Source organism: Nyctereutes procyonoides, unplaced genomic scaffold, assembly GCF_905146905.1.
Source record: "Nyctereutes procyonoides isolate TBG_1078 unplaced genomic scaffold, NYPRO_anot_genome, whole genome shotgun sequence".
NCBI classification, from domain to species: domain Eukaryota; kingdom Metazoa; phylum Chordata; class Mammalia; order Carnivora; family Canidae; genus Nyctereutes; species Nyctereutes procyonoides.
In genome coordinates, this window is record NW_026575021.1 from 9,899,010 (window position 1) to 10,043,188 (window position 144,179).

At 44.5% G+C, this 144,179-nt stretch overlaps 1 protein-coding gene and 1 pseudogene across 9 annotated transcripts; both read right to left on the reverse strand.

Moving 5' to 3' along the window:
• Positions 1 to 20,163: 20,163 nt before the first annotated feature.
• On the reverse strand, positions 20,164 to 21,666 carry LOC129520571 (adenosylhomocysteinase-like; annotated as a pseudogene).
• A 14,308-nt stretch (positions 21,667 to 35,974) lies between these two features.
• Positions 35,975 to 106,208, reverse strand: DCUN1D4 (defective in cullin neddylation 1 domain containing 4). Of its 9 annotated transcripts, none has more exons than XM_055339093.1 (12): positions 106,091 to 106,208; positions 90,937 to 91,050; positions 85,526 to 85,596; positions 85,307 to 85,346; positions 75,997 to 76,111; positions 73,091 to 73,182; positions 63,332 to 63,402; positions 58,808 to 58,899; positions 52,499 to 52,607; positions 40,731 to 40,835; positions 38,544 to 38,646; positions 35,975 to 38,406 (listed from the first exon to the last, which is right to left on the reverse strand). In XM_055339093.1, exons 5-12 carry the CDS (start codon positions 76,065 to 76,067, stop codon positions 38,351 to 38,353), a joined length of 699 nt encoding a protein of 232 aa, XP_055195068.1. In that variant the 5' UTR covers positions 76,068 to 76,111; positions 85,307 to 85,346; positions 85,526 to 85,596; positions 90,937 to 91,050; positions 106,091 to 106,208; the 3' UTR covers positions 35,975 to 38,350. The 9 variants fall into 9 exon arrangements, with proteins under 9 accessions (XP_055195068.1, XP_055195073.1, XP_055195049.1 ...); XM_055339098.1 differs by lacking the exon at positions 106,091 to 106,208 and adding an exon at positions 103,991 to 104,038; XM_055339074.1 differs by lacking the exon at positions 90,937 to 91,050.
• Positions 106,209 to 144,179: the final 37,971 nt, after the last annotated feature.

The window sequence follows — 144,179 nt, forward strand, 5'->3', positions numbered from 1 at the left end:
AACCCTTAAACCCTTGGTTAGTATTGAAGTGGGCCCCGTGCAACATTCGGGACCTCGTGATACTAAGCTACTACTGTTTGCCTGAAATTCCGAGTCCACGGGGTGAGCCGCAGGTCGCCTGGCCACCCTAGTTTAACAGTCAAAGAAGATGAACTGGAAAGGTCCCCACGCAGGGTAGGGTCTACGGTTCCAGCAGGGGTGGGGGACAGCACATGCTGCTCAGGGGCATTTGCCACAGCAGCCAGGTGTGGTATGTTCCACAGGAGGCATTAAGCACGTGCCACCCAGGCCTCGGAAAGCGTCCCCTTCAAAGCCTGGGCCTATGCTTTAAAAGCAGTAAAAATGAAAAAAATAAAATAAAAGCAGTAAAAATGGAAATTCAACTCACACCCAAATCCAGGGGCGGGGTGGGTGGTGGTGGTAGAGAAAACCAGGAACATGAAATCCTGCCTGCAGTTGCCTAGTGGAAAAAAAAATAATAATAACCAAAACCCACAAAATAAAAGGGTGACAAAACCAAATAATTGCACAAGTGTTTCTTTGCACAGAAGCGAAGTTCCTTGCAACAGGGAGAGCGGATGATGGAAAAGCTGGCCATTTTGAAAAGGAGAGTTCTCCTGGGATCCCGGCTCCCGTGGGCCCCCCGCGACCTGTCACACCTACTCCCGACGTCGTGGCTGCAACACGCATCACTTGGACTGCGGCTGACTCCGCGGCCTGCGATGCGTGGTCCTCAGCTAAGTGCACACTCACTGCACACGCACATGCACGGGGCGGTCTTGTTTTGACCCATCAGTTCAACCCAATGCCCCCGATGTGCAAAATGGTGTGAGGATGGGACGGGACCCACACGTCCTGCCCTCAGAGAGCTGAGAATCCGGAGCAGGAGACTCACAGAGACCTGCCTCCTCCGCAGAAGCACGAACACGAGCTGATGCGGAGAAAGCAATTCCGTGTTTGGGGAGGGCGGGCTGGGGTAGGAACGGGGGCCAGGCGGGTTGGCAACAGGCACACTGATGACCCAGGCAGGCAGGACTCGCCCTGTGTTGTTCAAAACACAGATCCAGGTAAAGAATGCGAAATCGAACTCAAAACTGCTAAAATGAAATGGGCTACAGCCTTACCTGGGGAAAAAAAAATCAATTTTCAAATTCGGGAACAAGATTCCATTTCCATTCAGTTACGAAGGCCCAGCCATTTTGGAAGGTCGAAACCTAGAGCTGGAAGCATGGGGGCACCTTGCCCTTGGGTGTGTCCTGTTCCAAACGGCACCGCGCGAGCCAACCTCACACGCTGCGGGCCACCGGGCGTATGTTGCTTTGCCTTTAGTGAAGAAGATCGCCACTAAACAAAACACAAAATGTTTCTTTTTTAAAAAATGTGAATCCTGGGGCGCCTGGGTGGCTCAGCGGTTGAGCACCTGCCTTCTGCTCAGGTCATGATCCCAGGGTCCTGGGATCGAGTCCCGCATCGGGCCTGCATCTCTGCCTTTCTCTCTCTGTCTCTCATCAGTAAATAATTAAAATCTTTTTTTAAAAAAATGTGAATCGTGACCCAGAAGCAAAGGTACGAATGGCCCTTTTGTTATTTTCCTTGAAAACATCGCCGGGACAGGCCCAGTTTCCATCCAGTGGCCTGGTCCTGCCCCTGCCCCTGCCCCTCACCGCGCTTGCTCCAAGTGACAAAGACCCCAGGTGGCATCGCCCCCCGCAGCTGGCCTGCCCGCCTCGGCCTGTCGACGGTGCGTACCCCGCACAAAGCATTCTTGAGCGCATTGACGGTGTCATCTTCCTACCTCCTAGAATCATCTATGAGATTGTCATCTCACCGTCCGTCTACCCAATAAGGGCAAACAGCTTTTTTTCTTTTTTTAAAAAGATTTTATTTACTCATGAGTCTGTTTCTTGATCTGCCTCTCTCTCTCTCTTTCTCTCTCTGTCTTCCTTTGCTCATTTGTTCTGTTTTTAATTTATTATTATTATTATTATTTTAATTTAAATTTGAGTAGTTGACACACACAGTTCAATATGGGTTTCAGGAGTTCAGTGGTTCATCGCTTCCGTACACCCCTCCGTGCTCATCATCACAAACGGCCTCCTTGACCCCTGCCACCCACCCATCTCATCCGCACCCACCTCCCTCCAACACCCTTCAGTGTGTTCTTATAGCTAAGAGTCTCATGATTTCTTTCCATCCCTCTCTTTTATCTGTTTTGTGTCTTAAATTCCACATCTCCGTGAAATCATGTGGCATTTGTCTTTCTCTGCCTGACTTATTTCGCTGAGCATGACACCCTCTAGTTCCATCCACGTCATTGCAAATGGCAAGATGTCATTCTTTTTGATGGCTGAGTAACACTCCACCGTGTGCATGCGCCACATCTTCCCTGGCCACTCATTAGTCAGGGGGCATTTGGGCTCTTTCCGTAGTTGGGCTATTGTCGATACTGCTGCTCTAAAGCTCGGGGTGCACGTACCCCTTCAAATGGGTATTTCTATTTCCTTTGGGTATTTAATAGTGCAATTGCTGGGTCATAGGGTAGCTCTATTTTTAGCTTTTTGAGGAACGTCCATACTGTTCTCCAGAGCGGCTGCACCACCACCAACAGTGCAAGAGGCTTCCCCTTTCTCTGCATCCTCACCAACACCTGTTGCCTCTGGTGTTGTGAATTTTAGCATTCTGACCGGTGTCAGGTGGTACTTGGCACAGAGTAGGTGCTCAATTAGCATTTGTTGATTAAACAAACACATTTCAACTCCAGATAAACCAGAAATAATGCTTTTCAACATACATCACAAAAGACACACATATTAATGATGGGAACCAGGACCCCAGACTATGTATTTTCAGAAACAACCGAAGAAAAATGCATCAAAATTAGAAGAAGAGCACCTGGGTGGCTCAGTGAGTTAAATGTCTGCTTCTTGATCTCAACTCAGGTCTTGATCTTGGGGTTGTGATTTCAAGCCCCATATTGGTCTCCTTAAAAAAATAAAAATAAAAAACAATAAAATAAGATGAGAAGAATGTTTACGATTGCCGACTTCCATGCTCTTTCTTAAAAGATTTTCAAAAAATTTCAATAGATAGGGCTATCACGCATCACCTCTTTGACAATTTTCACCATTAAAAAATGGTTACTTTTACCCAACTTTTATTTTATTTATTTATTTATTTATTTATTTATTTATTTATTTATTATTTATTTTTGAGAGAGAGAGAGAGCATGCATGCATGAGGTGGGTGGGGAGGGCCAGAGGGCCAGAGTAAGAGGGAGAGAGACAATCTTAAGGCAATTCCACACCCAGCCCAGAGTCAGAGGGGGCTTGGCCTCATGACCCTAAGATCATGACCTGAGCTGAAATCAAGAGTCCGATGCCTGACCGACTGAGCCCCCCAGGCGCCCCTACCCAACTTTTATATGCTTTGGAGAAAGGAAACCCACCTCTAAGTGTATCTTAAGAGGGGCTGGGTAAGGATTCCCAGAGTTTCGAGGTCCCTGGTGGTATCTACACTTGCCTTTCATCTCTTCAATTTGACATATGTTCCTCGGCCTCTCTCAGTGCTTTAGCCAAAGTCCTGTACTGGGCCTGGCCCTTCACCCATGCTGGGAGGCCACCCCAACTTCCATATAGCCCACATGCCTAAGTGACAATCACCAAGGGAAGCCTTTGGCCATAGTCCTCGGTGTTCTTACCAGACAACGTATCTTGAGTTGGCCCTCTTCAAGGACAAGGAGCCGGTTTATAGAATTCTCTTAGTACAACACCTCAATCCACAGGACAGGGAGAGTGAGTACAGGCAACCGAGGCTCTCCCTGCAGCCAACTTTGTGATTTTTAAATCTCTCTTGTCATCTTAAATAATCTTTTATAGGCCGTGCACGCAAACCCGGCACAAATGAATAATCTTGAGAACTTCAAAAGTAAGGACAGCAAATAGTTTTGAGTTCCTCCCACTACTCTGCTGGACCTCACATCAAATCACAAAATAGATTATCTGGAACAAGAAAGCCAGTAAATAGCTGGTTGTTTCTGGAAACAGCTAGCCACCTGGCTTTGTATGTGTTTAGGCTCCAGAGCAGCCACAGATGGAAGCCACCTACAATAAGAAAAGAGGAAAGTGCTATAAATACCCCCCCCAAATTCTTCACCGGGCCTTCGTTGGTGCTCCCCAGAAAGGCTGGGGACAGGGTGCGAGGATGGCAGTGTCCTGGCCAGGGAACGCCGAGGCTAGGGAGGCCCCTCTCCTAGAGCAGGCTTGCTCTTTAGGGACAGATGTCACCTCGGCCCTCAGGCTGCTCCCTGCAAATGCAACCCAGAGAAGGGGACACAGAGATGGGTGGGAGCCTTGCGTGTGCCCTTGGCACACCCGCAAGGGACGCGGTGGGTCGCTCTGCCGAGCAGGTGAGCGCCAGGCTCTGAGGTCGCGGCCCAGGGAGGCCCTGCCCCTACAGAGCAGATCCTTCTCTGGACCTCGTGGCCTGGCCCCAGGCCTGTGGTGGGGTCAGGAGGACCCGAAGCAGCGAAAGTGGAGAGCTGGACGGTGGCCTCGCTGCTCCAGGGGCTGGGGAACCCCAGGGGGGAGGAAGGGGTGCCGGGCATGAGCCTCCCACGGCGGCTCTGGCAACCCGCGGGGGGCTCAGGCCCACAGGGGCTGCACCCGCGACTGACCCTGTGCCCCCCGCCCTGCTCCCGTGGTGGGCAGCTTGGGCCAGGAGCCTGCGACCACGTGCTCGGGTCTCTAACCGTGTGGACTGGGGCCTGGGGAGCTGCGCAGCCTCCAGCAGCAGGTGCAGCCCCGTGTTGTGGGGTGTGGGAGGGTCCCCCCGAGGTCTGAACTCACAGAGACAGGGCTGGGGGGAGCCCGGAGGTAGCTGCTTCCCCACCTCCTGGCGCCCTTGTGCCCCCCATGATGCCGAGACACCCTGCCAGCGACACCCTGACTTTTAAGCGTTATTGCAGATTGTTCTTCTGGGGACCCCGGCCGGGGGGTCACCAGGAGGGGAGCAAAGGGTCTCCCTGGGGCCTTGCACAGAGGTGGAGCAGGGGGCACCCCATGCACCCTGCTTGGGAGCTGGGGCACCGTGAGAGCCCGGGGCGGGCCCCGCCGGGGAGGGACTGACCTTGACCAAGACAAAACGAGGGACAGCCAGAGGTGACAACGAGATGAGCAGCCCCCGGCGGTCCGGGACCCCCTCCTGCGAAGCCTACTTTGGGAACCCCTTCTCCCCGGGGCCTCAGACCGCGCTGGCCCTAAGCTCCGGACGCCGACTGCAAGAAGCGACTGGGGCCAAGACAAAGGTCAGAGGCGGCCACCCCGATGAGACTGCTTCGGCCTGGCCCGACAGAGCTCAATTAGTTTTCAACAGATTAATATTTTAAACAGGGGGTGTCTGGGGGGCTCAGCAGTTGAGCACCTGCCTTGGGCCCAGTGACCCCGGGGTCCCGGGGTCGAGTCCCCGCAGGGAGCCTGCTTCTCCCTCTGCCTGTGTCTCTGCCTCTGTGTGTGTCTCTCACGGATAAATACATAAAATATTTTAAAAAAATTTTTCAAACGAAGAGAAGACAACTAAGATGGGAAGAGCTACAGATCCTTCCCGTGGGTGAGGCTCTGTTGGTCCCGCTGTGCCGGAAAGTATCCATCGGAGACCCAAGAAGGAAACTCCGTTTGCTGTGCGGGGCCGGGCCCAGGAGGTGCTTCTGCGGCCCTGCCGGGGTTCACTAGGTCACGGCCTTGCTGCCCAGGATCACAGGTACCGGAGTCCTGGAACTCACCCCGGTGACCTCGTGAAGCGGGGTAGTTCTTTATCTAGAAATGTGGCTGTTGGCGCACAGCAGCCAGGCAGCTTGCCGTACACGGTGGACTCCCTGGAAACTCTATCGGACAGGAGGATGTCTGTCCTGTGTACGTCCGGCTCCTGTCCGGCTCCTGTCGGCCCCTGCGGAAGGGGGCACAGGGACCCCCCGAGTGTAGCTCACATTCTCCAGGCAGACAGATAACCTCATTTTAAGCTCACAATAACCCCATGAGGAGGTCCTCTTATTATCCCTATTTTTCAGATGAGAAAAATAACTCCTTACTGAGTTGCTTTGAGTCCTGAAGGCCCAGAGAGGTCAAGTAAGTCCAAGGTCCAACAAGTCGGAAGGTGCAGAGCTGGGATCCAGGCCCAGGCCGTCTGGCTCCAGAGCGTGCCTACTAAAATGGCACAATTCCACTGATTCTTCATTAGTCAGAAATGGAGACACCCCCCCCACACTCAAAAAAAAATTAGTCTCCTCATTTAAATACTCAGAGTATTAAGAAAAAAATACTCCATAAACCAAAGAAAACTAAAGTGTGGGCCAAGATGAGGCCTTCGAGCCTCCAGTTTGTGCCTGGTGTTCCAAGAGGGTAAGTTATGAGGTATCCTTGGAAAGCCATGTTTTTGTTTTCATTTTTGCCTCCCCTCCCCGCCCCCAAATATCCACAGCGGAGTTTAAACTTGGTTTTCCTTCAGTGTAGTCAAGTTGTGCACCTGCCCGCTCCTACCGGTCCTGCTTCCATTACACCAAATACGGCTGAATCCCTCTCCTGGAGTTGCCTTCAGAAGGGTTTACCAGTCAGCTATATTATTTTGTAGCCATGTCTTCTTCTTCTTCTTTTTTTTTTTTTTATGAAACTAGCATTTCCCTGCATGATTCCAATCATGTTCACCAGATGTGGCTTTGAATCACTTTCAGTTATTTCCAGAAATCACATCCACTCTGAATGCATGGCGACTGACTGCCCGGGGAATCGTTGGCAAGAATGTGCTCTAACAATCATTAAAACATGTTTACAGCCTTCAAGACCGTGACATCCAAAAGGACACACCAATCCGTCTCCTCACAGTCTTATCGGTTAGAAAGCCAGTCACTACTGCACACCTTCGTCCCATTTGGATGACCTGGGTTAGATATTCGGAGTGATGCTGAGATATTAGCTCCTGTAAATTCTGCTACATGAGATCAATTGTTCCCTCTACACACCCCTGCCCCCCGCTGCCAAGGATTATGAACAAGGTACAGAAACTTGAATGGTCTACAGTAAAACAATTAAAAATAAGACTCTCCTTCCTCCAGCTCTTCTACTTCTGGGCATATGCCCCAAAGAATGGAAAGCAAGGTCTTGAAGAGCTATTGGTACATTCTAGTTCAAGCAACATGATTGACAGTAGCTAAAACGCAGAAGGAACCCAAATGTCCATTGACAGATAAGTGGCACCTCAAGTCGTCCAACTCACAGACACAGAGAGTGGTTCCGGGAGGCTGGGGGAAGGGGATATTTGGCGAGTGGTGCTTTAATGGGGAGAGAGTTCCAGTCTTGCACGATGACTCCATTCTGGAGATGGGTGGCAAAGCGACGCGAATATACGTAACACTAGTGAGCTCTACATTGCAGATGGTTAAGATGGAAAACTCTGTTGTGTGTATTTCACTACAATAAAAAACAAAGAAGAACAAAATCAAGGAAAGGAAGCCACGATTCTCTTTAAAGCAGAACCAGACCCGATCCCACGTGAGCGGATCTCTTGCATGAATCACATCTCAGTAGGTTGATGGGGACTTCATGCCCTCGGCGATGGGCTAGTTGGGAACCCTTGGGCCTGGACTCTCATGCTTCCAGGAGAGGGGAGGGGGCCCAGGCTCTGGGCTAGAAACAGAAAAGGAGAAGTGGAGCGTCCCTGGCCTCAGCCCACAAGGAAGCCCGGCTGTGGGCCCCCGGCCAGTGGAGGCGCCAGGGTCTGTCCACGCTCAACATCAGAGGAGGTAATATCAAACTATGTGGGGTAATATCAAACTACGTTAAAGACAAGAAGGAAGCAGTCAGGTGGATGCTTGCCGAGGGCAAGGGCGGGGATCTGGAGCTCTCCTGGCTGCCTCACTAGTTGCTCTGCCTTCGGTCAGGGGCTTTCAGGGCATCGGGGAACCTGCTGAATACCAGCTGGTACACACGGGTCTCGATCTCTCCCCCACCCCCAGCTTTATCGAGGCATAACTGACAAATAAAAAATGTATTCACAGAGTACAATGGGATGGTTCGTATATGTGCACAAGGCAAAACGGACCATAATCGACTCAGTTAACATATCATCACTTCACATAGTTCACATTTGTGTAGGTGTGTGTGTGTGTGTGCGTGTGTGTGGAGAGAACATTCAAGACTTCTTCTCTTAGCAAATTTCAAGTATACAATGCAGCCTTATTACCTACAGTCACCACGCTGTGCATTAGATCTCCAGAGTCTCTTCATCCTGCTTAACGGCGACCGTGCACCCTTTGAGCATTTGACATCACCCCCTTCCCCCCACGCCTCACCCCTGGCAACCACTAGTCTACTCTTTGCTTTGGGTTGACTTGCTCAGTTTCCACCTATAAGTGAGATCATGAGGTTCTTTGGGTTTTCTTCCTTATTTCACTCAACATAATGCCCTTCAGGTTTATCCATGTCGTCCCAAGTGACAGGATCTCCTTATTTTTCAAGGCTGAATAATATTCCTGTGTGTGTGTGTGTGTGTGTGTGTGTTGTACCACACTTCCTTGATTCATCTGTTGACAGATAAGTTGATTCCGAATCTTAGCTACTGAGAATAACACCACAATCAACACGGGAGGGCAATAGCTCTTCGGGATCCTGATTTCCTTTCCTTGGGGTATGTACCCAGAAGGAAGATGGCTAAATCATAATACGTACTTCTATTTTTAATTTTTGAGGGAACTCCATACTGTTTTCCATAACGGTGGTACCAATTTATGTTCCCACTCACTGTGCGCCAGGACCCCCCTTAGTCCACGTTTCAGCACTCATCTGTTGTCTTTTCGATACTAGCCATTCTAGTAGGTGTGAGGTGTTATCTCTTGGTTTTCTTTGTTTGTTTGTTTTTGGTGTTTTTTGTTTTTTGTTTTTTTGGTTTTCTTTTTTATTCCCCTGATGGTTAGTGATGTTGAATGTTTATTTATTTATTTGGGAGAAAGAAAGCATGAGCAGGAGAGGGGGAGATGGAGAAGCAGACTCTCCACAGAGCAGGGAGCCTGATGTGGGGCTCAATGCCAGGACCCTGAGGTCATGACCTGAGCTGAAGGCAGATGCTCAACCAACTGAGCCACCCTAGTGCCCCAATGTTGAACATTTTAAAATTTCTCTTCCAAAGATGACAGAAGGCTGTTTCTTTTAAGAAATGTCTATTTAGGCACTTTCCCTACTTTCTAATAGAGTTTCCTGTTTTCTTGTTGTAGTTGTTTGAGTGGCTTATTTTTAAAAAAGATTTTATTTATTTATTCATGAGAGACACAGAGAGAGAGGCAGAGACACAGGCAGAGGGAGAAGCAGGCTTTCCATAGGGAGCCCGATGCAGGACTAGATCCCAGGACTCTGGGATCATCCCTTGAGCTGAAGGCAGATGCTCAATCGCTGAACCACCCAGGCGTCCTGGTTTGAGTGACTTATATATCCTGAATATTAACTCCTTATTGGATGTATAGTTTGCAAATATTTTCTGCTGTCCTTTACACATTTGCTTTACTCTGTTAACGGTTTCCTTTGCCACGTAGAAGTTTTTTGGTTTGACACAGTCTCGTTTGTCTATTTCTGGTTTGTTGCCTGTGCTTTCGGGGTCATATTAAAAAAATCATTGCCCCAACCAATGTCAAGAAACTTTTCTTGTTTTCTTCTAGTAGTTTTACAGTTTCAGGCCTTATGTTAAATCTTTAATACATTTTGAATTGGTTTTTGTAAATGGTGTGAGATAAGGGTCTAACATCAGTCTCATGTATACAAATATCCCGTTTTCCCAACACCATTTATTGGAGACACTCCTTTCCCCATTGTGTGTTCTTGGCACCTCTGTCAATGATCAACTGACTGTAAATGCATGGATTTATTTCGAGACTGCTCCATATGCCTTTTTTTATACTAGCACTGTACTGTTTTGATTACTGTGGCTTTGTAGTATATTTTAAAACCAGGAAACATGATGCCTTCAGCTTTGTTCTTCTTGTGCAAGATTGATTTGGCTACTTGGAGTCTTTGAAAGTTTATTGAATTGTAGAATTGTTTCTATTTCTGTGAAAAATGCCATTGGAATTTTGGAAGAGGTTGCATTGAATCTGTAGATGACTTTGGGTAGGATAGATATTTTTAATAATATTAATTCTTCCAATCCATGAACATAGGATATCTTCCATTGTTTCATGTCTTCTATCATTTCATTCATATTTTATAGTTTTAAATGTACAGATAAAAAAAATAAATGTACAGATATTTAATCTTCTTGATGAAATTGATTCCTAAGTCTTTTATTGTTTTTTTTTCTTTTATTGTTTTTGATGCTATTTTAAGTGGAATTTGTTTTCCTTATTTATTTTTAGATAATTTGCTATTACTGCATAGAAATGCTGATTTTTATGTTGATTTATATCCTGCAACTGCACTGAATTTTATTACTGCTATCAGATTGGGTTTTTTTTTTTTGGAGTATTTAGGGTTTTCTCTATATAAGATGATGTACAGAATATTTCAAAATCTTTATAATGAATAGAAGCATATTAGTGAATACCAGCTCAATACTCGTTTGCCCTTTAGGTTCTTAATGAAGGTCTTCCTAAACTCTCCAAATTCTGCTGCACTGAACTGAGGAGGGAGGAGATTTGTCTGGATCTGGAGCAAGTTAGCTAGGAAAAACCAAGTGATCTAGATCAGGTTTATAGGCTTAGGGAGGAGTCAGGAGAAGGGTGCCAGCAGCTGGCCAGCTGGAAAATCAGGGAAGAGCCTGGTAAGCTGTGGTAAGGATGTGGGCAAAAAGAAGCTGGAAAGAGTGAGTGGAAAAACACCTCTCCCTTCCCTCTTTTCAAGGGTGTGTGGAGCCCTGGCATCTGTAATTAACCTTGTAAACCTTAAAAGTAAAGACCGTTCATAGCTTCAACTTTCTCCCACCACCCTGCTGGTGCTCAGACCAAATAACAAAGCAGATTTTCTGAAGCCACCAAACCAAATAAATAGCTGCTTAGTTCAGGAAAAAGTTAGTTTTTGTACACATTCAGGTTCAGGGGCTTTTTGGCATCTTGTGGGCACAGTCTCAAGTGTAACCTCCCTTCCCTTCTTCCACCAGGAGGTGATGGTTTTGACAGACCAGAAAGCTGGAAGCCAAACAGGAAATAGAATAGACAGCAGTGAGCCTGGAGAACATCCCAGAACTAAATGGAAGGCAGCACCTTCCATTGGAGAAGATTTGACCATCATCAGGTTTAAACTCGAGAAGCCTCCCCACACTGGGTGGTGTGTGTGATGTGCACGTGCATGTACACCTGTGTTCATGCACACAGGTGCAGCTGCCCATGTTTTGTGGATGCATAAACAGAGGGATGTGGGAATGTCAGTTCCAGGACAGCAAATAATTAGTGGAAGTGCTTCACCACTTAGTCCCTGAAGTGGGGAAGCAGGTTTGTTGTTGTTTGTTTGTTTTTTACAGCTACATTTACTCTGTATTTCCCTTCCTCTCACTTGCATCTTCTGTCACCCTCCCCCTCATTCACAGAGCCCTTTATTCAGAATACATCTGCAGTATGGTTGGGTTTGGGATAAATTATTACAGGCAGTAGGAAAGTATAAGAAACTTGAAGCAGAGACAATGGAGCATGGCAGTGCTGAATATGTTTGTTGAGTGAACAAGTGATGGGCCAGAGTGGAAATAGCTAGGAGGTACTAGACTAACTAGGAGGTAGATAATAACGGCAACCACACCAAGCACTCTCTGCCAGATGCATCCTGGATATTATTTTTTTTAAAGATTTTATTTATTTATTCATGAGAGATACAGAGAGAGAGAGAGAGAGAGGCAGAGACACAGGCAGAGGGAGAAGCAGGCTCCACGCAGGGAGCCTGACGTGGGACTCAATCCCGGGACTCCAGGATCACGCCCTGGGCTGAAGGCAGGTGCTAATCTGCTGAGCCACCCGGGCTGCCCCATACCTCATTTGATTGTGCTTTGTCTTTTCTTCTTTGCAGATATTGCTTTTTTTTTTTTTTTTTTTTTTTTAACAAATTGAAGGCTTGTGGCAACCCTGCATCTCAGACTCTCATAGCTGGAGAGGAGAAGTCAAGGCCTGGCTTCAAAGTTTCAAAGGACACGCTGACTCTGGTTAGGGGCTAATGCAGCTGGTGAGGTTAGGTCGAAGCCAGTGCTCATTCGCCATCTTAAAAATCCTAGGGCCCTTAAGAATTATGCTGAATCCACTCTGCTTGTGCTCTATGAATGGAACTACAAAGCCTGGATGACAGCACATCTGTTAGCAACAGGGTTTACTGAATATCTTAAACCCACTGTGGAGATCTGCTGCTCAGAAAATATTTCCTTTGAAAATATTACTGCTCACCGACAATGCACCTGGTCACCCAAGGGCTCTGACCGAGATGTAGGGTGAGGCTAATGTTTTCTCAAGCCTGCTGACACAACATCCATTCTTCAGCTTGTGACCAAGAAGTCATTCTGACTTTCAAATATTACAGGTTAGGAAATGTTCAAGAAATTTTATAAGTCTATAGCTGCCATAAACAATGATTCCTCTGATGGATCTGGGTAAAGTAAAACTGAAAGTCTTCTGGAAAGGATTCATCATTCGAGATGCCATTAAGAACATTCATGACTCATGAGCAAAGGTCCAAATAGCAACAACATTAACAGGAGTATGGATGAAGCTGATTCCAAAACTCACGGAGCACTTTGAGAGCTTCAAGGCTTCAGTGGAGGAAGGAACTGCAGCTGTGGTGGGAATAACAAGAGAACTAGAAAGAGAAGTGGGGCCTGAAGATGGGACCGAATTGCTGCAATCTCATATGAAACATGAACGGATGGGGGGCTGCTTCTCATGGATGAACAAAAAAAAAAAAATGGTTTCTTGAGATGGCACCTACTCTTAGTGAAGATGCTGTGAAGACTGTCGAAATGACAACAGACTTAGAATATGACCTAAACTTAGTAGATAAAGCAGCAGCAGGGCTGGAGAGGGCTGACTCCAATTTGGAAAGACCTCCTAGTGTGGCTAAGACACTATCAAAGAGCATCACGTGCTGTAGACAAACTGTTTGTGAAAGGAAGACAACTGATGCGGCAAGCTTCACTGTTGTCCTATGTTAAGAAACTGCCACAGCCACCCTGACCTCCAGCCACCACCACCCTGATCTGTCAGCAGCCTTCAACACCTAGACAAGACACTGCACCAGCAAAAAGATTACGATTTGCTGAAGGCTAACATGAGGTTTAGCAATTTTTAGCAAGATTTTTAAATTAAAGGATTTACATTGTTTTCAGACAAAGTGCTACTGAATACTTGATGGACCACAGTGTCGTGTGAACATAACTTCTATATACCCTGGGAAACCAGAAAGTTCAGTTGACTTGCTATAGCGTGATGTTCGCGCTTTTGCGGCAATCTGGAGTCAAGCCTGCAACATCTCCAAGGTGTACGTGTACATGATCTCCTTTAGCTCTCACAACAGCCCTAGGGGGTAAATCCTTTGGTCTCCTCACTACTGGATGAAAGAATTAAGGTTGGGAGGCACAGATGTGCTGGTAAATGTTTAACAATCAGCTTGGGGAGGGAGGAGGATGCTAGCTTGTAGCCTTTGTCAGTGTCCATGGTGTGAAACTTCGCCATGGCCAATTTCGAGCAGCCAACAGGAAGTCAACTGAGCACAGAGTTGGGCAAGAGCCCGCGCTAGCACAGGTGTGCTTAGGGGAGTTAAGCCCCGTCCCCAGAAGCGCGTGCCTGCACATTAGTGCCAGAGCCAGGGCTCAAACCCAGCCTCACTCCAGGCCACCCTTGTCGCTGATGCACTATAGCACCCCCTTTTTAAATCACCAAGATGTTAAAAGGGTCCACACTGGGGCGAGGACCGTGGCAAAGGGGAGGAAAGAATGGATGAGAGGGTTTGCAGAATGCACTCGAAGAGCCCAGCAGTCGAAGGAAAGCAGATTTCAAAGACTGAGGACTAACTAACCTCCAGCTGCCCACAGACAACTGCGCTTTGACCTTGGCAGAGAGTCACAGAGACTCTCCCCGGGCAGGAGTCTTCTTAGGGACAAAGGGGGTACACTGAGGGTGAATTGGAAGTATTCTCCTGTCTAACCCCGGGAACTCTGGCCGAGGGGTGAACGCCGAGGGGGGCTCTGTAGCATCTCTCCATGTCCCGGCCTGAAGGAATCAGGGTTCGGTGGGCATTCCAAAGCCAAAGACGAGGGATGGCGGAGGCACTGGGGGTGATTTCCACTTTCTGCCACAAAGCTTCGGGGCCGCTCGGGGGTCCCAAGCCTGATGGTTGGAGTAAAGGTTCTGCCTTAATCAGGGCCATCGGCACATGGTGCTGACTGCGATACGTGCCGCACACTGTTGCCTGTTGGAAAGAGCTGCTCTGGATTCTAGTCCCAGCCCTGCAGTCATGGGCTGGCCCGTCCTGGGTGTGCTCCTGAGTCTGCATTTGCACAGACTGCTTGTAACACAAAAGGTTTGGACCAGACTGATTTTTTAAAAAATCCACTTTAGTTCTAAAAAGCTACAATTCTAGGGCAGCCCGGGGGGCTCAGCGGTTTAGCTGCCCTGCCTTCGGCCCAGGGCGTGATCCTGGGGTCCTGGGATTGAGTCCCGTGTCGGGCTCCCTGCGTGGAGCCTGCTTCTCCCTCTGCCTGTGTCTCTGCCTCTCTCTCTCTCTCTCTGTGTGTGTGTCTCTATGAATAAATAAATAAAATCTTTAAAAAAAAGCTGCAATTCTATGACATGCACATATGGTCATTTGCTAAGTCCAGTGCTCCACAAAGACCCTCTGATGAAGCAAATCTAACATGAAAACAGAGCGACAACTATGAACTTTTTTATATGGTGCTTATTAGCACCAGACACTTTTTAAAGTGCTTTATACACGTTACACGATTTAATCCTTGGAGCAATCATTTGAAATACGTGGCATTTGATATGAGCTGATAGGTGCTGACTGAGGTTCCCGATGCTTCTTGTGCAGCAGCTGCACGTCAAGTCATTGCGCTGTTGCACCTGAAACCTGGGCGGCTGTGGGTCGGTTCTAACTCTATAAAAACTGGGGAGTGGGGGAAGAAATGGGTTATATTATCTTCATTTTGCAGGCAAGGAAACTGAGGCACAAGGTGGTTATATAAGCCAATGGCAGGGGCTCTTCTTATCCCTCTTACGTGGATGAAGAAAGTAGGGCCACAGGCGGTGACATGCTGCGAGCTTGTGGTGGGGGCCCCGTGACCCACCAGGGAGCCCGGGAGCCCGGGGCCAGGGGCAGGCACCTGCCGTGGGTGCAGCCCCCCCGTGGGCCCTAGCCCCCCGCGGGGTGCCAGAGCCTCCCTGGGAGGCTCACGTCCAGCGCCCCCTCCTCTCCCCTGGGGTCCCTCAGCCCCTGGAGCAGCGGGGCCACCGTCCAGCTTCTGCTGCTTTGGGTCCTCCCAACCCCCCAGCAGGCCTGGGGCCAGGGCACGGGGGCCAGAGAAGGATCTGCTCTGTAGGGGCAGGGCCTCCCTGGGCCACAACCTCGGAGCCCGGTGCTCACCTGCTCAGCAGAGCAGCCCACCGCATCCCTAGTGGGTGTGCCAAGGGCACATGCAAGGCTCCCACCCATTTCTCTGGCCCCTTCTCTGGGTTGCGTTTGCGGGGGGCAGCCTGAGGGCCGAGGTGACATCTGTCCCCAAAGAGCAGGCCGGCTCTAGGAGAGGGGCCTCCCTAGCCTCACCGTTCCCTGGCCAGGACACCGCCATCCTCGCACCCTGTCCCCAGCCTTTCTGGGGAGCACCAACGAAGGCCCGGTGAAGAATGTGCGAATGGGCCTAAATATTGTACCTCCAAGGGGCTCTGTAGTCTTACGTTGGCCACACTCAGCCATTAGCAATTCATTAAAAATCTTAGTTGAATTCCTGTTACCAGCTTGCACGCCTCCGCCGGCACCTGCGCTGGCCCAGCAAGTGCTCCTGGGCCATTCTTCCCTGGAGATGCCTGTCCTCACGTAGATTTCGAGCTTGTGGGTTGACCTGCAACCTCAGCTCTCTGATAGGTTCAAGAAAAGTTTTGAGTTTTCAGATTTTTTGGCCAGATCATCACTTGCTTGATTAAGGCCTAACACATTGGCGAGAAAGGCCAGGATAAGCTAACTGAACGAAATGACTCATCGCCGAACAGGTAAATTAGAGAACAAGCCATCGAGCAGTAAATCTCTTGGATATTAAAAACATAATGGGAAAGCGGAGCCGAACACGGGTGGTGCAGATGACTTGGTTTCCGTTAGAACGCTTTCTGAATTACACGATCCACAACCACGTTCATATATTACGTTGACAAAGAGGTTTGAAAGTTGTGGAAGGACACACAATCTTATCAATCACAAAGTCAGAAAAATAAGCAAAGCAGCCTAGTTGTGTGCTGTTGGTTTCCGCCGCAGCGTGGGAATAAAACAGCTGAACCACAGACCCAGATCTGTTCCCACTGAGGGAATCTGAATCAGCTCTTCTCCAAGAGACAGAAACCAGAGGCCCAGGAAGTGCTGGATCATTATAAACTTGGCCATCCTATGCCTCTCATTTTACCTATTCGATGACTTAAAAAAAAAAATTGAGTTGTAGTGGCACCAAGTCAAGATCTAAGAGGGTCCTTAAAACGTGTGTGCATATGATTACGTCGCATGGGACGAGCCATGGGCAGCAGGCCTCCCCCGCAGAGGTCACAGCCCAGACCAGCAGAAACACTGTGGGGGTGACAACTCCCGTCGCTGCAGTCAAGCCTCGTTCCAGCAAAGAAAGGCTTTGCCACCCATCTGCCGACACCCAACAGTTACCTGGGTTGGAATCCGAGTTCCCAGCCTGGCACCCCTAAACAACCAGAGCCGTGTTGGGGGTTCTCCTTGTCTTAGATCACTTTCTTCAGCCGAGCCTTTCCAGAAACACATTTCCAGAAAGAAATGAGTCGTGCTAATGTGATATGCAATATTTTAGCTGTGTGAGAATTCCCTGGACTCTTTCCATTTAGTTGCTTAGAACTCAGGCTGAGGGAGGAACCAGCTTCCACTTACCATAAGATGAAGTCAGATCAAGCAGAGATTTGAAACTTTGGAAATGTGGGATGATCCGAACGGCGTTCAGGAAGGGGGGGAAGCTGCCGAGATTAGGATCGCCGGCCCCACTGCTCATTAGAAACACACAAAAAAACCTAATTCATAGGATTTCATGTCTCTTCACGGAAACAGATCAATAAAAACCCAGAAGCCCGAACAGAAAAGATCCCACTGAAATCTCAGTAAGGTCCCACTGAGAAAGGCTGGATGTGACGGAATGATACGCCGTCTATCATCTCCCTGCCTCCCAAGGGCCTGCGGACTGAAGCTGGGTGTTGAGCAGCACCGAGCTTTGCAAGGAGAGAGGATTCCTCTTGCTTCCAGAACTGGGCAGAGCTACTCCTTGTCACAGCCAACAGCAGAAGCTTCTAGGCAGTAAGCAGCCTCCCCTAATTCCAAGCCTCCTGCTTCACCTCCTGCAGGAGGGAGAGTTTTCCCTTGCGGGGCTGCTGAAGGAAGGGCTTTCTGCACAGAGGAGTTTCTAACCGCAGCTAGCAGGGGGAAACATTTTTTTTTTTTTAATTTTAGTGGGAAAAACATTCTTCTAGTGCATAAAAAGCTGTTTTCCTTCCATATCGTTCTGGAGCATATATGCAAGAGCAGTTTATAAAGGTGCTAATTAGGCTGCAGGAGATGTGTGGAGAGAAGTCTAGAAGAGTCCGGGGCTCTGGCCCAGTTCGTATCTCGTCTCTTCCCCTTGTTGTGACCTTGGAGAAACCGCCACGCCAGTGCAGGCCTCTGGAATGTTCAGCTGTGTAGTGAGAACAGTATGATTGTCGTGAGCACGAGGTCCCGAGGCCCGGAGCGGAGAAGCTCTCAGCAGATGGCACCCACAATCATTTCCATGGTTAACTTTCCGCGGTGCAGTTGCTGGCGAGCCCCGAAGCATCCGCGACCAGCCAGCAGAGGAGGAGTGCAGGGGCTCGCGCAGGGTATCTGTCAGCTGAGCCTTCTTCCACACCCCCGCCCCATGAAGGATTTTCCTAAATCATCTTCTGGTCCTCGAGGTCCCTGGCAGCTTTGGGGGTCCATTATGCCAGCCGGGGAATTTACCTGGTTGCTTTGTCGGTCACGTCTGCAGCTCAGCACTGGGCCCGCTGGCCTGATGCCTGGGCTACGTCAGGGCCTATACGCTCATAGGGCACATTACTGCTCTCTTCCAGAACAAGAACCAGGACACTGGTTTCGAAGGTTTTAGAACTTTAGGAAAATGGACGATTTCCTATACTGTCATGTTAACGTCAGTTCTTTTATCGACCTAGAATACGGGTTCCGAGAAAGGGCGCACGTAGTAAGGGTGCCGCGTTATGAGTTATCCCAAAGTGAAGAAACCTGTATAACCATCATCCTAAGACTAAGCCACGACCAGAACCTTGGAACCTCACCCCCCACCCCTTCTCTCTCCAAATGACCAGTCCTCCCCTTTGGCTCAGAGGCAACCCCAGTACTGACTGCTAACACCATACATTAGCCTTCCTGGGTCTGACGCTTAGATACATGGAATAACAGAGCACGAATGTGCAACTTTGGCTCTTTCATAGTAGAATGATAATAATCAGGTGTGCTGTCGCACGTAGCTTGCTCTAAACATTGATTTCAATGTCATTTGGTGCACTTACATGAGCATTTTTCTTTTTTTTTTTTCAGATTTTATTTATTTGAGGGAGAGAAAGTGAGCACGAGCTGGGGGAGGGGCAGAGGGAGAAGCAGGCGCCCCGCTGAGCAGGGAGCCAGACAGGCTGGATCCTAGGACCCTGAGATCAGGACCTGAGCTGCAGGCAGATCCTCAACTGGGAGCCCCGGGGCCCCCACGGAGGCATCTCTGATGAGTATATACCTAGTGGGGGAAATGATGCATCACCAGCTATGTGCGTGCTCAACCTTAACAGATAACGGCAAACAATTTTCCACAGTATTTGTAGCAAAGCGCACTCAGGCTCGACACACGTGAGTTTCAGTTGCTCCATATCTTTACCAAAACTGAATATTGTCAGTCGTTTTATTTTTAATGTTAGCCATTTTAGGGTGAGAATAGAACGGTCTCACTGGGATTCTAATTTGCATTTCTCAGATGATTAACTGTGTGAATCATCAGATGCTTACTTAATGAACCTCAGATGCTTATTTGCATGCAACCCTTTAAGATTATTGTACGTATTATATGATTTGTTCTTATTTTATAAATACAGCAGATCACACTGATTTTCAAAAGTGAAACTGACTTCTCAATTTGGTGACCTTTATATTTTTGCTCAACTTGGTAATTTAGGATTTTTTTTTTTAGGCACCAAAATTTTTATTTACCCACCTTCGCACTCTCTTTGAACATTAGAAACATTAACTAAACATTATAAATCCAACTAATCTTTTTGATCCAAGGTTGTGATAAGAACCATCATGTTACAAAGAGGTGCCCAGATCTATGTCTGCTTTTATGATTCTCTGGCCCTTCTCAACCTCTGGCTGTCACTTCTCGTCCTTTTTTGGCTGTCCCTTAGCCGTCTTTTCTAAACTTTGTAAAATAGAAACTGCAAGTACTAACCTCATTGTTCTGTGAAACCTCTTCAAGAGAATGCCCAGCACTAAGCCAGGCTCTCTGGGGCATTCAAATTCTCAAAAGCTTCTCCCTTCCCAGGCTGCCCGTCCTCCCTTCCTTTTGATATAATCCATTCTCATCTCTCATGGGCCGAGGGACCAGTGAACCAGTAAACTAAGAACATGGGTACAAAGTTCATAGGCCAAGTGAGGGCCTAGAAGGTGACGTGTATGGGCTTTGGACTGTGACTACTGCTGACTTCCAACCTAAGTAAGGACTGACTGGGCGAGCAGTTCCCAAACCCCTGAGCTCAGGGTTCCTTGCGGGCTCCTCCTGGGTACTCCTATTATGACCAAGGCTTGAGAAGGGGCTTCTCAATTCCCTCTGCCACACCGAGAACAGTACGAGGGATGCAGCAGAGGCCAAAGACTGAGTGACCAGCCCTGGGGAGTCAGTGGGGAACATTAACAAACCTATCTCAAAGTTGGCGCCATTTGCTCTTGGGGAAGAGAGGTGGGACCCCAGCAAGGCCAGCAGTTATAAGGCAAACGATAGGCCTGGTTCTCAGTAGTGGTAACGATTGGGCTTGAAGGGGCCATCACGGGACAAGCCCAGGTACTGGGCCTGCTTCTCAGTCAGCCTGGTCAGCTTCACATTCAGCTTACCCAGGTGAGCTTCAGCCACTGCTTCATCCAGCTTCTTGGGCAAGAAGTGAACCCCAACAGAGAACTTGTCTGGGTGGTCCACAATTCTATCCGGCCAGCACTTGATTGGTGAATGAGTTGCTCATCGCAAAGCTGGGATGGCTCATGGTGCAGCCCAGGTTGACCAGCTGGCCCTGAGCCAGAAGGAGGATATGGCACCCATTTTTCAGCCAGTAGCAGTCCACCTGGGGCTTGATGTTCACCTTCTCTACAGCATTTTTGTGCAGCCATTTGATGCTAATCTCCATGTCAAAGTGTCCAATGTTACACACAATGGCATCATCTTTCATTTGTTCAAAGTGCCAGCCAAGGATGATGTCAACACAACCTGTGGGGGATCCCTGGGTGGCGCAGTGGTTTGGCGCCTGCCTTTGGCCCAGGGCGCGATCCTGGAGACCCGGGATCGAGTCCCACATTGGGCTCCCAGTGCATGGAGCCTGCTTCTCCCTCTGCCTGTGTCTCTGCCTCTCTCTCTCTCTCTGTGACTATCATAAATAAATAAAAAAATCTTAAAAAAAAAAAAAAAACACAACCTGTGGTGGTGACAAATGTATTGCTGTCCTGACAGGCCTCATCCATAGTGGTCACCTCATAGCCCTCCATAGCAGCCTGCAGTGCATTGATGGGGTCGATCTCTGTGATGATGACGTGGGCCTCAAAACCCCGCAGGGCCTGGGCACAACCTTTGCCCACATCACCCTAGTCTGCTACCACTGTCACCTTGCCTGCAATCATCACATCCGTAGCCTGCTTGATGCATCTATAAAAGACTCCTGGCAGCCATACAGGTTGTCAAACTTGCTTTTGGTGACAGTCATTCACATTGATGGCAGGCACCTTCAGCTTCCCGTCGGCCATCCCCTTGTATAGGTCATGAACCCCTGTTGTGGTCTCTTCAGAAATGCCTGATAGGAGCTGTGGGTACTTGGTGCGGATGAGATTGGTAAGGTCACCTCCGTCATCCAGAATCACGTTGAGGGGCCCGTCCTTGAAGTACAGTGCCTGCTCAAGGCACCACAGGTGCTCCTCGCCCGATTCCCCCTTCCAGGTGTACACTGGAATGCCAGCCTTGGCAATGGCAGCAGCTGCATGGTCCTGGGTGGAGATGTTGCAGCTGGACCACTGCACCTCAGCACCCAGGGCCAGATGCGGGCACCCTTCAGTGGCTTGGAGGCCGAGTACATCTCCCTCATGCGCATCAGGCCCGGCATCTCATTCTCCACAATGTCCAGGGCCTTGTGTCCCCAGGAGGCCAGCCTGATGTCATGACTTTGTAGGGCAGTTTGTCCGACATACTGGCAGCGCTTCCACACAGCGTGATGGACACCAGCAAAGGGAGCTGGCCTTAGGGGTAGGACCTGACACGGGAAGGGTGGTGCTGGACAGATAGTGATAATTTAGGATTTTTAAAGATTATTTATTTATTCCTGAGAGATACAGAGAGAGAGGCAGAGACACAGGCAGAGGGAGAAGCATGCTCCCTGCGGGGAACCTGATGCAGGACTGGTCCTGGGGTCACGACCCGAGCCAAAGGCAGATGCTCAACCCTCTGAGCCACGTAGGCATCTCAATAATTTAGGTTTTTGTCAATTTCTATGTCATTAAAGAAATTGACCTCCAGTACTTTTTCTTGGAAAGCTCCTAGGGCACGATGATATTATAAAACAAGATCCAAAGACTTAGTGCATCTCTTCCTTAAATGTTTGGAAGAACTCATTGGTAGGGACATCTAGGCTTGAAGTTTTGCTTTATTTTGCTTTGTAGGAAGTTTTTGCTACTTAACTTCTTAAGCAGAACATCAGGAAAGTGCACATCAGTAGACTGCAGTACATTTTCACAAGCTGAGTACATAGCCATGTGGCCAGCACCCAGATTGAGAAACATAATCAGCACATAATCAGCACATAATCAGCCTTCCAGATGCCTGTTTCTGGCCTTCTTCCAGCCATTATCCCCCTTCCCGAGGGTGATTGCTATCCTGAATTCCGAGACCATTATTTAGGTTTGCTGTTTGGGTACTTGATTGGAAATCTGTCGAGACTTACTTTTGATCCAGTATATGGTTAGTTTGAGTATTGTTTTGTGTTCACTTAAAAAAAAAAAAAACCTGCCTATTTTGAAGTTGTTGAAAAGAGCGCGCTATAGAAGTCAATTTAGTCAACTTTGAGAATTGTGTCGTTCAAATGTTGGATATTCTATTTGTCGGCCCGTTCTATCCGTCAGTGAGAGAGATGGGATAAAACCTCTAACTATATCAGGTTTGTCAGTTTCTTCTTTCGGTTCTGTTACTTTTGGCTTCTTATGTTTTGAAGTCATGTTATTAGGTTCATAAGATTGAGAATTGCTGTACTTTCTTGATGGATTGAACATTTACAGTTATATGATATCCCTCCTGTTAATTGCCTTGAAACCCACTAGGCCTGGTGTTAGAATCGCTTTAGCAGCCATGTCTTTGTTAATGTTTGTAATGACCCATCTTTATCTACCCTATTATTTAAATATTTTGGTATTTAAGATTTGCCTCTGGTAGGCAGCATATAGTTAGGGTGGTGGTGGCGTTGTTCTGAAGACCTTTGTCTTTTACTTAGTGTAATTCATCCATTTGCAATGAATCTAATTACTGATTATTTGGGTTTACTTGTATCATCTTACTCTTTGTATTATATTATGTATCCTACGTTTATGTCTTTTTTTTTTTTTTTTTTGGTTATCTCCTTCATTTTAATTAATTAGATTACTCCACTGCTTCTCTTTTATTAATTTGTCCTACATTCTTTACCATTTATATCTGATAGGATTTCAGTTCAGTCTGAACAGTTTCCTTTAATATTTCTCATACTACAAAACTGGGTAGTTGGGAACGTATTTTCTTGATTTTCAGTTATCTGAAATTATCTTCGCCTTTATTCTTGACGGATTTTTCACTGAGTGTACACTGGAGGTATTGGTCCAAGGTCTTTTCAACTTCATTGTGTTTGATGAAGAGTGATGGCTACTGAAATGGTTGTTCTCCCCTATACAGTGTTTTGTTTTTTCACTCTGCTACTTCTGTGACTTTCTCTTTTCTTTGGTTTTCAGCAGTTTGACTACAATGGGCGTAGGTATGGTCTTCTTCATATTTATCTTGTTTCAGGTTTCCTGAACTTCTTAAATCTGTAAATGTATGTGTTACACTAAATTTGGGGAAATTCCAGCCTTTGTTTCTTTGTGATTTTTTTTTCTTTTTGTCTCATTTTCCCTCTTTTTTCCATCTGAAATTACAATCATTTGTATGTTAGGTCTTTGCTGTTGTCCCATAGGTGCATGATCTTCTATTCATTTAAAATGTTTTTCGGGATCCCTGGGTGGCACAGTGGATTAGTGCCTGCCTTTGGCCCAGGGCGCGATCCTGGAGACCCGGGATCGAATCCCACATCAGGCTCCCGGTGCATGGAGCCTGCTTCTCCCTCTGCCTCTCTCTCTCTCTCTCTCTCTCTCTCTCTCTGTGTGTGTGTGTGACTATCATAAATTAAAAAATAAAATAAAATAAAATAAAATAAAATAAAATAAAATAAAATGTTTTTCCTGGTTCTCCATGTTGGATTAATATCCATTACCTATCTTCATTTGCATTGAATCTTTCTCTTGTGAATTTTTAAAAATATTTATTTATTCATGAGAGACACAGAGACAGAGGCAGAGACAGAGACATAGGCAGAGGGAGAAGCAGGCTCCCTGTGGGATCCTTGGGATCAGTACCTTGGCCAAAGGCAGAGGCTCAATCACTGAGCCACCCAGGTGCCCCTCTCTTATGAATTTTTAATTTCAGTAAAAGATACTCCTAGAATTCCCATTTGGTTGTATTTTATAGTTCCTTTTTTCTGTTGAGATCTTCCACCTTTTCCCTTATAATGACCATGTTTTCCTTTATGTTTTTGACCCAGTTATAATATCCACTTTAAAATTCTTATCTACTAATTCTAACATCTGGATCACCTCAGGCCTCATCTCCACTGATAGTCTTCTCTTTTGAGGTTTGGTTAGATGTTGCTGATTCTTCATAAGTTAAGTTAGTTGGGATTGTATCCTGGATATTGTGATTCTTTTGTTGTGGGAACTCTGGGTTCTGTTAAATTCCTCCAAAGAGTGTTGGTTAATTTGCTTAGATTCAAATAGCCAATTCTGTCTATTGTGTAGCACCTCAAAATGCATTTCAGTAGTTTTATCTTTAGCTGGGCTACTTGCAGACCACCCTGCAGACACATGGTTCAGGGATTAGTTTCAAGTCTAGGCAGAGTTTATACTTAGAATTTGGGATTTCTCCCTTCTGGCTCTATTTCTGGGATCCCTGCTCACTTTCTAGAGGCTGTGGTTGCCCTAAAATCTGTCTTCTGGTTGAAAGGCTGTAGGTTTTCTATGAAAGTTTTACTCACCCCATGTGATGCAGACTGTGGCATAACTAAAAGCTAAAAAGCTAAACTAAAAGCTAAAAACAAAACAAAACAACAACAACAAAAAAACCCACCTTTTTCTGTCTCATTCTCTTAATTCAGGTGTCAACTAATCTTCAGACTCTGCCTGTTTTTGCTTACTCTCCAGTGCTTTCAGGTCATTATCTGCTTTTAATTAATCTACAGTATTTTATAATTTCTATCTATACATGTGGCTGCATTTTAAGATTTTCTGTCTTTGTTTTTTTTTTTTCAGAGGTTTTACTTGTATGTTGGTTTGCCTTTGTCATGCTTGAGTGTTTGCAGCACTCTTGAACTGGGGACTTCTTATCTTTCACTAGTGTAGGAAAATTCTTAAACATTGTCTTTAAAATATTGCCTTTGCCACGTTCTCTGTCCTCTTTTTCCAGGACTAAAATTATTTGTATCTTAGACCTTTTCACTCTGCTGTAAATCTCTTGACTTATCTCTGTATTTTCTTTTTTTTTTGTATTTTCCACTTTTAAAAAATGTTATTTTTAGTTTCTCTGTGCTTCAGTCTAGATTCTTTCTGACATATTTTTTATTCGTTAACTCTGTCTTTATTGGGCTTAATTTTCTGCTAAATCCTATCCACTGAGTTACTAATTTCATCTATTAAATTTTTCAGTTCTAGAATTTCCATTGGATTCCTTTTTTTATAGTCTCCACTTCTCTGCTGAAATTCTCTCACATAAATATAATTTATTTAAAGTCCACATCAGATAACTCTAATATCTAAATTTCCTATCAGTCTTTTTTTCTATTGGTTTTCTTCTTTCTTAAAAAAAGTCTTGTCCTGGGACACCTGGGTGGCTCAGCGGTTGAGAGTCCCAGAGTCCTGGGACTGAGTCCCACATCAGGCTCTAAACAGGGAGCCTACTTCTCCCTTGCCTGTGTCTCTGCCTCTCTCTCTGTGTCTCTCATAAATAAATAAATGAAAAAATAAATAAATAAATAAAATCTTTAAAAAAAAAGGTCTTGTCATTTTTGTAGACTTGGTTATTTTTGAATGATTAACATTAAATAACATTGTGTACAAGAAATTACAGACATAGTAAAAAGTTCTGTATGATATTTCTTTAATAAAAGAAAGATTATTTCAAGGTTTCAATAGTCTTACAGACATTTAAAAATAGACATTAAAAAGTAGAGCAAAGCCAGCTGGGAAAATGGGTTCTGGTCTTGGAACTTTGAGGACTAAAAGCTGCTCCATCTGTCTTTCAGGGAACTGCACATCTCATAGCTGCTGCTTACTGCTGCTCTGTGCCAATCAGCTTTTTATTTCTGACTTATTGAAATATAATATGGCAATCTACCCCAAATCTTCATGACATTATAGATCTCATACCCATCTATCTCCTCCTGACTGATTTAGTATATTGTAGTTCAAATTCCTGAAGAAAAGAACACAGGGGCTCAGTGAAGTCTATGGATTGGTACCCATTGGGACAGGTGTGCACGTCCCTGGTCTAGTTGACCATAGCCATGGGTGTGAACTCACGTATTCACAAAGGGCAGCAAGAGCAGGAAGTAAGTCTCAGCAGGGGTGCCTGGGTGGGTCAGCTGGTTGGGCATCTGACTCTTGATTTTGGCTCATGTCTTGATCTCAGGTTCATGAGATGAAGCCCTCCATTGGGCTCCGTGCTGAGCATGGAGTCTTCTTAAGATTCTCTCCCTCTCCTACTGCGCCTCCCCCGCTAAAAAAGATATCTGCAGCAGAAACCAAAGATGATCTTGTCTAATATAGTCTGAAGGCATTCATGTCAATATCATTTAATTTTGTGTTATTTTCTTCATTTATTAGCTTTACTGAAGATACATTACCTCTCACTGTTTTATTTGAATTCTTTTCCCATGAGTGAATAGTGTTTTATTTCATATATGTGTAACCCATGGATGGTCTGTTTTTTTTTTCCAGATTAGAATTTACTTCTGGTTCTGTCAGGCAGTTAGACTCAGGACATTCACTGCAATCACATCAGGGATTGGACTGATTTGAAATTGAGCTTTAGTCCTTGTGCTGGTCTATTTCTAGCTCATCCTTATTTGTAAACCCTTTTAGCTTCTCAGAGTCCTAACAGTAAGTCTGGGCATTTACCAGCACCCTTCCTCCTTGGCAGACTAAACTCACCCCAGTGAGACCTTCAAAAGATCTTCTGAGCTCCTCAGCCTCTGCTTTCACTCTTGAATGCACTACATCCTAAAGGAAAAAAGTAGCCTTGAATACTAGCTCATCAATCTTGGCTTCTTTCTTCTTCTAGATCTTTGCCCAACAAACGTTCACTTTCTTAGTAGCTTTTCAATTCCTTCAAACAGATTCTAAAACCATTTTGCCTAACTTTTTAAGCTATCCTATTGAGGAGGTTATCCAAGACAGCCACCGTAGGAAGCAAACTTCAGATGCTATTCACATACTTCCCAAGAATGTCACCAACCTAGAATAACTGGTCTTACTTCTCAAGACCTTTGATCCCTCCATAGTATGGAAGACTTTATAGCTAACCTTTACATTAATTGTTGCATCTGATGATTTTTCTCAAGAGTTTTCTGAAAACATAGGCCATTATGGCACATCCTCTGCTCTTGCACCATTGCCTCAGAGAGACCCAAGTTCAGCCTAAGGAACTCATGAAGGTGGAAAAGAGCTACATAGTGTGATATATACATGTCCTCATCTACTCCAGCCATCACTTTTGTTTTTGATGAGGGTTGTGATTTCTTCCACTTTGCCTGGCATATGGGTAATGACAGATATTAAGCTAATGGGATAGTTGGGACAGAGTGAGATATTGAGTGGACCCTATCCACCACCACGACATGGGTCTTTTTATAATAAAAAAAAACTATCAACTCTCCTCTTGTTTCCTAATATGTCCACAGAGCATGATGGCTGGTCTCCTACAATTACCACCACCAATGGCCAGCTTTTCAAGGACTCTCGGCTCTAACGTGAGGTGTCCTTTAACCCCCCCAACAAATAGGAGACATATTTGGAAAGTGACAGGGGTTACCCAGTTATCATTTGATTTCTCATACTGAGGGAACCTTCAGAATGTTTTCCAACCCCTTCACTTCACTATCACATTGAGGTACAGCCTCCCATCTTCTGATGGATTTGGATATTAGGACTACACAGGTCCATGGAATTATTCCACCTCATCTCCAAAGCTTGGGTTTGGGGAGTACTCGGTTGGAAAATGATGTGGAAAGTCAACCTCTGCTTATCTATATCTTAAATGTGTTGCCATGCCAATGATGTCATAGTCTTGGGGTAAGGCCCACCCAAATCCATTCTTCAGCTTCCTCCCACTCACCATCAGTTCCATTTCTAGATTGTTCCCTATAGGAGTGATTGTCTCCTGCCTAGTTGACTCTTGGTCTCCTACTTCTATACCCTAGAACATCCTTCAACATCTCCTGTATGTCAGAGGGGGAATCTAACCCCGGAGACAGTCCATAGGAAGAAACTAGAGCACCACTGGATGAGTCCTCTTTACTTAAGAGGTCATAAACTGTCCTTCAACCTTAGTGGCTTACTCTCTGTAGGGCTTACTGTATTACCTGAAAAAAACTGACCTCCTCTGATGTTTGTTCCAAATTAGTAAGGAGCAGTCTGATATTCCTCATATTGCAACTCTGAGGCACAATGTGCCCCCTTGTCCCATTTTTGCTTTTAATCCACCAGATGACCCACTCCAGCATCCCAGAATAATCACATATATGTCATCATCCAGTGTTCCTGCAGCTCAAAAGTCACAGAAAGCCCCCTGGCTGGATGGCACCACTCTAGTAACTAGGCAGTTTCTCATGCTTGTCTTAGTCTTTCTCTGGTCTCTTCTTACACATGAGGTCATTCTGCCCGAGTCTGTTGGCCATTTACAGGGACAGGGCTGACCACATGGCTGGTCTGGATTTGAAGACTAGTAGGAATGGCACGGCAACTCAACTATGGAAACTTCCACTTTGTTTCATTATCTCTTCACCCAGAAAACAATGCAAAGTATATGCAAGCATTCAAGGACCCATGGTAGTTTCAAGCCAGTGGACATAGTGTCACTGGGTTTCCCTTATTTTTCAAAAGGTATCTCTGCAGGCTGGAAAGAGAGGAGTTTCCTAGGTTCGAGGAGCCCAAAGCCCAAATCCTGCTGTCTTCTATACCAATTTTGGCTAGGGGCCGGAGCCCGTCAGCCGTGTCACCTATACCTCATGTCAAGGTCCTGGATTCACAACTTCTTGCTGTGCCACAGTTACATAACCTAGACTTATTCTTATTTTTCTTGGGACAATGAGACTCACTCGTTAATCTTTTCTCATTCTCCTCTTGGACTCTTCCACACTTCCATGTCTTTGAACCCACTACCTCTCCCTTCTCTTGGTAGAAATCTTTGAATTAGTTCCTGAGAAAACCAAGGCCATAAGGTTAGACCTCTTAACCATCTCCTACTCATTTACAGACGACTCCCCTCTTGTCTCAGGGGAAAACTGGTCCCTTGCCCTAAACCTCCACTTGGCTGTAGGGTCCCTTTTCCTGCTTCCTCCAGTTCTTCATTCCACCACCATCTCGGTTCTCCTGCCTTTATCTTGAGGATGAAAAGTTCCTAGCTCCCTCTTCAAGAAAGGAGGGAAAAGCAACAGGATCATTGGCCATAGTAACATGTCAGTCACTACTAGAACTGGTTTTAAACTTGGCTCTGTTGATCAATGACAGCTTTGTATCATCAGTACCCACAGGTGATATTGTGATTGATGATAAGAAATATATATTTGGTCTTGGTCCCAGATCCTGGTAGAGTTCCTAAACCCCTCAGAAATTTCCTAAGTGATAAAAGAATTAAGATGCCTTTTGTGATGTTAATGAGGTGACTTAGAAAGTCCATAGGTAACCTGAGAATGGGGTTGGCTTCCTGGGGAACCCATCCTGTGATTAGAGGGTTGGAAACTTCAGTCCCATCTCCATGCCCCACCTCCAAAGAGGGGCTGGAGATCGAGTTCAATCACCAATGGCCAATGACTTAATCGATTGTGTCTATGTAATGAGCCCTCCATAAAAACCTTAACAGATGGGGTTCAGAGAGCCTCCTGGTTGGTGAACACATGGAGTTTTGGGGGAAAAGGGTATATTTGGAGAGCTTGGAAGCTCCATGCCTTTCCTACACACCTTGCCCTATGCATCTCTTCCATCTGGCTGTTCCTGAGTTCTATCCTTTTATAATAAACTGGTAAATATAAGTAAATGTTTCTCTGAGTCCTATGAGCCACTCTAGTGAGTTCATGGAACCCAAGGAAGGGCTGTAGGAACCTCCAATTTATAGCCAGTTGGTGAGGATCTCAGTTGACAACCTGCTCTTGTGATTGGTGTCTGGAGTGGCTGTGGGGGGGTGAGGCACGGTCTTGTGGACTCAGCCCTCAACCTGTGGGATCTCACCAGACAGGTAATTGCTTGGTGGTGTTTGAAAACTACACATCAGACCATGCCTTTGAAGTGAGCCCCACCCTTCTGAGTTGGCCAATCAGCAATATTCTTACTCCAGTGACCTCAATTCCACGGCTGAAGTGCACCCTAGCCATACATCCCCACTTCTGAAAAAAATCAGCCAATCCCTGAACTCTGTTGTTTCCCCAGAACTCGATAAAATTAGCAGGAGAGGGGCACTGGCAAATCTATCAGAGACCCAAGCAGCCTGCGTGGGACTTACAGGCCTCAATTCTCCTCGTGGCAACTTTCCTCTGCACCACGTGGCTCGATACCAAACTGCCAGAGGCGGAGACATCCACCTGGGTTTAATCCTCACTCTTGCACCTTCCGGCCATGGGAATCAGCACACGTTACATACACGTTCTGAACCTCAGTTTCTTCTAGTTCCCATGATTGTTGAAAGGTGTCTCGGGAGACCAGTGTAGAACACACTGCCTCACTGGCCTTCTTCTCTTCTGAAAGGAGCTAAGTAGTGTCAGTAAGTCACCAACTGGCCTTCCCGTCCACATCCCTTGAATCCGTGACAGCTTGCTGGCAGTCAGCTCTCAAAATCCATGAATACACACATGATATCAGTGTATAAAGTACCAAAGATGATGGCATTGAACCAGAAAGTCTGATTTTTTTTTTCTTGCTCACTACCATGAGTCTGTCACCTGCAATGTCATCTCATTGTGGTCAGAACTCAAAAAGTACTTGGCCTAAAAGACCATCAACGTCTGCTCCTTTATATCCCGAAATTTCCACGCCAGAGCACAAGGGAGATGGTTGCAGGTGCCTTCTAGCAAGTTACTCTTTCCGCAGGGAGGGTGGCGGTGGGATAGGGGGACACCTAGGTCACGCAACTGCTGCGCTGCAAAGATTTTGACAGTCAGACTGCACAGAAAAAACATGCTGTTTGGAGGCTGGATGGATTTGGAGCCAGCGGGGAGGGGGCAGGGTCTCTGCTAGCCCGCATGTCCTCCCTGCAACTGAGAGTTGTCAGCAGGTGAACTCCCTGCTTTCTGAGCCCTGTCCACACCTCGGCCCCACCTGCTCCCCACGGAGGTTCCCCTCCCCTAAATCTCTCCCCCACACTGCCTGACCCTTCTCACTTCCCAGGACCTCAGCTCCCCATTCCCCTTGCAGAACCTTGGGAGGGGTCTTCCTCCCATGGGTCTCCTCCCTCCTACAAAAATGCCCAGAGGCTGGGCGTGGAAAGGACACTCCTGAACAACTGACCTTCCTGTGTCCCTCCTGTGAGGAGAAGGCTGGGGTGCTCTGCACCCCTTACTATCATCAGGTGAGTGGGCAGGCTTAGGGCCAGAGGACATCAGAGGGGTACGCCCTCTGGGAGAGGGCCAAGAGGCATCTCCCACTTGCTAGAAGCCTCACGCTGTGTGGGGGTTTCAGCCACAGTCGGACAGCCCAAGTGGACTTTGGGGATCTGGAACCGTCTCCTGCTTGAGGTAGCTGCCTCAGTACATCCCGTATCTTTTTTCCGGAGACATTTCTCCTGCGGGCCTCGTCAGTTTTACTGCTCTCTCTCGATGGCAACCACAAACTCCTCTGTCCTGAAAAGCCCAACTTCTGCGCTGCCACCACAAGCTTTGTGTACACTGTTAGGCGCCCCTGAGAGTCATCCATGCTCAGTTCCCATCTACCCCAGTAATGCCCTACTCTCCAGAGGAACTCTTGGCACCCAGTGTCCTTCTGGTCTACCACTTACTAAGTGGCTGATGCCACTTACACCCAATGGGCACGAGACCCCACACCCAGGGGTCCTTCCAAATTTTTCAATCTGTTGATTTTCTCTTTATCCCAGTCCCCACTCTGCACACTTACAAAGTTTAATGCCCGTGTTCCCAATTTCACATAATGGTTCTGCTTAACAGACAATGAAGTTTGCTGATAAATGACTACACTGAGAATTTGAAAATCCACCTCGATTAGTTACATAAAGGAGGAACAAAAATTTGGAGCGCTTATGAGACATGCCGAATAGGGTGCTAAAAGGCACGTGTTATTCAATTGGGATCATCTGTGGTGGGGTCATGAGCTTGTCCAAGTCCCACTCTCAAGGTGCTGCAGGTAGGAGCCCCACAGGTAATGGAGCCAAAATCAGTAATAAGCAAGTAGATATGAAATGCGGTGGCTTTTTTTTTTTTTTTGAGAAGAGGGGGAGAGAGGAAGGGGGAGACAGAAGTGGGGAGAGGTAGAGGGAGAGAGAGAATCTTAAGCAGACTCCACGCCCAGCGTGGATGGAGCCCACCATGGGGCTCACTCTCAGGACCCCGAGATCATGACCTGAGTCAAAACAAAATCAAGAGTCGGACGTTTAATGGAGCCACTTCAAAAGCAGTGACTTTCAAGGCACTCCCGGAAGTTGGCCAAAATTTTTAGGTTAGTCCACTGGTTGGGAGTACAGCTGCAGCTCTCCTGATCATCACATTCATCCCAAGATTTCTAGAGAACACTAGTTTGAATTTCAGATATTCAAATTTAGGCAATTCTGAGAAATCTCTGCTAGAAAGTGCTGGAGGAAAAACAAAACAAAAGAAACCCTCCTCAGCTTACTTTCTTACTGCCCCGGTTCTTCACAACCCTCAGGCTTCAGAGAGTGATTGCAAAGGAATTTTTTCCAAAGGACTGAACACATTTCTTCAGGAGAGGAGATTACATTTGAAATGATGCTTTAAAAAAAATTTCCATTTAATGACTATAGACAATTTGCGTTTTTCAGTTTCCAATTATTATTCTTAGCATAGCTACTCACTCACTTGCTCTAGTTTCTAAGCAAGTACTTGTACACACGGGTTTTTTGGTTTTTGTTTTTTTTTTGATAATGGCAATTGAAGATAAATGTCAGGAGTGAGTTCGGGGGGCGGGGAGGGGGGACCAAACTATCTTCTGCAGAATGTGCCCACCGTGGTGAACGTGCTCTATATTTCAGGTTACCTTGCGCCCTACAAGCTTAGGGGAGTAGACAGGGCCAGAAAGCTCATGTATTCTTTCCTCCCGTGTTAGGCTTTTTCCCCTTTCTAGCTGTAACTAAGTTCCATGGGCAACTCTTTTCTAGAAGGATCATAGAAGCTTTTCTCTCATCTTGTGGCTGGAAGTTACTCTTCACACGGAGATATGGGTAACGTTCAAGCGAGTCACACAGGCCGTGAGGCCCACGGCACCGTGGAGAACAGGTCCTGCCTCCCTGGGGGGCTCACACAGGCCAAGAGAGGTGTTGTCCAGAAGCAGCTAACTCTCGTCTTCACTGCTGTGGCCCTGGGGTGGACTCAGGAACCTTCCATCTTTTCCTGTCGGTGATGTTGTTCATTTTTCAGTTCACTTTCCTCTCTGTCCCATTATTTAAAAAGCTGTCTTATTAGAAATGTCCTTCCTTTGGGGCAACCTTCCTGGAACCTTCTCCCTTCACCGGTCTGCCTGCCGTGCACCTCGAGCTGGCTTTTTTTTTTTTTTTTGTCTGAGACAGGCACCAGTGATTTATTCTGTCCCCAGTCTACCCTGCTCGTTACACTGCTGGAGAACTCGATCTCAATTCACATTCTTATTTTGTAGCATCGGACAAAGTGCCTCATGCCTCCCCGATGGCTGTAGCCCAGGCTGGGTGCCCTGTCCCGACACTGGCCATCCCCCATTGCCTGCCATCCACGTGCAATTAAGCTTTTCCTTCACCTCCGCCTACTATCTTTGGAGGAGTCTGCAAGAGTATTTTCTTGAGTCCATCCTCAGCTTTGGGTCCAAATTAGAGTTGGAAGACCACCTACATCACCAATTTAAATGGAGTGTTTGGATTCTGTGTTGTAGGAATCTTGTCTTCCCCCTCCTGTCGAGCTTCTGGGAGTCTTAAAGTCTAGATCTTCAATCTTCAGGTCTAGGTGGGTCCTTGTGGGTTCTCCTTGTGGGTTTACGTGGTTTCTCAGGTCCTGATAATCCATCGTCAAGCACGAGCTCCGTGACTTGCTTCCTCCCACATACATTTCCTGGGCACCCACTCGTGCCAGACATCCTGCCATCGGGGGGGCTGAGGTTCTAGTGTAAGACAATTTCAGAGAGGGGGTGACCGGGGCTGATACACACTAGAGGTAACCGGATGGCAGCGCTGGACGTAGTAAAAATGGGCATCTCTGCCCGACGCTGGCACATGGTAACCACTCAGTTATTAGCTCAGTCTTTTGGAAACACAAAATGTGGTTATCTTTTTAACTCACTGTTCGGCTGAAGCGTGTACTCCATCTGGAACTGTTCCAGATTAAAAGAGACTGAGGAGACAGGACATCTCAGTGCAATGCTTTCCCCCAGATTACGAATAAAATCGCCGTCAAGGCCAATACTGGTACAAACAGAGAGGTTTTAATCTAGACTGTGTATCAGGTAATACAACTGTTATCAATGTTAAATTTCTGGAGTGTGATCATTGTACTGTTGTTACAAGGATGTCCTTGTTTCCACACACTAGGTAAGAGGCATCATAATGTGATTTACTCTCAGTTCGGGAAAAAAAAAATGTATCTATCTGCAGGGAGAAGTGTACCTGCGCGCGCGTGCACACACACACGCACGCTCAGAGTGGCACGGAGAAGGTGGCAAAATGGTAACAGGCAGAAAGTCTAGGTGAGAGGTACACGGATGGGTGCTCGATATACTACTCTTGCATTTTTTTTCTGTAGCTTTGAAATTCTTCAATATAAAGAGTGGGGTGTGGGGGGTGGGGAGGGAGCCAAGAAATAAAAGATAAAATACTTTAAAACTATCTTAACTGGTTTTTTGAAGCACAATCCTGAGAAGAAAGAAGTCACCAATCAGTTCTGAAACCAAACACAAATACTTTTTATTTATGGGATATCATTTTACATCGATTCCATTAAAACCTAAAACCAGTTTGCTGTACTCAAGTTAGGTGGCATAACAGTGTTTTAGTTAAGCTGGAGTCACAGGTTTATGGACGTAATGCAGATACCGACGACACGAAGCGTTCACAGTTACAGGTTGGCTGCTGTCCGTTTAACAGTAACCCCCAAGGGAAAGGTTTTTTTTTTTTATGATAAAAAGCAACCCACGTTTTGGTCTCATTTACAGACACCCAACATTTAGTTGGTCAATGGATTCTATACATTTATTATACAACATATGAAAGAATAAAAGATAAGGCTTACAGAGGTATTTTAGCAGTTTTAAGAATAAAAACCAAGGGCACAAACTAACTTGGAAAGCTTTCTGGATAAACTTCAAAAGCACTGTTAAAATGGAGCCGGAGAGGCAGCAGACGTGTGTCGTGAAATGAGAAGCTACAGGTTTGTCAAGTCAGATCTGTACGAACTTAATTCAGAGTTCATGCTTCGGGAAAGCTGCGCGCTACGTTACCGTGGGTGTTTACGGCAAATCAAATCACGGACTTTCTGACCTACCAGTAAACACCGAAAGGCTGTATTCCATGACGACAGAGTATTGCAATGGGTAGTTCAAGACACAGTGGCAGGAGAGAAGGGGTGTAGACAGGTAAGAAACAAAAACCAGAAGAAGGCACCCTAATTTCTTTAACATTAGCCAGTAAGTAAGTGTCTGATGACTGACTGCTCAATTTTATGTAACTTAGGGACATTTTTAAGAGAAAAGTATCTTATTACTATGCGTTTGGCCCCTTTTCCTCTCCCTAAAAATAGCTGCATAAAATCAAGAACCAAGGGCAAGCTCTCCACAGTCACAGAGGTTTATTTTTCAAGGCAGCTTAAAAATTATTTGGAGTCTTCTAAATATGCAAGATTATCGACACCTTGGAATACTTACTTTTATATTCTAATTCACGCATAGTTTTCCCCCTATTATCAAAATGTTCGCTGTGGATGAAATGTAACAGCTCCCCGTAACAATCCTTTTATGTCAGGATTAACTGTGCTTAGTGTTTTAAAAACATTCTCCAGTTCCTAACCCTAACTTTTAAAATAATTTCATCTATGATTTCTTTAAGCAAAAACTATAGTTGACCGAATCTAAGAACTGTTGCCTTTAAAGTGTGATTTTTTTCTTCTTTTTTAACTTTACCGGATACTTCTGAAAATGAATCACGTCTTTCACAAATTCAAACCTGCCTCTGGCCCCATCGCCACTGGAATACCAGGCACCTGTGGGAATGGAACCCCTTGCAACACATCGGTCCCAAGAGCTGTGCTTTGCCATCAACATCTTCTATTCTCTTCAGATATTAATTTGTGCAAACTGGTATGAAGTTGTAAGGTAGAGGCGAGTCTACAGTTCCTAAGCAAGGAATGATTAAGTCTGCTTAATCACTACAGAGTTTTCCACACTTCTGGTTTATTTCACAGCAAACCACACCTTTCTATTTGGTAGAAAAAGGAAGGGATTTCCTTCTACCATTATCATGATCTTGTATATGCACACACACTGTATATACATACAAAATTTTCTGTCTTTGGTGGTTCAGTTAGGGGAAAAAAATAATATGAAAATCTGAACACTGTTTGCAAAGAAACTGTGAAATAGTGGTCAGGAGTAGCATTGTCTGTGTGCTTTACTCATTTAATGCCATTTAAAGGTTCACATTTAATCCGAAAGATTTTTTTGGCCAGATTTTGCAGTAAGCCGAACCTCTTCCAATCATTATTCCATCATGGGTCTTGCTCACACCTACAGTATTCACTTGTTCAAATGCACCATTAGCTTTTTACTTGGTTTAAATCATTAGACTTTTATGTTTTCACAAAACTTTAGGGACTAAATTAGTCATTCAATAGCACCAGATAGTTGAGGGGAAAACATGTTATCTAGACATTTCCTCAAGAAGGGTAAGGCAAGGAAAAAAAAAAAAAAAGACACAAAATACAAACCTAAAAATACCGTCCTGTTTACTCTTGTTTCCTCATCCACATAAATAATGGCTATCACCTTTCTGTACAAATTACTTGGGTAATGAATGACGAGTGGCCCCTCCAGGAAAGGTCCTACTGTGTAATAAAGTTAGCTCAATGCTGGTGGTTTCGTGTCCACTGCCTGCAATGGACATCCTGCCAGGAAAAGCCTAGCATGAAAGAAAGAAAACAAAAGAAAACACCTCTCACTTACAGTATAGTTCTTTTTTCCAAAAAACTAGAAAATTAGACACCATGAAAGCTTAACTAAAAATCCAAACCACAACTGAAAGTGCTCTGCGGTCACAAACTGCCAGCAAACCATTAGGTTTCCGCGGAGGAGGCAAAATCAATGTTACTTGAATGGCACGGGAAGCATCGGCAGACCCAACACTGACTAGGAGAATGCAAAAGGAAAAAGAAGACCGTAAAGGAAGTTTACGAGAGTTTCAAACTCATTTAAAAAAAAGGTGCAATTTTAATTTGTTCATTTGTACCTATATTCAAACTACTACGGCTTTAACATCAGAGAATAGAAACCTACACCTTGCGTGGTGAAAATCATTTGTGGCATGTGGGACACGTCTATATGCTCAAATAATTGTAACTTTCATCATTTAAAAAAACGCTCATATTTAAGGAAACCAAATTATATTTGGCATATGCCTCTGGAAAAGTTCTGATTCCCACCTCCTTCCAAAAGTTGGCCTGTTTAACAATGAGGTTAATTCTGGCAACATTTGCTTATGGTAACAGCTGTTCTCTCGTGTGTTCTGAAATGCTACATTTGAGACCAAATAAAGTATAATCGGTTCATTTGAAAAAAGGGACTAGAAATATGCCACAAAAATTATTTTTACAATACAGTTTTGCAGAAATAATCTCTAGGTGAAGCTTTTTCTTTTTATACACATATACAAAATTTAAACAGCAATATACACATCATCACAGTGAGGACGTTGGCAAATTCACCAATCTGTAGTGTAAATACAAACTGCAAAGCAGCCTTCCAAGAGAACAATGCTACACAGCAAGCAGAGCTGGCCCATTCAATAGCAAACACCAAAACGTCCCTGCAAAAGGGAGACAGTGCAAGAAAAGCAGCATGCGCTTTGATACAAACAGCAATTTATGGCTAATGGTTGACATATCTGTGGTAACAGTGACTCTCTCGCTGCTATGCATAAAGTCCTAGGACATCTGTTTGTCTTTATACCACTCCACAAACTCGTCCAACAAAACTGGCCCTAAAGAGAGAGAGAGAGAAAAAAAACAACACGGCTATAAGGCTCTTCCCAGTGAGGAGGGTGTGCGAATGTACAGCGATGGGGGGTGGGGTGGGGGTGGGGGTGCGTGTGCGAGGGCGCCCAGCGCCGGTACTTACACGCTCCATCTTCGTCGTAGTTGCTGAGGTCAAGGTTAATTGTCCTGCTAAACTCTAGCACATTGCACCACTGGTCTTTGTTAATAACTTTATATTTTGATTGCTGATGGGAGGGAAAAGTAATATGAATTACTGACACTTACAATTAACAAATGGCACGGTTTCAACTGCTGTATGAATCAACTTAATAAAGTTCATGAAGGTTAACTCTTTCCATTTGAGGTATGCTAAGCACCAATCTGGGAGAAGGATGAGAGAGAGCAAGAGTAGAACTTAAGATGACAATTTCCATTAGAAAAATACCATGAGGGCTCAACACAAAATGACAAGCACATCAAAGAAACATGATTTTTATCCCTAGAAGTGAAATTTCTAGACTGCCAAAGCCCTTTTATTAAAAGGAGACACAGAGAGAGAGGTAATTAGCCTACTTCATAGAGATCTTGCAAGAATTAAAAGAGGTAATTTATGTAAAGTACTTCATTCAGTGTTTGGCAGAAAGCAGGTGCTAAATAAAGAGTAGCTCCCACTAATAACCCCTGCCCTGATCAGCACGCTCCCTGTCAAGCTGTCAGCGTCAAGCACACCCAGCAGCGAGTCACCCTTCGGGAACTCACCAAGGGCTCTCGGCGGTCTCAGCACTAGGTGCTCTGGCCGTTGGAAGAAAGTTACTGTTCTAATCACTCAGAACCTGAATCTCATCTTCAAAGTAATAAATTAGAAGACCCATGAAGTATTTTCCTATTCCTCTTAGACAAGAAATATGCCAGAGGCATTATTTTTTTTAAAGCACACGATTCCTGTATAAAGACTGAAAAATAAAACCCAGATTCAACAGTTTTTATATCCTACCCATGAAAACTCAGCAACATCGGGGAATAGCACGAGTAGGTAAAAAAGCTAAGAGAGCTGAGCCCCTGGTTTGGGGACGCAGACGCAAGAGTAACTCAAACCAAAGGACTGCGGTGTCCTTTGAAAAGAAAAAAAGCAAACTAACGTAAAAGAGAGAACAAAGCCCGGACTACAAGTTTGACTCTAAGCAACTCAAAGCAAACGCCAGTCAGAGACAGCCGAAGATGCTCCTGCAACTGTGCAAAGTCGGACTTGCTCGCAGCAAGGTCTTTCAGCTAAAAAAAACTCCTCTCGCTCGGACTCAGATTTCTGCTGTCCCCTGAGAACAAGGACCTATTTCTACTCGTTTTCCAAAGAAAGCTGACGTTTCATGGGATAACCAGAGAAATCAGAACGGATCATCTGTAGACATGGATTGGCGTGTAAACACCTCGTACAGTAAAACTAGTTTCCAGACTTGTCTTGAGGAGTCCTGGTTAGTGACGCTAAAAGCAGTTTTTAGTGACAGTCCTCAAAGAATCCGGTCAGCTGGAAGTTCTTCTGGACCAGCGTGTCAAGTGAATTGTAAGAAAGAGGGTGGCAGGAGGGAGGCCGGAGTCAGGGTAGGGCCCAAGCTTTTCTCAAAGACCCAGCACCTTCATCCTTCTGGGCAGAGGGTGCTTTGTAAGGGGTTTGGGTCTGGAGGGCAAGAAAGATGCCAAGATACGAGACAAGCCAAGCAGCTCAAACTCCCATCTCAGACACTTCCAGGTCCTACAGTATCACCTGGCATCAAAACCAGCGCCTGATAAACCAGCAGCTCAAAACTTTGGATCATTAATAGTTAGAGCAAGCAACAACAGTGAAGTGCTGGATTTTCTTCTATCGCAAACGTGAAGGAAAACTGAAACTGAGGGAGATATTGCCAGTTTGCCTCACACTTAGGTTGACCTAGCATAGTCAACCTAGTTGCCTAGTGGATAACAACACATGACAAGCTTCTTTTAGTAAGAAAGCAGATGGCTGTTCTTTTAACGAAAGTGGAAGTTCATCGTTGTACAGAGCAGGAAATCCTAACGGAGGGAAAGCTGTTAAAGTGGGGTGACAGAGAGGAAAGGACAGAGCTGTGGCTGTCTCGGATGCGCCTGCACTGGGAAGCCATGTGGCACATACACCCCCCGCCCCAGACACACCCAGAGAAAACCGGTGACTGCTCACGGACAGCGATTACGTCACCATCATTCCTACAGGCAGAAGGGGACAACACACAGAAAGTTACGTGAAATGGTTAAATAAAAGTATACTTGGTAGTTCTAAGCAAGCAAACATACATTCCATAAAATAACGATTTGGTACCTCTAAGAATTGGTGAAAAACTGGAAAAAGGGGCCAGATTTTTCCTAATAACAGTCCCAACATGCACTTGGCAGTGTTTATGTCTAGGCTGCGCTGGTCCTTTTCCTGTTTAACAAACAAAAACAAGGATGAGCCAGGTGCCCCCAAATAATAATTTCCAATCATCCAAATTTCTATTTCACTTCGACACAAAATTAGTAAACAGCTCATTTATCATACACCATAAAAACCCTGAACCAAGCCTGAGGTGGGGGAGGGGAGGTGGGCAAATGCAATGGAAGGGCTTAATCGGTTGGGTGCTGTATCAATTTACCATGGGAGAGATTCACGTCAACTGAGTAATCGCCCTGATGCAAAACCAATTAGTTATGTAGTAACAGTAGCTATGATTATTTCATGGGATAAAGAAAAATCTCCAACTCAATCACTTGCTGTGACGTTTATGATAATTGTCCATATCATAATTATTGACCCCAAAAGCCCACATCTTAACTAAATGGAATGCTAAAGGTTTCGATTTCCATGCCTAGAAATCAGGTTTCCTTAAGAAAAATCATGTTTTTCCAATAATTTTATTTGACTGTTTTTCTTGAACCTAAAAACGTTGGAATTAAATTCAACTCCTAGTAAATGCTGGGGCTCTGGAGACTCTGAGAGGATGAACTCTTCCACCCACCACTGGGGGGAACACGGTCTGGCCTACTGCAATCCTCCTTACCTTGGATCTACTAGTTGTGGAATCTCTTAGCGGAATACCCCTACCCAGTAGCCAAGTGAAAGACAACATCTTATAAGGAAACCAGAAAGGCAATTGTACATAAGCCTGAATATGGGCAGATTAAGTTCTATTCACTTCTACTTGCAATTCAAGATCCTACTTTCTCCTTCTCACCCTTTGTACAAGTTCCCATTCCAGAACTACAAGCAGGCCGCTTCAAGGTAAAGGGACAGCACCTGGGACCATAAGCGGTGACCTCACATATCCAACGCTAGCCTCCTGATGGTACTTTAACTACAGTGGAAGTGTGCAACAGTACTTCTCTACAAAAGAGAGAGTGCCTGGCTAGCCCACTCGGGGTGGAATCTAAATGTTCGCCAAATTGAGGCATGATGCTGTGACCACCACCGTCGGCCACGTGTGCAGTCACACATAAATGACCTTCCGATAAAATTGACTGTTACCTCAAGGACTCCGACCCTGGAGTGCTCTTTAGCACACACCGAATTTCTGGCCATGACACTGGATTTAAAAGTGAAGGACTTAAACAATACAGCAAATGCGAGGGCCTCACTTGACAACAGCAAGCAAGGTAGATGCAGATTCGGGAACCTATGCAGTAGGTCCGTCCTTCTGGTCCCAGTCGTATAAAGTGTTAACGACCGTTCACGGACAGACGAGGGCAGAGGGCTCCATGTCACCCCTTCTCTGTTACAGGCCACACAGCTGAGTCTGCTGATGGCGGGGGCCCGATTCCACGGTTCCGTGCAAACCGGTGGGACCTCCCTTCCACCGCTTTCTCTGCCTGTCTCCTGGCCACATCTACGGTCTTGCTCAGGGCTTGTAGGACTCACTCCCATGGAGAGGAGGACAGTAGAAAAGGTGCTCCCGAGATTGCCCACCTTTTGCCAACCACCTCACTGGTTTGTTACATTGCAGGGGCTCATCCTCCTGTGATGCACCCTGCAAGCAGAGGGGAACCTCCTCTTACCCGGTAACATAGGTGTGGCACACAGCAACAGCACACCACACTATAAAGCAATCCACAAGAAAATTTAAAAAATAATAATAAAATAACAAGTATTGAAAACACACGCGGCACCACAGGACCGGGCCCAAAATTCATTTGTTGCACAATAGCTCCAGTAGCACAGGGCCGACGCCACCAGCACTCGGCCAAAGCTGCCCCTCTGAGGGGTTTGTAGTCGTTCACTACACTTGAAATCGCTAGTCTTGCCTTGATAACGTTTGTGCCTTCTTCCAACATCAATGCCTCTGTCCCCATCACAATGGACATACACTAAGGTGACAAAAAAAGAAAAAAAAAGAAAAGAAAAGATACAAAGGACCTGGACAGACTCTTTGCAACAATATAATCATCTGACAAACTGATGATCATGAAGGATTTCAATGCATGTGTTTGGCAGTGACGCCAAAACATGGAGGAAAGGCATCAGACTCACAGGACCGGAAGCTGAACAGCACTCACTTACTCCTGCTTTGCAAGGGTGCCAGCCGGCGGCTCGCAATCACTAACACCATCTTCTGCCTAGCAAATAAGAGAAAGATATTATGGATGCACTCATGGTCTGAATGGTGGCATCTCGCTGATAACCAACATTGCCGGTGGGTGGACACGACTAAGTGCAAATGACCATGACTGGAGACACTCAAAATTCCTGCGAACAGCACAGTTGAGCGATCCCACGGCAAACATCTCCTAAACAGTAAAACTGGAGACACGCCCAAGGAGTTCTCAGACAATGCTCCTAATGGAAGTCTCTGCAAAAAGGATCCCAATCAAAAAGGAAATGAATCTTCTAGGATGCTAGGAGGTAGCCGTCAACATCACGGGCAGTGAAGAAGAAAAAAAAAAAAACACCTTAATGAATTCAAGGAGTATGGTGAAGACATAGAGAAGCTCCTTGAAAGAAATTAAACAGTACACTGTCAACACCGACCCTATGATCCTCCGCTCCTGGAGCACCAAGGAGCAAGGGACAGACTTCTGCATCTCAAGGTCAGAATCTACACAGGAAGGACCTTGAGACAGACGGTCAAGAGTCGATCGGCGTCCCCCGAATGCCCATCAAGGTTAAAGAAGAAGAAATGAGACTTCCCTTCCGGACTACTCCTGACCCAAGATGTGGGGGGTATGTATTTCATGAACTTTCATTTTCTAGGATAACAACTTAAAAAACAATTTTATTTTTCAAATAATAGGAACTGACACCCCCACAATACACAACTAGACTGCCTTGCTGTCTTCCTTAAACAGAGATTTTAAAAGAGCAGCTACAGATGAATCAGGCCTCTCAGTGATGGTACAGCCGTAAAACCAGAGGAATGTACTCTGAAGATCTGAGGACGTTACCTGTTGTACCTGGAATAAACGGATTCCTCAATCTAAAGTCTAACAACAGCTAATGCAAAAAGTGATGACATTTTATTAAGGTCTGATTTAAAGCTTCTAATATATACATATATAGATATACGTGTATTCACTATATCTCATATATGTATGTATAGGTATGTAAAGCGCCTTTGTTCATGTAAGACTGTTCCAGTATAAGCCTTCTTATAAAATGTCAAAATGAAGCATTTTTTTCTTAAATCGCTCAAATGACTTAAGTAACAAGAACAGAAACAAAGCAACTTAAATACATAAATATGGTATTAGGAAATTAATCTTCCAACATCTAGGTATCCAGATAATGCTGTATCAGAGGTGCCCAACTGGCTCCAGATGATTTCTAGTTTTCATAAAGTGTTAATAGCTTAAGACTTTGTATGTGAAAAGGGGAACCTTGAATTATTAAGATTATAAAGAAAATAAAATTCCAAAAAAAAATCCCAAACATTTTCAAAAGAGACTAGATCAACTCAAGAAACAATATATGTGACCACAATTCACAAACATAAACGGCAAAAACCAGTCCGAAGTTGGTACATGAAATCAAAAGGCCTAAACTGAAGACCTATGATACACGTTCTGCAATTCTCACCTGACACCACAGGGATTACAAAAGATAAAGAGAAAACGCGGTTCTCCTTAACACAGCTCCCTACGGAAACAAATGTAAGGTAAAAATAGTGCTAAAGAACTTATGAATCCTAATCAGGTTCAGTTTCTAAAACTGAAAATACAGTAAAATCAGTTTTTGGAGTGGGAGTCCTTTTTTCTTTAAAGAAAAAAAAAACAACCTCATTAAAATCAAGTAAAAAGTAAAAAACCCAAGACTGCCCTCTCATTGGGAAAAATAGAACTAAATAATTCTGCTCTTAGAACTTACCCAGCATTCAGTTACAGGTAACAATGTTTGCAAGGCAATTACTTAAATTAAGTGAGACTATTGACACTTCTTTTAAAACAAAAGAAAAAAAATCTGCCCACAGGCAGTCTTTCCTTGTCATCTTATTTGGCAAAGATTCTATTACTGTAAGCACGACTCTTGGAAAACAAGTCATTATTTGAAACCTGAGGTTTGCAGACAACCTACATAATGTCAGCACAGAATAATTCAACCACTATTCCTAAATCTATGGGCAACTTTTCTGGAGAGCTCGATCTGCACCAAAATCTCTTAAAGGTGCCTTATACTTAGACTCATTTCATACAATAACCCTGTCAGGTCAGGCACTACGATAACCCCACTTTATAAATAAGGAAACTGAGGCCCAGGGAGCTGACTTGAGCCGGCAAGTACCATGGCGCTCTCCCGAGAGGGGGTGGGGGCGGAGGCTGCCGGCCAATCCCTTCCACGAAGAGCTGCGTGACCCCATACCCTACGAGTCACCCCGAAGACAACACTGACAAGATGTTCGGGGTCATGACCCTGGGGTTGGAGGACACCACATTCTTCCTACTTTTGTCCTCACCCAGGACCACCTTCTGTTTTCTTCCTAATCCACCATGAAAACAGGAGAAAAAAGGGGAGAAAAAAGGGAGGGTTGGTGCGTGTTGGGAAGGGAGGCTGTGGGGGGAAACTAGACAGCCGTGTGCTTGAGAAGGGAGACTGGGCCGCGGGAGAAGAGGAAGTGGCCCCGACGACGGGCACACTCTGCCAGCATGGTTGCTGAGGAAGGCCTGGAAAATTTTCCTGAGCAAATCCTATGGGTAACCCTCATCGTCGTTTCTGGTCGTGTGGGATGACTAGGCGGCCCTTCCACTCAGAGGAAGGTGACACAGAGGCTTCCTCAGGCTCTTGGGCCTCCACGGAACCTTCCGGCACATCCTCCTAAAGCTGGACTTGAGGGCCCCCGCCCACTCTAGGAGGACCCCCCACACCTGGCTCCGCACCCAGTCCGCGCCCTGTCTCTCCTCGGCACCCAGGCCCAACGGCCTGCACTTCCCTGGGCTGAGACGCCGCTGCTCTCGGCACCCCCCCACAGCCCGACACCTGTCACCTGTCCCCCGCCCAACGCCCAGTGTCTGCTCCCTCCGTGACCTCAGCTCGCTACCTGCCTCGGCACTGAGCACGGAGAAAAACCAGTCTAACAGATTTAACTATTCCCAGATCAACAGCAATCACTAATCTTTTACCTCATTCCATTTCTCCACTTTGATGCTCCCTAGGTCCTTAAAAAAAAAAAAAAGGATCAAGAAAAAAAATGACCATTTTATTTTAAATGAGTTCATAAATGATACTTGTTTATCTAATAATATTTACGTTGTGGGGGGAACCTCTCTGCATAAATCCCACTTGTATGAAAGAACTGGCCATTTCCGCCCTTGAATGTGTACCCCACTCTCTTCCTCCCCTAAGACATCATGGGACGGGGGCAGCTTCAAGTCAGTGAAGGCAGTGTGGCTCTGTGAGGGCCCCGTGCTGTCCTGCCGCTGTCCCCTCCTCTCTGGCTCTCCCGTCTCATTGTCTGCAAAATGGCAACATTGGACCAAGGGCCTCTATGGTTTCTTTCAGCTCTCAAGTTTCACAATTCTATGGCATCCGTAAGACTATAAATAAGTTCTAGTCAAAATAAAATTAGAAGAAAAATAATATAACTTTACAGCCTACCAGTATTTTAAATTGGCTACAAATCTGAAAGTGAAAGATAAAAAAAAAAAAAACACACACCCACTGGACTATAATCTGGGTGGAGAGATGTCAAAGATGTCAAAATCTTACCGTTTTCCGGTACTGTATCATAGTTTTTTTTTTTCCCTCCTATATTAAAGCATAATTGAAAATATTTAACTTATGCTATTGTTACTTACGACAGGGAATATTTAGGATATTTAAACTATTAAGAAAGCTTAATTTCCATTAAAAGTTTGGTTATAAAAGGTCTGCTGCATTAATTATATGTTATTACCTCTAGGAGTCCTTTGTTAGTAGGGAAAAAAAATAAATACTACAGGGAGAAAAGAGGAGATGGAGTTCTGCTTCCAACCAAGATGGAGTTGGAGAAATCAGATTTCCCCTTTCACTTCGAACAATCAGAAAACTGGACCAATGATCTGAAAGAATGGCCGTCACACAGCGGACAGCGGGCATCTGGAAGCCCTACAGTGATCCCAGCTCACTGTTCAGAGGTGGTTTCCAGGCCAGAGCACGGGAGGGAGAACCCAAATCGAGCCCAGCAGTCTTGCTGAGTTGGAAAGGACAGAGTCTGGAGATCAAGGAGGCAAAGGTGACTATAATTTGTGGGACAAAATATCAGCAAGGTGGGAGCTACACAGGGAGAGATCTGGAGATATAGAAAGTGTCTCCCTCGCTGTGGGCCAAGGACTTATCTGTGTTAAGTGCGAGAGGAGCCTGAGTTCAGGGAAGTAGCCACTCACTGCAAAGGAATAAGCAGAAATTCCCAGACCTCCCACAGGGCTGGGGAAGACCTTGTGTTCCACCAGCTGCAGTGGAAAGACCCAGACTGCAGGCTGCTCCAGATCAGTCCTTTCAAAGGATCAATCTGGTTCCAAGTAACTGTAACTATACACCAGGAAAATTTTTAAATTGATTCTTAATTAAAGGAACATAACAAGACCCAGGAGCCAACAACATAAAATTCACAATACTCAGCATCCAATCAAAAAACAAACAAACAAAAAAACCCAGAAACTACTAGGAATGCAAAGAATTTGTCAAATATGACCCATAATCAAGATTAGAAATTTAAAAAAGGGAGACCCCAAAGTGACAGATGTTATGGTACCAGAGGACAAAGCTGTTAAAACACCTGTTATATCCATGTTCTAGATGTTCAAGATAGAGGAAGATACTATCACATAATAAAGAGAGAAATGGGTATTAAAAAACCTCAAATAGAACATCTACAGCTGAAAAATACAGCACCTAAAATGAAAAACATACAGGCTAGGATTACCAGCAGAATTAGACACTGTAGAAGAAAAGATTAAAATTAGCAGATGTAGTAAGAAATATAACAAAGGGTAGGGGGGTGGAAACGCCAAAACCCTAAACATGGCATCACTGGCTTGTGGGACAATACCAAGCATCCGACATAGGTGTAACTGCAGTCCCAGAAAGATGGAAAGGGAGAACAAAAATAATATGGAAGAAACAACAGCTGACAAACTTCCTAACTTTGTACCAAGTATAAGTCCACAGATTCAAAAAACTGAACGAACCCTAACCAGAATACACACAAGGAAAATTATGCCAAGGCGTATCATAATCAACGTGCCAAAAAGCAGCAAAAAAGAATAGAAGCTGTTAGAAAACAAGACACCGTGTTCAAAGGAAAAATGAACAACATCAGACTTATCGTCAGAAACTACACAAGACAGAAGACAAGGGAGAGAGATTAAAGTACTGAAAGAATGTGAATAGTCAATCTATACTCTTTAACCCAGAGAAGCGCCTTCTAAATGGAAGGCAAATTAAAAGCTTAAGAGAACTCATCACCGGAAAATCTTCACTAGGAGAAATGTTAAAGGGAATTTTTTAGGCAGAAGGCAAACAACACCAGGAAGGAAGGTGGATCTATGCAAAAGAAATAAAAAGTACAAAAGTGGCATACAAAAGATATTTTTGCCTATGTAAAGCAAAAATGGGAATGGTTTATGGTATAGTCTGACGTTTGTGGCTCCCCCTAAATTCCTATGTTGAAATCCTAACCCCCACGGTGACAGCTATTAGGAGGTGCGGCCTTTGGGAAGTGGTTAGGTCCTGAGGCTGGAGAGGGGTGCCCTTATAAAAGGAGACCCCCAGGGGAGCTCCCTCCTCCCTCTGCCACCTGAAGTTACAACAAAGACAGCCATCGGAGGGCCAGGCTTTCGGGCAATCACCAGAGACCTAGCCTGCTGGTCACCTTGATGCTGGACTTCCCAGCCTCCAGAACTCTGAGAAACAAGTTTCTGTAACTTATGAGCTACTTAGTCTCTGGTACCTTGTTACAGCAGTCTGGAGGGACTGAGACAGTATACTGTGAGATTTTCCTTTTTAAGGTTTTATTTATTTATTAGAGAGATTCTGAAAGAGGGAGAAAAAGAGCAAAAGCGGGGGGAGAGGCAGAGGGAGAGGGAAAGCAGGTCCCCCACTGAGCAGGGAGCCTGACACTGGGCTCCATCCCAGGACCCTACAATCATGACCTCAGCTGAAGGCAGATGCTTCACCGGCTGAGCCACCCAGGTGCCCCACTCTGTGAGGTTTCATAGTGTGTGTTTAAGAAAAATGTACAACGGCAGCAGCAGTAAAGTATGGAGGGGCAAAATCAGAGTCTACTGCTGTAAAGGTTCTTGCATTATCCATAAAGTGGTGTCACATTATTGGTAGACTGTGAACAGTTGAAGATGTATGTGTAAAGCCTAGAGCAACCACAAGGAAAATGAAACACAGAGGCAGCTATTAGGGCAATAGTGGAATGGAATGGCTAAAATGGAATCATTTAAAAAAAAAATACCCCAATACAAGGAAGTCATGATAAAAGGGTAAAAGGAATGAAACAGATGAGACATGCAGGGGAAAAAAAATACTAAGGGGGAGGTGTAAATTTAACCATACCAGTAACTACATTAAATGTACATGGTTTAAGCATCTCAAGACAAATACTGTCGGACTGTCTATATGCTACTCATATGAAGCTATATCCTACCTATAGAAACCCACTTTAAAAATAAAGACATGGGAAAAAGAAAAAGACACGAATGCGTTGATGTTAAAGGGATGGAAAAAGACGTATCATGTAGGCTTTAATCGAAAGAAAGCAGGAATGGCTCCACTGGTATCAAGGTAAATTTCAGAGCACGGAATAATAAGGCAAAGAGACGTTTCATGATGCTAAAGAGTCAATTCTTTTAAGAGGACGTAACAATATGAAGTGTATCTAATCCTAGTGTCTGCACTTCAAACCCCATGACAGAAATGACAGGAGGGATAGATGTTGCTGGAGACCTCCACATTCCTCTCTCAGTAATGGACGGAACCTGGCAGGCAGGCCCTGGGAAGGATACAGAAGACCCGACAGCACCATCAAGCAACGTGACCTAATAGACAGCCATGGAACGCCTCGCCGAACAGCAGCAGGATACCCATTCCTTTTATGTGTTTTACGCAGAAAACATTCATCACGGCAGATCGTATTCTGGAGCACGGACCAAGTCTCCATACGTTTGAGTCAACTCTAATTACACAGGGTATGTTCTCCGACCACAGCGGAATTAAACTGGGTATCAGTAATAGGATTATTCAGAAAGTCCTAAATACTCGGGAAATAACACCACAACACACTTCTAAATAACCAGTGGGTCAAAGGAGAAAATCACAGGGGAAGATGGGAGAATATTTTGAACTGAATGCAAATGCAAATATGTACAATATCTCAAAACTTGTGAGGTCCAGCTAAACAAACCAAACCAAGGGATTCGATAACGAATCCATCTGAGAGCACAGGTCGGCCCGGCCGAGCCTATCTGGCAGTGACTGAATGTGGGTGGCAGTTATTCATCCTACATACAAGGGCTCATCAATTCACTGGTAATGCTCACTAAAAGCAAAGAACTCTGCTGGCCGTTACTGGGGCTGCAAAGAAAGAAAACACACAGTCCCTTGGGGTCTGTCAGAGAAAAAACGAGGGCCTGCACCCAAACCACAGCCCCGCCAGGGCAGGTGGCAGGGCTCCGCAGGGAAGGTGCACGACCCCCTCCGGGCTGGGAAGGCGGGGTGGCGGGGGGACCTGCGGGCAAATGGACACGGGAGGCTGGGCCCAGAAGCCCGATGCAGGAGAGAGCTGTGGAGCGCTGGCGGCTCCGGGTGGTGGTCCGGGTGGCGGTCCGGCATGACGGCAGGCAGAGAGCAGAAGGGCCGAGAAGGCGGGCAGTGAACGGCCGCCTGGACTTCACCACAACACAGGCGTCCTGCGAGAAAGGAAGCCCGGGGCCGCCCGCGGCCTAGACTTGGGGCCAGAACTTGGGTCTGGGTCCTGGATCTCCCCCTGATGGACAGCAGACCCGGGAGAACGTCACTACTTCTCTGAGGACCACTCTCCTCCACTGTGAAGTAACTAAAACCACCCCGGCCTGTCCCTCAGACAGTGGGGGGCGGGGAGCTGCACCCCACACGCAGGGAGGCACGAAGGCACCGGGGCTGAAGGCCTTGGTGAGCTGGAAGGTGGCCCAGCGACCCTGGGGCTGAAGGCAGACGAGGGACACCCTGCTGACGGGACGCTGGACGAGAAGGGACGGAATGTGGAGATCAGGTGACTGAGGCAGCGGAGGCAGGGAGAACAGGGGCCTCGGTCGGCCAGGCTGTGGTGGAAGCACCGAGAAAGAGGCAAGCCCAGGAGCCCTTCAGAGGCAGGCCCCACTGACCGACCCGGGGTCGGCGGGGAAAGGCCAGAGGAGCAAAGGGAACCTGGGGTGAAGCAGCGGGTACGTGGCCAGCTCTGGCCCCAAATAGGAAAGCTAGAAAACGGGGCTTATCTTGGTGAGGAGATGGAATGCTGCTCAACAAACCTCACCCACACAGTCAGAAACAGCTGACTTTGGAGGAAAGCGGTCCCCTGTAATAAAACATTTAAGCCTAGAAACCGCGTCTCTACTCTAAAAGCATCTGGCAAATAACTCCTAGCTACACGTCTACAAGCACCGTTTAGTAGAACATCGTATCTGAACGTCACCATAGCACCTCTGACGTCCATAAACTTTCACGTGTCGTGATTTGAAGGTTCTGAAAATGCAAAACTTCGCAAATGAGGACACCAGAGAGAATGAGTACTGTTATCACAGGTGCACCAGAATTCACTATCAAGTCAACCTTCAGTGCTGAACCAGCAGAGCCAAAGCACGTAGAAAGTGAAAAAGATCAGCGTGGTGGTAAGAAGAAAAAAAAAAAAGGTCTCTGCCACTGAACTCTCTAAAAACACGATCAATCAAGGAAGCCTACTCACCTGAATCGACCAAACAGGCTAACCTAACAGAAAACACCCCACCCTTCCTGACTAAGGTAGAACTGCGTGGGCCGTGGACCGTGTGCGAATGAATACAAGCCAACTGGTGCCTCGAACTCGCTACCAGTGGTGACCGGGCTGAGAAAACAAGGCTTCATTTCACTCCAGTGGAACCACTGTCACACACTCGGGCGGGCCTCACTAGGTGACGAACAAGATGCTCAACTTTTCAAAACGATGACTGGAAACTATGTTTGAGTAACATTCACTGAAATTAGCTTGGGTTTTGAAATTCAAACGATTTCCAAACACAACACAGCACCCAAAGTGAAACTGGATTGGATCTGAGTAGTTCATTGCAGTAACTCAATGGGTGAAGGTTTGTTGTTCCATGAGAATGAAAAGCTTTACCAAGCCTATCTAAAAGACATTTAGCCCATTTATTCACGACTTCTGAGCCAATCGCAAGAGCTATGAAGGTCGGCCACCACGGCTTTTCGCTAACATCCTACATTTTTTTGCCCAGAATCAGTTAGTTTAGAAAGCGTACATGTAGAAGGAGATTCTAACTAGCACCCTGGGAGTAACTTACTCAACTTCTTTGCTTGCAGCATGTAAAAACAAACCTCAAAAGGTAATAAAAAGGGGGGGGGGGAGGGGAGGGAGGAGAGGAAAACATCTGGATAGGCTCCAGAGAACTCACCCGTGCAAAGTCAAACGCGTATCTGTAAATAAGTTTAAAGTTTGTAGAATCATTTAATAATGATCTTAAGTAATCCAAAGTATTTCTGAGTTTTTCTGTTGTATCACATCTAGAAAAACAGAATAAAGGCAAATTACAACCTGAGGTTTTGGGTTTTTTTGTTTTTTTATTTTTCTTATTTGGGGCAGTAAGATAAAACATATTACCAAAAGACAGAATAAAAACCCTAGAGCCGGAATGCATTCGTGATGATCTATTTTTTCCTACATTTTTGATTTTGAAAAAATTTCAAATGTACAGAAAAATAGGAAAGAATAGTAAATAAGCACCTGTACTCCCATCCCCTCGGCTCAAAACAACTCCTGTCATATTTGTGCTCTCTCACATACGTGCATTTCCTGTACCATTTGAAAGTAACATGCCAGCACTATGGCACTTCACTCCCGAACATTTAAACACCATCATCCCTCGTAATGTGTTATCAATGTGAACTTTCTTAGCTAATATACAAGGTTCCCAATTGCTCCCTCAATTTTCTTTATAGATGCTTTTTCTTGATGCGGGATCCCATCAAGGCTCATGCACTGCTTTTAACTGTCTATCTCCTGAGGCCCTAGAAGGATATCCTGCCCTTTCTTCCATCTTTCTTGACCATGTCATCTTTGAAAAAAGTTGTTTTGTAGGATCCCACTTTGTCAGATAAGTTCACTGTATCCCACGAGGAGGCTCGTGATGTCGGTCTGTCCCATTACGAGTGACACTAAATTTTTCAATTAAGAGTAACATCCCCCCCCCCCCCCAATTCTCCACTCACAGGCACTTTCCTTCCTCTGAAATAGTATGTTATCTACAGGATGCTACCTAGAGACTGTGAATCCTGTTCCTCCTCAACCTTTCATCTGGTGGTTTCAGCATCCATTGGTGGTACCTGCCTGCATTGACTCTACATTTGAAGACACAAAACGGTGACTCTTCTGACTCTATCTTGCTATTACCCTACTGCCTGGAGTTCTTCTGTAAAGAAAAGTTCTACTCACCACCTTTCTTCTTTTCTGGACTTAAGGCTTTTTGCTTCTTGACATTCAGTGTTATTAATCTTTAGTTGCCTTTATTCTTTTCGATGCACAAACTGTCCTCATTTGGGCAGTCACCCCTTCAAGCTGGTGCCAGTGTCCTTCTGACGTGTCCCTGTCAGTCTCTGAGAGCATGTCCTTCCTTCTGGCACAACATATTCTAGCTCACCTTGTACTTTCTCTACCCTAGACTTGAAATCAGCCATTTCTCCAGGGAGCTTTGGTAGTGATAAAGCCCTATTTTTATAGGTAAGTGACATAACTGTTTATTTTTCCTGAGGAAGTAGACTAATTGGCTATTACTACAAACTGACTTTCTGTTCCTAATATCTAGCCCTTAAAAATGAGAACAAAGAGTCACCATTTCCAGAGATATTAAGGTTTTTCAAAGCTGGATGTGCTTCCTTGTATTCCTCTGTAGAGCATTTACCTACTGCTACTAAGCATAAATAATACATATTATAAGTATCATCAATGTAAATATTTTATATAGTTTATAAACTAAAATATGGTTCATAGGAGAGCACACTGATCTATTTTTTAGTAATAAATTTGTGAAGGCTTTTTTGTTTTTTGCAGTTAACTACAAAACAGTCCCCATAATCTACTGAGATAATAAAATATCTAAAACCCCAAAACTAGAATAAATGTTTCATTTCTATGAATCTATAATAATTTAGAAGATCCTTTATTTCTTCCTGATGTTTGTAAACTAAAAAAGATAACAATTCAACTATTTTAGAAAAGGCTTCTTTGAGGAATTGAAATGTTAGTTGACAACTAAAAGCAGAAGCTAAGTATTTTTAGCAGGGAGGTTTTCCTGATAACGGGAACAGCATGTGCAAAGGCCCAGTGGCAGAAGGAGGCATGCCAAAGACAGAAAGGAAACCACAGTGACTAGACAGGGTAGATGAAGAGGGGAAGTAGCTCTAAGATAAGGCTGAAAGGGAGGTGGGGCCAGGCCTTAAAGAGGTTTGTGGTCCATACTGTTTTGTTTTGTTTTTTTTAAGTTAAATCCTAGAAACAGTGGAAGCCACCTCCTGGAGAGACCACAACCGCTGAGCTTGCATCTCGAAAAGCTCACTCTGGATCTCTGTGGAGAAAGGCTGGGAAGAAAAAAAAAGATGCTGACAGCCTTGTTAGAGATCTAGTACCAGACTCCAAGTGAGGAGTGATGGAGGCTAAAAGGACACACAAGAAACAGGAGTGGAGGAGGCAGGAGGGGAGCAGGACTTACTCTGCACTGGACATTCTTCTGTATGATTTTTTAAATAGTATAAATAACTAATATTTTATTAATAATATGGGGGAGGGTCAAAGAAAACAGACACCAAAATATTTAAGGCCAAGGTCTCTACTCTTCACTGGAAAGGAAGGTTAAGGACCAAAACCACAGGAAATTGGCCAGGTTTTGGCAGGTGGTTTAGTGTACTCCTGGCCCAACGAGAGGAGGAACGGATGTTTGTCTCAACAGATTCAAGGGCAGGGACTCCTCACCTAGACAAGTGTTACTGCTACCCAGCTAAGAAAACGAGGTAGCTGTGACTCTTTGGGTAGAACCGCAAGGCCACATGTGAAGTTCAGTAGCAAGCCCGGGAGTCCAGCCACCACCCTGGTCACAGATGTCCTTACATTTGAAAGACACTCAGAGATCCTGTCCGGAGTGCAAAGCATAAAATGCCCAAAGTGAATTTTTCACTTCACGTATGTACTAAAGACAGTTAGCTACACAGGCTGGAGCTAATATCATCATTAAAGAGTTTCATCTGCTTTGAAAGGGGCCCGACCCCACAGAAGCCTCTGGCCTGACCCCACCAGGGAACAGGCCGCAGAGTCTCCCGGCCCGGACCACACACTGCCACCTAGTGGTCGCTCAACGAGATCAAGTGCGGACGGAGTCCCTCCTAACCCGGCCTGGGAAGAAACTGGCTTGGGAAAAGCAGCCCCGTCTTCAGCCCGTTCCCCTGCTTTTCCATGCACCACACGTAAGGAAGCCCGTGGTAGCCTTAGAGGGGCAGACCGAGCCACACCACTCAGGGACTGTCCTTTCCCAAAACAAAATGTGCACATACTGTGGGGCCATTTCTTATGTGAGTTTTGCTCCTGCAACAGATTCAGAAGCACCAGGAACCAGGACAACAAGCCTCACAGGTTATAAAATGGAAAGCAGTTCTCATGACCCACGGAGAGGCCTTCTTCACCCCTTCACTTAGCCAAAGGTCTTTTTCCAGCCCATCATCAGTTCTATGCAAAGTCAGCCTCATCTCTAACACACTTTTGTTCTGTTCTGCGTACACATCTCTATAAGCTTAATTCATCAGAAGCAACCAAGGCGATGAGTAAAACAAGTAGTCAACTGAAACGAGCTGGGCCTTCTCCGGACTGAGAATGATCTACGGAGCCTGGGGACGACTGCTCCCCACCAGCTGCTGGCAGCTGCTGTGCCTGCCGTGTGCCCCGCTCCCCGGCCGGGGTCAAAGAGGGGGAGTTCTCAGAGCCCAGGTGTGAGCCCCAGCGCATCACCGGCCCTTCCTGGTTTTGGAGCTGCGGCCAGACCCGCAGGAAGTGGTGGAGCAGATTCAAACCTCTGGTTCGAAAACCCGTGGCCCTTCTGTTTCTAGCACACACACCCACTGTACAGGAGCCATTTCTTCAAACTTCGCATTTTAATCAAATAGGTATCGTATATACAGACATTCTCATGCACACTTTAATTCCAGTTTGAGTTTAAAACACTTCACTAGACAGGTTTAATAAAACCAGAAAGAGAGCAAACAAGAACAAAAATCCCAAACAGAAGACAAAATCGGTAACCCAGAAGATGGACGACTTCCCATCTTTACAGCACGTCAGTGATCACTTCTAAGCATTCTTATTTACTGAGCATGCACACCTTACACACACACAACACTACTTAATTCAAGAAGTCAAAAGACTTTTGAGTCTTTTTTTTTTTTTTTTGACTTTTGAGTCTTTTGATTGGACTTTGCTTCCAAGTCCCTGCCCTGAATGGACTGTCTAATTTGTGGATTTTATTTCCCCAGGATGTAGAACAGTGTGCTTGGCACCTCCCGGCCTCTTAAATACTTGCTGAACAAATGATCAATCTAGGGAGGTCAGAGGGAGGGGGAGCGGACATTCTTAAAACTTGACTATTCCGAACTACACAGAACCTTAAAGGTTATTCTAATGATCTCTTCCTCACTGATGAGGAAAGCAATCTCAGAGTTTCAGACCAAGAAAACAAAGCAAGCTCTTCAATGTCCCTAGAGGGGGTCAGGCTTGTCATTACACCCTGAAGGGCGAGGACCAAGTGGCAGTCTCCTACAGGAACCCATCTGCCACCAAATGTGTCACACCAAGTGTTAAGCGGAGTTCCCAACAAAGATCCGGCAGAGTCCCTGCAATCCCCTTCTGACTGCCCCCTCCCCCAAAAAATACACAGACCTCCTCCAGGAAACTGCATACCTCCCAGGCAGCGTGACCCTCAAAACACAGGGGGAAAGGCCTGGCACTGTGTAACATTCTTTTGTAAAGACAAATGTGAAAAAGAATGTAGAAGCACATAAAAATGGGTATTATCCCCTCCCTCTTAAGACAAATGAAAATGTGCCTGAAAAATATTAATGGTGCTTCCTCTGAAGCCTTGAAATAAAATCTTGATATGGCCACACGTTCATCATCTCCAGGGACCCTTCAAAAGGAGCAGCCATCCTGTGCTGTGTTCGGAAGGCAGCGAGGAAAACAATCAAAGTTAGCATGTTCCCAACACCAAAAACCACAATTTTTAAAGAGACTTCAGAGGACTTAACTCTAAAATTCTAGAGCATGCTGTCAGGAAGGTGTATCAAGGGTGACCTGACTTTTACCTAACACTCGTTTGCCATCAGACGGTAACTGTTAGAGGAAGAACATGACTTAGGAATCAGAAGTTTGGGGTTTTCTTCCCAATCCTGCCACTTAGTTTAACGTATCCTGTATCCCTGGCTAAGCTTCAGTTTCTTCATTTGCAAAATGTGCAGGATAAAGCCTGATCTGTATTCCTTAGCAGGCAGCCGTGAGGCTCACACGGGAGAGCAGTGAAAAGTACAATAAGACTACTACAACCAAGTGCAAAGAAAGCACTCTCATCAATAATAAATGGACAATGCTAGCAAGTTGGCAAATTCCAAAATTATTTAAATAAAACCATAAATCCATTTCCACTCCAATTTCAATCCAGTAAGTATCAAAGTCTGTTATTCCAAGTTAAAGTGAAAATAAAGAGCCATCCCCAGCATTTTAGACCAAACTTCTCATGCGAAGAATCAGCACTTCGTCTTCCAGGACCACAAAAACACTGACTCACCCATCCCCACCGTATCCTTCAATGCAGAGTACAGAGTAGCAACTGTTTTCCTGAGTGAAACTCAAGTGCGTGCACACCCTCACACATACACGTGCGTGCAAAGTGGACACATAAAAAAAAACCACTAATTACTACTTTTTAATCACTCGAGTAATCAAGCTCCAATTTTGCCAAAGCTAAAATCAGAATATATAAAATAGAAGACATCAAATATCTCATTTGAAAGTCAAAGTTTCTAGTCAACTTTTTCTCCCTACATGTAAACCAGATGCTAGTAATTTGCCTTTGCTATTTTTTAAGCTCTGCAAGTGTGCTAATATGGTAGTCACTGGACACATGGGGCTACCAAGCACTTCAAATGCAGTTAATGCAAAATGAGACAGATCAGAAATATAAAATACACACCAGATTTTGAAGATTTAATATGAAGAAAGAACAGCTCATTAATTTTTAAAATACTGATTATATGTTGGAATAATAACATTTTTGGATACTAAATAAAATACGTTAAAATTAATTTTACCTTTAGTTTAACTTTTTTTTTAATGCGACTGTTAGGAAATTTAAAATTATACATGTGGCTGACATCTACGAGAAGAGGCTGGTCTATTTCTACAGGGCAAATCTGTTCTAGAAGAATACGAAAATAAACAATATACATTGTATAAAAATTTTAATTGCTAAAATTCATGCATAATGAGCTCTCTTCACCATATAAAAATAGGATTTGGTCTTTATACCTATGGCCACAGGGAAGTCGGCCAGAGCACGTGGCTTCCTCCAGTCACCTAACCCAGGCTCCCTGACATCCCGGGGAGGAAGCAGCCAGCTGGGGAGTGCATGGACGCCTCCCCCCAACCTCCAGCCCAGGGCAGCCTCCGGACTTACTGTAGAGAAGTCATTCCTTTTAACCATTCCTGTAGAGTAAAATAACCCATGTTTTGTGCATCCAGTTTCCAAGCTAGGACAAGCATAACTACCTGTATAAAAACAAACAAACAAACAAAAAAATAGACTGATCAAATCAGAATGACAGATATTAGGAAATGAGACATATCAACAACTTCCCAAATGCTTCTGTTCAGTCACTGAAATATGAACAGGGTAACTTCAAAAACCAGTTCTAGTTTGGAAAACATCTAAAAAGTTTGATAATTAGTCTGCTGACAAGACCTTAGGGAAACATGAACTCTTATGATGCATGATGGTGGAAGTGTAAAGCCATTAACCTCTCCAGAGGGCAGTTCTGCAATATTTATCAAAATTAAAAATGAGTTATTGACTCAGCAATTCCAGGACTTAAGGAAAGTTCTCTTATAGATATACCTGCACATACACACGAAGATGTATATGCAACGATGTTCTTTGTGGTATTATTTATAGCAGCAAAAGACTGAAACAACCAAACATCTATTAATAAGGGACTAATTAAACATTTCCTTGCTGAATACTCTCCACACAAAGGAATACAATGCTGCCATTAAGACAAACCAAGGAGAGCTATCAGCAGAAACAGGGAACAATCTCCAAGGTTTATTAAGTGAAAAGAACAGGAGCAGAGGGCTAAAAAATAAAAGGTGGGTGGCAGGACATATGTAATAGTGGAGTTGTATCACAAACACATTAATGCTGAACGGAACCATATACACTGGAGGAATAGGATATAAAAGTGGCTCAACATTCTCCTAAAGAGCGCTGTGCCTGGACCGAGCACAGGCTGAGGGGCACGGCCCAATCACTCCTCAGTGGGGCACCGCTCTTGCTTTGAGTGAATCTTCTGAGACCCTGCAGGTATCAGGAACCGTGATGACTCTAGTTTACGGCACTGCTTATCACTTAGCTGCTTTAGGGAAGAGATGGCCCATAGATCCTGATGGTGAGTTTAATAAACACCAAAGGTGTAAACACAAAGTTACATTTCAAAAGTACATCAGCTTCCAGCTGTCCAGGACCCTGCACAGGGACACAGCCGGGTCTACCCATCCATGATTGGGGAAGAAGTGGAAGCCTTCCCGTCTCACCTACCTCAAAGACCCAAGATTAGAGGAGGAGTAACTAAAAAAGAAAGTAGGTCAGCCCTAGACAGGTAAAGAAGAGGGACAGGGATTTCCTAGGACCTTCCGGACACTCTGCAGGACTGAGTATCCTGGACGGCTGTCCCATATCTAAGGGACACCCAAGTCCTGACCTGGGGACCACATACACACTGCAGAATGGCTACATCTCCATTTGTTGTAACAAAAACCAATGGGGGAAAAAAACCAATGGGGAAAAAAATAGATGTTTCTGCAAAAGGTGGCCAGGGACTAGCATATTCCACATTTGGCAGCTAATTTGATTTCTTTACACAGGACCTGAAGGCTCACGTCAACTACCAGAAGAACTGCCCTAAAATATTAGTCCTCCACTATGTAGCCCCACTGGGTCAGGTGGTGATGGTGGTAAGAGGATGATATAACATGAAAAAATTAAGGCAAGCAGTCAATTAGAAATCACTTTAGATGATTTAATTAGACTCTGAGAGCCAACACACACATTAAGTACTCCAGAATAGTCATTTAGGAGGTACAGAACGTCTGTCCTTTTGTTTGCCAACAAGTTAGTTTGTAGACTAAAAATGTCCAGCTTTGTCTAATTTATAACTGCAAGATTAATGAAAGGCTTTCTCTTGATGCTGACTTCATGGTTTTCCACCTTGGAAATTATTATCAATGAGAACCCACTGAATCTAAGCCCTTTCATCAAATCTCAATTAAATCAGTACATAACCAGTTTTTAAAGTCACTAGGTTTTTTAGGTTAAAAAATCCAGACTAGTAGGTAGATTACTAGTACTGATTAGCAAACCAATGCATATCATCACAAGATATCATTGCTTAATAGGTTTAAAAAGCTTTAACTTAAGAGGCCAGGATCTACTCATAACTTCCCAAAAAGAGCTTACATGTTCTTCCAATTTACACATTTCTCCTCATGCCTCAGCTTTTCTTGGAATTCTGACTCCAGAATAGCAATTTACCTACGTAAAATAACCCACATTTTTCTAATTCAAACTCAGTATGTTCTCAAACAATATCTACATTAAATCCTCTATCAGAAAGGTTTACAGTTCCACATTAACACTTGTTAAGTAAAAAAAAAAAATGGTTAGGGCACAGACACACACACACACACACACACACAAAGTATGCAAGAAATGTGCCTAAAAAGCCAAGTTGATATTTACAGTGAGTGTGTCTTTACACAAAATGGACCTTTTCTTATGGTAGCTAATCAGGATGTTAATTACTTAAATAAAGGATTTTGCTGTTGCCTTCGTAAATGACAGCAGTAAAATTTGAATCTTACAAGCCTGCTTAAATTTCATAAGCTGTAAAGGCAAGGTGAGGGCTTTTAAAAGCTTTAAATTGTTTTAAAATGTTAAGGCAACAGTGAAGACAAGCCTTCAAAAAATTATTTTATTGCTTATTTTTCAGATGTTAACATTTCTGAAATTGGGATGCATTCACAATTGATGCATATCAGAGTTTACTTGGCAACATTTTTTCTTAGTGATTATAAAAAATACAGCCTCTATCAGTGGCATCTTAGAACTGAAGCACGGTAATAAATACTTCGGAAAAATATTCTAAATTCAGTCTCCTAGTCTAGTCTTCAATGTGACTCGACATTTCAAGACTCTTTTCCTACAGAAACTGACAACGAGAGGCCTCATGACTGCTCCCCAAAAGGATAATAACAGCATCTCTCCATTATGGAGTACTGGTATTTGAAGAACTAGCATCAACACCAGCACTCCCTCCACCCCACAGGTCCTTCTAGGCCGCTGAGAGTAAATGCTCACACAATGCCTCTCACCCTGGAGGCCTGAGCCTGGCCTCTGGATCTCCTCCCCTTGGGCCCCACTGGGGTCCTCCAGCCCCCTCTGGCTAAGTGCTGATGACTATGCTCTGGGTAGAACCTTTAGGTCCTCTCTCAGGCCCAAGTCACTCTCACTTCTTACTACTCAGTCCAGAAAACAAACACTCTGCCAACCTTGGCCCAGGCCATCAGGAAACTTCCTTCATACAGCCAGTAAAATGTTCTTTCCTAGGTCTATGACTAGTCTATGACCACATCAGGCAAATACTATTGGCCCAGTTGTCCCCAAACCTTTATTGCAAGCTGAATAATTTATTAAGATACCTGAACTGGATCACATTAAAATAAAAAAAATACAAGACAAAAATCCATGTAGTGAGCTAAAGGCTCTTTAGAAAATGTAAAGTGTTGGGGGGATTTGGGAGGAGGACAGAGGCACAGAAACATTAAGAGTAGAGAAAAGTTTTAACAAAAAAGTATGGTCTTAATTCCTAGTTTTCTTTTTCTTTTTTTTTTTTTTTTTTTTTGATTTCTAGCTTTCTTTAAAAACATGATATATGCATGGGCACCAGCTAACGAGCCAAGAAGAGTCTGAATGAGGGGGATGATCTCTTAAGATCCCTCCTAGATCATAAATTCATTTAGGATCTGAGACATATTTGTTAAACTGGAGGCTAATGCAATATTAAACTGCACAGTTAATGAGCCAGACACTTGTATGAGCATCATTTTTCATTTTAGTTTGAGAGAGATGATGTAGGAACAGGGAAAAATATTCAACAATAACATGATGATAAGAAGTAGGAAAAAATCATTAAGCGTATAAACTTAACTTCTAATGTAATTTTTTTCTAATGTGATTTTTTTAAGGAAATACTTAAGACCTTTATACTAAAAAGCAATCCCAGAGTTAAATTCAATCAGAAGCAAAAGAACTATGAAAAATTCTTGATAATTACAATCTACACAAAACTCTTACAAGTTATTAATTATTCAAAGATGTGGACAGGGCAGCCTGGGTGGCTCAGCAGTTTAGCGCCGCCTTCGGCCCAGGGCGTGATCCTGGAGACCCCATGTCGGACTCCCTGCATGGAGCCTGCTTCTCCCTCTGCCTGTGTCTCTGCCTCTCTCTCTCAATCTCTCTGTTTCTCATGAATAAATAAATAAATAAATCTTAAAAAAAAAAAAAAAAGATGTGGATAAACTACATTAGCCTGCACTAATACAGGATAGACCGTGACTCAGTCTCCCGGCTGATCTCTTACTGGAGGTACACAGGTCCACATCATTTTTTAAACATCTAATTACTTTATTATCATATCTTTTAGATACAAGAAATGAAACAAGAGAAAAAAAATTACTAGTTACACCATACCAATCACAAGAAAAAATTCTGCTTAGAAATCAAATTAGAATTGGAACTTGTTTCTTAGATTGTCTCATAAAACTAACCCACTGTTATGTCTCTACTGTTGCTTCATTTGTCAAAGGACAAAAGAGTAGTTAAGGAAAATAATCAATTGATTTGCCCAACTTAATAGGTTAGACTTACATTTTCTGGTTCAACACCAATGTCTTCACAAAATTTCTCCATTCCTTCAGGACCTACAACATCATCAGTACCTGTGATGAAATGCAATCTTAGATAAATTAAATCTACCCATGTACACTATTACTACTAGAGTAATAGTAATTATAGTAATGTTAAAATATTATTAAAGTAAACTAAAATCAAATAACACTTACAAAAAAAAAAAATACCACTTACAGGCCATAAGCCTTCCCGAAAGAAGAAATCACTGAGTGATAAATTGAAAAACATTCTGGAATTTCTGTTACTTCCTTTTAAAAGATTCGGCTTTACGCAGTCATTTAAGTCAATTTATTGCCATGCCTTTCAACCTAGAGACACAGGCTACAAATAATTTATGTTTAAAGATAAGGCTACCTGAGTCCAACTCTTCTGCTCTTTAAAGTAGCTTAAAGCTCTGCCTTATTTTGGTAATAGTTTCAATACATAACAATCATCTCTGGAAACCTAGCAGGGAACCACACGATCTTCTTTACAAAATTAACTGGGAAACAACATAATTGCTTCTCTTACGTGGGAAAAAAGCAAGGAGTCTTTCTGTTCTTGATAAGGCAGTAAAGCCTCTTTCTTCCCACTCTGGCTTCCGCTCGGTTTCTTCCTGAAAGCACTGCCTACATGTTCCATCTCTACTTCATCTCCCATTCATCCTTCAACCACTGCAATTTGGTTTCTGCTCTCTCTACTGAAACTCTTCTTGTCAAGGTCACCAATAACACCTCCCCTGCCAAATCTGATAGGTAGTCGGGTTTTTTTTTTATCTGACCTTTCTGTGATATCAGAAACTTTGAAGCAGTTTTTTCTTCCCAAATCTGCCTCCTCCCACAGCGCCTAGAAGTACCCTCTTCTCATCTGGTCTTCCTCCTACTTCTCTTTTGGCTCCTTAACATGTTCCTTTGCTTCTCCCCACTTGTTAAAGCTGATGCACAGAACTCCAGCCTGAAGCCTCCCCTAGTCCATTCACTACCCTCTCCCGAGCAAGTTTCATCGATGCTCCAGCTCCCAGGCCCATGCTTTTCCCCTTAGTTTGGGGCTGTCTAGCACGCCGCTGCCTGGCTGCCCGACCTCCTGCTTAACGGCCACAGCTAAACCCATCTTCCGCCCCCAGCCACCTGCTGCATTTCACATTTTCAGCCACCACCTCACTGAGCGGATTGTCCTTTCCCTCCTATATAGTCTCACTTGGTGGCGCCACCAGAAACAGAACCCCGGGAGTCATCCTGGACTCTTCCTTCTCCTACACTTTCTACATTCGGCCAATTAGCAAGTGCACTGCCAGTTTTTCCTTCCAAATATTTCTTAACTGTCCCTCTCCTGTGCCGGCCTTTTCAGGCTTTAGACTCACATTACCACAGCAGGCTCCTCAGGACCTCCCCAGCTCCACAGCCCCGTACCCTCCGACCCATCCTGCACGCCACCACCTAAAGGAGCCATCCCAAACACAGAAGCCACGCTGGCTTAAAGGCCTTCAACGGCTCTCCACTACCTGGAGATAAAGTCCAAAGTGTGGCATATCAGGTAAGGTTCCCCATGATCTAGTGCCTCCCTTCCTTTGCATCCTTCCAATCTTTCCACCTCCACATCAAGTTTCTTGAAAATAAATCAACAAACAGTACTCAGCGAATAAAAGCCAAGGCCCAGAAACACTTACCTGTGGTTTGCTCCGCACACACGTCCTGACACACACCCAACACCAGATGTTCTTTGCGGCCTCAGCCTATCTTCCTCTCCCTTCCCCGTGTTAGCTGGCTGCCTCATTCAGTTTTTTTTTTTTAATTTTATTATTTTTTTTATTTATTTATGATAGTCACAGAGAGAGAGAGAGAGAGAGAGGCAGAGACATAGGCAGAGGGAGAAGCAGGCTCCATGCACCGGGAGCCCAACGTGGGATTCGATCCCGGGTCTCCAGGATCGCGCCCTGGGCCAAAGGCAGGCGCCAAATCGCTGCGCCACCCAGGGATCCCCTCATTCAGTTTTTAAGACCGAGAGCAGACGCGGGGTCCTCTACTCCTCCCCACCCCCACCTGTGGAGGCTGGGAGGGCCAGTCCCCTGGGCCCCCAGCAATGCCAGGAGAGGTTCTCTCACATTTGGCACATCTGTGCTAGGTCCCAGCTCAGCCATCTTTCCAAGTTCCTCAAAAGTAAGAGCTATTGTGTTTCTCGTGTAACCTCAGCAGACCACCTGGCATGGAGTAGTTGCTTTTATAAAGTTTATTAAATGAATGAATGAATGCCAGCATACAGGAGTCACTCTACAGTCTTTGCACAGGACATGCCTCTAGATCTGGCACGCTCTGCAGAATCCACCATCTTCATGTGTCTCCATGTCATCCGGGCAACATTTACTGGACACTGTGTCCCCAGGAAGGGCGACAGAGCAGAGAAGTAATTCCTTTTTTTCTTTTTTGGGGGGAAGATTTTGTTTTTTTAAGTAATCTCTACACCCAACATAGAGCTTGAACGCACAACCCCGAGATCAAAAGTCACATGCTTACTGAGCCAACCAGGCACTCCAGGAGTAATTTCAACACAAAATAATGATAAAAAGATGCTTGACTGGCACGGTCAGTAGAGCATGCAACACTTGATCTCTGAGTTATGAGGCCAAGCTCCACGTTGGATGTAGAGATTACTCAAAAAAAATAAAATCTTAAATAATAATAATAAACCACAATGAATGTATAAGGTGGTTGCCCTCAACAAAGGATGAATATTAAAATCACCTAGAGGGCTTGTCAGAAATTCTTAGCTCCCCTAAAGTCAAACTCGGCCCTTCCCTTATAGTGCGGCCATGGCAAATATTTTTTCTGCACGCTGTTATTTTCCTTTTGATCACAAATGTGCTGTTTTGTTACAAGATGTTTTGTTTCATATATCCAAATCTGTTACCCTTTTGTGGGATTTTCTTTTTTCTCCTTTTATTTTACATGTTTTTCTATGTATTCCTAATTCTTTTATCTTGATTACTAGGGGAAGGGAGCTATTCTTCAAACAAAAGTTTAAAAACTGAAATCTTTAAGTAATAAATACTTAAATATTAAGACAATAATAAAAGTTACTATCCAAATAAAAGATTACTGTATTTTTAATTCAGTTATTTTTTTGCTACATTAATACATAAACATCATACAAGTTTTCATTTAAAAGTGAAAAAAATTAGAAAGCAAGTTTCCCTTCCAACCTCTCCCTACTCCTCGGAGACAATAATTTATTAAAAATGCCTTTAAGTAACCTTCCCAAAATAAATTGTTTATAGAATTCTATGTGCATGGAATAGGTACCTATTTATTTGCTGTTTCTGTTTGTCCATGAAATTCTCTGTGGCTTTCCTGGCATAATTTGATCATTTCATCTCCAACAAGTTACCATTTTTGCCTCCTCCTTTCCATTTATCCCCCATTCTTTCTACCTCTCATCTAACAGCACTGGCTCCTCATTTCCAAAACAAAGGCAAATAAGTGGCACAAAGGTAAGCATCCTTATCTCCTTCTTCACTCAAATGAAAATACATTTACCCATCTGATCGACTGCTAGCTTTTGGCTTTGAGAGTGCATATGCCGACGTGTGTGCAGTCATGGGTATGTTATACAAATGACACATGAATACATCCACAAAGGAAAATCAAATACTCAGACAAAAGTCAGGGCAAAATACACTAAAGAGAAAAGCTGTTTTCTCCCTTTCCTTACCAATCGGGCACATCTCCTCTCAGACTTTTATGCTCATATACGTGCAAATATACAATGAAATCACTTTTAAGTTTGTTTCTCTACACACAAGGGTTCATGCTACACCTATAAATCCTTCACCGAGCTTTCGTCACTGTGTATGCCTGGTGACCCCCTGGAGAGCACCCCCGCCACCACTGCCAGCGGAGGCAGCACTCATGGGGACCCTGTGCATGGCTCACCGTTCTTTACATCGTTCTGCTACTGTAAAGAATTTCGGCCATGAGATCAAAGAATAACCTCTCATAAGGAAATAGCCACATATTCCTATTTCGCTAAGTGGCTTTGTTTCTAGGAACAGACGTCTGTTTTTTTGGTATATACTGAGAGGATTCCTCGGGAGGTAGTTGCAGATCTGAAAACATTACTTTATAATTCTGTTAAAATTCCTGCCGCTTTTGGTTTCCATTCCTCCTGATTTAAAAGCTCTTTTGCCATAACGTGTTCTTTGGCCTGGCGAGCCGCCCATCGTCCCCAAGCCTGTGCACAAGGCCTCGGCGGGTCCTGGCTTCCTCCCCACCCCGTCCGCCCTCCCACCTGGCCACTGACACTTCTCTCGCCAGCATGCATCCCAAAGGCGATGCTTCTCAGTTTGTCAGTTCGCTGCACTAGAAAATCAGCTGAGTGCACCCCAGGGCCTGGCACACAGCAAGTACCTCAAAGGAGGTTTGCCGAGGTATATGGTGCAGTGGTTAAGTTCTCCAGTGTTTTTTCCTTTCTTCCAGATTTTATGCAATGCCACTGTCATGTTACCTGCATATACTTGCATCTGGGTTTGGGGCTTTGTTTTTTTTTGTTTTTTTTGAGATTTTATTTATTTATTTGAGAGAGAGAGAGCACAAGCAGGGGTGGGGAGGGACAGAGGGAGAAGGAGACACAGAGCCCGACATAGAACTCGATCCCAGGACCCTGGGATCATGACCTGAGCCGAAAGCAGACACTTAACCTACTGAGCCACCCAGGAGCCCCGCATCTGTTGTTTTTAAACAGCAAGGTTTTAACCACATGACTTGCAATGGCAGGACTCTGCCAAAAGTAGTATCTTATCCTAAAAATAGTAAACTATAGCTTGTTAACATTATGTAAAAGATACCCAAAATCCGGCTATCTAAAACAACTGTTCTCTTTTTGTGATCATCTCTCTCGTGCACACATTTAGATTCAGTTGTAATCACACTGTTGGGATTAGGATCGTATTTACACTAAATTTATCAATCCACTTGTAGAATTCAGCCATCTTAATTCTAACATTAAGAACTGAGAATTCTTAATTCTGAATATGCAACTGGATAACACAAAGTGGGTTAGAAGTGAAGCATGAAGGAGATTATTTTAAAAAGTTGTATCTAAAATCGTTAAGTTGTGGAATGCCCTGCTAACAAGAGAGCGGAGATACATGTGGAAAGCAGATGTACAGACATTAATCTAAAAAGAGTAGTTTCTCCCACTGTCCCAACCATTTTAGGCACTGCCCCTAAAAAATATATTTGACCTTTTGAATGATGGCCCAGGGCCCTCAGAGTGAAGTTTCCATAATGCCACCATGCTGCATCCCTGAGGCAAACAAGGCCACGCTGCCCCCTATGGCTGTTTTTGCCCTCTGCTCCCTTGCTGACAGGCCACTGGGTCACTGAGCACCTGCTCCTCCTGGTCCCTGATCTTACTGCGGTAAACCAAAACATAAGCCTGTCCTAGAACTTAATCCAAAATAGAAACTAAGGGGCTTCCATTCAGGACCTGGGAGTATGTCTATGATCTGCTTGTGGGAGCTTCCCGATAACTCTGAATTCAGCGTTGGCATGTGCGTATTTGGCCGAATTCCTTTCTCTTAGATATATTTCAGAAAATGGAAATTAGGTAAATTTTTGATGCAAAACTGGTTCTTTTCAAGCTATTGGAAAGAAATGGGACTCCAGTTTCAGATGGAGGTTAAATAGCACTCGTCCACCTTCCTTTCTCAAGTCACAAAGACGGAAGGACCAAAGTCCAAAAGGGAGGAAACCTATGACCACAGCGCCCAGGAGGAAGAGCCTCCAGTGGAGTGGGTTTCATTAATTACATGTCTGAGAATCAGAAATGGAGCTGATAGGGATATTAAAAGGGGAGAGGCTGCATCCCAGAATGTGTAAAGCAGTGCTGGGGTTAACAGGCCAGTGAGGAGCTGGGCTCAGGCTGCAGGAGCCCCGGGCAGCAGAGGGCAGGGCAAGAAGTGGAACCAAGAACTCTGGGTAGATGTTGGAAGAACAAAAGGGGCACCCCTATGAAACAACTCCACCACCAAGGCCTGTATGATCCACTCCAGATTAAAGTGCAGGGAGTCCACCCAAACCGGCTAGCTCTTTCCTAAGGACACAGAACTCAGCATGGGTGTTAAAGCCTTCCTCGTGCTAGCTAGCTCATCCCATAGCACAACCTGACAGACACCCTGGTCATCTCACCATTTGTCTTTCTTGAATAATGATCTACAGCTCACATCCATGTGCTTGAGATCATTAAAAGTGAAAACTTTAATTGGGGCTCTGAATGATTCCCAATTTTAAGCCATTTTCCCTTATAAAATGAGAATGGTGGATAAAAATAGGGATAGCCATACCCACAAAACTTTTGCAAGGATGAACTGCAAGGAGCCATCTGACAGGGATCTCAAGGAACCTAAAGAATGTGGCTTAAACTTTATCCCAAATGTCACTGTCCTGAGCCAGAAGAAAGCAAACAAGAAGGAAAACTGTAGCCTGTTCTCTTCTTAAAGGAAACAGAAGTGTCGTCATACCATGGAAAAATTATGTTTGCTTGTAAAGGAAGACACACACACACACAAATCAAAAGAGCTATGCTCTGACGGTAGAAGTAAGTGTACTTTTTGTCTGTTTAAAACGTCCTTTTCCTAACTCACTTCATAAAAATCACTATGAACCAAGATAAGAAAGCAAAAAACCTTCATAATCAAAGTGATACAAATATGAGAAAACTCGTCATCCAGCACCCATCTATCAAACGCCTGGCAGAGTGCCAACCACTTTTCTTAGGAATACAAAATGTCTTCAAGAGATTCATTTCTTCATGATGTAACATGGAAACACATATGTTCAAATACTATGTAATAAGCATTTATATGAATGTCCATGCCCTGCAAACACAATCCAGCTCAAACCTGTTCAAATTACGAAGGAGAATTCATTAGAAAGATACTGAGGTGGTTAACAAAAAATCCAAAGACCTCCAGGAATCAGCACATCATGCCCTTTCAAGTCTACCACCCGAAGAGAAAGATACTCTTCTCCTAGCTTCAATCTGAAAATCTCAGGAAATGTTATCTGATTGGTCTGGCCTGAGTCATCTGCCAGCCCCATGGCACAACATCTGTGGCCAAAGGGGCCAGGCTCTTACCAGAAAATGGATAGGTACACAAAGATAAATGCAAAATGGATGAAAGATCTAAATGTGACACAGAAATCCATCAAAATCCTAAAGGAGAACATAAGCAGCAACATCTTTGAACTTGGCCACAGCAACTTCTTGCAAGACACGTCTATAAAGGCAGGGAAACAAAAGCAATAATGAACTATTGGAACTTCATCAAGATAAAAAGCTCTGCACAGCAAAGGAAACAATCACCAAACTAAAAGGCAACCTACAGAATGGCAGAAGATATTCACAAATGACATACCAGATAAAGGACTAGTATCCAAGATCTATAAAGAACTTATCAAACTCAACACCCAAAAACCAAACAATCTATTCAAGAAATGGGCAAAAGACATGAACAGACATTTCTCCAAAGACGACCTACACATGGCCAACAAGCACAGGGAAAAATGCTCCACATCACTAATCATCACAGAAATACAAATCAAAATCACAATGATACCAGTGAGAATGGCTAAAATTAACAACACAGGAAACAATGTTGGTGAGGACGTGGAGAAAGGGGAGCCCTCTTGCACTGTTGGTGGGAATGCAGGCTGGTGCAGTCACTCTGGAAAACTACATGGAGGTTCCTCAAGCAGTTAAAAATAGAGCTACCCTACGACCCAGCAATTATACCACTAGGTATTCACCCAAAGAAACAGATGCAGTAGAACGCCAGAACACCTGCACCCCAATGTTCACAGCAGCAAGATCCACAATAGCTGAACTGTGGGAGGAGCCACAACGTCCTTTGGCAGATGAATGGATAAAGAAGATGTGGTCTATACAGACAGTGGAATATTACTCAGCCATCAGAAAGGACGAGTACCCACCATTTGCTTCAATGTGGATGGAACTGGAGGGTATTACACTGAATGAAATAAGTCAATCAGAGAAAGACAATTATCATATGCTTTCATTCATATGTGGAATATAATAGTGAAAAGGACCAAAAGGGAAACTGAGTGGGGAAAAAATTAGAGGAAGACAAACTATGAGAGACTCCTAACTCTGGAAAACAAAGGGTTGCAGAAGGGGGGTGATGGGTAACTGGGTGACGGGCATTAAGAAGGATAAGTGATGTGATGAGCACTGAGTGTTATACTATATGCTGGCAAATTTAATTTTAATTAAAAAATAATCATTTAAAAAATCACCATAGCATCTCCCCCCCAAAAAAAAATCACCATAACAAATAATGAAAAAATCTGAAATATTGTGAAAATTGCTAAAACATGACATAGAGACACCAAGTAAGCAAATGCTGTCCAAAAAATGGTGTAGGAAGATTAGCTTCATGCAGGGCCACCTCAAATCATCAAGCTGTAAAAAACACAGTACCTGCAATGCTTATTAAAGTGAAGCACATCAAAACGAAAGACAAATAAAAAACAAAACCAAAAGAAACCTACACGTGCTGGGGGCGCCTGGTTGGTTCAGTTGGTGGAGTGTGTGACTCCTGATCTCAGGGTCATGAGTTCAAGCCCCAAGCTGGGTGGAGAGATTACTTAAAAATAAATCTTAAAAAAAGAAAAAGAAAGAAAGAAAACGAAAACGGTGAGGCAGGGAGGGGGGAACAGCAAGATCAGACCACAGGAGGCACCCTCGCTTTGACACCTAATGAAAGGGTAGGAGAACTAGTTATGAAAAATGTCCCGTAAAGTACAAAGAAGGCTATTAGACTAATTAAGGGGCTTCGAAGATGTACAACGAGGGCTGTCAGATGGAAAAGCAGAGAGAAAACACTCCAGGTGGAGGGATGGCAGTGAGTCAGGTCTTCCAACCTGTAGGTTGCAGGGAGTTTTCAACAAGAGACAAAGCTGGAGGGGACTGCTAGGGAATCACATGTACAATCTATTCAGTTTTCTTGTTTTTGTTTTGTTTTTTAAATAAGACAACGGGAGGCCCGTGAAACCTAGCTGGGAGCAGAGACAGATATGACAGGAAAATCGGTTTGCCAAGGGGCTGAAATCGTCAAATTTATAGGCTATGAAAAGGCCAGAAACATGGCAAAGAGGAAAGTGAGAGGAGCCTTTGGCTCAAACTTGTCTGGAAACACTCCTTTTCTTTTTGCACTGCACACAGCCACAGTGACAAACCACCCCTGGATTTCAGTATGATATTACCCAACCAGTTATTGTAAGTTGCAAAAATAGGACTGAATTTAAGACATTTTAAATGACAAAACAAACATTTTCTGCCAAATGATCTTTCAAAATAGACACTTAATATAAGAGATTCCATTGCACATAAGGGTTCAAAGCAGCAAAGCTTATTTTAACTTTGATGTACAAACCAGTCACCCACTCCCAGCATTCTAAATAGGTTTCCTAGCAATCCCGAGTATTTCTCCCAAGTGCATTCATCTTTTCAGTTCCCTTCTAGTGTTCTGAATTCTTTGGCTTAGCTGCTGGCTATAAATAGGACATTTGGTGATTTGTTTCGACGATGTTCCCTCCCTCAAACAGGAAGAGACGGCACACAAACCACATCAGAAAAGTGCACATTTTTAAATCCTTTAATCCTCCCTGAGATAGTCCTTATTTTCACGAGGCTCAGTCTGAGATCATCTAAATGAGGACCTACCTGCATATTCGTAGAACCACTCTAAGCATCTCTTACTTGAAAAGGCTTCTTCTTCCGTCTTTATTCTGGTTGAATCATATTTCCTATACATGCTAGAAATCGAGAAAGGAGTCTGAAGTTATTTTAAAAGGCTGAGTTTCTTCTAAGTAGTAGATCGTTTTCATTCTTTCACCCAAACCAGACATCTATTCAGTATTTCCAGTTTATGTTAAACATTTTACTTCCTGCATTTGGAAGTTTCAGTTTTTATAACTACAGGCAGACCCAAAACAGAACTGAACGGTAAATTCGTGATATAGGTCTTTGCTCTGATTAAGAAGTCCTCAGTTAAGAACTGATCTGATGTATTCCCCTCTGCCTCATGAGCCAGAATGACTACAGAATGATAGAGTGAGACACAGCCAGAAATGGCTACAGTGTCTTCTTCAAGGGCTGACCCTAGAACTCACTCACAGGACATGGCTCTGCATTAAATTCTCCGGACTTTCATGTCTTATGAGTCAGGGTGGGCACAGTACACAGTCTAAAGAAGAACCTGTCAGTATTAGGTCAAGGGAACATTAAGCAAATAAAAAGAAACACTAAATTATGCGCAATCCTCCGGGGGGGGGGACCTCAGGACAGAGAGGTGTAGAGGAACCCTGGCTTCCACCAGCCCCCCCCCCCCCCGTAATGCCCCACTGTGGTGGAAACACCCAGCATGAGCTGGAGGACGGAGTCAGGAAGCCCGGTGGCCTCCTCCTGCCAACAGTGTGACTTTCTGCAGGAATTCTTTATTTCACAATGACCTGGGGCTAAGAACCAAGATTTTCCCTACCTGGGGAGGGGAGAGATGGCAGGATCTTTAAAATAGTCATTTTAATAGAAAAATTATGAGTATATACTTTTTCTTTCCCTCATTTATATATAAATTGCCTCAATAGGTGTGGTGTATACATATTTATGATTATTTATGAATACGGTTTTAATTTATATATTATATGTTGCAAAGATCATACATAATTACTTTTTAGTAAGTTTTTAGTCATGACCTAGACATTCACCCGAGTGTCTATCTATACCTCTGATTAGAGATTCGGGTTTTAATAGTAACATGACTAGAGAGTATTAAGATACTGACACTGCAAACCATTCGTTTTGTATTTCTTCTACAAGAGGCAGCCTTGGTACCCAGAAAAAAACAGTGGGTACCGGCCAAGGGTTCAAACATACAAGTTCCAATCTTGGGTCTAGACATTCTCAACTCAAAGGATATAACTGGTCAACAATACAGAGACCTACATACGACACTGCAATATTTGAGTTGCCTAAAAATACTCTACATAAAAAAAGGACAACTGAATAGCATTCAGTAGATAAAAGAAAAATAGTGACACATGCTTATTACATGGATGAACCTCAAAAACATCATGCTAAGTGAAAGAAGCATGACACAAAAAGACCACTCCACGTGAAATGTCCAGAAAAGGCAAACCTGTAGATGGAAGCTGGACTGGTGGTTGTGGGGGGCTTGGGGGTGGGAACAAGGGGTGACTGTGAATGGCATCAGGGATCTCATTGGGGGAAAAGGGGGCGGAGACGTTCTAAACCTGGTTTGTAGTGATGGTCACCTAACTTTTAACTACTTAGTAAAAATCACTGAATTGTATACTTAACGTATATGGTATGTAAATAAAATTGTATGGTAAATAAATAAAATTGTTTTTTTAAAAAGCCCAAGAAAGAAACTCAGCTAAAGCTATAGACCCCTATCCCTCTGGTGGCCAATGAAATGCTATCAGTAAGGGTATTTCACACCCTTCTGCAACACAGCTACTAGTTTTTAAACTAGCTTTTTCACACTAAATTGTATCAGACTGTGGTGAGAAAGAACAAGCGCCACATATTAGAGTCACAAAATGCTGTGTGGTGATTAGAATTCAACAGTTCCATGACAATAACATCTACACTACCAAAGAAGTATTAAGTGACCTGGCTTCCCAAAGCTATTGAAAATCACTAGACATTGCTGGGGATGGTCTTCTCAGTCACTGCTATCTTCCTATATAGATCGTATTTTCTACTCATCTGGGATATGAAGAGTTGACACCACTTTCACATTGTTGGAGTCCATCTTATCCTTCCAACCTAGCTGGGGCAGATGAGGTATCACAGCAAGAAAGAAACAGAAAAATCTTATCTCATCCCTTTGATTTTTAGATGTGAATATTCAGGCCCATTAGTGAGGTAACCTACAGAGCCAGGATGGAGGAAAATGGAAAAAAGGCAAAAAAGATTGAAGTTACGATGTCTGTTTATTGTTAAAAAGAGAGAGAGAGAGAAAGAGAGAGAGAAAAGAAAAAATGACTCATGAAAATCAAGGTGATCTAATAAAGATGCCTAAAATAAATAAGTCAAATGACTTTTAGGGTCACCAAAATTAAGCAGTTCCCTTGTCTGAAAGAGAAGTGGTTTACACAGTCTCCTTTTTCACCGTTTCTAGCAAAGTCTCACTCATCTGAGCCTCAAGCTCTGCTCAAGCTCTCCAAGCAGGCTGAGAGCGTCCAGCTGCCACGGTGCTCCCCAGCCTCTCGGCCCAGGTCCCCTGAGGAAGCAAGAACTCGGCCCTGTGGTTGTGTGTGGTGAGTGAGACCCTCGTAGAGAACAGATACGTACCGACCCCGTGGTCCTCAACAGGCACAGACGACAAGCCCTTAAAAGGAAAGAAAGAAACTCTACACCAGTTTTGGTGGATCAACGGACTGAGAGAAAACTTCAATTTCTAAGAACTCGACTTACCTAATTTGGTTTTTGTTTTATAAACCCACACGTAAAAGAAACATCACAAGGTAACTACACTTTGAAAATGTTAATTCAAATTCTTTGATGCACGTCACCAAGTTTGATCTACTGTCTCTGCGACATACCCATCGTGTCTACTTTTCTTGGCGGATAAGTCATCTCCGGAGGCAGGTCTCCTCTTTTTCCTCGGCGGCATCACTTTACTAAAGCAGTCTGAAGAGCTGCAAGACCGCAGGCTTCCTGGGGACAGAGAGCCACGGGGCACAACGGCAGGGTTAGCCACAGCCCAGCATTCCCAGAGCATCCCACCCGCCAAATTAAAAAATGTTCGTGGCCTGTAGTGTAAAGGGGTTAGATGGTCTCTGTAAATGTTCTAAGGTGGAAAAAAAAAAGGGTGTTTAGTTCCTCTTTGAGAAAATGTTACAGTCAAGAAATAAACCTTGCAACAACACAACTAAGTCAATACTCCCCCCACCAAAACCACATGAGAAACGGAAGTAATCACAATTTCCATTTACTCTCCAAAAACACTAATATAAATCATCAGGGCTTCCAGTGTCTTATACGTGGCAATGTTCCTTCCAAAGGAACCGCACCGCTATCTCCTTTGTGTATGTCATCAGGCAAGGCCAGGTCAGCCAGTCACCTTGACTCTAAAATACAAACAAGCACATCAGCCCCAATACTCCTAAGTTTCGAGGGATATCTGATCTTAAAAAACAAAAAAAACAACAACCAAAAAAAACAGGATTTAGATTTTTTGCACAGCAGTCTATGATCTTGAACAAAATTTCCATAATAATTTTTCATCCATTTCTGCCACTTTCTGCCAGGATTTTCAGAAGCGTGACTTTCATCGGGTGAAAGATGTTCACGTGTAGTAACAACCGACAATCCCAGCAAGGAGCACTTACAGAGACCTCCCTGGGAGCCAGGCCCCGTTCCCAACACTTACACCATGTCGTCACTTGTTAACCTCCTACCAGGCTTACGAAAAGAGAAGCATCGGGACTGCCTATGCCGATGAGAGAATAGGGGCAGGGCAGGGAGAGGTTAGGCAAAACTTTAATTCAAACCCAGGTAGTTCCTGCTTCCGATGGTCTAAAACCCTTACAAATTACGAAACAATTATAAGGCAATTAAAATGTGCCCATCCTGGCACAGGCGCTATCACATATGCCATTTGGGTCCCACAATAACCCCGAAAGCCAGGCAGGACAGGGATAATTATCTGTACGTGACAGATGGGGAAAACCAAAGCCTGGGCATCCAAGTGATTTTCCAAAGGCCCCAAAAGTGTCTAGGGACGAATTCTGGGCCCCTGTCTCTCTCCTCCTTCCAGCAGCCCATTCCCGGAAGGCCGTGGGCTCTCAGAGAGTCAGAGGACGAGAGAGCAAAAGGGTGCTGGTGTCTGAACGATCCACATTCAATGCATCAGCTCTAGCCCTTCACCCAACTAGGGGGCTTGGTCGGTCACCGACCGGGTCTGGTTCATCATTTAAAGAGTAAGAACTGGGATACCTCCTTCTCAGGGTTTTTTTTGGTAAGATTTTATTTATTTACTCATGAGACACACACAGAGAGAGGCCGAGACCCAGGCAGAGGAGAGCAGCCTCCCCACGGGGAGCCTGAGGCGGGACTTGATCCCGGGACCCCGGGATCGCGCCCTCCACCACTTATGTGTCCCCCGCTTAGGAGTTTTACGGAGACAAACACCCGATAAGAGCTTGGGCGCCGAGCCCTGCGTGAGGACCGACTCTGGGGATGGGGGGGGGAGGCAGGGTGCGGCCAGGGCCAGGCCGGACCCCACGGTGGTGGCATCCCCACGCTGCCGGGCCGAGAGCCGGGGGAGGAGGGCCGGGGAGGGCGGCAAGCGGCAGCGGACGGTGACAGAGCAGGAGCAGAGGCCTGAGGCCCATGCCCTGACAGCCCTTCTGGAAGCCTGCTCCGAGGCCGGGGATGGCGCGGTCAGTAGCTCACGGTCAGGACCCCAGGAAGGGCCACCATCGGGTGCCGGGGGCGACCGACGAACTTCAGGAGCCAGGAACGTGCAGCCGCACCTTTCGGGCCACAGACCAGGGCCAGAGCCCGACCCGGGCAGGTGCCCCGCACCGCGTGACGGTGCCCGCACCCCCACCGTCCCGCCTCCCCCCTCAGCACAGAAGTGACCCTCGGCCGCCCCTCTCCAGGTCCCCACCAGGCCCCGTCCTGCCGAGGATGGGAGACATGGACCCACGGCACCCGCAGTCCCGTGGCGGCAGCAGTGACCGGGAGAGGAAGGGGGTAAGTGCTGCCCACACCACACGCACCCCATTTTCCCTGCAAAATGGTCCTGTTCAGGGGACCCCTGGGGGGCTCAGCGGTTTAGCACCTGCCTTCGGCCCAGGGCGTGATCCTGGGGTCCCGGGATTGAGTCCCACGTCGGGATCCCTGCGTGGAGCCTGCTTCTCCCTCTGCCTGTGTCTCTCCCTCTCTCCCTGTGTGTCTCATGGATAAATAAATAAATCTTTTAAAAAAAAGAAAAATGGGCCTGTTTATAAACAACCCTAAAGCATACAAAAAGGTCCAAAGAGTGTCAGAGTGACTCAAGCTTTTGCAAAAAAAAAAAAAAAGATTCTTGTCCCTGGATGCTGCGGGGTGGGGTGTGCATGATGCAGCAGTAGGGCCCCCAGCTGGCAGGCTCCCCCCCACACACACACCCCCATGCACAACGAGACCAGGTGCCGGCGAGGACGTGGGACCCGGGAGCCCTCGCGCACCGCGGGCGGGAGCCCAAACTGGTGCAGCCACCCTGGAAGACCGTACGGGGGTGCCTCAAAAAAAAAGGAAACTGGTGATACCCGATGATCCAGTAAACCCAAGGAGGACAAAAACACGAACTGGGAAATAACATGTGCATTCCTACGTGTGTTCGGCGTTACTTACAACCGCCGCCGACAGGGAAGCAACCTAAGCGGCCATCAACAGACAAATGGATAAAGATGCGGTGCATACACCTCGTGGAGTATTAGCCATGAAAAACAATGAGGTCTTGCCATTTGCAACAACATGGAGGGAACTGGAGAGTATTATACTAAGTGAAGTCAGAAAAAGACACCGTATGATTTTACTTATATGTGTAGAATCTAAAAAACACAAATAAAAAAAAATAAAATAGGAGAAAGGAATTAAGAGGATAAATGAGTCACAGGGATACAAAGTATAGCCCAGTCAGCAGGACTATAATAACTCCGTATGGTGTGAGAGGGTAACTACACTTACCCTGGTGAACACTGTGTAATACACAGAAATGTCAAATCAGTATGTTGTACACTTGAAACAGAACATTGATGTCGACTATAATTTGAGAGAGAGGAGGGAAGGAGGAAAGAGTGGTCTGTCTTAAACCCCAAAGCTCACTTTGCCCTCCTTGGGTTTGTATGCATGAGGAACAGTCGGGGGCTCCTGGGTGGAAGAGGCGATTAAGTATCTAACTCTTGATTTTAGCTGAGGTCATGACCTCAGGATGGTGAGATCAAGCCCCACATCAGGCTCTGGGCTGGGCAGACGCTCTCCCTCTCCCCTGCCCCTCCCTGCCCCCTTGCACACCGCTCACTCTCACTCTTAAACAACAACAACAACAACAAAAGAGGTCATTTCCTTCCAGTACTGGCCATGGCTTGGCTCTGAGCACCTCGTGTGGCAATAACCATTCCCTTACGCCAGTGTTTGCAGAACGTGGAGGAAAATGCACTATCTCCTCAGCGCATCGAACAATGCACACACTAAGATCATGTCTTCACCAATATTTGCCCATAAAGGTTAATCCGCTAGCTCCTCTCCTATCTGCTTCCTCGGAGGCAAACTGGTGTGATGCCTGGCTTCACTGAGTCCTACACACCAAGAGTATCATATTTTTGGTAAACGTACATGCATCATCAATTAACTAACTTTTTCAACTTTCTCTTATTTTCTTCCTTATTGACCCATGTTTTCTGTGAAAAGTTTCACAAATCATTTTTTGTGTTTGTGTAAAATGCACTCATACTTGAGCCCAAATTTGGCATTTTTTTTATGTTTTTAAATTTTTTATCTTCTAAGAACCATGGTTTTTGCTTAGATTTTCCTCTGCTCCAGTGATCAGCACAAGCGAGTAGCTATTAGGGGGCCATCTTTTGCAAAAAAAATGATGTCTGCTCACCTTCCTGGTGCCCACCAGAGTTCAGGCATTCACTGGCTCACTGACCCTTTCACCCTTGCCTCAGAGGAAAGATGTGTCCAACTCATCCCCCAGGGAAGATACAAAGGACTACACGGCCTAACTCCAGAGGCAGAAGCCTAGAACCCACATTGACAGTGAGGAGTTTCAGGCTACCTAAAAAGCAATTTTTTAATATCGAGGCAAATAAGTTTACTTAAAATACTTTGCCAATATGAATCAAGTCAATAAAATATACAGAGGACACAACTCAAGACTAATGTGCCCCAAACCTGGTCCCCTTCTCCCTAGCATAGCTCCAGGGATCCTTCCTGAGTGACAGCAACAGCGAGAGATTTTAAGTACACATACGCAGGTACACGTTGGTTTGCAGGGCCCCATCTGGTTCACCTGTGCATACACAGCAGCTAATACAGTACCTTAGTACAATAATAGTAAGATCCATACATTATTGAGAATCCTACAGGAGACTCTCAATAAGTACTGTGAAATAAATGTGTTCCTGAAACATGTGTAAATCAAATTCTACTTGAAAAGTCAGTACATTTCCTCAGTATCTTCTCAGACATTTAAATTACCTATGCATAGATAAAGTATCATTTCAGATTTTCTTTCCTGTCAGTAAAATAAGCACTTGATTTTAGGTCTCCTGGCAAGCAGGATTCTCTTAAACAAAAATATTTGGGAATGTTGGCTTCTTAAAATAACCTTGTGATAAGCCTTTTTATAATAAAAATTATACTCATTTAAATGAATGTTTTACAAATTTGTATTTAGTTGTATCATTAGATTTAAATTTAGGCTTTACTAGCTCAGAACTTATATCACTTCATCTACTACAACTCAACTTTATCTCTAAACTAAAAGAACAATTTATGAAAATGTTTGCCTCCTAAAAGTATCTACTTAAGTACAATCAATCTGACATTACAGATCGAGGCAAAATATTAAGGCCGACACTTTGAAGAATAACTCTGAAGCACTTCCAAAGTTATCCTCACAAATCTAAGTGGCATTATTAGGTCCCAATTCCACAGATGAGAAAATGGCCGATAAAGCTGAGCCCCCAAAAGTTCCTAGATCAATAAATACTTAACAAAGATAAACAAATTCCAATAGATGCATTTTAAGAAACTCAAATTCAGTTGAAATGATGCAAGTTTTTATTCTCTGACAATCGCCTGAGCAAAAGGCGTGATGAAAAAGATTTTAAAGATCCATCTTACATCATGAAAAATATTTGGCAGATACACATGAAAGAAGAAAAAGCCTTTTGATAATAATAATAAAGGAGGAAGAGGAGGAGAAGAATCTCAACTAGTAATCCCGATAACTCACACTCCTTAATATTATTTTGATGTTCTGGTGTTCAGATGAACAGTCTGAAATCGACCCCAATGCTGGGGTGTGTATACATGGTCCTTAAGGAGGCAATAAAAATTGCTCATATTTTTTACCCAAGGGTTATAATTTGAGTTCAGGTTCATTTCTTTTTGGTTTAGCGTTAAAAGAACTTCAGATCGGGCAGCCCGGGTGGCTCAGCAGTTTAGCGCCGCCTTCGGCCCAGGGCATGAGCCTGGGGACCCAGGGTCAAGTCCAACATCGGGCTCCCCGCATGGAGCCTGCTTCTCCCTCTGCCTGTATCTCTGCCTCTCTCTCTCTCACCTCTCTGTGTATTCTCATGAATAAATAAATAAAATAAAAAAAAAGAACTCCAGATCACTAAAAAAAAAGCAGATCTAAAATAGTTCTAAAGTGATCAAGCTGCTAAAGAGAACAAGTGAAATATTCTATTAACTGCCTATATTTTCAAATAAATCAAGTAGTCAGTGAATTCTTCCCACATTAAACAAAAATACTGCCAACGTCTTTCAGCGTATTTATTTTAATATTTGGTCTCACAAAATCTATTTCAAAGAGCAAATCGAACTCATCTCGATCAGACTAAAGGCCCTTTAGTGACTACCCAGCTTTGTTTCGACAATAATTCAATTAAACCTGTTATTTTTAATAAACAGTATCTAAGTAGGTGTTCCAATGCCATTTCTTTTTTAATATTTTTGTTTTGGGGGCTCAACAGATCTAAAATTAGAGAATTTGTCTGATTTTTCCTGTAAGTGTCAATGCACGTTCTAATACAAAAATCTCACTAACTTTTCATTTGAGTTTGTTGTATCATAACCTTGTTTCACTTAACATTTTACACGGTTCCTTCTGCTGCTTCAGTACTTATCTAGCTATTTCACCTCACTATTCACTGAACAATGTCACAAAGACATAGTGATTGCAGTTGATAAATAAATCACATTTGAAAACATCTCTCCAGTACCTAATATTTTCTTTCATTTCCTTGAACAGATCATTGAACTACTTGCCTGCTTGAGTGAAACTGTTAACGTCTAAATGTGCAATTTTTATCCTATTTAAGAAAAAACTTTATTCCATTCCTTTCTCTCTAAATACTCATTTCTGACATCTAGCATCTTTTTCCTTACTCATTTTTTTTCCCCCTCTCCATTTGGCTTTTTTTATATTCATTCCCTGTAATTTAGATTTGGGGCTACTTGTCCAAGATTAACTCTCTCTGTCTCTTTTTTTTTTTTTTTTTTTTTTTTGGTAGGAGAAAGACTGAGAGCACCAAAGAAAAGTGTTAGAAGAGACACAGCAGGAAGACAGCAGCCTCTCTCACACTTGGGTTTGGCTCTTCCACATAATTTCTTACAGATATTGCTGAGGCTACGGCTGGGCCAAAGATTCAAAACAGCATTAGGGTGATCAATGTTCTCAGATCGCTAAACATCATGGATTTTATGTTGTTCAAGTTCTTAAAGCACACTCTGTCAAGTATGGTCCTCACAGGTGATGCTATAAACAAATGGGGAAATGTTAGAGCAAGAGATATTCTAAGAAATGACTGATGCTAACTGCCACCAACCGGCATATACAAGGGACCCGGCACTGCACCAGCATGTTACACACCAAACAGCATACATAGGCACCGTCCCCAAGGGTGAAAAGAGGAGGCATGAGGCCAAATACATTTTCTACTTTCATTTTCTTAATTACAGCTTCCAGTTATTAAATCACCACATTTGGGTTAAATATTTAGATATAACATTACTATAGTAACAATATTCATTTGAATCCAAAGTTCAAAGTTAACTACACAACGTACAAGATTCAGAACTTAGAGCTTTTACTACCTCAGCTAAAGAAGAGACAAGACAACCTCAAGGCTGTACCAACACAACATTCAGTTTTAAATCAAGACTGCAAATCCTCAGAGCCCACCAACATTCTGGTTCAGAACTGGAGACGAATGTGCTTTACTTCTGAACTATTAACAGCAGCCCTGAAAATTTTATTTCAGCATTATTGGTAGCAGCCAAGTTAAACACACTTAAATGCATATCAGTAGGAGGCTGCAGATATATTATGATATACCCATGAACTTGAAAAATGCGGAGACTTTAAAATATAAAGCAGATGCTTTAAAAATGTGCTACTATAAAAAGATCAAGATACACAGAGTGACAAATACAAGAGGCACATACAAACATATACTTTTGTGGGAGGAATATCCCCATCGGCAGGGAAACAAACGTAAGAATAGAAGAGTTACCTCTACAGAATCAAATGTGGAGTACTGGTGGGGTGGGGAAGCTGGGGGTAATAAATTGGAACAGAAATTTTCATTTTTTATTTTATACCTTTCCGACATCTTTAAAACCATGTGCATACACTGTTTTCAAAATGTATTAAGTAAATTGTTTTTGATTGTCCTTGAGTTGATTCACTGACACAGAAAGATCAGGTGAAGGGAGCCTCTGTGGCCTGGCCTTCTGGAACACTCCGGGCACAGACTCTGCCCCACCCCCCCACCCCCTTTTCTCACTCCTTACCCTGGAAGGAGGAGTGTCTGATCTAATTAGTGATCCAGGGAGAAGGAGCTGAGCAGAAGGGCCCACAGCCCTTCCTGAACTCCCTTTCAGACTGGCCGGCCAGCAGCAGCTCAGACTCCTCCGCCAGAGGGGGGACAGCAGTGTGCTGGCCTGTGCATACCTCGTCGTGGCAGTAACTAGGTGTAGGGCTGTCTAATTCAGGTGAATATAGGAAAGCCTCTGCATTCTTGCTATACATCTAGGCTGTGTTTTCCAACAAAACTGTTATTCGATCTCCATCTTGCATCTAATTTTCAACTGATTCTGAACCAATCTAGAGAGAGGGTGAGACAGCTCTAAATCCCCCAAGCCCCAAGATATACCATTAAATGAAAAAAGAAAGATGCTGTGTAATATGTACAGCATGATCTCACCGATGCTGAATTTCTAAAAGTACTATAAAACGCAAAGAACGGACATGAAACAGCATACTGGGGGAAGGCTGGATGGGAGAAGAGGAGGACTGTCACTTTTTACTCCATTCACTTTTGTGCTGGTCAAAATTCACCAGCAAGCACGTATTCCTGTATCACTGCAGTAATTTTCAAAACCTTTTAAATATATTTTAATAATTTTTGCTGGAAGACGTAATAACCACAGATCAAGCACACATTTCTGAACTTCAGGATTGTCAACAGTTTAGACAAGCGGTTCTCAAAGTGTGGTCTCCTGCCCGGCTGCTGCATCGGCATCATGTGAGAGCTTGTTAGAAATGCAAACTCTGGGGCCCCAGCCCAAATCTACAGAATCAGAGACTCTGGGGGTGGAGCCCAGCAATCTGTTTTAACAAGCCCTCCCCAGCTGATTATAGGCTAGCTGAAGTTGAAGAACCACAGGACTAGAGAACGGTTTATAATAATTGTTTCAATTTTCCAATTCGTAAATCCCTAAGACCTACACAACACATACATGCAATCCCCTACCCACTTATCAAATCATGTTTCATCTCAATCCAGCAAGCATTTGTGGAATACCTTTCAAACTGCACGACTGGAGTTTTTAGTGTAAACTAAAATACTTTAGTGAAGAAACAGTACCGTGAGACTGCTAGGGAATATTCCCAGCCAATGTAAAGGGACTGAAGTACTCTGACATAAACCAGAGCCCCAAGACAGAGACACGCCACCGCGAAGGAGCTAGAACATGGCTTCCTTCCTACACCCTGTAAAACATCCTCAACCAAGTAACAACTTGTTGGTGTATTACAACACAGATCACTCTCAGCTAGTACTTCTCCTTCATAACTTTCTATTACAAAGCTTATTTAAAAGTAAGTAGTGTAAGCATTAAAGATACCTGTTGGGTGATCGTCTTGGCCAACGTCTTCTGTTAGATTCTGCAAGAAATGGGTTCGTTAATACCAAGAAATCACGTACCATATAGCAAGTTTTAAGATTCGTCAACATTTCCATAAACAGACGATATCTTAGTATCTGTGTTCTAAACTTCTACCAAATACACTTAAAACAACTACTTTAAACGGCTGGTAGTTTTGTCTTTAAAAGAATGACTTACTAGCTTATTAAGAGTGTGGTAGATCTTATGAATATTTGCCAGTGTTGAGAGATGAGAGTTCAGCTGGAAGTCTTTAAAAGAAAAAGAAGAAAATTCAGTGTCATTTATTTCCCATGCTGCCAGAAGACTGTAAAAGAAGAAAACTCAGAAGTGAAGAAAAACAAGTGTTTTGCTACCATTGAATAGTATCTCCATTAATTTGACACTTATTAAATGAAATACAACATGCAACTACTGACCTCTTAGAAATAAAATCTGGCAATAAAAGTTAAATTCCCAACCCGAATGTTTAAGTTCATGAAACTTTCATGGGAACAAGGCAAAACAAAAATCCCTCAGTAGTTGTAAAATCCTACCAGCAATGAACCTGAACATAAGAGAAAAATGTCAATAACGTTAGCAAATTAAACAAGTCACACAAATAGAAGAAAGATCTCAAAAGAAACGTGTTCACTTTCTCTTTCTCTTTCCCTTTCTCTTCCCCAGAATTACTAATACAGTATCAAATCAAGCTCCTGGCAAGAATAGAATAGAAAAGCATCTCAACCATTTGGCATTTCTTGCAATATATTTATTTTGTTGGCTCTTATACAAGAGAGCGAGCAAAAATGGAACCTAAGTCCCTCCCCTCCCATCAAGCAAACACAGACAAATCAAAGGATTACACTGCAAGCTGAGTCCACGAGCCCAGAGCCCAGTGATGGAGTCTATAGTTACTTGCATTGCAATATTAAAAAGTGCCACAAACCCAGGAACACAGAAGCAGAAAATCATGCTCATAAACCTGTCCAAATCAAAGAACGTATCCCCCATCATCCCTAATAATTTCAGGATTACATGCTAAATCATACACACATCTTAGAATCCCACACAACATAAAACTCTCAACTGCTAGGCTTTTGCATCTCTAATTTCCAACATTTCTTACGGCCCGCATGCGTGTTAGGCTACATAAATGGAAGTTAAAATTTTACAAATAATTTTATATTTGAATAAACAAGCATTTTTGTAAAATATCAAGATTTACACTAGGCTCCTTTTCTTTACTATCATAAAGGTTAGTCTCAAAGTAACCTTGAAAAGATACTGTAACTCCCTGAGTTAGGCCATTCTGATAAAAAAGAGAAAAAAAAAAGTCGCCTTTCACTGGAATGGTTTATGTGGGACATGTATTAGGTGCAAAGAATAGACCAAAGAGCAGACAATACAAGTTTTCTGCACTAGGCTGGACTCAGCTGCTGCTCCGAGTCTGGAAAGCGAGCTGACTTCCCTGCCAGTGTTTAGAAAGCTTTACTTTGCAAAATTGTGCCAGGAATCCAGTTCTGGGCTGGCCCACAGAGCAGAGGGGCTGGCAGGCAGCAGAGCCTCTGGCATTTACACGTCACTGTCAGGAGCAGCAGACAAACACACGCTTGCACACACACATGCACGGCTCTGACCCACCTGGCGGCAGATGCTCCTGTCACAGCCATTGAGAACTGCCCAACTAACCAAAATTAGAGGCTGAGAGACAACCAGAGCAGGGCCTCCGACTCTAAATGAGCTTCTAAATGGGCTTCGAATATAGACAAGTGTTGCTTGTTTAGCATCTGAATGGTTTACCCATACTTAAGGTAAATGATGGCATAATGTGGCCCAGAATCCTGATTTTTCATCTTAATTAGCGCAGTTGCACAGAAAAGGTTTAGGAAAGCATGTGGAGTAGGTGTGTGCATGTTTATTTACTTATGTTTATAATTAATAAACACTGAGTGGGGTCTCTAAAGCTAGAAGCAACAGTGCTCTCCTGATCCACGAGAGGCTTTAGGGATCCACACGCAGCCCTCCTGACCCACATTTACCACCACACCACAACCGCCCCTTTTTTGTACTCTCTCAATTTAAAAATCGGAAGACAAATTATACATTCCATCATCATCTCTAAATTAAACCCTGAAATAAAATTCTGGCCCCACCCAAAAAAAACACAAAAACTGTCTAGATTCTCTCTTCCCTGAGGCCACATGGTGTGGGACAGAAAAAGGGGTTTGCCAAAGACCATTCAACCACTGAGGTTGCCAGATGCTCCCCCCATGCTGTACTTTCTCACCACCCTGATGTTAATTCAACTGTCAAAATTCATATAAAAGAATCTAAATGAGGGCACCTAGGTGGCTCAGTTGGTTAAGCATCTGACTCTTTGATTTCAGTGCAGGTCACGGTCTGAGGGTTATGAAATTAAGCCCCGTGCAGGGCTGGGTGTGGAGCCTGCTTAAGATTCCCTCCCTCTCCCTCTAGCCCCTCCTTCAGAAAAAAATCAATCTAAATGAATTAAAATTTCTAACTCCTTCTACATACAGAGACACAGAAAGCCCCAAACAAAAATCACAGCCAAAATACACTTTGATTTACAACCTCTCTGTGGAGTATGAAAGCTGATTTGAATCTCAGGTCTACCAATTATTTAACCTAAATCTCGATGTTTCATCTATAAAATGAGATTATAATGCCAAGATGTGGCAAACATACATTATAATGTCTGGACCATATTAAGTGTTCAATAAAAGAGACCAATTATCACATTTCGCTTATATCATTCTCCATACCACACTGCTATCTAAAATGCTCACTGAAAAAAAAAACAATAAAATAAAATATGAAATGAAATGAAATGCCAACTCCCAGAGGTCCAAGTCAAGCCCCATAACAAAAACTCCAAGGTTGGGGTTCCTTCTGTGACTGAAGCAGGTGGCCTGCCTGGGACGTCTGTACAGCCTATGATGGCATTCCTGTGTTCATACACCACAAACTGATGTTCACAACGATGGTCAAAGATAATTTCAGCACAGAGGGAAAAACAGACAAGAGCATTTAAGACCAGGTTCTACATATGAACTTTCACTTCCCAGGCAATGCAGATAACAAGGCTTGTATCGCAAATCACACAATGCACTCAGCGATTCTCCATTTCCACAGCCACTGTCATCACCACCTACCTCATCATCGCTTTGCCCAAAGGAAAAAGAAAAGGGGAAAGAAAAGAAACCAGCGACATGAATAATTTCTCTTTAGCTTCACCAAGGTAAGGAACAGCTAAGGAAGGCACACAAATTCAGACCAAAAAAAGACAAAAATGGCATTAAAAGATAAATCCACAAAGGTTAACACATATTGAATTTATGGTTCATGTGTTCAGTGCTCAGGGCAAGTAATAGACCTTGAAATCTAAAATAGATTTCACATCCTTAAGGAATAGATGTTAAGGGTAAAGATCAAATACTTTACAGAGAACGTATTTAGGAAAGCACTAACTGATTCATAAAAATTTCCTTCTGCTCATATTTCAATTCCAAAGGATAAATGCTAGGTTAAGTCACCTTTATTCCATGATCAAATGACTCTCCACAGTAAAGCAGTGACTGGGTTTCACTCTCCTGTGTGACATGCAAACTCTATATCCTATATTGAAAGCAAAAACTAGCTCTGCAAAAAAGTAAGGCCTGTTTAATAAACAGCTTGCCTAAATTATACTCTGGGTATTCTTAAAACAATCGACAAACGTTGACTGGACATAAAGCTTCCTGGGTTTTTGTTTTTTGTTTTTTGTTTTGTTTTGTTTTGAAATTACCATTTGCTGTGACCTACATAGAATAAAAGAAATCCCACACACCCCCCATGACACTGAGTATGTGGGGGTGGGGGGGAGTCCATGTCCCTAAACTACCCTAGCATAGGGTTTCACAATATAGACAGACACAAATATTAGGAATGAAACAATTCTGCAAGTTCAGACAATGACCATCAACCAAAAGAATCAAATTTTAAAATTAGCAGTCCTAAATAGGAGTTTACTTCCAGAAGAAGGTCAGAAACAATTTAAATTCTTAAAAATCAAATCCTTTCCTTCATACCATAGTCACTTGTAAAATAGAGCTGGAGGATGATCTCAACTGTAACAGCAACAAAAAGCAATTAAATACACATAGGAATAAATAAATATGTAACATACACATAAAAAACAATAAAAATTTTCTGAAAGACATAAATGTAGGGATATCAGAGATATTACAGCGCTGGAGTGGAAAGACCTGGTATTGTAAAGCAATCACTTCCCCTTTGCACCAAACTACAAATTAAATGCAATCAAATTCCTATTCTTCCTGCCTCCCAGATCTCCACCCCAAAAGAGGTGGAGAAAAGGAAGGGAGGCAGGCAGATTGATTCTAAAGTTCATCTGAAAGAATAAACATGCTGGCCCTGCCAAGAAACTGTTGAAAAAGAAGAATGAGGAAGGACGTGCCCTATCAGATAGCGATCCATAGTATAAAGCAGAGATCGGTAAATTCTTTGTAGAGGACCAGGGCGTAAACATTTTTTGGCTTTGTGGGCCTTGCCATCTCTGTTGCAATTACTGGGCCATTATAGCTCAAAGCAGCCATAAACAATAGATAAACAAATGAGGATAGCTGTGTTCCAATAAAACTTTATTTATAAAATCTAAGTGGTAGGCCAAATTTGGCCCTGTGGACCATAATTTGCCAATGTTTGGTAAAAAGGCACATTAATTTCAACAAAATGGTACAAGTGCAAGAAGACAAATCAATGGAAGAGAGTTGATAAGCACGTGCATAGGTATAAACACACATGCAATTAATATATGATATGGCATTTCCAATCAACAAGGAAGAGACGACCATTCAGTAAACAGAGGGGCAACTAGCTCGCATGTGCAACAGATTAAAGTTAATTCCAACCTCAACCAAGTTACAGATGGAAGGGGAAGGCATTCAATGCAAAAGAAAATCCCTTATCTTTGGTACAGGGCCCTGGAGGCTCTGCCTTTACCCATCACTCCCATCTCACCTCCTACCCATCCTCCTTGCTTACTCTCCTCAACCACAGTGAGCCTCCCGCTGTTGTGTGAATATTCCAAGCACACTCCCACCTCAGGACCTTGACACGTGCTTTGCCTTGAGCCCTTTCTCTCTGGTGGTAACATGGCTTGCTCTCCCATTTTACCAGGTTGCCATTCAAGTATCACCTTCTTACACACCGTTGCCAGAACAACAAACAGGACCCCTTCTTTGACCTCTATCACTTTCCCATGCTTTCCTTTTTCTTTTCTTTATATCACAGATTTGTCACCTTCCTGTCCCATCGAAGTGTAAGCTTCATGGAAGCCAGGACCTGGCCTTGTCCACTACTGTATCCCTTGTACCTAGAACAATACCTGGCACATAATAGGTGCTCAATAAACGTCCAATGAATGGATGCAAACACAAAGGCACCAAATCGTAATTTCGATAAGTTCAGGGCATTTCAAGTGCATCCACATCATGTGAGCTTCAAATGTTGAGGAGCAACATGATCAAAGAGGAAACTCATAAGGAAGGCAAAGGTCAGAAAATGAAGAACCTGCAAACTCTGCTTACCAGTTTAATCTCCGAAGGCCTTGTACCTCCAACTGGGTCACCCGAGGATATGCAAATCAACCAGATAAACGTGGCACACTCAAGCAGCATCAACTCTACTCAATAGTAACTCCCCTGTAATGTGTTACATGAACACAAAAAACGTGATTATGGCACAAGACACCCCGAGCTATGCCTGCTGGGACCCCATGAGTACAATTTAATTCACTGAACCTCCGCTATGGCACAACGCTGGTGGGGAACTTTGAGAAGTACTGCTGTGAGGCTGGGTGCTGCACAAGTGTTGAAGTCGGGCATTTTTTTTAGGATTTCTCCGAGGCCAACGTATGGTGGGGAGATGGTGAGTGGCCTGGCTTGGGAAGGAATGGCCTCTTGCAAAGACTACTGGAAACGACTGAGGCCGGGAAGGGTTAGGGCCTTAATGAGTCAGTGGCAGTACAAGCAGAGAGGACCTACACTGTGAGCAGTGGGGCAGCAGAATATCCACACTGAACTCACTAAAGGTCAACTTTATTCAGTACCCCCCCCCCCAAAAAAAAGAGAAAAGGAGGGGAGAAGACAAGATATTTCAGTTGTCCCGTACCGGCCCTTCATTCTACTTCATGAGCTGGAGACAGGCACGCAAATCAATTTCCACATACCCATCATACTTTGTGCATCTCACAACACTGTATGAGTCTAGTATTTAAAAAACGTATTTTCCATAAAACACGGTCCCTAAATTTGCAAGCCAGCTGCTTCAGCTGGTGCGCCACCGAAGAGCCAGAGATCCGTTCCAGTGCTGGAGGAAAGAACCGGCTGTGCTGGATTGATCTGAGACAACCTGCAGCAGGGCACCTTCTGACAGTGATATTCCTAAGACAGGTGATTTTGACCTTACAGATGGACTTAGGAACTAACCTCTGTACAAAATACGATTGTACTCGGAGGAAAAAAACCACTATTACTGTCTGTATTTAGGAGATGAGAAAGAGGAGTTCAGTGTTTCAGGTCCATTTGTCCAATTCTTTTACTGGTTCAGGCAGGATCACACCGCTCGCTGTGGCCAGGCTGGGAATGATTCACTTCTAATTCCTAATCCAAAGCCCATTCCTCCCTTCTAGCTTATTTCTTATCGGAGCAAAAACCGATCTATCTTCATGCTCCATAAAGGGAAAAAAAGCAACACCATTTTCCACCCAAAGTTAATAATGAAGTACACAAACTTAGAGTAAAATTTTCTTAAAAGTTACTTAAACTGGCTAAATCTAAAACAACCTACCAATTAAAAAAAAAAAAGATTTATTTATTTTTGCGGGGGGGGGGGAGCAGAGGGAAATGGAGAAACTTTAAGCAGACTTCACACTGAGCTTACGTGGGGCTCAATCCCAAGACTCTGAGATCATGACCTGAGCTGAAAGCAAGAGTCAGACACTCAACCCACTGTGCCACCCAGGCTCCCCAACCACCTTTTTTTTTTTTTTAAGGGGAAAAAATGTGCAGAGGTGATACTACCAACACCACTAATGTTATTTTGATTTCAAGTACACTTTTCTTCTGAGCACTAACAATCAGTAAAAGTATTCTATTTTTTAAGATTTATTTATTTTATAGAAAAAGAAGAGCGTGCGCACATGCTTGCAGGAAAAGGAGAGGATGAGCACAGAGCCTGACACGAGGTTCCAACCCAGGACCCCAAGATCATATCCTGAGCCAATATCAAGAGTGAGATGCTTAACCGATGGAGCCACCCTGGTGCCCCTACAAGGATTTTATTATTAGCTAAGCTCTAGTTGGCCAGTCGGTGAGCAATGCTCTTAGGTGTAAAGGTTTATTGTTTTTTTTTAAGATTTTGTTTATTTATTCATGAGAGACACAGAGAAGCAGAGACATAGGCAGAGGGAGAAGCAAGCTCCATGCAGGGAGCTTGATGTGGGACTCCAGGATCATGTTCTGGGCCAAAGGCAGGCACCAAACCGCTGAGCCACCAGGCACCCCACCCCGGTGTAAAGGTTTTTAATGCAGCACTGTGCACAGATACGTACTCAGTAAACGCTTCTTGATTACAATGAAAATGATGAACTAAAGCAGTAGAGGCTCTTGGGGAGGGGAGGGACAGAATAATGACCAGGTTATTGACAAAAAAGTGAAGCCAAATCAGACAAAAATTAAAGGTTATCAAAATCAGCATCTGTCCTGAATGCTTCTGGGCCAGAACCAGAACATGATCTAGCAGAGCAGGGCTAGGGTCTCTCACACTGGGGTTCGGCATGGAATGCTCAGGGGCTAAGGTACAGGTCATAGGGCCCATTCCCCTGAAATGTCAACTTTACTCAGTGATAAGGAAAAAAGGAAAAAACTCTTGTCGTCAAAGTCAAGGGTATATGATAGCTGAAATGTATTCTTTAGGTTTGCCTTGACTCCCCCTTTCCTCAAACAGGAGCCCTCCTTCCCGTGGCTTTCAGACAGAAGGAGGCCAATGATGTCAAGAGGAAACCCCTGCCAGCTTACAAAGAACATGAAACAACGTTTAATTTCAATCAACAAGAGTTTGGATTTGTTGCTGCAGCATAAAAGAAAAAAGGAAAAAAAAAAAAAAACAAGTCCTAAACAAGTCCTTACAAGGCCGTACATGATCTGACCTAAGTCATCTCATTCCATTATCCTTGCTCACTCCATTCCAGTCCCCTCTTCCTTGAATACTCACGTGAATTCCTACCTCAGGGCCTTTGCGTCTTCTATGCCCTCTGCCTCCCTGACTCCTGACGTTCACAAAGCCTCGCCGCTGACTTCGCTAGCTATTCAAATGTCACCTCATCAGCCAGGTCTCTCCTGACTCCCTATCCAAAGCAGCACCTCCATCCCCCAGCAGCTTTAGATTTCATTGCTCTAATGTGTGTGCTAGGTTTGTGGGTCAGCTTCAGATGACATGTGCCCTTCTTTGTGAGAAGTAGGAATTTCTTTATAAAATGGGTAACAGCGCCTGCTCCACAGGGACACCCTGAGGACTGAATGAGTCCGTGATGGGACTGGCTGGGAACAGCGCCCGGCACAAGGTAAGCACAGCCTGGGTGCCGGCTGGGGTGCCGGCTGGGAGGCCAGAGTGAGCAAATGGCCTGCCAGCCGTCCAGCGTCCTCTTCCCCACTGTCCACACCAGAACCCTGCTTGCTAATTTAGCTTCTTAAAATTAATCCAGTGGCTGCACATCAGAATCACCCAGGAGACTTGAGGAAGGCGGCCAGGGCCCCAGTACAGGCCAATTAAATAAAAGTGGGAGTGGGGTCATTGATTTCTCACTCAGTGGCCCAGATGGTTCTATATGCAGCCAGAGAGGGGAGTCCCAGCCCCACCCCGGACTCGGTCCCCAATCCGCTGGGGCAGGCAACCTACTAAGGAATGGAACAAGCTTGGCACAGAACACACCAGAATCCAAGTCATTCACCCGTACCCCATCAGCACATGGGAAAATAAAAAAAGCTCAAGATCCAGGGAAAAGATCGTAAAACTGAAAAGCCAGGTGAAAACGAGAAGACCCGGAGCAGCAAGGGGAAGGCCTTCAAGTCATTCTCCGCCTCAGCAGGTGCTGGCCACTCGGGGGCACACAAGCCAGAAGGGGAGGCCCGGAGAGGGGGCGCTGATCGCGGTGGGAAGCAGGGCACCGTAGGTGACTCAGCATTTTCACGGAGCACAAGATCCAAAATCGAAGCCGTCCGAACAAACCGCCGCTGGCTTTCTCCTTCTAACTCTCCCAGGCCCCATAAAAGAGGCTGCAAGGAGATGTCACCCGCCTGCGCGGCAGAGGCGGCCTGCACCCAGCCCCCCCCACACACACACACAGCCTGCACCTGTGGGGGCCCTCTCAGGAGCCGGCCACTGCAGGGCACCCTGTGTGCTGCCCTCCAGCTGTGACAAGGTGCAAGGGGCCCTAGACCCGCCCTGTGCCCCGCCCCACGCACCCAGGAGCACAGATCACTCAACAGTTCACAGTGAAAACCGTCCTCTGGTCTCACTAATGTCACCAGAGTCCTGATGCTCTGGCATTGGAAGGGCGTGGGCTACAGTCACAGCTCTGGGACATTCCAGCTGAGCGACCCTGCCTGTTGCCCCGGCTGCCTGTGCCTCAGCGTCCTCATCCAGACGGCTGCAGCGACAGGCCCCCCTTCGCATGGACTGAACATGGACTGAAGCGCCGCCTGCCAAGCCCTGAGTACGGGGTGGGCCCACACCCAGGCGCCCCTGAGGGTTCACTGCTTCACCCCCCGGTAGTATTAGCACCTAGAAGAGGCTAAGACACACCGAACCCAGAAGATGAAAAAGTAAAGACAAGGCAGAGGGGATGACAAGGTGACGGGTCTTTAAAAGTTATGACATCAGGGCACCTGGGGGGCTCAGAGGTTGAACACCTACCTTCAGCTCAGGGCCAAAGAAATCAGTTTTTAAATGCCCGGGACTCGATCCAGGGACCCCGGGTCCCACGTCGGGCTCCCTGCAGGGAGCCTGCTTCTCCCTCTGCCTGTGTCTCTGCCTCTCCCTCTGTGTGTCTCATGAATAAATAAATAAAATCTTTAAAATAAAATAAAAAACTACGAGTATGACATCGAGAGCCAGTTGTCTGGACTTGAATGTACAACCATCCTTCTCAGCTTCCTGTTTAATTAAGAGCAAATAATTTGTGGTCTAATTGTTGGGAATGGCATTAAAGGGGCTGAGAAAGACAATCTCAACTATGAGGGCGGAAAAAAGAAGAAAATAACTTCATGGGGCAGCCCCAGTGGCCCAGCGGTTTAGCGCCGCCTTCAGCCCAGGGCGTGACCCCCGGGGACCGGGATTGAGTCGGGCTCCCCCTCCCTTTCTCCCTTTCTCTCTCTCTCTCTCTCTCTCTCTCTCTCTCTCTCTCTCTGTATGTTTCCATTAATAAGTAAATAAAATCTTTAAAAAAGAAAAGAATAGAATTTCAAAGATGTTACACAAAAACATGTCAGTAGCTCTACTATAAGGTAAAGGGTTTTTTTTGTTTTTTGGGGTAAGATTATTTTATTTGAGAGAGTCAGAGAGAAAGGGAGTGAGCACGCACACGAGTGGGGAGAGCGCCAGGGGGAGAATCTTAAGGAGATTCCTACTGAGCACAGAGCTCAACACAGGGTTCGAGCTCACAACCCAAGATCACCACCTGAGCCAAACCAAGAAGCAGGTCCCAACTGACTGCAGCCCCCAGGCACCCCAAGAGGTAACGTTTACGTTTTCTCGCTTTTCTGCAACATTGTATGTCCCGTATTTAAAAATAACGTGAAAAGCATATTTAGGAAGTAGTTAACACCTATCTATTTAGAATAAGATGTAAGAAGACTAAACTGACGGTTTCATTAGTGAGTTAAGAAAAGGTGTGCAGTACTTTTCTTTGCCATAATCAGCTCCCCCGTCAGAATCAGTTTTTAAATGCCTGCTGTCATTGAGAGGAAGGCGGCAGAAATGAGGGGACAGGAGCGCTGGGAGAGGAGGAGTCCTCCCACATCCTGATGCTGCTGGGCCCGTTCCAAGAACAAAAGAACCTACAGCAAAGTGGAGCTGATCAGATCAGAAGCAGTGCCCTCCCGGTTCACGGGCCAAGAGGAAACAGGGAATCCCGATGTACCTGCAGGGCCGCCCTAAGAACCAAGCCGAAGCGGAGCCGGAGTAGTATAAGCCTGGTGGCGGTGGCGCCCCTGGACCCTGGAGTATGGAGGCCTGCGTGCAAGTCTCAATGCACCACGCAGAGGCTGCGTGACCTGGAGAAAAGGAATTAACCTCTCCGCACCTCAACTTTCTCATCTGTAAGATGGGGGTGCTGACAGCCCAGTCATCAGCAATCCTCAGCCCCTTCCCACCCTTGCTCCTCCTCTCTCCCCGGGTCCCACCTTCTCGGACCTCCTGCTCCTGTCCTCCCCTTCCCGGCCTACTCACAAGCTCTCCCTGGTCCCCCACACCCCAGGCCTACCAAACTCCCATCCTCCATGCTCTCACCCATGCTGTCCCCTGGGTCCCCTCCACCCCCTGGGCTGGGAAAGCACCCTCCCACCGCAGGCCCCTCCAACCCAGGCACACCTAGACCTTTTTCTTCACACAGGACAACTTGAAAAGTGAACCCCACGGGGTGCACACTAATCCTTCCATGAAGTCGAATTTTAATGGCTTCCCCTTTGTTTCCAGAGCACCCAGGGCATCCAATGGACGTAGCTGCCGTGGTGCCACATGTCACCTGTCCATTACCTCTGGGCCTGCACCACTACACCTAAGGAAGAAGCCCCCACCTGGCAACGAGAACCCCTCAAATGTTTGGTGACTGGCTAAGTGGGGGAAAGCCCCACTTCGTTCTTTCTGATAACCTCTCTTCCTCTCCAGGGTCTCCTTTCAGGGGCCCCCGGGGGGCTCAGTGGTTGAGCGTCTGCCTTTGGCTCAAGTTGTACTCCCAGGGTCCTGGGATTGAGTCCCACGTCGGGCTCCCCGCAGGGACCCTGCTTCTCCCTCTGCCTGTGTCTCTCATGAACAAATAAAATCTTTAAAAAAAAAAAAAAGAGGGGTCTCCTTTCAAAGCCTAATGAGGACAACGTCGTTACACAGCAACTGTTAGCCATAAAATCAGAAGAAAGGGCCAAGCACCTCTCCAAACTATGTTTTATGTCATTTAATCTGTGGGATGGCTCCGATCTTGCCTCCTGCTTCTTTCTCCCTGCCCAGCCCCCATCTCCACCCCAAGCACACCAGCGTCTTTGCAATTCCTATTCCAGGCCTGCTCCCGCTCAGAGCTTCTGCTTTCACCTTCCGGCAACCTGGAATGCCCCTCAGTCCCAGCAGGTCTTAAAACCTGACCCCCGCTATTCAAATCCACAGCACCCTCCACTGCTCTCCCCTGGCCCACACGTCTGCGTGCCCCACCCCCTGCTGTATTCCTTACCTACGGAACTCACAACCATCTGACACACTATCCGGTCTACCTGCTTATTTGCCTCCCTGCCCTTTGCTGGAATCAGAACTGCATGGGAGACGAGGAAGGGCCTCATATGTGGTAAATGCTCAATCACCACTGAGGACCGAACAAGCCCTACTCTGCGGTCAGTATGCCTTATGCGGGAAGACCACTGAAGTGCACGCGGTAGCTGAGGAGTAACTTGCCCACTGTCACACAGCTAATACCTAACAGAGCAAGGATCTGAATCTAGGCACTCTGACCCGAAGGCCCACACTTACCTCTCATGCCTTCCTGTCTCCCAACCTGACATAGATAACAATTAAAAGACATCATCACATCCATGGAGCAAATCCTAGCACTAGGTACCTTTGGGCCATACAGAACAGCCATCCACTGGAAAACTTCAAAAGAACAAGTCATTTCAGTCTAGATAGTCCCATGTGGTAAATCATTACCAGATTTATAATTTATATAGCATCGATAGTTCTTCTTTGGATTTAATAATTCAGTTTTTAAAAAGGGGAGGGAGATTCATCACACCTTTTTATACTGTAATATCCCCCACGAACAGCAAAATGACAAATCATCAACTAACGTGGACACGGTCCAAGGTGACATGTATTAAAAGCCAAAGACTGTGGTAGGAGGTGGTGAAATACGGCCTGTGAGGGGGCACAAGGGAACTTTTGGGGGAAATGAAAATGTTCCGTGTCTTAATTTTAGTAGTGGTTACACCACTAGAGATATGTATCCAAACTGATCAAGTTATACACTTAAAAAAGGTACAATTTTATATTATGTATATGATTATAAATAACTAAAAAAGCAATAAAGACTATCAGATAGGAATTTTAACTAGTCTATCCCAAAAAAGCCACAAATAATATTTCCATAGCAAATACTCCCAAATTAGATCCAAAAAGACGCAATAGAAGTTATGCGTTAGCTCCTGAGCATCACACCTTTCTCTCTCTATCTCTTTTTAGGACAAAGAGGTGACTGGAAAGACAAGCAGTGAAGAGCTCTAACGAGGTCCAGCAGGGTGGCTGCCGTGCGGCTCAGAGCCCACCTGACCACCGGCAAGGCAGCGCCCACAAGTGACACCGACGATGTGCCCCTTCCGTCCTTTGGGTAACCTCCGGCCGGGACTCTAGAATCAGGTCAGGCCCATCACTGCCCTTCTCCACACGGGCCTCTGCACGTACTGACCAGTGCCAGGTATGGATGCTGTACTGATCAGAACTCCTAGTTTCCAGCCTCAGAAACCAACTAGCTAATGTAAAAGAACAGGGATTTCATTTTTAAAGGGCCATCGGGTAATTCACAGAAGGTCTAGGCCACCCAGAAAACCAAGCCACACAACTCGAGGGCTCGAAGCAGAGCACACTGACACAGCCTGAACCTCCTGGCCCCTGGGACCACAGCTGCCCCCACGGTCCACCCTCCCCAATGGCCTCCAGGTACCCCCAGCTTCTGTCCAACACTCACCTCCAGCTTCAGAGTCACACTCCGGTGGGTGTCTCTGAGCAGCCCTACCTGCAAAGGTGGGCATTTCCCACGCAGAGAAAGAGCCAGGGCCCTTGAAGACTGACAATGCCCATCATAAAAACAAATGGATGACACGCCATCTCCGGGAATACTAGTGATACAGGCCAGCAGGTAATAAAAGGGTTCCAAAAAAAAATATTTACCAAAAAAAAAAAAAAAAAAAAAATCCTCAAAGACAGAAAGAGAGACAAAAAGAATCCTACCCAGGGGTAACACTATTTGGGGAGGGTGGGGGTCTTTTTCATACCATTTACTGTTGTACTTAGTATATCACTTAATTCCAAAGACCTACCTTCCTAAATTGAAAATGACTCATTAAGAGTGTTTTCTAATTAAAAGAAAAATAATTCAAACCTGGAATAGCAAATACTTCTCTAGAATAAAGGACACAAATCCTTAGATCTGAAACAGTAACGCAACGATTGCTAAAAGACAGGATTCTATCTAATGCATTTCAATATCTTTTTCTACTTAAAGCATATTTTTTAAATGTATGTTTGCTTAAAAGAATAATTCTCAAGAGGTCCTTCTCCTAACCTGAATCTCAGAATAAGAAAAAAGAACAAGCTATGAAAAGCTATTAACACTAATTCAAGATGACCAACTATAAAAAGATATCCGCATTAATGTCAGATAATCAGAAAACTAAACCTCCAACTAACAACGTTTAATTTCTATATGAAGAAAGCCTTCCAGTGATCTCAACGTATAGTTAACATTATGAAACAAACCCTAAGGACCAGAATCTGGTCATAAAACAAAAAGAGGGGTAATGTCAGACCTGTCAAGTCCTGCCTTAGCCTTATCTTCACAAGACTGACACACCAGATCTGAAATGGAAGCATGCATTTTCACACGCAGACTCCTGGCCCGTTAGCAGCACATCACCAGCATTTTACTTTCTCCCAGACAATTTCTCCACACCACAGTCTTCAGAACTGACATCTGCATGTATTTAAAGAGAAATATTATTTAAATTGGTTTGCTTATGGCTGACTTTGTCCAAAAACAAGACAGAATGAGTAAGAGGGAGTTTGTACTCCCTGAAGAAAAATCCCAAGACAATGAAAGACGACTCGGAAGCACACTGAATAGCAGGAGGGAGAATTAAAATTTTCCAGATAATTCACTATTTAACAGTTGACCATTTAAGTGCAATTCAATCCCTCTTTGAGGGCCTACTTTGTGTAAGCCATCATGGATGATAAAGTGGACACTAAATAAGACAGTCCCAGGTCTCAAGGGGGTAATAATCTAATTGGGGAGAGGACAAATAAGTCAACATGCAGCTACTGTTAAATTAGGCAGAACTGAGAACCGAGGCAAACCACAGTTCGGAGAGTCAATGGAGGGCGAGAGTGGGAAGAGAGGGAAGAGGAACCCAGAAGAGAACAATTCCCCAGAAATAGCACCGAGGCAGCGGGCAAGGAGGTAGTAGTAGTCTGTGGGGGGATGGGGGGACAAACCGAGCTTAACCCCACTAGCTGACTCAACCCCAGGTGTGGAGAAGTCTGTATTTCCTTAAGCAAACGGGAGCCCTCGAGGCTTTGTGTAAGGGAATCCTAAGGACAAAGATGATGTACCTGGTGACCAAGGGGACAAAGAGGAGGATGAGGCTGGCAAAAGCTCTGAATTTCACGACAACGTAAGAAAAGACAGGTCAGCCCCAGGACAATGGCAGTAGGTAGGAAAGAGTTCCATAAAGCATGGGAGGCGATGCAGTGTCTCTCTTACCACCAGCCAAGAAAAGAGAGGATGAGAAATGCTTAAGTTTCCACGCTGGGTTATGACATGAACTGAAGCTTCATTAACTAAATGAATAAAATTAATTAGCCTTTTTTTCCTCTTTGTTTTGACTACTACCAGGAAGCTCAGAGCCAAATATATGGCCTATTTGTAACCTATGGCAAGCATTTATGCGCAGCCTGCAAATCTACAATTTATTTTCCTTCTCTTATTTATTTATTTGAGAGGGAGAGAGAGAATCCCAAGCAGACTCCCTGCTGAGTGTGGAGCCTGACCCTGGGTTCAACCGCAGGATCAGATCCGGAGATCATGACCTGAGCCGAAATCAAGGGTCGCACACTTAACTGACTGAGCCACCCAGGTGCCCCTATTTCCCTTCTCTTCGCAGGCTTTTATCTATACTTAGCACGTCACCTTTAATTATTTTCAAATGAGAAAAAATAAATCGACAGATTTAAAAAAGATTGAGACCAAGCCAGAGATAGCTGGACAAAGTAGCTGGCTCAGGAATACAACCTGAGGGCTGCCAACCCAGAGCATTCTCCTCACTGTTCCACCCTAGCAAAGGCCACATCTCACAAAAGAAGCTGAAAAATGCCAGACTTTCACTTTTTCAACATTCCTTACAAGGAGTAGTGCCATGAAATCAGTTCTACCCAAGACACTGATGGGGAAGTCTCCAAGGTGACCTTCTAGAAGACTCCTCCCTGCTAAGAGGGAATTACAAAAAAACCTCTTCCTTCCCTAACACAGGCTTGATGTCTGGGGCCGCAGCAACCACACTGCCAACACGAAGCAATGAGCCTGAGGCTTTCCATAAGCCAAACACTAAAAACAGAGGAATAAAAGGATGCAAAGAGCCTAGAGTCTTCAAACACTGAATGAAACACAGTCTGAATAATTTCAGACACTGCACCAGCCTTACAAACCATCTACTCTCTATACTTCTTGCTACTGGACAATAAGAAGTTCTATTATTTATGCCATTTTTAGTTGTGTATTGTTAACTTGCCAATAATTGATACTATACTGGTCAAATCATGAGGTCAGTTTCTGACAGGTAGTTTTTTATCCTGCTGAGTTTTAACAAGATCATTATTATTGAGATGAGAAAATGCAAACACATATTATTAGTCAGAAATAAAGCAATACGCTTTAAGAGCTGTTGGGAGCAGTTAAAGATAAAAACAGAAAGGGATGTAATGATAAATAACATTTGAAAAAAAAAAGTGTGATCAAGTATCGGGGCACTTCTTGAAGGCAGGAACAGAGGAAGGAAAGAGCAAATGTAGAGATGTCCTCTGAGGCAGAGAAAATGAGGGAGACTTTCTTTTCTGGCAATGTTATGTTATAGACAAGATAACTTAAAAATCCTTTCCAATACAGAACAGAGAAAAAGGGGCATCTGGGTGGCTCAGTGGTTGAGCATCTGCCTTTGGCTCAGGGTGTGATCCCAGGGTCCTGGGATCGAGTCCCACATCGGGCTCCCTATGTGGAGAGCCTGCCTCTCCCTCTGCCTGTGCCTCTGCCCCTCTCTCTCTGTATTTCTCATGAATGAATGAATGAATGAATGAATGAATAAATAAAATCTTTAAAAAAATACAAAAACTCTTAAGAAAAAAAAAGAAAAAAGACCACTCCAAGGTCAAAAATCAGGGGAACCTAAAATCCACAGCATAAAGTCTAAACTGATCATGTTTAGAAACCTAGGGTTGCGGGAGGGCCTGGAGGAGAGAGGGGCTGTGTGTGTAAAGGGCACCTGCCCTTTGGGATGTAACAAAAATAAAAAAGGGAAAGAAATGACTAGCCTAATATTTTCTTTAAAACACCGTCTTGGCGGGATCCCTGGGTGGCGCAGCGGTTTGGCGCCTGCCTTTGGCCCAGGGCGCGATCCTGGAGACCCGGGATCAAATCCCACATCGGGCTCCAGGTGCATGGAGCCTGCTTCTCCCTCTGCCTGTGTCTCTGCCTCTCTCTCTCTCTCTTTGTGTGACTATCATAAAAAAAAAAACCAAAAAACCAAACACCGTCTTGAAGCCAATCATAACTCTTGCTTCCAACCTCATACACTTTACCCTTCATGTGAACAAATTCTAGCATTAAGCGTGCATTTTAAAAAACAAGTCCGTATTACATATTTACATATCACAAAGGGCTTTCTGAACGTTTCATGGTAAGATCAATGAAATGTAAGAGAAATTTTAAAACACTGCCCGATTTTTGAGCCATTATTTAACCATCAACCACTTAATCAAGTATGCAAATTCAGGATATATATATATATGTGTATATATATATATACACACACACACACACACACACACACACTAAAAAGCTTCCAAATCTTAGGACCTTTTGGTAAAACAGCATCATTAGGATCCTTAGAATAGAATATCCTCCTTGGGACTATGCAACCGACAGCCACAAGTTTCATCAAGACGTTAGAGATCACATACAACCAGTCCGTCATCCCCAGCTCATCTTACTGCCCTCACATTGCACGTTCTGTAAGGCACAGACTCAGCCCACAAACGGGAGGGGATGGCAATGGCCTGGGAGGAGGCGCTGGGGGCTCTACAGCCGGGATGGTGGGCTCCAATGGTAGAGAGGCAAAGGGAAAGCGGCATTACAGCTGCAGCTAAGCGCAAAAAAAAAAAAAAAACAGGAAAACCTCTCCAGCCCCCCCCCCCCGTTTACCTTCTGCTACCCTCATCTGCCTCCCACGTTCCCTTGAAAACCGAAGGCCTCTCCCGTCCCTCCGCTCCCCTTCACGCGGGCTTTACGAACGGGCACGGTTCCACCCTCCACTCCCCCAGGCCGCCTCCGCCACTCACTTCCAGACCATCTTCTCCCAAAGAGTCCCAGCGCTGGGCGGTCCACGCGGCCCAGGAAACGCCCGCGCACACCATCTAGACGGTCTTCACAGGGGCGTGCACGGGAGTCCCCTGCGCCCCCAGCGCCCCGCACCCCGGGGGTCACGGACGCCGGAGCCACCCGACACCCGGCGTCCGAATCTGCGCCCGGGCCGCGCCGCGCCTCCGCGCCTGCAAACCGCTGCGCTAGACGGCGGAGGACCGAGCATTTACCCTACGGACACGGCCACCGCCGCAGGCAGGCGGGGTAAGCCCCTCGAGAGGCAAGAGCCCTGGCGCGGAAGCGCCGCGCTGGGCTCGGTCCTCCCCGCCCGCCGACGCGGGAGGAGGTCCGGGGAACCGCCCCGCGCCCGGGGGACCAGAGGGGCTCCCGGGGCTCGCGCGGTCCGCGGGGGAGAACGCACGAGTTCGCGGCGCCGGGAGGCTGCGAGCGGCGCGCGGCATTCTGGGACTCGTTTCCACAGTTACCCACGTGCACCCAACCCAACCGCGGCCCCGCGCGGCGCGGACTACAAGTCCCAGAATGCCGCGCGACCGCCTTTCCCCTTCACACCCGGCCACCGGAGCCAGACCCTAAAGGAAACCCCTGAAGCGTCCTCCCCGCAAGCCTGGCCGAGGTCGCGCCCCGCGGCCGCGGCGCGGGGCTTCGGGCCCGGCCCTCGCTGCAGGGAAGCGGGTCCCCAAGCACCAGCGTCCACACCTGACGACCAGAAATTAGACAACTGCGTCACAGGCTGCCAAACCCACGGACTGCCTGGGACCCCAACACCTCCCCTGCGCAAACCTCCCCCCCCCCCCGCGCACACACACACACCCCCGGTCTGCAGGGCCCGACCCCTCCGGACCCCGCCGCGGAGAACCCGCAGCCCGCGCGCCCCGGCCCCGCCTCCCGGTCCCGCAGCCGGAGCCCGCGCCAGCGCTGACCTCCGCTTCCCGCCGCTCTGGGGGAACCGCGGCCAGCGCCAACCTCAGGGCACCTCCCCGCCCCCTCCGCCGCGGCCCCGCCCCCTCCGCGCCCCACACCCCGAAGCTCAGGGCTCCCCCTTCCAAGGACCCCGTCTGGATCGGGGGCAGGGACCACCTCCCAGGAAACAGAGTCTCACACCTTCCCCCCCACGGGCTCCGCGCGGACCGAATCCGGACTTGACAGTCCTCCCCCCGCCCTGGCCCCTCCCCACCCCCCTCTCCTCCCAACTAGCTCGGCACCCCCACCGCACCTCCCCTACCCCTGCCCCCATCCTGCACCCCAGAGCCTCCCCGCCTCCCTCTCCCCTCACTCCCGACCCCCCTCTCCCCAACACCTGCTCAATCCTATTAAACCCCGACGCCTGCCCCCTCTCACCACTCCCAGTTACCCCCCCACCCTCCCGACGCCTCTCCCGCCCGCCGGACTCCCCAACTATCCCATCGCACCCCGAGCCCTCCCGTTACATCGGCCCTCGCCTCGGTGCCCGCCCCCCGCCCCCCTGCCCCCCCTGCCCCGCTCGGCCGCTGCCCCCGTTCCCCCACCGCATTGTTCCCCCCGCCCCCGCCATCCAGCCCTTCTTCCCATTGTCCCCGCCCCCGCGCTCCCCTCGCACTCACCCGCCTTTCTCACGGAGCCGCCCGCACCGCTCAGCCCCTAGGAAATCCTCACCCCTGCGCCCCGCCGCTCGCTCCCGCTCCCCCTGCCCGCGCCGGTGCCACCCCCGGCCCTGCCCGCCAGCGCCCGCCGCCGCCTCCACCTCCATTCACCCCGGGCACTCCGGTCCCAGCCCTGCATCGCACGTCCCGCCCCCCCTGCCCCCAACACTGAAAGGGAGCCAGTCCCCACCCCCTCCCCTCCGCCCTCCCCGGCAGGCCGGCCCCTTCCCCCCCGCCCGCCCCCGCCCCCGCCCCCGCCCCCGCCCCGCGCCGCCCGCAGCGTCACCGCCCGCCCCGGCCCCGGGAGGGGAAGGGGTGGCTCCCGGGCAGGGGCTCCGGGCGCGTTTCGGGACAGGAGGCGCGGGGCGGGGACTGCGGGAGCGGAGCGGAGAGTGTCGGCCGCCGCCGGCCGCGGCCCGCTCGCCCCCCGTTACTCACTGACAGCGGCGGCATCCGAGTGCATTTTCGGGCAGCTCACACCCCACTCGCCGCCCCGGCTCCCGCGCTCGCCTCGCGGTCCCCCCACCGGCTCGCCGCACCTCGGCTCGGAGCGGAGGACCAGCCGCCAGCACTCCGGGACCGCCCCCCTCGGCTCCAGCCATTGGCCGGGCTCCGGCCGGGGGCCCGCCCCCCCGCGCTTCCCATTGGGCGAAGGGCGAGCGGAGGGCGCCGGTCCGGGCCCGGCAGGGAGGCCCCGCCCCGCAGGGCCCCGGCGATTGGCCCGGGCGCCGCGTCCGCGCCCCGCCCCCGGCGGAGGCCACGGGCTGGGGCCGCGGGTTGGGCCCGGCTGCTGTCACTCAGCCCCGGGGGTCCGGGAGCGCGTGTAGGGGCGAGGCTGGGGAACTGGTCCACCTTGACCCTGAAGCCCCGCCCCGCCGCGGGCGGGATTGGTGGAGCCGCAGACCAACCGAGAAGGATGGGTCGGCTTCTGAAACAAAGCACGCGTGGTGTTCCGCGGGGAGCCGCGGGGCGCCAGCGCGTGTCCCGCTGCGAGGACGGGGGGCGGGGCGCGCCCCGACCCGACCTGGGGCCCCCACTCGCCTCGCGCGCCCCGCGGCGCTTCTCAGCAGGAGCCCGGTCCGCGCCCAACTTGGGCTGGGACGTCTCCCGCTGAGTGTTTCCTACCGCGGGAAACTGGACGAGGAATCGCCGCGTCCTCGTTTCCTGCAAACCCTCGGGTGGGGAGCAGACCCCCGTGCCTCGTGCAAGTGCAGCAGTCCCTCCTCTCCCCGTTTGCGGAATGCACGTCCCTTCCAGGATGCACACACTTCTGCCCCCGCCCCGGGTCACAAGTGAGCTGTTGTGCAGGCTTCGGACGCTGCGAGGCACCGTCGGGCACACGCACCTCGGTGGACGCCCCGCCCACGGCGAGTTAGGGCCGCGCTTGAGCTTGGGGCTCTGAGCTTGGGGCTCTGAGCTTGGGGCTCTGAGCTTGGGGCTCTGAGCTTGGGGCTCTGAGCTTGGGGCTCTGAGCTTGGGGCTCTGAGCTTGGGGCTCTGAGCTTGGGGCTCAGGCTGGCCCACTGGCAAGTCCAGAGGGGAGGTGCCGAGGCCTCAAGGACACTCAGCCTGAACCTGATTCACCGACTCTGGGGGGAGGGGGGGGCCTCGGTTGGGCTGCTACGTGAAGGTGTTAATTTAAGGGAATTCTTAGGACCTAAGGCAAGAATTCGCACCATTTTCACCAGTTGCAACCATTTTTCTCAACGCCTTCCAACCAACTCATCACACTCTAACCATAATGCAGCAGAGTAACACTTTGAGATACCGGGGAGGATAGCCCCCAATCACAGGACACCTACCTTATTACCCTGTATCCCTGGCCCTGCCCCAGCCTACAGCCAGGGCATTACACCCTCTCAAGGAATGGGTTACACCACAAACAACTGGTAACAAAACATTAGTCGCTTTGGTTTTAGGTTTCTTCAGCCCAAGGCTTTTGAGTTTCAGCGTTCTGAAATTTAGGTTTCAAATCAAAGGGTAAGTGTCACGCCAAAACCAAGATATTCTGAAAGAACAGGACCAAACCAGTTCCTCTGTCCCACACCACTCCTATTGTAGTCCACTCTTATCCCCCTTAATCCCTAATGTCTCAGGGGTAAATTATATCCTTATAATTGTATGTCTATCATATTTCTATCATCCAAATGTTTATGAATCCCTTCACCTAATCATAGAATCTCAGAACTGACCTTAGGTTTCTCCTCGAGAATCTCATCCATATGGGTGACCTTTAACCTGCTAGTTCCTCAGCTGGGCCTCACAGATGGGTAATTACCTCTGGACTCTGAAAGAGACCATTCCTTGTGGGACAGATCTACTTCTCTCTTTTTCTTCTCTTTTCTTCTTTTTTCTTTTTTTTTTTTCTTTTATTTTTTTATTTGAGAGAGAGAGCAATCCCACACCTTAGGGAAGGTGGGGGTGGGCAGGGGGGGCGGGGAGAAGCAGGCTCCCTGCTGAGCAGGAAGCCTGATGATGCCTGATGCCTGCAGGCTAATCCCAAAACCCCTGAGATCACCACCCAGCCTTTGGCTATCTGCTTAACCAACTGAGCCACCCAGGTGCCTCAGGGCAGATCTAATTCTAAGAGAGCCTGCCCTTACTTCGAACCGGAGAGCTGCTCCTGCATTCTTTATCCCATTGATGCTTTTAACCTATCCTCTATCTAGGAGATAATAAATTATATATATCCTACACAAATTCATATTATTTTATATGCATAATATTTGTATGTTTTTAATTGATCATGGTACTTCAAGGGCTGAGACACATTGCTGTTTTGCACAGAAATGATTTTGCTTCCTAACACCTCAAAATTTAAAATAAGCCCAAATTAAAATTAATTTGTTTTAGATACCAGTTTACTATATTGATTCATTTGCAGGAAACCTGATAATAATGTATGTAATGGCTAAGCTACTGAGCGGTCTGCCTGCGGCTCTGTCCCTAGCACTCATCTCTTTCCTGGCTCGTGGTGTCCACAAAAACTATACAGAATGTTTAACCTTTGTTATTTCTCAGCATCACTTTCAGTTAGATCAGTATGGTTATTTTCAAATAAAAACATACTTAAAAGAGTAATTTATATAGATCTTTTTGATAGTCAACTGCAGCCTCAAGCTTGAGGGACTAAGCTCATCCTTAGTCTCACATGTAGTATGAATAGTAAAACAGGTATAATTAGGTGATTACATAATATTCTGCAGCTATCACCCCGTCATTTTAATAATCCACAAGACTATGAACCTTTGAGGGCAGGAATCTTCTTATATTTATCTTTAAGTCCCTAGCATCTAGCACGGTGCTTTCAAATAGTAGGCACTACTAAACTGTTCCTTAAAATGAGCCGAATCTTGACTGTAAGGTGAAATTTTAGATCTGAGAGAAGCCTTGGGAAGATCCAACTTCCTCATTTTAAGAATATGAGAGTTGATGTCCAAAGGCGTTCAATGTCTAACCCAAGTTCCCCAAATAGTTAATGACAAAGCAGTAACTAAATTAGGTTTCTCCACTCCTAGACCAGGTCTTTTCTCCTATACCGATATCAAAGCTTCAAACTCCAAAGATGGGTAAACCACTCTTCCTTCCCTTTTGAAAGTTATTAGAGCAATCTAATACAAATTCTATACTTCATAGCTGAAATACTGCCTTCTTTTTTATGAAATTCAACAGAGAATGTTATCAGTCTGTAATAGAACATTTAACTTTTTTCTCATTGTTACCATCTCCAAATAACCTGATCCCTGTGGGGACGTTTACTGAGATAATAATGTCACATTTCTGTGCCTTTATATTCAAATCCTTGGGAGGGGGTTAGAAATTAGTAAGTGTTTGGGACTGTGATGGTAAAGTTAAACTTTTTCCCAAATTCCACATTCCACAGCATGCTTTTCTGCATGTGTTGGGGATGAGGATACAGAGTGGAGAAGGGCGTAGTCCTAAGACTGAAACTTGGGCCTGCTCAGACAAATAGATGAATGCGTCCCTGATAAAATTGGAGGACAATCGGAAAGAACACATGTCAGGGAGGAGTTAATTTAGCCTCAGATCGCAGTGAAAGAGTATGTAGGACTCCACTAGTTATCAAAAGTCAGGCTACAAGGGTTTACATGGAAACAAACAAACAAAATAAATCAATCTGTAGAGGTCAGGATGCTTTACTTCTCCAAACTCATAACCAACTGACAGTTTGCTAATCCCAATGATGACAACTTTTTTTAGTTGCTACCCATGTGATAGGCACTACTCTTGATAGTGCTTTGCTTGTTAAAGTAGTCCACCTAACCTTGCAACACTCCAGTGGGGCACTAATATTATCCCCAATTTACAGATAAGTTAACTGAGGTTTAGATCGGTCAGTAACTTGCCCCCTAGCTAATAAGGAATAGTGTTCCTAAGTGGTCAAATTCCCTGTGTTATAATGTACCCTCTCTTTAAAAAAAAAAAAATGTATTCATGAGACGCACAGAGAGAGAGGCAGAGACACAGGCAGAGGGAGAAGCAGGCTTCATGCAGGGACCCCAATGTGGGACTCGATCCCAGGTTCCCAGGATCATGCCCTGAGCGGAAGGCAGATGCTCAACCACTGAGTCACCCAGGGGCAGCAATGAACCCTCTCTTCTTAATCAGATTAATATATGCCCTCCATACCTGAGAGATTCATTTATAAGGATACAACGATATAGGAGGAGAATGTGTTTTTAAAAGTGAAACCTAGCCTTTTTAGAATATGTAGACACTCAGGCTGCCTTTGTAGATATATATTACAAAAAATATGAGTCAGAAAGATTATTTCCAGGTTATTCCATCCTTCTTATCTATTTTATCCTTTTGACCTTATTTCAATAACAGCTATCGACTTCCTGGTATATTATGAATGAGATTATTTATCTGGGGTATCTAATGAGGCTCTGCTGAATGTAATACACTCCCTATTCTGATAGATCAGTGGGACGGGGGACAGTCCCTTCAGCCTCCTGGAATTAACCTTTTAACCATTGAGGTCTGTGCTATGGAGAACGGTTTCAGCTCTTAAGATTTTAATTTCATAAGTATGCTGTACTTAATGCTGCTTTTCAAAGCATACATAGAACAGTTTTGCACTTGCCAGATGCAAATAGGGTAATAAAAATGTAGGTTTTGTTTTTCAGTACCTATACATAGCCATGTCCCAATTATTAGGTTCATGGAAAAAGCTTAGAAGTAAACATTTTCCTCCATTGTCACCAAGAGGGACAGTTTCTCCTCAAAACTGACCATAGTTGGGGCACCTTCTTGAAATTTTCTAACCTTTTAGGCTATTATCCTATTATCATACACCGTTTCACACCAAAGATAAACCTATCAATGAGCCAAAATTCAGCATACTCCTGTATCATAATACTACTGTCTGACTAGAAAGTGTCCTACCCAAATCAATCTCTTATTTCCAAATAAAATCTTCTACCTTAATTTCTAACCAAGGCCTAATTAAACTATATTTTCTTTCCTTTATAATTACTATAGCTCTCAGCCTATTAATCCTTAGTTACCACGAGTAACCTCTATAATTACTAAAACACCAGTCAATAACGATCAACCAGTAACAATCACCAATCAAGTCTCCTAACTCTATTATGCCGCAATTCCCATAGCTTCCTCGCTAAGAAATCCTGCATCTCCTGTATCATAATCTCCCTCTGCCTGTGTCTCCACCTCTCTCTCTGTGTCTCTCATGAATAAATAAATCTTAAAAAAAAAAGTGGTCATGATTGACAACCTGAAAAGATGGCATTGTTTGCCACGTATCTTGTCCACTACACTTTTCCTTTTATCAGCTTCCTTCTCCCTTGCCCTTCTTATGCTGACAATGACACATAAGCAACTGACCTCTTTATAATCACGACTGGTTATTTGTAGAACTGATATCCTGTCAGGTGGGTTTATAATGTACATTAAAGGGATTTCCATTTTTTTATCAGCCTCTGTTGGGGCAATAATGTAACTCCCCAAATTAAAAAAAAAAGAGAGAGAGAGAGAGACCTTAAGAGATGGACCTTTCTGGAAGCACCTCTACACTGGGCATTTTTTTTCTTTTTTTTTAAATAATAAATTTATTTTTTATTGGTGTTCAATTAGCCAACTTACAGAATAACACCCAGTGCTCATCCCATCAAGTGCCCCCCTCAGTGCCTGTCACTGGGCATTTTTAGCTGCACTTTTGATGTTTTTTCTGAAGCAGAACATAGAACATAGGCTTAATCCAGATGGCCTGGATTAAAAACCCATTGGCTTAAGAAGACACTGTACCACTTAAGACGATGAGTTACTTCACATTTCTGTGTGGTTTTCTCATTTGCAAAATAGTGAAAATAATAGGACCTACCTCGTGAGTATGTTGTGAGAAATGAGTAAGTATAAGTAAAGCACATAAAACTACGTGGCTTAGTACCTGTTAGCTGCAGCACTCAGCATATTCTGGAATAAACCCTTCCCCCTCCCAGCCAGCTCGTCATCCCAAACCTTTCTTTCCCTCTAAGCTGGTCCCTGACTCCACAGTCATGATGTCGTATTAACTCGGCTTCCTTTCTCCTTTCTAGAGTTTATGGGAACATTGAGTTGGGGTACGGAAGCGTTCTTCACCAAGACACCCCACCAACGTGAAATCGGTCTAGTTTGAAACTGAAATTCGAGACTCCGAACAATAAAGGGGAAAAAAATGAGTCCCTCTTATCAATGCTGTGTCATTCAAACTCTTTGAAAACTAGCTTAATGAAAATTGATTGATCCTGCAAGTTCAGATGTACATAGGAAATTCCTAAACAATCACACAGATTGTAGTAAATTACCGGGGAGCCTACATAAATAGAAGCCCATATTATGTTCCCATAGCGACTAATATCTCTTCCTCGCCCTTTGAAGTAATATTACCCTTCCCTGAGTGCCACAGTTACGGGTGTAAAAGATTTTTTGTCTGCTATACCAGAGGCAAAGTGTCTTCGAGTATCACCCCTGGGCCAGACTCCCCCACCTAAACCCTTGAGCAGGAATTCAACTTGTCTGAGCCTCACTTCCTCCCTCCATGAAAATGGGACTGAAATCTTCAAGGGATAAATAGGATAAAATATGTGCAAGCACTTGTAAAAGTAAGAGAGAGAAGCAGGAATAAATGCATAAGCACCAATTCTGCGATGCTTTCCCATACTTCCTTGTGAACTTCATGCGGTCTTGTGAGGTGCCCTTGGCTAATTTTTATGCTTGGGGCTATTGCAAGCAAAAATGAGTCTGTGTTTTTAAGTTATATGGAAAAGGCCTGGTTTCCTCCTTCAAGAAGCTGCCATTTTAGGGCTCTCTCAGAAAAGCTAAGGATTTTCCAATTCTGCTGAGATTTGACATCAGTGTTTCAGTTTCAATTTCAATTTCTTTTTCTGATCTTTTTCTCCAGCCCAACCATAGAATGCTTAAACTGCCACTTTTCTTTTCTTTTTTCTTTTCTTTCTTTTTTTTTTTTTTTTTTTTACCCAGGGCCTTTTATTTTTCGGAAATCCCACCTGCCTAGGGATTTAACAAGACCATTTGAACAAAACTGTGTTCATTACCACACGTTCTTCTCTGAATTGGGTCTTTTCACCTTATTCGCATTGGGCTAATCAGGTCCTTAATGATGTTGCATGAAATTCGATCTCCGCAGGTATCATTTTCCAACTGAATCTAAACAGGGCATGACGTTTAGGGTGACTGTCACAAACACAGCATCGCTTCAGTTAGGCCAGCTAGCAGGGCATGGGCAGGAGGAGTGACCATTTTCCTCGCACAGTGGCTTCTGTGTGTCGCCAGGCTCTCCATTCCCCCTGGCCTTCTCTAGCCTGCCTCCATGAACACAATGTCGTTTTCACATCCCTCTCAGGGCAGTACAGGAGGCCCCATCCATCTCCAGACGTCGGGGCTGCACAGCAGCCGAGCATCTCATTATGGCAACGTGAAGCATTCTGGGAGAGTGGATGGAGCCGGCAGGCAGCAGGGGAAGTGGGGGAGGGAGGAAGGGGCCGGCAGGAGCTGAGGAAAATATATGCTCACTTCCTTGGTGATAACCTGCTATGCAAGTAGGAACTTCCTGTTCTGGAAAGGAAGAGGATGGAGGAGGCCGCAACCCGGTGACTAAGCAGATTCCAGCCCCTACCACGTGCTGGGTCTGTCTCCACTACCCCAAGACCCCAACACTCACACCTGAACCCCCCAATTGAAGTCACCCCAGAAGCCACGTCATGGGAAGAAAGTAATGAATCCAAGTATTTAAGAAAAATACCGGTGGTTCCCAGATAGAGAAAAGAACTTGGAGGGGCAGGCCTGCACGCACACGTGTGTGCAAACACACATACGGACGCACGTACAAATCATTTCAGTGGGTCCTGTGGCTCCCAAAACGTTACAGGCATTTGCTTTAACCACTTTGGGCCAAGGCAGTGTAAGCAAGTAAAGCGTAAGCATCCGGGGCTAGTTGAAAGAAAATATTGTCCAATTGGGTAAATCGGTGATGTGTGTGTGTGTGTGTGTGTGTGTGTGTGTGTCCTAGATAGACATTCAGTTGAGTTTACAAGTATTTCCCTTTGAAAATCCCGACACTCTAGGGACGAGCCAGTGGCCGTCAGTCGTGTGCTGGTGACAGAGGGGTTCACCTGCCGCACTCTCCCCCACACTTGACCTGGGGCCTGCGCTGGGGCGACGGTGCGTGGTGACAAGGTGAGCAGGTGCAGGCCATGCGGTGCCAGGAGGGGAGGGAAGCTTGGCTGGGGGTGGGGGGGCAGCATTTTCAAGGCCATCGGGAGGATTTTGGACTCCTGGACAAAGGGCAAGAGAGAAGCGGTGCTCTTTGGAGAGGAGACGCCGAAAATAAACTTCTGTTCCCAAATTTTGCTCACCTCCAGTTCCAAACTGGGTTGTGGTCAAAACTGCCTTTTCTGCAGCCGCGCAACCCCGGAGTCTGGGTCCTCCCCTGCCCCCTGTGACCCTCTGCCGTTCCTGTGGCCTAGTGGTTCCATCCTCTGACCCCCTGGCCCCGGGCCCTGATCAGCACCCCTGCACCTGGCCCCCCCACCCCCTGCGCCCCCCACAGTCTGGTCCATTTGCTGGGCAAGCCTGCCCTTGAGCCCCCGCACCTGCTTCTGCACTGCTCACTGTCCCACGCCCCCCACCTCACAGCCACCCATCCTGGCCTCAAAGCTCTCGCACTACAACCGTCATCTGTTCTGAACCTCCAAATTTTATCTAACTGGAGCTTTGGGAAACATTTCACATTCAGATAATAGGCTGGGGGGGATATAAATACTGGATTGGCGGCCACTTATGTACCCCCCACTTGGCACCAGGCACCGTGCTAGGGTTTGTGGCGACTCTGAATCCTCTCAACGATCCCAAGGGGTAGAAACTTGTGTTTAAACTCATTTGACAGGCGAGGCAACTGAGGCACAGATCAGATGGACTACCCCAAAGCCACACAACTCGTAAGTGGCAAACTGGGAGAATTAAGGCCAAGCACCTTCAGATCTGCATTTTGCCTCACTTTGCTCTCTGGCTCCTCTGCGTTGCATTGTACGAAGGGCCACTTGTCCACCCTCTGCAAACCACCCCCCCAGCCCCGCCGCCCCCAACGCACCCTCCAAGTCCTTTATTGCAGAGGCTGTACCTATTTTTCTGGCATCTGCAGGCAGTCCCACCTAAGGTAAGTCTAGGGGGCTGGGGCCAATGTCTCGTGTCCTCTCTGCCCATCATTAGCGGCAGCATGAAACACAATTTCCCCAATTCCAGGGAATGGGACTTGATTCTCTTCCTTGTTAAAATGCTTTGGGGATCTGGCAACAGAGCTACATGGGGGGTGTGCACGAGTAGAGCTCAGGGTGCCTCGGTTGGTTAAGTGTCCGGCTCTTGATCTCAGCTCAGGTCTTGATCTCAGGGTGGTGGGTTCAAGCCCCATAGTGGCTCCATGCTGGGCATGGAGCCTACTTAAAAAAATAAAAATAAAATAAGAAGAGTAAGGCTCAAAGTAGCAGAGTATTGTTACCGGCCATTCGGCTTTAAAGGGCGGCCACTGCATGTGGATCAAAACTGTGCCACTTGTCCCCTCGGCCAGCCCTCCAGATAGACGGCTGCCGTTTTCAGGACTTTCATGAGTGAAGGCAAACCTCTGTGCCCCCTAATGTGAGCAAGACTGAGTTTGGACGACATCCTGGAGGACAGACCCAGGGGATTGCCCGAGAATCGGAGGGAGGCCAGGCCGGTGCTGAGAGGTTGCGGTGCTTAGGGGGCACAGGAAGGGTCTAGGGCCAATTCCTCTTGCCATATTGGGGTCAGCAAATGGAGACACCACTTTCTTCCCCACCTCCGAGTCACTGTGCCACCGTGGGAGCAAAAAAAAAAAGACGCCTGGCTCCCCACAGCACCCAGGAAAGTCTAGATCCCAGGGGCCAACAGCCCCCTTCATGCCCCCTAGAGATGCTTGCACGTACCTGGGACCTATGGGGGTGATCACAACCTACCTGTCCAATGTCTCATTCCCTCAGCTCCTCGTGCGTGCTTGGCTCGCTGTTCCCGGATAAGCTAATGCAGGGGAAACACAGATATGTTAACCTCGTACCCCCAGCAAAGATATTTACACTCAAAATAAAAGACTCCTAACAACTGGCTCAACACCAACAACATACTTCCCCCAGCCTGTCCTCCTCCCAGCTTGGCTTCAGGCTCACCTCCATCAGGCCTTCCTTGACTGAGGTTGCCCACAGTCATGTCTTTTTCCACTTTACACCTGCAGCACTGGAACAGAACTTGGCGAGAGGGAACAGAACCAGAACAAACAGGAATAGAATGTAGGGCCAAGGTAATCTCAGATGAGCTGGACACATTCCCTCATCTCACAGGTGAGGAAACAAAGACACAGGAGAGTCTGGTCAGACAAGGCCCATGGCAAGTTGATGGCTCCGTGGGGCCACTTAGACTTTTTTTGGCCTGGCCATTCCCTCTTTTGCTAGAAGGAGCCCTGCTTCTTTTCGGGGATCTGCTCATCCCACCCTTCGTCAGAGTTTTGATAGCCGATGCCCCCCCACTCCCAATGAGCACGTGATCTCTTATTGGCTCATTCCTCTCTTCACGAAACAACCATTATCAAGGGCTTTCCGTGTGCCCGACACTGCTGGGCTCTAGGAATAACACGTTGAGCAAAAAACAGACCCAATTGCTGCCCTTATGGGGCTTACGAGCTTGCAGAGGAGGCATTCCTTAATTAGTCATGCAAGCAAGATAAAATTGCTATTTTGACAAGTAATAAGGAGAAAAGGGACACAGTTTTTACGAGCCTATGATAGGGGAGCTGGCTCAGTTACTTTGTACAGGTGTACAGTTTGTGCACTGTGCAAAAAAGCACAGCCAAGGGGGTGAGGGAGCTGGGGTACCACTTGTACTCTGTTCACCAACCCATGGGCTTGGTGTGAAGCTGTGTTTGCTCAGAGGAAGGGGCACCTTGTTGTTCATACACCTCTCATAACATTACATTCCCTATTTATAGTCCAAATTTCGTTTCTGTTACTTGCAACTGGGGGGTCCTGGCTCACAGAGCAAAGCTGGTTCAGCTCTCCTTCCTCCCAAGTCCATTGGGCCTCCTCCCTCCACCAGGCCCCATCCCTCCATATTAGAAACCTCTGCCCTGTCAGGCCACCTCACCTCCAGCGCAGGAACTCTGTCTTTGATGATCTAGTTTTGTCTCCACCATGTAACAAAAACTCAATAAACATTTCGTGAATCAAGACTTGATTAACTCCCTACTGGCAGTCATTTTGTCCACTGGGATTGCATGAAGTGTGAGTACTGGAGTACAGAGGAGCTTTCCTGAACATCTCTCATCTCCATCAGTTCACCCATGGTTTCCACTGGCCCTGAACATATGCAGACTCCGGCTTATGCTTATATTAATAAATAGCTCCCGTTTGTCTACACTTCGGCTGGGGAGAGCTGGTGGGATTGATTTCATAAGAAAGAGTCAGCAGCTTTTATTCTGTCTCTGCATGCCAAGTGGTAGTGGGCCTTTAAGATGGAGTGTTTTCCAGATCTGAAAGTCTAGAGCTGAATGCTAAAGACGGTTTTCATCTTGTGCTTAATATCTACTAAGGCCCTGTCTAGGGGCATCAGACAACTTGAGATCCACTATGGTTTTGTCAGCCGAGCACAGTCTGCTTTCTCATTGATCTCTGTATTATTCCCAAATTAAGAGTATATCACTCTTTTAGGTAGATCCTTCCCCTCTGACTCCAGGGCCTGAAGAATGTCAGCTTCATACAGTATCTCCTGTCACCGATGCTCTTAGCTTTGTTAAGGAAGCTGGTATTTGGGCATTTTGTTTTGTTTTGTTTTGTTTTTGAGACTTATGTCCCCTTTTCCTAAGCCAAGCTCCATTGGCTTGAGATGTAAGCAGTCCTATGGGAGCTGCTGAACAAGCCAACATTTGGAAATAGGAATCAGGATTAGGTTGTTTTTCTTCACTGTGTCTCAAGATCCATGGGTTTCAAGAGACTCTGCCGTTCTTTTCTCCATTCATCATATTAGAAGGGAAAACACAAAGATGGTGCCTCCATCAGATCTTATCCATATTTTCTTCACCGAGACTCCCAAACCAGCAAGTCTGCTGAAGGAAGGCTGGTGGTGGGTTTGCAAAAGGGTAACACACCCAGATTTTGGAAAAGCAGCCAAAGCTTGAATGTGGGCTCTTCTGCTCAACACTGGACACATTATGTGAACTCTCTGTGCAAGATTTCTTTACTTATATTTTTTTAAGATTTTATTTATTTATTCATGAGAGATACAGAGAGAGAGAGAGAGAGGCAGAGACACAGGCAGAGGGAGAACCAGGCTCCATGTAGGAAGCCTGATGTGGGACTCGATCCCGAGACTCCAGGATCACGCCCTGGGCCAAAGGCAGGCGCTAAACCACTGAGCCACTCAGGGATCCCAGATTTCTTTATTTTTAAAACAAGCACAATAGCACCACTTACCTCACAGGAGGGCTGTGAGGAGGACTCCACAGTTGGTACTTGTGTGGTAGACAGAACAGTGGCACCCCAAACGTGTCCATGCCCTAATCTGTGGAACCTGTGAATATGTTACTTAATGTGGCAAAAATATGAAGAAGGTTGGATGACTCCAACTTCCCAATTTCAAAACTTACCACAAAGCTACAGTAGTCAAGACAGTGTGGCACTGGCATAATGATAGACATACAGATCAATGGAATAGAATTGAGAGCACATAAATTAGAATTATGAGCATTTATGTTTAAGTGATTTTCAATGAGGGTGCCAAGACAATTCAATGGAGAAAGGAGAGTCTTTTCAACAGTGGTGCTAGGACAACTGGATGTCCACAGACAAAAGGATAAACTTGTACTGCTCCCTCACATCATATACAGTAATGAACTCAAAATGAATCATGGACCTAAATGTAAGACATAAATCTATAGAACTCTTATAAGAAAACATAGGCATAAATCTTTGAGAAACTGGATAGATCATGCTTTCTTAGACGTGACACCCACATCACAAGCAACAGAAGAAAAATACAGATAAACTGGACTTCATTGAGACTAAAAACTTTTGTGCTACTAAGGACACCATCATGAAAGTAAAAAGACAATCTTCAGAATGGGAGAAAATATTTGCAAATTATTTGTCTAGTAAGGGACTTGTATCCAAACAACATAAAGAACTTTCACACCTTTAAGAAGATACCTGTACTCTGAAAACTATAAAACACTGATGAAAGAAATTGAAGAGGACACAAAGAAATGGAAAAACATTCCATGCTCATGAATTGGAAGAGCAAATATTGTTAAAATGTCTGTATAACCCAAAGCAGTCTACACATTTAATGCAATCCCTATCAAAATACCACCAGTATTTTTCACAGAGCTAGAGCAAACAATCCTAAAATTTGTATGGAGGCACAGAGACCCCCACCCCCCGCAAAAGCCCAAGTAACCTTGAAAAAAGAAAAGCAAAGCTGGAGGAACCCCAATTCCAGACTTCAGGTTATTTTACACAAAGATACAGTGATCAAAACAGTATGGTACTAGCACAAAAATAGACACATAGATTAGGGGAACAGAATCAAAAACCCAGAAATGAACCCACAACTATATGGTCAATGAATCTTTGACAAAGCAGGAAAGAATACCAACGGGAAAAAGACAGTCTCTTCAACAAATGGTGTGGGGAAAACTAGACAGCAACATGCAAAAGAATGAAACTGGTCACATTCTTTCACCAAACACAAAAATAAAATAAAATTAGATTAATGTCCTTAATGTTTGACAGGAAACCATAAAAATCTTAGAGGAGAATATAGGCAGTAACGTCTTTGAGATCGGTCATCATAGCAACTTCTTTCTAGATATGTGTCCCTAGGCAAGGGAAATAAAAGCAAAAAAGAAAAAAAAAAACCTACTCGGACTACATCAAAATAAAAAGCTTCTGCACAGCAAAGGAAACAATCAACAAAATTGAAAGGTACATATGGAATGAGATAAAACATTTGCAAAAAACATATCTGATAAAGGGTTAATATCTAAAATATATAAAGAACTTATAAAACTCAACACCCAAAAAAGGAATAATCCAATTAAAAATGGGCAGAAAATATGATAGACATTTTTCCAAAGAAGACCTACAGATGGCCAAGAGATACATGAAAAAATGCTCAATATCACTCCTCAGCGGGGAAATGCAAATTAAAACTCTAATGAGATCACGTTATATGTATATATATATATATATATATATATAATGGAATATCACATAATCAACCATAAAAAGAATGAAATCTTGCTATTTGCAATGACATAGAGGGAGCTAGAGAGTATTATGCTAAGTGAAATAAGTCAGAAAAATACCATATGATTTCACTCATATGTGGAATTTAAGAAACAAATGAGCAAAGGGAGAAAAAAGAGAGGGAGGCAAACCAAGAAACAGATTCTTAACTCTAGAGAACAAATTGATGGTTACCAGAGGGGAAGTGAGTGAGAGGACAGGTGAAACAGGTGAAGGGGATGGAGTGCACTTGCTGTGATGAGCACCTGGTGATGTATGGCAGTGTTGAATCACTATATTTCACACTTGAAACTAATATTACACTGTATGCTAACTAACTGGAATTTAAATAAAAACCTTAAAAAACCGTAACCTAGTCAAAAAATGGGCAAAAGATCTGAATAAACATTTCTCCAAAGAAGATATGCAAATGTCAATAAGAACATGAAAAGACGCTCAATATCTTAGCTATTAGAGAAATGCAGATCAAAACCTAGGTGATGGACATTAAGGAGGGCACCTCATGTAATGGGCACTGGGTGTTATTTGCAGCTGATGAGTTACTGAACTCTACATCTGAAACTAATGATACATTATATGTTAATTTAATTTAAATAAAATAAGTAAAAAAAAAAAGACAAAGTGCCTATCTTCATCAAAGAAAAAAAAGCTTCAATGAAAGACATTTAACAGGTTGAATATAATGAAAAAGGATGAATACAATGAAAAAGGCAGATAATAACAAATGTCAGCAAAAGTGTTGGAGAACAAGTGTTGAAGAAGTTAGAACCCTTGTATATCACTAGGGAGACTGTAAAACTGTACAACTGTTTGGAAAATACTTTGGCAATTCTTTAAAGATTAAACATAGAGTTACTATATGACCCAGACCCACTAATTCCTCTCCTAGCTATATACCCAAGAGATATGAAAACATATTTACACACAAAAACTTGTACACAAGTGTTCATAGCAGCATTATTCATATCGATTAACTGATGAATGGATATGTAAAATGCGTGTATCTATACAATAGAAAATTACTTAGCAATGAAAAGGAATGAAGTACTGATACATGCTACAACATTGACCTTGAAAACATGGTAAGCAAAAGAAGCCAATTACAAAAGAGAATACCTTGTATAATTCCAATTTTATGGGATATCCAGAATAGGCAAATTTATGGAGACAAAAGGTAAATTAGTTATTGCCTATGGCGGGGAATAGCATGGAGAGTGACTCCTAATTGGAATGCATTTGGGGGGGGAGAAAGAAATGAAAATATTCTAAAATTGTGATGATGGGTAGACCAATTTGATCATTAAAAAATCCATTAAATCGTAAACTTTAAGTAAGTAAATGGTGTGGTGTGTAAATTATATCTCAATGTTAAGCCCTCATGGGGCTTACATTCCATTGGAAAATAAGTAAAACAAACAAATATATAAACGAACATGCTATTTTCAGTGTTACTAAAGCAAATTATAAAGCAGAATGGGGGATAGGGAGTTTCAGAGAGTGGGTGGGGGCTGCAATTGTAACTAGAGTATTGTTGAGGGCTTTCCAAAGAAGGTTACATATGAGAGAGGCCTAACGGAGATGAGGGTACAAGCCATGTGGCTATCTGGAGAAAGAGTGCTCTAGGCAGAGGAAATAGCAAGTGCAAAGGCCCTGAGGCAAGAGTATCCCAATCATGTGGATGAACAGAAAGGTCAGTGTGGCTGAAGAGACTTTTCTTATACGTTAGATTAGTTGGCGTCCTTTCTGCTATTGTTTTATTCCTTATACTAGTTTTTGGTACGTAGGAATCAGGAATACTATTCTTGAAACTGGACACTTGGTCTAGAAAAGCGATTCTCAATCTTTTTTCTGCCATGATACACCTGAAAAATATGTTTCCATGAGCAACTTGTACCCACAGAAATTAAGATTAGGAGTGAGGTAATATATACCATAGGTTTGCGTGTATGTACACAGCCCCAACTAAGTGTTCCACTCATGAAAGTATATCAGAATGCAAGAAAATGAAACTACTATTAGTATAAAGATAATTTTGAATCTATTCAATGTATTTTTTTAAAAACATAGGACAACCTACAGAATAGGAGAGAGTATTTTCGAATTCTATGTCTGACAAAGGCCTGTGATCTAGAACGTAAAAGGAACTGGTACAACTAATAATAAAAAAGATAACCACGTCAACTCTATTCATTTTTTTTAAATTGATAGCACCGAGACCTAAGGGGAAAAAAGGACATATTTTCTACTGTGCTCGTAACTCTGCGTTGTACTCAAATGCACCACATTCACTAGGTTCATAATAAATACTGTTGACAGAATGAACAATAAGACAAAAAAAAAAAAAAGACAACCAAATTTTAAAATGGGCAGAGGACTTGGATAGACATTTCTCCAAGGAAGATATACAAATGACCAACAAACAAAGAAAAAGATGCTCAACACCAGTAGTCTTAGGGAGACGCAAATAAAAGCCACAATGAGACAGCACTGCACAACCACTAGAATAGCTATAATTTAAAAATTAATTAAAAACAACAAGACCAACAACACAGAAATACCAAGTGTCGGCCAGGAATGTGGAGAAATTGGAACCCTGGTCCATTTCAGGTGTGGATGTAAAATGTTTCAGCCTCTGGGAAAAATAGTTTGGCAGGTCCTCAAATGGTAAATGGAATCACCATAGGACGCAGCAATTCTGCTTATTGAAAACACCTACTCGAACAAATACAGGCACATGAACGGCAGCGCTGTTTACAATGGCCAAAACGTGGGAACAACCCAGATGTCCATGGATGGATGAATAAATAAACCACTGTGGCATATGCATAGAACAGAGGATTATTAGCCATAAAAAGGAATGAAGTGCTGACGCGTTCATGCAGATGAACCTCGAAAGCTTGGGAACATGGGCCACATGTAAGAAGCCATACACAAAAGGCCACCATGTTGTATGATTCCGTCTTTTGTGAAACATCCAGAATAGGTTAAGTCCGTACAGACAGAGTAGACCAGCAGTTGCCAGGAGCTGGGGGGGGGGGGGGGGGCCTGGAGAGTAACTGCTTAATGGGAAAGAGTTTAATTGTGGGGTGATGAAAATGTTTTGGAATTAGATAGAGGTGGTGGTTGTACCACTTTGTGAAGGTACCAACTGCCACTGGATGGTGCACCCTCAAACAGTTAATTTGATATTAGTTTACCCCAATAAAAAACAACAACATAGTAATGCATTCGAATTTAGGCCTTTTATTATTAATAAATAACCTAGTAAGACACTGTAATCTAAAATGCTCTCCCATCGCAAGGCCTCTTCTTTCTTCCCCCCAGCAATGTCGCTTTGATTTCTCTTTAATTCTTTTTTTTTTTAAGATTTTATTTATTTATTCATGAGAGACACACACACAGAGAGAGAAAGAGAGAGAGAGAGGCAGAGACTGGCAGAGGGAGAAGCAGGCTCCAAGCAGGGAGCCTGATGTGGGACTCGATCCCAGGACTCCAAGATCACGCTCTGCACCAAAGGCAGGTGCTAAACCACTGAGCCACCCAGGGATCCCCAATTTCTCTTTAATTCTCAACTAAGTGCTTGCCACCGAGAATCACACAGGGATGCACGGATTGGTAGGGAGGTGTGTTCTTTGGATGGACAGATTCATTCTTCTCCCTTTTCTATCAGCTGGCTTGTTTCGAAGGGGACATAACTCTTGATTTACCTTAGTTCAATTTATCCATCCTATCTTCCCGAGGTATGCGGCAATGAGGTCTCCTAGATACCTGTAGTTCTTACCTCCTTGCACTTGTTAACAACCTCAAGCCCACTTTGTTTGTCACCATGCCACTACCCTAGTTTCTCAAAAGCACAGGCTGTGAACCAGTCGCATCTGAATCACTTCACCCCAAATCCAGGCCCACGAATCAAACCACCTGTGGGGGCATCCCCAGGAATCTGCATTTTTATTGGGCAGCACTGCCATTTCACTTTCGCGTGTAGATATTTAAGACCTTTGCCTTTGTTCTGGATTTCCCTTTGATAGTTAATTTACAAATTCATTCAACCATTCATTGAGTGCCCACCCAGGCAGTAGCCTAGATACTAAGGCGAGGAAAGAAATGGTAACCACGGTTTGCAAAACAAACAGATGAACAAAAAACCCTAAAAACCCTGTACTTTGATTTGCAAGATAGATTACTTGTACCAAACCGTAATATGTAATATAAACTATCTAAACTCAAATCATCTTAACACTAGCTCATTCAGACCTATCTATTTCAAGATAAAGCTATAGTAACAGCAACGTCACATGGATTTATGTGTTGCAAAGACCGCGGACAGTGCTAGCAACCTGCCACATTGATTAACTCTGTCAATCCTAACTCTGGTCCTGCAAACTCTGTAAGTATCCTTCCCTAACTTCCCTCTTTGGAGACCCTACTGAGACTCTGTCAGTCATATTTTTCCTTGCTCGGCAATTTCAATAAACTCCGCTTGTACAAGCAGCAGGTTTCCTTGGTGTTGTTTTTGTAGGGCTTCAGCAGCAGGCACAGATATAAAATTGTTATTTTCTTCTATGAATTATCATTCATCTCCCTTACTGTTATTATGCATTCTGGGGTGTGTGTGTGTGTGTGTGTGTGTGTGTGTGTGTGTGATACTATGCCTAGAACCTAAATTTATAGTGTTTCTGGGCATTTTCCTCTTAAGCCACATCAGTCAAGACACATCCATTGGCTGCTTGTTCTCTACACCTTGAGAACAGAGTATTGGAGACTTATTTCAGGAGTTAAGTTCCTGAAGCAGTAACCATCCCATGGTCTTAAGCAATTTGAAATGTCTAGATCCTGTGGCAACAAGGACTATGATTCTTGAAATGTTGCCAGGGTGTCTCTTGAAGTGGATTTAGTCTCCTTCATCCTGTTCAGGATTCAGAGGATATGTTCAATCAGAAGATTCCTCTTTTTTCAGCCCTGGACATTTTTCTTCTACTATTTCTTTATTTCTTCCCCTCCAGTCTCTTCATGATGCACTTCTACACAAATGTATAAACTTCTAAATCTAACCACCATGCGTCTTAACTTTTTCCCCCTCTTTAACCATTTTCATTTTGAGTTCTAGACAAATCTCGTGGGTTGATCTTCCAACTCAGCAATTCAACTGTCGGCTATGTGCTATTTAATAACCCACTAGCAAAGGGTTTTCGCCCCTTGTTTTATGAATATAATATCTTCCTAAATCTCCCTGAGTCTAGTTCTTGCATGGGGAATTGTTGTGGTCTGAATGTTTATGTCCCCCTAAAAATCATATGTCGAGGGCCATTGGAAGGTAGTTAGGTTTAGATGAGGTCATGAGGATGGAGCCACCTTGTTGGGATTAGTGTCCTGACAAAAGAGAAAGAGATGCCAGAGCTTGTTTTCTCCACCATGTGAGGACACACCGAGGAGGAAGCTATCTATAAGCCAGGGAGAGGAGGGCTCTCACCAGGAACCAAATCCTTCTGCACCTTGATCTTGGACTTCCCAGATCTAGAATGGTAGGAAATAATTATCCATTGCTTGAAGCCACTGGTCTATGGTATTTTGTTATAGCAGCCTGAGCAGACTGAGACAGAAGGTGGCCTCCTCTGCGTTCCTTCCTGAACCAGCCTCAATACATCATGTAGGGGGGACAGCTTGCTACATCCATCAGCCCAATCCCATCTGCTTCTGCCTTTCATGAATTTCTCAGTGATATTCCCAGGAATGCTCAAATCTTTGTTCTGCTAATAGTACCACCTCTTGTATTCCCACACTATTATGGATTGACCCTTTTAAAAATGTGTTCTCTGCCTTCACGACAAACTTTGAACAGGAGGCAGGTAGGCACTTGTGTTTAGTCTGTCATCTGGATTTAACAGAACTCTGATCTCAATTCTAGGCATGGCTTCTAACAACAACTTTGAGAAAGCCTGGGATGGTATAAAAGGGCATTGATCCAGAACCCAAGAGACCTAGATTGCACTCCCAGGTCTATGTCTCACTAGCTATGTGATTTCAGTTGAGCTACTCACTTCCTCGGGTTTCTGTATTCTCATCTGTAAACCAAGAAGGTGGGCCAGATTAGGGACTCTTAACCTTGGGGTCACAACATGCGAGAAAAAAGCCAGAAATAATGATGGCTTAAGTAAGATAGAAATATCCTTCTCTACACATAAACAGACAGCCCAAGGATCTCAGGAGAGCTCCAGCATCTTCAGGGACCCAGGCTCCTCCTTCTTGGTTCTTTCCTTTGCCATCCTCAGCATAGGCTTTTGGCAACACTGTCCCAGGATGGCTGCTTCAGCTTTCATCTCCACATTTCAGCCCCAGAAGGGAGAAAAGGGCATGACTCCCTTTAAGGACCTTGTCTAAAGCCTCACTTCCTTTTATAGCCTGTCACCAAGAACTTGTCCCTAACCCCTACAATGATCATTGTAGCTGCAAGAGAGGCTGAGCAATGGAGTCTTTTTTTAATTCTGGGTGTCCATGTGCCCAGCTAAAATTCGAAGGTTCTTACAGGGGCCAGAGGAGAAGAATTATCAGGGGACAACCACAGGCTCTGCCACAGTGGTGTGTCTCAATTGTGATTTGTATATCGAGAAACGTATTACTAATTAAGTACTCAAAATTTCTAATGAATTATTTTAAAACCCTGATTGGATTCAAGGTCATCCCTCTGTTAGCACTTATTCTCGCTTCCTTCTATTGCGATGAGTTTTCTTGAGAGGCAGTGTTTAATTCAACAGTAGGGAATCAAGTAAAACACAATCCTTTCAGTGCCTCAGTCTGCAGTGAATTACTGCTGCTAATAGTGAGTCCTTGCCAACGTTCGAGGCTTTGTCAACTGTGAAGATGTTAATAAGAAAGTGTCATGCATTTATCTTAATAGCAATCATGTTGGCTCTTATGAAGGGAAAAAGGTTAAGAAATCTTACACCAAATGAGCTCTAAAAGTGCTTATCAGCTCGAAAACATGTGCGATTCAGGACATACAAATTCTCTTCTCATGAACCACTTGCAGTGTTATGACCTGGGAAGCTTCTAGACAATACAGAGCCCTAGGCCCACTTCATACCATAGCCTAAAAACCTCGGGGGGTGAGACCCAGAAATGTCCCGATGGCACAAGCTCTCCAGGGGATCCCTGTGGACACTAAAGGTCAGGAGTACTTCCAGGTGTCCTAGGGGAAAGCTTTGGCCAGCACTTTTCACAACCTCCCGTGGACTACTTCAGCCGTGTCTGGCTGCCGGGCTGCTCACGTAGCTTAAGGCAGAGGCCACTTGCTCTGGCAGGATCATCAGGGTGTCATGGTTGCACCAAGTGGCCCTCGCAACAGCATGATGGTTGCATTCACAGCTACAGTCTACCGCTGCACCACCGACACTGCTGTTCTTTGCAGCTTGGAACTCAATGGAAAATTATAAGCAACTCTTAGAAGACAGATATGCCAAACAAACTCACTTGCTGCCTTCTCCAGCTTCTCGCTTGTCAAGGCTTCACAAAGTGCAGTATACCAGGTTGTAGTCTGTAGATGCAAGAGACCTCTTGGGCTTCCATATACTCAACAAACTGATGGTCTGGGACCCTACCCGGCAAAAGAACATTCCTGCGGTGCTATGGGGTCCACAGCTCTAGGGGAGAAAGAGGAAGCAAGCCTCTGTCTTAGGCTCAGGGCTCACTAGGTGCTTCTGAGGCACACAAGCTCATGTAATGCTCATAACAGTCCCCAGGGAGAGTGACATCTCACTGTATTCTCATTCTCCAGGGTGCTTAAGGAACGTGCTTAAGCTTGAAGAGGCCAACTGACCCTCCTTGACTCAGGGTCGATTAGCGAAATGGAAAAAAAAAAAGCGGGGGGGAGGATATTTGTGGTTCTTGAATCAACACATTCCTGCCACAGCGCATCTTCAAACTTTTGTGCTTGCCCATCCCCATCAGAAAAAAACTTTTGAGGGCATCTCCCATATGTATTTATTTATAAATTTATACATTAGAAACCAGTTTGCTCTTCAACTTTTAGTGGGCACCAGTATCACCTGGAGATCTTATTCAGGCACAGCTCATCAGGCCCCATTCCCAGAGCATCAGACAGCCTGTAGGTTTGAGATGAGACCCAAGAATGTGTACGTTTAACACATTTCTAGATGATGTCAGTGCTGCCTCTGATGGGCCCATCTTTCAATAGCATGGCCATAACCATAACCCCAAGAAAGAAATTTAGAGCATGAAAATACGAATAAAATAGTAATTCTAATTAATATTTTTCCTTCACCCAGATAATTGTCTTACACAGCTCTGGGGGTGAAAGATCCCATTTTGGAGACCAGTGCATTAAACTGAGCCACACTGGCTTTCCTTGCCAGAGAGGCAGGCTCAGTGGCACTTCAGAAATCACAGAAATTTCCCAAACCTCAAACATTGCGCACAAAGGAGATAATAAAGGGACACATCAGATGGGCACAGCTCTACGTCCCACTAATATCCCCCCGTCGTGCTCAAGCACTCTGCCTTTCATTTTCAGCTAACTCTACTCCTATCATCTTTCCTCTGCCTTAATTTTTTTTCCCTTTGTGATAACAGCTACCATCACTTTCAGGTAATGCAATCTAGCACCCCTGTTGTTCCTTTTATGGAAATTCTAGCCACTGCAAGTACATGTGGTACTTGATATCCACAAAGCAAAAAATGTTCTGAGTGAATGACGCTTTGATTGAACTTTAATTTTGCTGTTACTTTGAAGTCCTGGCTCTGCCTAAGTGATGTGCTGTTCAGCATGGTTACACTCAGAAGCACTCGGAAGGGAATTTTTTCCTACTCACATATGATGTGGATTTCCTCCGTGTTTTTGCTGTTTGGGTGGAAAATGGGGCAGGCTTATAGGCAGTAAATAAAACCAGTCCCAATATTTTAAAAGAGAAGAGACAAGGGATGCCTGGGGGGCTCAGTGGTTGAGGGTCTGCCTTCGGCTCAGGGAGAGATCCTGGGATCCTGGGATCGAGTCTTTCATTGGGCTCCCTGCAGGGAGAGCCTGCTTCTCCCTCTGCCTGTGTCTCTGCCTCTCTATCTGTGTCTCTCATGAATAAATAAATAATCTAAAAAAAAGAGAGAGAGAGAGAGAGAGAGAGAGAGAAGAGACAAGGTGTTTGCAAAAACTTGGTGCATAAATTTAAATCTAAAGGCTATTAAGCAATAGGCTGTAGTAGCAATAGGCTGTTATAGCAATATAATTGTATTATAAATAACATAAGATAAAATTAAGATATAATATTATAAATCTTATAAATTCTAGCAATAGGCTGTATCATAAAAGAAAAGAGCCATTGCTTCAGTGGATGAGAAAAGAAGCATCTTTTGAAATTTTGACATAAAGAAAGTAGAATCATAACTTATTGGTAAAGACAAAGTGCCTTCTGCCCGAGATAAGATAACCCCAGAATTTCCTGTGACCAAATCCGAGCAATAGAGCAAATGTCATGTACTGAGAGGTGCTTTTCAAAAAGCCATTTGTACTGAACAGGAAGACTGCTGTGACACATGCTCTGGCTTTTGTTGAATAAAGACTCGATTTCAAGCGAGATTCCAAAGGACTGATGCATATTGATCAACAAAATGGTTCATGCACATTTCTTGCCCCACAGCTATTTCTTTCCTCACTAGTTTTCCACCCATATTAATCTCAAATAAATGGTGCTTCTTCCACGGGGGAAGCCCTTGCTTGCTCAGAACTCAGAGTAATGTTAACCCAGCAGCATACACTGAAGGAATCATCTGGCACGACTACAATTCTCCAGTTCTTGCGAAGCAATCATCCAGTTCTCCCAAGCGGCCTTCCACCTTTTCCCTCTGCCCCTCACCCTCATTCCTGCCTCGGGAAGCCAACAGGTCAAATGGGAGAAGAGAGGCACTGGGAACGTGGACCATCAGAACCAGACATACATGGATGCATTGGGCACCTCCAGTGACTTTTAAAAGAGGAGGAGCAGGGCACTGGGGTGGCTCAGCGGTTGAGTGTCTACCTTTGGCTCAGGTCGTGATCCCAGGGTCCCAGGATCAAGTCACCCATCGGGCTCCCTGCATGGAGCCTGCTTCTCCCTCTGCCTGTGTCTGTCTCTGCCCTTCTCTCTTTGTCTCTCACGAATAAATAAATAAAATCTTTTTTAAAAAAAGAGAGAAGCAAAAAATAAGCAGTGTTTACATATTATGTCCCTTAGAATATATTTATTTGAGTCCAATAAGGTGTTCAGCAACATATATATGCTGGTCTTAGAATCAGCAGTTACTAAATGTGCTATTCTGGGCAAGTCAACTCAATTTGTTTCCTCAGCTAGAGAAAGCAAATAATGCCTTCTGAAATCTAGCTGTGGCAGGTTAAAGATGGCCACACACTTTCTGACACCCCTCCTACTGAGAGACGGAGTCCTGATTCACAATCTTTGAGTAGTGAATAGGATATGGATGAAGTGACATTGTTCGGGTTTCTGAGCCTAGGCCTTACTCTTCCGGAAGCTTCCATTTTATTATTATTTTTTTAATCTCCTGCAATGCTTACTTTGGGAGCCCTGAGCCACCATATATAAAGTCCCACTATCCAACAATATAGAGAAAACAGCTAATGGGCTCAGCTAAATCAGGCCTTCCAGCTGTCCTCACCAGGGCACAAGCATATGGGTGAAACCAGCTTGGACTCTCCAGTCCATCCCAGCTACCATCCATCCACATGCCAGCAAGTGACCCCAGTCAAGGCCACTTAGAAGGATTGCCCAGGCAAGTTCTGCTCAAATTTCTAACCTGCAAAATAATGAGACATAGTGTATTACAGAATAATAGATAACCCACATTAGATGATTGTGAGACTTAAAAAGAGATTATAAGTGGAAAAGGCTTGTAGACTCCAAAGCAACATATCTTGTCAATAGTATTTAAAAGAACAAATAATCTCTAAACACAGGCATTTGCTAAGTATTAATTTAATACTTTAATTAATTTATTGGTGACATTTGCCATTACCACTTAGGGATGCAGTCAATTGCCATCAGGTGACAGTAGTGGAGATTAAGAGAAACACATTCAACATCTAGATATTTATTTTGATAAGGGTCAAGGCTCTGTAAGTGAGGGATACTAAAGCAAACCCCAGCTGAGCAAAGAATATACCATCAGGCTTCAAGTTATTTATTTTGTAAGGGAATTTGGAACAATGATTTCTTTTCCTATTATTATATTCACCTTAGAGTATTTTGAAAAAATAAAATCAATTAACCAGAATATTAAAAAACATGTACTGTATCTGAAAATTCCATCAATGCTTCTTGTTGAAAAGCTTTCCAACATGCCATAATAACGTTCTTGCCTTGGTAAGTTGTTCAGGAAATCCAAGATCTTTGAAAAGATTGTGAAACATTACTTTGTAAGTTGAGTGTTTGAAATTTAAAATGCACTCTCCCACTGAAAGAACACTATAAATGATAATAAGATTCCAAAACCCAAAGCCAATAGAATTCCAAATGTTTTACAATGCTGCATAATGATATATTTTGAGGTTTTAAAAAAAGTTTCCCCAACCAATTCCATGCAGTCATTTCTGTAAGCCTCATAAAACATGCTCAACCCTTATCAAACCCTTTTCAGTCGGATCTAAGGGAATCCACAGGATGTCAGAGCCTACCCAGTAGGGCAACAGACTTAGGGAGGTAGCGTCTGCACCTGTTGCCCATGTCTGTCCAGGCCTTAGCACAGCGCCTAACAGAAGCAGTCCGCAGGCATCTGCTATTGATCCCCGAAACGTGGTTCCCAGTCAGACCCCAGCTTGCATTCTTCTCTGCCTCTTGCTAGTGGAGACCATGAGCAAAGCTCAGCATCTGAAGCCTCTGTTTCTTCAACAATAAAATGAGAATCCATGATGCCCATCACATGGTGCCCCTGCAAAAATTCAAAGGAACATTTTAACAGAATGGTACCATGCCTGACACACAGGAAGCCCTCCAAAAGTGGCAGCAATTATTATTACTATTACTGAATGCAGTCATATCCCATTTGTGGCTACATCCACTGCCTAATTCCACAATTCTGGGGAGTGGCAGGGGAAAGAGGACGTGCAAGGAGAAACTGTTACGACTTCTATGTATATTTCTTTTTACCCAAAAATATTGGAGATAAATTAAGCTTTACTTATATTTGATATATGGATTTACATGGACCTATAAAACCTTATGACATATGGATTTATAGTAGTACATATATGTAAGTTATAAATACATTTAGAGTATCCATTGCGTTGCTCAATTTTTAAATGTTAAATAATATGATTGCGTGCATCGAAATGTTTGAAGAGCACTGGCCTGATCTTTCAAATAAGTCACTGGACCTGAAGCAAGGGCAGTGGCAACTGTGACCTCAAGGAGCCCAGCTGAGGATAGAGGGAGCTAAATGTTCTCAGCCACAAGAGGGATCTTGAGTCTCTGTCCCCCCAGCCTCCAGCAGACGCAATGACCTGCTTTGTTAAGGCGGGAGTGATGTTGGAGGAGCAGAAAGAGAAGGAGAATAAGACAAAGTGGGATAAACTCTAACAGCCAGCCAGCCAGCCAGCCAGCCAGCCAGGCAATCCATTGGTGGTAAAGCTAGCAAGCGAGTGGGCTTGGGTTCCCTCCGGTCAAGGGACCTCATGAGGTGCAGGAAGGAGAACCTCCACAGGGCTGCTGATGCTCGGTCTGACAAAGTGAAAGGGAGAAATGAGGTCAGAGGGGTGGCTTGGAAAGAAATCTGCCTTGTACTTGTGCCTGGGCGGAGGGACTAGCAGTAGGTGGAAGATCGGCTCTGTCCCCGTAGGGTGGTGAATCCAGGCCTAGGGCACCATCTGTGTGTTTGAGACACGTGTGACATGGGCAGACATAACTCAATTGGGAACATCAGTTTTTAGAGTTTTGGCTATCAGATCTCCATGATATTCTCTGGAAATGTTTTCCCCCAACAAATTCTGTAAGAGGCAGGATCATGAGGAAGGTGGAATGCAGGGCCAGGGAGTTAAGAAAGCTGTATTCTTGTTCCAGCTTTCCTATTGTTTTCCTGTACCCTTCCATCAGTCACTTGGTGCCTCTGAATTCCATTTTCTCACCTGAAGAACGAGAGCTGATTTACCTAGTCTCTGGATTCCCCCTCCAGCCCCGGGATTGTGAATTCCAGGATTCTGAAATGGGTGTATTCTCTTATGATTTGCCTCTTATGCCTAAAATCTGAATACAGGGAAAAATTATAGCTTATTGGTGGTATCTGATTACTTACCAGTGTTTGACTAAGTGTTTCCCATTCTAGAGTCTTCTTCAATGTCTTTACTCAAGTAACAGCTACGTTACTGCTCCTACTTGCTGTTCGCATCATGAGAGAGTGTTAACTCTCTTCTAGAGCTGCACAATACAGATAAGTTAGATTAAAGGAGTCTAAGTGAGTAAAAGAGAATAAAAGATGGAATCATTACTCATAGGAAACTTGAACTAAAGCAATCACATGCTTTCCAAATGTACAGGAACACAAACAGGTCCTGACCCAATTGTATAAAGTAGGATAAGTTCACCACTCCACAGCAGAGAAGCATTTTTCCTTTTATTTTTTTCCTGGTCTTTTCCATTGTGCCCAGAACCCACCTAATCATCTAAAAAGTGTACTGGAGGGGTAGCCTGGGTGGCTCAGCAGTTGAGCATCTGCCTTTGGCCCAGGGTGTGATCCTGGAGACCCAGGATCGAGACCCACGTCGGGCTCCCTGCGTGGAGCCTGCTTCTCTCTCTGCTTGTGTCTCTGCACCTCTCTCTCTCTGTGTGTCTCTCATGACTAAATAAATAAATAAATAAATAAATAAATAAATATTTTTTTTTTAAAAAAAAAGAAAGTGTACTGGAATTCAAAAAGCAAATAAGAAATGAAATGTTGAACTGCTAGATTCCACTAAGTGGAAAATTGGTTGGAGAGCAAGGACAGAAAGGAGAGCCTGTGTCCGGAACAGAGAAGACGCCAGCTATCAAGAGTGTGTCCACTGTAAAGTGGGGACAGAGATTGGGATGTTTCCATTTTTCCTCACTGCACTCCCCTTCCTCTCTCTACTGACCACCTCTACCCCAGGTTGAGTCACTGGGTTATCAGACCTATTCTCCTAGTCAGTTGGGGCTGCTATAACAAATAACCATAGACTGGGTGGCTTAAACAACAAATATTTCTCAGTTCTGGATAGCGGGAAGTACAAGATCAAGGGGCTGGTAGATCCAGTACCTGGTGAGGACCCTTTTCCTGGTTGGTAGTTGGCCATCTTCTTGTATCCTCACATGGTAAAGAGCAGAGAAAGAGAGAGAGAAAGCTCTTGAGTCTCTTCTTTACAAGGGCACTAATCCTACCCACGATGGCTCCACCCTTATGACCCAATTTCCTCTCAAAGGCTCTACGTCCTAACACCGTCACACTGGGGAGTAGGATTTCAATATATGAATTCGGGGGGGCACACAAACATATTACCATGTTACCTGTCCTAAAGGCATCCTCAAGAAACCAGTGAATTCTCAAATTTAAAAGGAATCTGGAGAAAGAAGAAAGAAAGAAAGAAAGAAAGAAAGAAAGAAAGAAAGAAAGAAAGAAAGAAAGAAAAGAAAGAAAGAAAGAAAGAAAAGAAAGAAAGAAAGGAAGGAAGAAAGAAAGAAAACCAAAGCCATATTCAACATACTTCTAGCTAGCTGCATTTTTTAAGGGGAAAAAATAAATCTAAATGGAAAACTGCCAGAAATGTTGGGAAATGTTTACAGGGATATTGTTAGATAGTTTCTGTTATGGCAAAAAAAAATGTTTATAGAGTGTCTTACTCTGCCAGCAAGCAGTGCAAACATGACGAATCTGTACACTTTCCTTCTCCACAAACAAAATAAGCTACAATCGAGGAGGAATTAAGTCCCCAGAACTCCCAGTCATCCTATATTCAATTACAGAATGTGAACTCTGGTGTTATCATTCACAGGAACCCCAAATTTCCATAGAATTGTTTTAATTTCTAATCCATAGATTTCCTTAGAAACCCTCAAAATAAGGGGAGCTAAGAGCTTGTTGTATCTCGCTGGGTTGCCAGCTTATTAGTCATTTCCAGTTTAGGCACCTTCTCAAAGTCTCCCAAGCAGTCCCCTGGAGCCCCCGCCCCCCAATCTACCATACACCTTAGCCTCCAGCGGGTCTTCTCAGAGGGCCCAGCCATCAGAGACCTTGTGAGGCCCACCCTCACCCTACCCGAAACATCAGGGCCTTTATTTTCCCCTGGGATGCAGCAACAGCAAGCATCTGCCTGACTAGATGGTTAGAGGTAATTCTCTCTCGAATTACTAAACTCACATTGGAATAATAACCATCGGGTTAAGGGGGTTCACATGCTAGTGCTCCATGACTTCCTGTTAAAACTGGTGAAAGGTGCTGAAAGGTGCATCCTTTGACTCACACAAAGCACAATATTCTGAGGCCCACTACTGTAAAGGTGAAAAGAGATTATTCAATATACCGTTATTTATAGGTAGACAAAAGATAGTGTCTTCATAAAAATAAAACATATGCATTTGAATTTTCCCCTTATCTCCATTTCTTGGAAGACTTCCATCTCTGGATCTGAGTTTCTTCTCACCTGTCTTCCAGCTCTTCACTTTTTTCTATTCTGATATTAGAACATTTCACTGAGGGGTGGCTGGGGGGCTCAGTCAGTTAAGCATCTGGCTCCTGGTTTTGGCTCAGGTCAAGATCTCGGGGTCATCAAGACCAAGTCCCACATCAGGCTCCCTACATGGAGCCTGCTTCTCTCTCTGTGTGTCTCTTCTCTCTCTCTCTCTCTCATGAATAAATCTTAAAAAAAAAAAAGATCTCGGTATCATAATATAGAGCCCCATGTGGGGCTCCAAGCTCAGCATAGAGTCTGCTTGAGATTCTTGCCCTTTCCTTCTCCTTCAGCCCCTCCCCGTGCTCTCTCTCTCTCTCTCTAAAATAAACACATAAATACATAAAGTCTTTATTATTTTTTAAAGATTTTATTTATTTATTCATGAGAGACACACACAGAGAGAGAGAGAGAGGCATAGGGAGAAGCAGGCTCTCTGCAGGGACCCCGATGCGGAACTCGATCCCAGGACCCCAGGATCACACCCTGAGCCAAAGGCAGGTGCTCAACCACTGGGCCACCCAAGTGCCCAATAAATAAAATCTTTAAAACAAAATTTCACTGAATTCTTACTTTCAGTTATACTATTTTTGAGAATTGGAGAATTCTTTTTTCAAATATGTCACATCATTTTTGAGTTTTTGGTTCCTGTTAGAGTGTTCAAGCATGGCTTTTATGTCCCTGAACACAGGAAGCATAATTTTTAATAGTCTGTATCTCATAAATCTTATACTGAAGTCTCAGTATGTCTGTTCTGTTGTTTCTGTTGGTCATGGTTTTTGGTGTCTTACCTCCTACTGTACTCAGTCATCTCTATGTAGCAGACATTGTGTATGAAAATTGTTTGTAGAGATAATTTGAGATCTCTTATCTTCCTCCTAAGAGGATTATTCATTATATTTTATTTTATCATATCTTATTTACTTATTTTTTCCAGGTGTCTAGGGGTAGGAGCCATCCAGAGAACATCAGGGCTTGACATTTTTTTGGCGCACCAAGAACAGGGCCTCTCAAACTACATAACTTGTGGATATTGTACAAATTTTAACTTAGTATAACTGGGGCAAGACTTGAGACCATTTTTTTTTAACAAGTCCCTCCCAGCGATGTCAGTGGTTGTGATGGTTAATTTTATGTGTCAACTCGACTGACCACAGGATGCCCAGGTTAAACATCATTTCTGTGTATTTCTACAAGGGTGTGTCTGGATGAGGTTAGCGCTAAGATCTGTGGACTCAGTAAAGTATATCTCCTTCTACAATATGGATGGACATCATCCAGCGTATTGAAGGCTTGAATAGAACAAAAGGTGGAAGAAAGGAGAAGTCACCCTTTCTTTCTTCCTGCCTGTTGCTTGAAGTAAGACATGGATCTTCTCCTGCCCTCAGCATTCTTGGCTCTCAGGCCTTCAAACTGTATCTGGAATACAGTATCATTGGCTTTCCTGGTTCAAGCCATCAGAATCAGACTGAATTATACCACCAGGTCTTCTGGGTCTCTGGCTTGCAGAGGGTAGATTACAGGCCTTCTCAGTCTCTGTAATTGTTTGAGCCAATTTCATATAATAAATCCATGAGTATAGATTAATATATCTATCTCTATCATCTATCTGTTTAACTATCATCTATCTATTTATTTTTCATCTATCGTCTATCTCTCCATCCTATTGGTTCTGTCCCTCTGGAGAACTCTAATACAATGCTGATGGTCCGTGGTTCCATACTTTAAGGAACAAGGACTTAGAATGACTTGAAGCAGGCTTGCAGTTCTTTTGAGTGCTGACTTATTTCCGGTGTCTCCTAACATGGGTGTTTTCCATTTGATTTCTGCTTCCAGTAATTCTAAAAGTTTATCTGTAGATTCTGATGGGTTTTCTTATACAAACAATCATGTAGTCTGAAATGATGACAATTTTATTTTTTCTTTTCCAATTCTAATATCTTGTATTTGTTTTTCTAGCCCTATTGCAATGACTAGGACCTTTAATACAATTGAAGTAGTCATAGCAGGCATTCATTGATCTCACCAAAAAGTCATGATTTCAAGAAAAAAAAAGCATTCAATAGTTCACTAGTGTCATGTTCCCTATAAGATTTTGTACATATGCTTTATTAAGTTAAGAAAATTTTCTTTAAAAAAAAAGAAAAGGAAAATTTTCTTTTTATTCCCAGATTGCTGAGACATTAAAAAAAAAAAAAATGAATGGGGGGGGGTACCTGGGTGGCTCAGTCAGTTAGGCGTCCAACTTGGTTTTGGCTGAGGTCATTATCTCAAGGTTGTGGGATCAAGCCCCATGGGAGCCCCACCACTCAGTGCAGGGTCTGTTTGGGATTCTTTCCCCTCCTTTCCCCTCCCCCTCTGCTCCTCCTTCTGCTCTCTCTCTTTCCTAAATAAAGAAAATCTTTTTTAAATAAATGATGAATGGGTATCAAGTTCTAGCAAACACTTTCTTAGATATATCTTTACATATACTGTTGAGGTGGAGAATTGGTTGACTTTCAAATGTTAAACTGACCCTGCATCCCTGGAATAAACCTAACTTAATCATAGCATATCTTTTTAGACAATGCTGGACTTGGTTTGCCAATATTTCTTCAGAATTTTGCATCCATGCTCATGACAGAGATTGGTCTATAATTTTACTTTCATTAGACATTCTTTTCAGTCTTGATATCCTATTAGTCTGGGTTTTCCAGAGAACAGAACAATAGAAGATGAAGATGATTGATAGATGATAGATAGATAGATAGATAGATACATACATACATACATACATAGATACCTGTATATATCATAGATATAAATAGCTATAGATATACAGATATACATGAAATATACATTTCATGATGCCCATTAACAGGAAATAATTTTAGTAAAACACTTGGCTCAATAGGGGGTCATAAGTTACCTGTATCTGTAGGGGGTAACAATAAGTTACCTGTATCTTTCCATATGCTGTATTTTCATTACTCTTTAGTTCAAAATATTTTCTGATTTCTGCTGTGAGCTCTTCTTTGACCCACGGGTTACTAAGAAGTTTGTTATTCTATATCCAATACTTAGGGATTTTTCGTTATCTTTTTGTCATCTGTTTCTAGCTTAGTCTCATTGTCATGAGAGAAAATATTCTGTATTCATTCAGTACTTTGACATTTGTTGAATTTTGGGCTTTTTTTAGCCTAGCATGTGGACAATTTGGGTAAGTTTTCCATGCGTACTTGAAAAGAATGAGTAGGGATCCCTGGGTGGCTCAGTGGTTGAGCGCCTGCCTTTGGCTCAGGGCATGATCCTGGAGTCCCGGGATCGAGTCCCGCATTGGGCTTCCTGCCTGGAGCCTGCTTCTCCCTCTGCCTGTTTCTCTACCTCTCTCTCTCTCTGTGTTTCTCATGAATAAATAAATAAAATCTTAAAAAAAAAAAGAGAAAAGAATGAGTAATTTGAAGTTGCTTCGGGGCACTGTTCTATACATTAACTGTGGTAGGTTGAGTTTACCTGTGTTCAAACTTGCTGCTTATTCTGTTTTCTGAGAGAGGAGTATAGAAATCTCCACCTGGGCGAAGCCATTTGAGATGTAAGTAGGTCCCAAGAGCTTGATGAGGGAGACTAAGAAAAAGGGATAATTTGGGCAGCCCAGGTGGCTCAGTGGTTTAGCGCCACCTTCAGCCCAGGGCATGATCCTGGAGACCCAGGATTGAGTCCCGGCATGGAGCCTTCTTCTCCCTCTGCCTGTGTCTCTGCCTCTCTCTCTCTCTGTGTGTGTGTGTGTGTGTGTGTGTCTCTCATGAATAAATAAATAAAATCTTAAAAAAAAAGACAAAGGGATAATTTGGTCAGCATCAGAAATTAACAGATATTTAGGGTAGATGTGGAAAGTTAGGTTAATGTGGAAAGAGAAGGTTAAGAGGGAGATTCCTAAACTACATGATGGAGGGGAGACAAAGGATTTGTAAAACAAAGGAATATCTACTTCACTTAAGGGTGTCTTGGGTTGTGATCCTGTAAACTCCTCTCTGTCTTCCCAAGATCTTCAGAAAAATTTGCTACCCACTAAAATACATGGCGAGAGTGTTTTGTTTTACTTTGTTTGGAGGAAGTCAGGGGAAGAATCAAGCTCCATGTTCGCTTGTCACAGTAGAGGTGGGACTGTCACTCTAGATCTGCCTTCCCCAGAACTTCGGGAACTCTCTCGAGCCCCTGGCAAGTGCCAGGCACTGGCTAGGTGCATTAAGGTGCACTCTCTCTTTGCATTTACCTTGCATCGTAGCACAACCCAAGTCAGAAATGCAAGAGAGAGACCATCTATGAACTGAAATAAGCCAGTGGAAAATAAGTAAGAGACACTGTAAAAATGTGCCCCTTGCCCTTTACCCTCCCACAATTCACAGAAATCTTGGGTAGGACAGTGTCTTCAGGAGGGAGCGGAGTTAGGATCCTGGCCATCTTATCCAGGCTGAAACGTAAGGAGACCTCAGTTGGCATCTAGATCATGTAACTTTGCAGTGCTGCTGTCGGGAGACAATGTTGATAAAGCACTTGGCTCAACAGAGGGTCAGTAGTCAGGAGCTACTATTCAAGCTGGGTTTGTATCTTTCTGTCTCCCAAAATTGGCACTTGGGCTCCAGAGAAAAGAGCAAGTCTATTCAGTTAAGTGGCACCTCCACCACCACCTTGTGCTTGCACAGAACGATGGCCGTAAGAGACACTAAGTAACCCATTGGCTGTCATCCTGTTCTCAAAGTTCCCCAAACAGGAACAGGTTCAAGGGCTGTATTACTTATCTCCTGATACATAGTAAGTTGCCCCAGTACATTGGTGGCTTAAAACAACAGTTATTGTCTGTTAAGAATTTAGGGGCAGGGGCGCCTGGGTGGCTTAGTCTGCCTTTGGCTCAGGACGTGATCCCAGGGTCCTGAGATTGAGTCCCGCATCTGGATCCCCACGGAGAGCCTGCTTCTCCCTCTGCCTGTGCCTCTGCCTCTCTCTCTCTGTCTCTTTGTGTCTTTCATGGATAAATAAATAAAATCTTAAAAAAAAAAAAAAGAATTTAGGATAGCCAAGCTACACGATTGGGCTTAGGTCTCTCATGAGTTGCAGTCAAGATGTCAGCTAGGGCCAAAGTAGAGATTGAAGCTTGGCTGAGGCTGGAGACGCCACATCTGAGGTGGTTCGCTGACATGGCCATTGGAGAGAGGCCTTAGTTCTTCACCACCTTTCCTCAGGGCTGCTCATGACATGGCAGCTGGCTTCTCTCAGACCCAGGAGAGTGAGACAAAGGCAGGAGCCAAAATACCTCTTATAACCTAAGCTTGGAAGTCCCACAGCATCACTTTGACTTTACTCTCTTCATCAGGAGTGAGTCATTATGTCGATTCCACACTCAAAAAAGGAGACGTAGGCTCCACTTTTTGAAGTGCCAAATCATTTGTAGAAATGTTATCTTTTATTTAATTAAAAAAAAATTTTTTAAATATGAGTATAGTTGACCCGCCATGTTACATTAGTTGCAGGTGTACAGCATAGTGATTTGACAGGTTTATACGTTATGCCACACCCGCCACAAGGGTGGCTACTACCATTTGTCCCCATAGAGCATTATTACAATGTCAACGACCATATTCCCTACTTCTATTCCCATGACTTATTCCTTATTCATTCCATAACTGGAATCCCCCACTCCCCAGCTCCCTACTCCCTTCCCTCTGGCAACCATCAGTCTGTTTGCTACAGATCTGGTTCTGCTTTCTGTTTGTTTATTCATTTGTTTAGATTCCACGTGATTGAAGTCACATGCTTGTCTTTCTCAGCCTGACTTTTTTCACTTAGTATAATAACCTCTACGTCCATTGTGTTGTCCCAAATGGCACAATCCCACCCTTTTTTTCTTGATGAGTCTGGCTAAAGGTTTATCAATTTTATCTTTTCAAAGAAACAAATCTTGGTTTTATTGATTTTTTCTTTTCTTTTTTTTTCAGTCTCTGTCATTTTTTTCTTCTCTCACATTTATTATTTCCTTCCCTCTACTCATTTTGGGCTTTGTTTGTTCTTCTTTTTCTAGTTCCTCTAGATGTAAAGGCTAGGTTGTTTATCTGAACTGATTGTTTCCTGAGGAAGTCTTGTATCACTATATATTTCCTTCTTAGAACTTCTCTTTCTGCAACCCAAAGATTTTGGACTATTATATTTTCATTTGTCTCCACGTACTTTTTATTTCTTGATTCCTTCATTGGTCCATTGGTTGTTTAGTATCATGTTGTTTAGACTCCATGTTTGTGTTTTTGTGTTTGTTTCAGGTTTTTTTCTTGTGATTGACTTCTAGTTTCATACTGTTGTGGTCCGAAAAAATTCATGGTATGAATTTAAGTCTACTGGAATTTATTGAGGCTTGTTGTATGGCCTAATGTGTGGTCTCTTCTGGAGAATGTTCCATGTACACTAGAAAAGAATATGTATTCCATTGTTTGGGGATGGTATGTTCTCTATATATCTGTCATGTCCATCTGGTCTAGTGTATCATTCAGAGATACTGTTTCCTTATGGATTTTCTGCCTGCATGATCTATCCATTGATGTAACTGGGGTATTAAAGTCCCCTACTATTATTGTATTACCATCAATTTCTCTCTTTATGTCTGTCCGTATTTGCTTTATGTATTCGGGTACTCCAATGTTGGGTGCATAGATATTTATAACTGTTACACTCTGTGGTTGGAATGATTCCTTTATCATTATATAATGCCCTTCTTTGTCTCTTGCTACATAGTCTGTTTTGTTTGATTTTATCTATTTTGTTTGATATAAGTATTGCTATTCCTTTTTTTTTTTTTTTTTTTTTGGCTTCTATTTACATGGTAAATGTGTTTCCAACCTTTCACTTTCAGTCTGTTTTGTGTCTTTACATCTGAAGTGAGTGTCCTGTAGGTAGCATCCAGCTGGGTCTTGTTTTGTGTTTTTTTTTTTTTTTTTAAGATTTTATTTATTTATTCATGAGAGACAGAGAGAGAGAGAGGCAGAGACACAGGCAGAGGGAGAAGCAGGCTCCATGCAGGGAGCCCTATGTGAGACTCGATCCTGGGGCCCCAGGACCACGCCCTGGGCCAAAAGCAGATGCTTAACTGCTGATCCATCCAGGCGTCCCTGGGTCTTGTTTTTTTAAACTAATCTGCCACCCTATGTTTTTTGAGTGAAGCATTTAGGCCACTTACATTTTCAGTAATAACAGGTATGTACTTACCTCCATTTTGTTGTTGGTTCTGTTTTTGTAGTTCTTTTCTGCTCCTTTCTTCTTCTTTTGCCTTCTTCATGATTGACGAGTTTCTATCAGGTTATGTTTGGCTTCCTTTCTCCTTACTTTTTGTGTATCTATTATAGGTTTTGGGTTTGTGTTACCATGATGTTAATATATAACACCCTAAGTATATAGCAGTCTAATTGATAGTTAAGTTCAAACACATTCTAAAAACAAAATAAAATGAAACAAAACCCCACAACTTCTTGGGTACTCTATATTATTCAGAGAAACTGCTCTAGAAATGAACTACTGAAGTGATCCCTGGAGGAGAGTGTAGATCTATTTCCAAACCACCACAGGGACATAGTGTTTTGTGTATGGCAGTGTGCTTAATAATACATGTTTACTAAATAGATCTAAGGAAGCCCTTCAGATTGTGACATAAAACCTTTGAATTTCTCCCTCTTGCCTTTTTTATCCCCACCCCAAAAAGATAAAACAACATTTAGGGCCTTTTGTAGTTCTAAGATGGTATGTGCCTCTATCAACATGTAAATAAATTACTATTCCCTGTAGAGATGATGCCTTGGGGCTGAATTCTCCCTATTACCTACGGGCTTGGTTCTAAGGAAGAAAATGAACTCTGTGGGACGCCTCTGTGGGCTGAGGTGTGCTCCCTGACAGCTGGGGCCTGACTGCAGATAACACCACAGGGTGTCATGCAAAGAAGGGAGAAAAGACAGATGATTCCATCATAGCTCCAGGAAGGATGGTGGTGGCCATGC

What these genes read in the sequence shown, in the direction of transcription:
- DCUN1D4 (XM_055339074.1), bottom strand. Translation starts at nt 106,115, where the DNA reads ATGCACTCGGATGCCGCCGCTGTCA. An exon ending in ACCACACTCTTAATAAGCTA is followed by an intron (nt 85,347 to 85,525) that starts GTAAGTCATTCT and finishes CATTTCTTGCAG; the next exon opens with AATCTAACAGAAGACGTTGG. An exon ending in CTACGACGAAGATGGAGCGT is followed by an intron (nt 38,407 to 38,543) that starts GTAAGTACCGGC and finishes CTCTCTCTTTAG; the next exon opens with GGCCAGTTTTGTTGGACGAG.